The sequence below is a fragment of the Scaptodrosophila lebanonensis genome, unplaced genomic scaffold (genome assembly GCF_003285725.1).
Source record: "Scaptodrosophila lebanonensis strain 11010-0011.00,11010-0021.00 unplaced genomic scaffold, SlebRS2 tig00000096-arrow-pilon, whole genome shotgun sequence".
NCBI classification, from domain to species: Eukaryota; Metazoa; Arthropoda; class Insecta; order Diptera; family Drosophilidae; genus Scaptodrosophila; species Scaptodrosophila lebanonensis.
The window spans coordinates 3,850,322-3,994,500 of NW_022060567.1; the positions used below are offsets into that span (position 1 = coordinate 3,850,322).

The window sequence follows — 144,179 nt, forward strand, 5'->3', positions numbered from 1 at the left end:
CCTCCAAAAACCCAAAAGCACAAGAAACAACGACTCTTAAAAACCGTAGCCTGGTAGTCATAAATCATTTTTGTTTTCATTCCTAACTTCAATTTCGCCAGCTGAAGTTCATTTATGTGCGCCTGTTACCATGCGATTGGTTTCGTCACAGAAAAGGTTGCCGATCCAGCATACAAAATCCTCACATAAAGGTCTCACTTCAAAAAGGGTATCTATCCAAAATGAATTTAGTTTTTAATCACTGAAAAGCCACATTTTTTAAAACATTAGAGTTTGCGAATTAGTATATTTAACTCGTATAGGCCTGAGAAACAATTAAATAATGCTCTCAACAATTACAAGAAACGAGCTTACTTAATAAGTAGGAAAAGAGTTTAAGGCTAAAAGGCGACTATTGATATTGAAAATTCGTAATCAAACCCATATGCGTGTAGTTAAGATCTGATGCTACAAAAAATAAAGGCTTCCAAACCAATGTGCACTCATATGGCCTTCTGCTGATGGTGTTGTTTTTGTTGTTGTTGTTTCTGGCAAGTACTAATGGGGTGCATTGCCATAGCACCCATTTGGGATTTTTCTCGATTGGCCCATTTTCTGCCTCTCCTTCCCAATCGTCCCCACTTCGTGCCTCTTGGTTGTTCCCTTCCATCACTTGAAGCCACCCACACTCCGGCGGACAGAACAACCACAACACAACAGGGTGTCGGAGAGTGTTCGGAGAGTGTACGCCCAGTGCTGGTTTTTATGTAGCGCCTTGCGAAGTTCGTAATTTAATTGAGCTTGCGGTCAAACGTAGAGAATCATAGCAAATTACTTGATTCTGATTTGATTTGCGTAGATAACAATCTGAGAGCTTTGGCTCGGCCGGGCAACATCGTGACTTTGTTTCTCATGGCATAATGTCTGTCCGTCCGTCCGTCCGTCCGTCCGCTCTCGCCTCGTTTCCATTGTCGTCCCATTTCGTCTCTGTATTCATCGCTAACGTCATTTGATGCTCAAGTGGATTAAGCCAGAAAACACTTTGGGCGATTGTGACCAGGCAGGCAGTCAGCCAGTCAGCCAGTCAGGCAGGCAGGCAGGCAGGCAGGCAGGCGTCTTGGCCGGAGCCGCAGCTATTTGAATCCTTTTTTGCGTCGAATGCGTGTGGGAACCGAAATGGATAAATGATTGAACAGCTCACTGAACAATATCCCGAAACTTTCGTCCAGCAGCGCCAGAACCAGCACCAGAGCCAGCGCCGGCATAGTGTCTGGACAGACTTCTTCCTTCTAAGTGGCTGAGAGAAGTTTGCACAAGTTTGGCATTTTTCTCATCGTCATTGCCATGGCCATTCCCATTGGCATAGTAGTCGTTGTCTACTAACAATGATTGCCTAAAACTAATTTGAATTTTATTGATTCAATTCGCCATCGTCGTCATCATTGCTGGCGTCGAAGCAAGCTCTCGACTTAGCAGCCCATTCGCATGCCATTCCAGTTCTTATGGCTTGTTGTCGCTGTCAGTGAATCGGCTCAAGTTGTATCTATCCATCTATCTATCTATCTATCCATCTATCTATCTGTCTTTGTCTGCTTACTGCTGCTGTCATTGATGATACGTTGATGATTTGATGCGTAGTCCAAGCATCAGCATCAGCATCAGCATCAGCAACCAACCACCATTCTCTCATCTCCTGCTTACATCAATTCCAATTCAACCCCAAACTCTAATGCCTGCGCTTAATCGACTTTACTTCTTATTGTTAACATAAATTTTGAGCTTGTTGTGCATTGGGCGCCAAAGCGAAAATTGGGTAAATACGCAATATATACATAGTACTCGTACAAGTATAATCGCAGTAGTATATGGTAAAGAACCGGCAGCAACAAAGCAAAAGCATTGACAATGGTTTTGATTTTGGTTTTGATTTTGCGTCCACTCTCTTCCTTCCTGTTTGCTTTTCGGATCACTTTCTCATATTGCAAATTGTATTTTAATAGTATAAACGCATATTCTCATTCAAATCACATTATCACATCGTTTTGTGCTTTTCTTTCGGTGTAAGGGTCCTCATCACTCACCACTCACCACTTATGCGACACGCATCCCTCAAAAGTCCCGAGCAAATAGCCTAAGCTCATTTTATGGCTTAGACTAGTTGCGTCCTTTCCTTTGTGTGTGCGTGTGTGTATGTGTGTGTGTGTGTGTGTGTAGTGGATCTAACAGCCATTTAAAAACTATTTTAATGCAGTAGTCCGTTGTATTACAACGCTATATAGATAGATGTATGGGTATGTACTTAATCCAAAACGTATATTACTTTAAATACCATAAAATATGTGTTAATGAATAAATACAGATGTTGTGAAGGTTATTAGTAATTCCGGGTCATATTTGTACACATTAGCAACCCATTTACAAAATTAAATTTGCATTTCTTAAACACGCTAGACTGTTAGCAGCTTGTTGGCTCCATTGTTCAGCTCCTACTATACTTGTACGTCCCAGGAGTGCATTTAACAACAAATGAGCAGTTGGTGCCTTTCAAAGGTCAGGACAATACATACTTGTATATTCCATCCTTACTGGCTACCCACTATTCGGCATACCACGTCTCGGACTAGAAGGCCCAAATGGAACAAAAACGCCAAAGCCTAGCTGAGGAGCACTACTGAGGAGTATTACTTTTTTAAATATTTTACTTCATTTGGTTTGACTCCAATTCTATTTTCTAGCGAATTAATATGAATTGGCACTTTGTATTGAAACAAAACACATATTCCAAAACGATTTTTTCAAAACAAAACAAAGAAGTTGACACTATATTATTGAGATTTAGAAAACTACAACAGGGTTAAGCTATGGTCAATAAAATATGTCGCGGGCTAACAAAAAGAGCGCAAAGCAATTGATGATAATTCAACAAACCGCAGCGTCGAAGCTATTTGGTTACTGAACAAACAAATTACTAACCATTTGTTCATTATTGATTTTTTTTTTTTATATTTCTAGTAGCGTAGTTTTTAAATTGTGAACAATGTGATGGGAATCGAAATAGGCCTATAGTATGTCAAACCTTTTTTTCTTAAACACTTAATAGAAGATTGCGATTTCCACTGAAAGAATGCTGGTTTTATCTCTTGTTTCGTATTGATATCAGATTTTTTGAACGATTTGCTAGAAGAAGGACGCTTTTGACTTTTTTTCGTATGAAGAATAGTAGGCCCAACTTATTTTAAGTCCGAATCTAAAAGCCTAACAAGTTTCGACTGACATATCACAACACAAATATCATAGGAATGTACACGTATGTAATATTGTGTATCGTCTAATCTTTATTTTAATATTGATTTCAAAATATGTACAAAATTAGATAATGTATTAAATAGGATTGTAATAATAGAACCAGCAACTGCAAATAATGATTATTTTGTTTGTTTTTTTATCCAAAAGAAAAAACACCTTTAAAAACTTTAAGAGTGCGAGAAATACAAGTATGTAGCAATATTCTGCTTCAAGAATAATCTGTGCATTTTGTTCCCATGATATAAAAATTTAAAATCCTTATTGATTTGCTCAGAATGTAATCATTAATTTTGAGCTATAATTTACAAGTCAATGAAAAATTTAAAATAATCATTACTTTATAATTTGTATAATTAAACTTGTGATAACAGTCCGTGGAAGAACGGTAATGCCGGCGAACACGTTTTAGTTTCAAGGTTTAAAAAATAAAGCTAATACTTATACTTGTATGCTTTTCTGTAATGGCTTCTACTTGTATAACTTACGGCTGAAAACTTTATTCCACGTGCGGTTGACAACTGACTGTTGATGAGTACGTTGTGGACTGAGTACTTAAACCAAGTGAGTATCGAGTACTGACGACGATGCCGTTACCTTCCCAGCTTACTTGTACACATAATTCGCGACCCGTAAGAATGAAGAAACAAATGAACTCGTATGTAGTTATTGAGAGCCATAGTGCAGGTTGAAGGGAAACCGTCTCAGCTCGTTTAAAACGCGATTCATTCTATTAAGCCAACAGAGCGTTAAATTTGTAAAAGACAAGTGTATGGCGCCCAAGCCGATTACTCGCTCTACTTGACTGGCTATGTATGTACTATACTATGTGTGTATTTAATTATGTGTGTGCTTGTGCGTGTGTCAAATGTAACTAGCTTGAACAAAGAAATGCACTAATTTTGAAATGCAAGGGAGTTGAGTTGGGAGTTGGGGTCAGAGTTGGCAAATGAACTGTTCGCCAGTAATCGTACGAGCAATTACACACAAAATGAAATTTGATTAATTCAATATTTGCCTTTGACGTGGCAGCTAACCTGAACACTCCTTCAGGAGTGGAGGGGGTGGGAAAAGCGGGAAAATCGTGCGATAAGTGGGAATCAGGTACGTGTGGTGCGGTGCCGGTTTTCCCTCCCAGCTGTACGTGCCAAACAAAGTCAAGCAGCAGACACACACAGAGACACAGAGACTAGCTTGTGCATTAGTTAAGTGTATGTGTGTGAGTGTGTGTGTGTGAATTTCAATGTTTGTTTGGCTAATAAATTTTCGTAAAAGTAATCAAATAATTGCAGAATGTACGAAAACACAAGAATATTGCTTGTTTTATTGCCATTTTATTTCATAAAATTTACGAGCAACAAAAAAAGTTTTCTTGCTTCATGTGGCAGGCCCAAAAACAAAATCATAGCAACACCAACAACAACCAAAACAACAACAACAACAACAAATGTAGCCATTTTTGTAACGAGAACAGGAACAAGAACAAGAACAACAGCATAATAAAATATGTTGTATGGCATATAAAGCACAAAAGCTACGCCAAAGTAGAGACAGGCAACGGATATACCAAATCAACAAACACACAAATACATATATAGACACACCCGTACATACTATACAGGCTATATAGACGCAGACATGCCAAACTGAATAAACGTCTATTGATGTTGTTGATGATGACGATGTCTTCGCCACTACGAATTGGCCAACAATTGGACAACAATTGCTAGTGGCAGATTTTAGATGGGAAATTAGTTGCTGAGTATTTGAGTTTAGGCGCGTCGCCCTCTCTCTCTCTCTCTCTCTCTCTCTCTCTCTCTTCAACTCTTTTGTTGTAGTTTTTCAATTGAATAACGACCTTTTTAAACGGCAGTAAATGGGAGTGATTCATTTTCGTTAGTAGGTCAAATGACTTTAATTCTAAATATCTCATTTACTTGTATATATACTTACTATACGTAGAACCACAAACATTAAGTATTCGAGGGATCATTTGCAGAGTTTTAAGAAAGCTATTGGTTTGCTAGTTTTTGTTATTTCCAGATTTTTCTTTAAGTGAATAAATACTGGAAAGACTTGAGTCAAAGTTAAAACAAGCAATCTGATGGAATGAAAGCAATAAAGACTTCTTAGTAGTATAAAAAGCACTTAGTATGGTGTAAGTGAATGTGAAAATCAAAATAAATTGGAATATAGGAGGAAGTCACAATTCAAACTCTACGTAAGCAGAGGCATATTTGAACACATGCACGAATCGATCGGAAGGTGCAATAAGTTCACTCATTTGACAAGATTTTACAGTCAGCTATGGTAATGTTTTTTATTTTTTTAAATTTACTTTATTTGATTATTAGTTCCTAGTGCGACAGTCAGTTTGTTAGCTTGGAACGTTTTTAAGCCTGGACACCAATATTTTGGTTCTGGAAATTAAGCAAAACCAACGGGCATTGTGTTTTCTCATTTCAGGAGTTCATAAAAATTAACACAAGGAAAAACACTGAGTCTCACTTAACAGCAACTTTATTTCTTTATAACTTTCTTTCCGATAATGAGGATGTATATGGCTTATAGATAAAACAAGTTCACAAGATGTTCGGAAGACAGATGGAAACTACTACTTGTCGATTCATCTTCGTATTCTGATCATATATGCCTGTCCGTTACATATGTACAAGTATAATGCGACTATTAGAACATTTTAAGCCCTTCCATCAGAATTCAATTCAATTTGGAACTAATGCGGCAATGTGTGGACTTCTGTGACCTAAATCTCAGCGCACGAATAACACAAAACTAGCAGAAATTTCTCGAGAAGAATGACAAGATTGAATCCAAGTTGTAAAAAATTAAAATTCGAAGCTTTGTAATTATATTAACTAATAATTTTCCATTATATTAAGGCATTTTTGTTTCACTAAAGGCACTGAAATGATAAAACATTTTTTATGGTTTTTTATTTAATCTAGCCTAGAGTTGCGTGAAGAAACAATTTAAAATAATTAATTTGTTTTCTAAAATTAAGTTTGAGTGCAGGCGTATATAAAAAATAGTATATTTTAGTTTTTGAAAATATTTGAGTAGCCCCTAAACAGGTGTCACCAAATTTTTAAACATGTTTTAGTGCGGATGTCAACTTCGTCGTCTGCGTTCATATTTTAAAGCAGATATATTGTATTTTTCGGAACTTACACAACCGATAATAATAGCTCGCGGTGTTTACTGAAAGTGGCAAAGCGAGCTGTGGCCCAACAAAAAGAAAAATATACGGTTATTTGAGCGTAACTTGGCTAAAATTGTGTCATGTTCCGAAACGAAGCCACACACACACACACACACAAACACACACACAGTCTTTATGGCCGAGCAGCTCATTGCGGCAGTGAGTCAGTCAGTCAGTTGGTCGCTCATTCGCTCACTCACTCACACACTCACTCACTCGAGGCAGAGGCGCGTGTCATATCTACAATCAGTTGCAGACACGGTGCGGGACTCAGAGCCCAGGGCCCGCATAAAATCGTTTTGGGTAGAGAGCCAAACAAAGGCAAAACAAGCGCAAAAAGAGAAAAATAACGCACACAAAATTACAAATTCGACAACAGGCATGGTTGACTGTTGTCCGAATGTTGTGAGGCATGCATGTACCCAATATTTTTAAAATTTCACATAGAATTCTTTGCTTTTCAAGAATTCTATATTTATCAGGAGTTTTTAATATTAGGGAACTTAAACAAAGCATATTTCTTCGTTGTTTTTTTAAAAGATGTAGCTTCATTTTTGCACCTATTGTCAATTTATTTGCTTAAAATCGGTTTTCAATTTTTGTTTGAGCACATTTTGAATTTATTCCGAATTTTCGCAAAAAAAGACGATATCAGTATCCGCTTTAAAAGGCGTTAAGTAACGATATGTTCTGCAAGATCAACAACCTAACTTATATTCCAAATTAGCATCCAAAAAGCGTTCAATGTACAGCAGCTGTTTCGTAAGTTAAGTCTTTAAGAAGCCCAATCCAAAGATGAGAATTGAACATGTATTGTAGTTATTGTTGATGTGTTTCTTGACTTTGAATCTGTATATCTGATGATATCCCAATAGCACCCCATGCGGTCTATTTAAAAAATCAACTGAAACTCCCTAACTCCCTATTGAAAAGGAGATAGTGTGCCTGATTGTCCTGTTATTAGTGGGCGTGCAAAGCAAATGCGTTCGAGCTACTTAAATGCAGCGCAGCAGCCTGACAGCAGAGTTGCTCTTACAGTTGCTATCTTGCTTTACTATAGTAAGTAGGTTTATAAAGATGTGTGTGTGTGTGTCTGTGTGCGCTTATATGACCCGGCCACAAGCAACGCGAGTGGCTGCGGCAGCACCATGCAGTGGTAGCAACAACAATGCTCGAAATTTTATGCCAGCAGCAAAAATAATGAAAGTATTTGCTTTGCTAAGCACAAAAATATGTCAAAGTAAATTTCACTTCATTTTTCCTTCTTTTTCTGCTCCTTCCTCCGTTTTCTTTCGCTGCTGCGCTGGAGCCGCCATTACGTTTTGTATCCTTTGGCTGTGCGTGCTCGGGAGGGAGTGTGGGGGCGTTTTGGTTGAGCAGCTCGCTTGGCGTTTGTCGTTGAAATGCGTTCCACGTAGCATGAAGCAGATCTTTTTTAATATTTATACGGTTGTTTCTGCTGTTGCTGTTGTTGTTGTTGATGTGTTTGTTGTTGTGGTTTCTCGTTGTCGTCGTGGTGTGCTCATTCTGGCCATCGCCATTGCTTACCCGCATGATGTTCGCAACAAAACTGCAACAAAACTCTCAACATGAACTTCACTTTACTTTAGTTAATGCCACATGCCGCCGTCAATGTGTTGTTGTTGTTGTTGTTGCTGCTGTTTCTGTTTCTGTTTTAGAACGCGTGATGGGCTCATGGGCGTGATGGGCTTGTGCTTCAACGGGCAAACGTTGTAATTAACTTTCTGCAAATGAAATGCACGTGAGCTTAATTTTCCGTTGCCAGGCGACGTCTGGGCATGGCAGCTGAAAACGCTCGTTAATATATTTATGGCTGCGCAGAAAAGTATGCAATGATTTATATTGTGGCGATATGCATATATACATACATACCGCTTACATACATACATCCAGAGCCTAACCCTCTCACGGCTAGTTGCTCAAGACTAGCCAACGAGATCCTCGAAACAAAGCCCCACATAAAAATTTTGTGCATCATGGGCTCAACAATAAATATAAGTAGTGAGGGGTAACTTTCTTAATGGTTCTAGATGGCCAATTGAAATCTAGATAAATGTAAATGTAAATTTAAAGGACGAGAAACTGTTGATGAAACTTGACATGCGGGCATCCATTTACGGATGTAGATGCCGAATTTTGTTTCAAAATTCTAAGAAATATTGGAGCTATGAAAATTCAAAATTAAGGAGTGACTTGGCGGAGGGAGGGGGAGGCCATCTGTGATGTCTCCAGATTTTATAGTTTCTGAGACCCAGGACAGACTGACGAACACACAGAGCTAAAGCGACATATTTCAATAAGCAAATAAATATCTCCCAAGATGTAAGATTATCGCTTTGAGATATCTCTCTGTAAAGGTTTCATTTTAAAAATTTAACTCATGACAGATTGTGTATAGAGATTAATACGAAAAAAACATCAGGATGTAATGGAACAACTTGTTATAATGTTTTTGTATGTTTCCTCCCATTTTGATATTGTAAATGAGATGCAAACAGAAACTATAGAAATAAATAATTATAGGGAAATAAAAACAGTCTGCGGATGCATTTATTTTTAAATAAAATACCTGAATGAATAAAAGGCAAATTTTAATAGAATCCGCCTTCATCTATTAAGAAGTAAATAAAATAAACTATTTCACTTAGATTTGTACATTTTTTTAAATTAAGACTAAAGAGATAAAGGAAATATGTAATTTTTAAACACGCGCGTGTTTGCTGTGTACGAGTTACATATCCGCATAAGCATATTTTCCACTGCAATTAACTTTTCAAACTTTCCCACCATCCAGTAAAACAAACGACGTCAGCATGCCTTTTGCAGGTAGATTTTGTAAACAAAAATATGGGAGAGAAACCACAAAAACGAAGCAAACACATGGCTTCTGTAGCTGGACAAATTAATGAAAACTCTTTAATTTGCATAAAAAATTAAAAAACTCATCAGTTGGAAATGCCACTAGCAAAAAAACTGATTATCGGGCTAAGAATTTTCACATACAGCTACAAATTGTAGTTTACGAGGATAAAACAAAAGCCATTTTCTTTTCTAGGAAGGGCAAAAGTATTTACATTCCGGGTTGCCATATAAGCCTCTACTTTGTTGATGTGAAGCGTCAGATATCTAGGTGTTAATTTGCATACTCTACCCTATTTATTAAGAGGAACTCAGGCCTCAGCTTGGATGAGCAAAATGAATCTTTTTATAACCATTTTCCCAGCAGTTATGCTTTATGGAGGTCCAGTCTGGTTTGATTTGGCCAAATATCCCGTTTATAAACTGCAAGTTACCCAAAACCAAATTTTAAAAATGATTTTTAAGCTACCCTGGCAATACTCTACTACAGATCTTCATCATGTACTGAAATGGTAGCCGATTATCCAATTCGCTTAGCTCTTATTTTTTGAACAGATGTACTTGTTCTACTTGTACATGTTCACATATAAGAAGCATTGCTTCAAATTCTAATTCTTAAGCGCTAGTATAGGTTTAAGGTACTTGTAAGTAAATTACTAATGGGTTTTTGATAGAATTTTTCCCCCGCTTTTTTATATTTATTATATAGTATATTAGAAATTGTCCGATGACTCAAGCAATGTAAAAACATACGTACTTTATATCTAATTAAGTACAAAAGCAGGACCTTTATTACTCGTAATTGCTTAATAACAATAGAAACACACAAATTTATGAGCGAACATTTTGTGAATAATGGAAAAAAACAAAGCTTGCAACACGACATGTATTTAAGGCGAGAATTTTGAGAATGTTGCGTGCTTAGCGTGACTTCACAAAGCACGCCTAATTGATATTTTAATTTGAACATCAGTCATACTTTAAAAAAACGTTAGATGCATATCCGATGCGGCATGAAATAAATGTTTGCATGCTGATTTATATATTGCTCAGTTGAATGAGTTGACAGAATATTATAGTGTATGTAGCTTTCAGTTATACTTTCAAATAGAATAAACTTTCTCTTTTGTTCTGTCCCTTGCCCTGAATATCAGATTTTCGTACACATACTATATATATAAATGGTTTGCGATACGTCGCAAGGAAATTAGCTACTGCAGAGTTCCTACATAGCTCTTTTGGAAACGAGCTCATGGCGAGGATTAAGGACCAGGTAATGTCCTAATTCAGATTTATAATCTGGCATACACCATTGCCGATACAATATTGCCGATATACAAATAAACTTGATTAGTAAATTAAAAAAAAAAAGCTATGCAAATTAAAATCAAATAAACGATTGGTTTCACTGTCATGTGGAAGAAATTTACTAAAATCCAACCTGTTGCTGAAAAAATTCGTTTCTTCAAGTTCATGGACATAGGAAATAATGCTGTAAATAAACATTTGAGTCTTTCGATAGCAAATAGCAATACTTTGAATTACTAAATGGATTTTCTTCATAGAGCCTTTTTTAGTTCAAGGTTATGGCGATAACTTGGGGCGTGTTGGCTTAAATGTTCTATTCTCCGTTTAAAGGGCATCGCAGAGCGTGTTTTAAATTTGAAACGCCTGTAGGTGCTCTTTTTTTATTGTACTGCCAACAAACTCTAAAAGAATATTCACGCGAGCCCAGAGGCATGTCCTCCCTACTTACATACTTACCCCTCTTCCGACCCCCATTTGCAGAGTACAAACAGCTTACAGTTATATGATATATTACGATTATCGCTGATATTGCTTATTTCCAAATCCGTGCATGTGCGTGAGGTGGGGGTGGTGGTGTGGTAGTGTGGGTATGAGTTTATGTGTGTACGGTCTCTTGTGTACCCCCCACCGCCGCCCCCCTTTGCTTGTTGTGGTTTGATGGGTAAACAAGCAAATCCATCAATCACGTGCACGTTCGCAGCCAAGCCAAGAAGAGCGCCCTTTTTACCAGCTCCCCCCCCCCCCCCCCCCCAAAAAAAAAAGGGAAAGGAAGAGGGAATGGGAGAGGGAAAGGGGAAAGCATCAAGCTACAACACCAAACACAAAACACAAAAGTGACAATGAAGCAAAGCGAGCTAAGCGAGCTCTGCGAATTCGATATGCATGCGTCGTGCACACGCCTTTCACGCAAAAGAAATGAAATTTCAGCTGGGCAGGGCAGGGAGGGGGCAGTCGACAGGCAGTTGAGGAAACGAGCCGCTTTGCGGTACAGTAGAATGAAATTCAAAGCAATCTGAAACTCAAATTCTGTAGAATACTAAAAGGAAACGTGTTTTTAATTTACTTCTTTAAAATTAAAAAAAAAAAAAAATGTTGAGCTTCCTTACACATAATTTACAATACAATTTATTAAAAAATTAAAGTGATTAAAGAATAATAATAATAATAATAATAATAAGGATTTTAAGGATTCTCTATTATGGACATCTTTTTGAGTACAGAAATATATATTTTGTAATCTCTATACTAGCGTTGCAAGTCATTAAATATTCAAATCGATATCAATATGCCTTAACAATTTTTATCTGTTCTATTTCATTTTAACTAAATATTTTATAATTAAGATTTTTTATATATATTTTATAGTATACTAGTTTTATTCGTGTTATTACTAGTATATGTATATGTGTTGCCAACTGAATGTAAATGTATTAATATAGTACTTTTAAGGTTACTTTCATTTAGTTCTTCTCTTGCGAGATTATGATTATTTTTAAGTTGTGGTTACTGCATAACGTTCTACAGACGAACAGCGAATATGAAGAAGGGCCTTTCTCGCGAAATCCTTCTAAATATTAGAATTTGCATTATTTATTTATTCGACTGGTCTATGTAATCGTCAAAGTACAATTTAAACTCATTTTGGCCAAATTAGAGCATCTACTAAACAGGTATAACGCCCGCCTTAACACTTTTTGCTGGTGCTTTTTATTTAGAGGATTGCCGTCCATTATCACTTCATATGTGTATATATTTCTTAGGGATGGGTGGTTGGGTGGAAAGGCAAATACAAATCTGAAACTGGGAACGAAGAATGAAAGAAGGAATGCTTATCACAAATTACAAAACCCCAATCAACCCTGATGTTTCATTCTATATAAATAAAACAACATTCTAGTTTAGTTCAACTAATTCTGAGCTTTGGACCACTGTGCATAGCTATCCTTTCTTGTGCAAAAAAAGAGCTGGGCTAGACGCTGGTGCTGGAGATGGCGTCAACTTACCATCCTTGTTGCGCTTTAACAGCTGCCACCGCAGAAATTCTGGCTATAATCGTAAAATTTGTTGTTGTTTTCTTTTTTAATTTTTCATGGCGTCCTCGTCGTGTGGAGCTCATCATGGCTCACCACGGCTGCGCCTGCCACTGGGAAATATGATAATAATTGATGTCCTGTCGTGTTTAAGTTGCCCAAGAAATTGAAAAAAGATTTCGGCTGTGGGCGCATAATGAATCACACTTACGCTATATCTGTATATGTACTATATGTACATACAAGTATATCATTGCTTTCCTAAAAATACATACATACAATATATGTACGTATGTAGATACATGTCTACTCGTATACTAATGCATATTCCCTTTGTCATTCGTTTCTTTTCTTTCGTCTATTTGCAGAGCACAGAGGCCAACAAAACGCACACAGCGGGAATTCAGAGTGGTAGGGCGAGAAGGAGAAGAGAAGTTGAAGAACAACAATAGCTCTGACGGCTGCGGCCGAGCGACGCTTTTGGTCTGTGCGCATTGCAATTTTTTTTTGTTTTTTGTGCATGTGTGTGAAAAGTGAGTGCAAATAAAAAGGAGGAGGAGGAGGAAGAGGAAGAGAAGGAGCGTGGCTGCCATCGACGACGCCTAGAGCAAGACTTTTGGTAAACATGGATTGGACTCGGTGGCAAGAACCCAGAGCTGGGAGCAATTGCAAGCAGGCGCCAAATAAGATGCGACTGCCCATTTGATTCCTTCAGCGTTTCATAGTAGGTTCAGTTGTTTGATCGTTCAGAATCGTATACACGTCACTCACTTAATCAGTAAATCAATCAATCAGTCAGTCAGTCTCAGTCAGTCAGTCAGTCAGTCAGTCGGTCAGTCAGTAATTCAGCTAGTCAGCTAGTCAGCTAGTCAAGCAGTCAAACGGTTGTCCAGTCTTCAAGCCGTTTCACCAACTTCATCATAATCGCAAATCGTAGCCCAGATATGCACATAACTGTAAATAAAATGCAGCTCATAAATAGCCAATAGGGCGTCGACGCCGTCGACGAGGCCGGGAGAAGAAGGAAGTAATAATAACAACAACAACAACAGCAATAACAACGCAAAACAACGTCACGTGCAGTGTTAACAAAAGAATAAAACAAATTGAAAACATTGAATTGAAGCAAAGCTTGCAAACACGAAAGTTTATTAAATCAAATCAAATAATATAAAACAAAAAAGAAAGAAGAGAATTGAATTGAAAAGAAAAACAAAGCAGCAATAGTAGCTGCCAGGCGAGTCGCCGCATTCGACAGCAGCGCATGCTGCTGGGGTTTGTTGGTGCTGCGGAAACGTCAGCTGCAGCTACAAATAGCCAGCAACAACAGCAGCAGCAGCAACAACAGCCACCGCAGCGATAAAGGCAAAGGCAGCAGCAACAACTACAACAACAACAGCAACAGCAGCAACAACACCAACGAAACGTTTTCAACGCATCAACACTGCCAATGCCATTGCCATAATCAACGCCATCATCGCTCTCTTAGATTCGACACAAGTGAGTTAGTTACAAACATACAAGTTGTTCGCATAAGTACCTATTATTCATATTCTATATCCCTATATCCCTACAAGTATATGTACTACACACACGCATACATACTTGTATTTCTTAAATATGTACCTAATCCGATTATATTGAACTCTTACTCTGTGTATACATATATTAACGTACATTCTTATGATATAATAGCTGCATACTACATGAGTACATACTATATAGTATATTCTAGTAGTATCTCGACAACATTAAAAACATTACGAAAATGTAGACACATTACCGATGATGCACATCAACGCGCCGCATAAATGGTATTTCTCTCTCGAGCAGTACAGATAGGGTCTTTCAATCCAAACAAATGGTTCAATTACACTTAAAATACTTTCTTTCTAATGCAAGAACAAAGTAACATCTGAAAGATATGGGAGTGTTAAGGACTAATAATAGCAAACGATCAAGCTTTTCAATCATTAAAACAAGTATACGCACATAGATGAGTTATGGGTGAGTCCAGAAACATTCTAACAAAAGTTTGAAGTGCACATCATAGTCCCATTTAGATGTCAATTTTAGTTTGTAGCAACAACCATCGGTCAGCTGCCTTGACTGCCCTGAATTTGTGCGGCGAGAGTCTAACAAACTAAACAAGGAACAAGGCAGCACAGAACAGTCTAATGAAATTTGATATCATACTCTAATTATATATTTCATTTGAAGAGCAATTACCGTAGAATACATTTACTCCCAAATAATTATAGATTGAATCATCGAGAAGCACTAGTGCTAACGGGACTGAGAGTTGTTCAAATATATACGGAGTAATATTTTAAAGTCCCAAATCCCTACGTTTTTATCCAAGAAAATCTATTTTTGAGAATGAGAAGAAGTTGTGGATATGATTGCTTTAAAGTGAAAATAATAATATTACTTGTAGATTGAAATCATTGAGAAACATTAGCTCTACAGGGCTGAGAATGGTTCGAACATAAAATAATTAATATTTTTAAGTATTTATTCAACAAAATCCATTATTAAGAATATAAAAAATTAAAATTATTGATATGAAGTGAACCGAAGAAGACATTTATTTACAAATAATTATAGATTGAAATGATTGAAAGACATTAGCGCTACAGGGCTGAGAAGGGTTCAAACATATACTGATTAATATTTCAAAATTTTTATCCAACAAAATCCATGATTAAGAATGAGATGAAGTTAATATTACCGAAGAAGACTTTTATTTACAAACATATACTGATTAATATTTCAAAGTCCCAAATGACTAAGTTTTTATCCAAAAAAATCCATAATTAAGAATGAGATGAAGTTAATAGAACTTACAAGAAGAAGACTTTTATTTAAAAATAATTATGGATTGAAATTATTGAGAGACATTGGCACTAATAGGGCTGAGAGTGGGTCCAGTTAATAGATAGCTTCTTTCAGTCAAAGCATTCATGCGGGCTAAGGTCACTAAACATAAACACCTCCACTTAGTGTGCATTCGCTTAGTGATTAGCAGCACTCTGTTTTTGTCAACTGAACCCTTCGAGTTGAGCTGGAGTTCGTGTCTTAATCTTAAGCCCCAATCTATGCAAAGCAGTACAGTCACCAGTGACCAGTGACCAGAGACCGGCGGCGAGCGATCAAAAAACTACGACAACCAATTTGTACAAACATTTGCGCAAACAAAACGCGACTTGCGCCTTTAAGAAACTAAACATAAATCCCGAAAACCTGTAACTACCAACTACCAACTACCAGCTACCAACTACCAACTTACCACTTACCATTAAGCCGTGACCGTAACGCTCGCGTGACCCGCGAGTTTTGCACCATAAACACCGTAATTGGTCATAAGGTGTACGGTTGGACGAGGGGAAGTAGACGAGGTGGGTCCTGCCCAATCACAAAACGTTTCAACAGTGGGTGGCTGGGGACCCGCGTGACCAAATCCAAGGCCCGAGTCGGTGCCGGTGCGTGAATGAGTGAGAGCTATAGTGTGCGTGTATGTGCGAGTGTGTGTGCATGTGTGCGTCAATTGGGCGTCCGGCGGTCTAAAACAATTAGCGCCAAGCGGCAAGCGTTAAGAGACACGCAACGCAAAGCACAAACGTGTGAAATTGTTTGTCAAGCAGACGCGGACACGCAGACAGCTACGCCCATACGCCTGATACGCCCGATACACCCGATACGGCCGGTACGTACCTGCTCCCCCAAGACGGCTCCGCAATCCCAATGCCCGCTTTAAGTGGGCCCAACTAAATGTCTAGATGTATAAGCCGGAACCCTTAACGCGGCGCGGTAGCTTAAGATCTCTGCGCAGCGCTCCGCTGCTCAGCACTGTGCTAGAGAGCACGCTTTCGCTGACACGCATCCATCCGATCGCCTCCTTGGAGCTTCCGGGCCTTGACTATGCGGTGCACTCACAATCGGCTATCGGGACACATCACCGTGAATTAGGGACATCGTTGCGAAGCGGTATTGCTGCCATCACCGCGGCCAGTGCCAGCTGTGCCGGTGGTGCTATCTCGCAGTCACAGAGCGCTCTTCTGGGTCGGTACGGTCCGAACGCCTCCATACGACTCAACGAACGAAAGATAGTCCAGCCGAAACGGTAGGTATAGCACAGAAAATCACCAGGCACGGATCATATCATAACCATTATAGATGGGTTAGTAGCCCTCTTGCCACATTTGCCTACTTGGTATCCAAAGAGGTAAAAGAGTTTGCTTTCTTCGACTCCGACTCCATAAAGTATAATAATATGACAAGATGAGTCTACATATATGTATTCCCATCGGTCCGTTCGTCCTCCATAAACGGATAGATCTCGAAAAGTATGAGGAATGGAATAACCAAACTTGATATGCAGGACCTTCTAGGCTCAAAACGAGACAAATCGTCCGGTATCAGTGACATTTTCATAACTCTTACAACCATTTGCAATATGTTCACAAAAACAACCACAACTGCTGGCAGAGCATGGGCATAGACTGGCTATAGCTTGCTTTAGTTGAAGTTGTCAAAATTGAACTTCAAAACTTCAAAAATGACGGGAGTTATGAACAATTTGCTAAGAGTATCCTTTTCGGAACTTAAGAGAATTGGAATATCAAAGAAGCTCTTATTTTTCCATAGTGTTATTTTGTAAAATATTTGTCCAAATCGTTACAGAATTTTCGAGTGAGGACTTCGCCCATCATTGTTTTTAAGAAATTCTTCCGAATTGATAAACACTAGGGTTGTTAATTAAGTATATTATAAAGCATCGATGTTTCACACAATCGATCTGTCCTCAAGTGCCATCGATTGTTCTTCGATAAATCGCGGTAAAACATCGATTTATTTATTTTTATGTATTATTTATACTTAGTTTTAACACTTGAGTCTTCAACAAGATTCAGTTTGCTTTTAAATTCCTTTTAAAATTAATGTTTCGATGTTTTTGCCTAAACATCGATGATTATGGATAGGAACAAATCGAGTACTCATAAATAATAAACGCCTAAGAATCAGGGCGTTAAATGGAAATATGTATTAAAAGTTTCTATACCCACTAATCCTGTTCTGAAATAATTAAATGAGTTCCTCGCCCCACTTTTATAACTTTCCACGCATTCGTAGTCGTAGATTTTCTGGGAACTCGAAATGATGCCCGAAGAATAAATATATTCGAGGTTATTAGATTCGTTTGCTTGTTGATGAAATGAATGCATTGTGAAATGTTATATTGTAATTAATAATTAATTAACACACAACAGTTCCTTTAATCTAATTAGATTAATGCTTACTGTTTAATATTTCGCGACAACTCATCGTCTACAAATGTAAATAAGGTGTTCACTCTGTCCGTCGCGCTGTCTGTTTGAATCACTAATCCTGCTTTGCACCGAAACTGCTTTCTAACGAAACTATATAGAAATAAAATTCTTTGTGCAGATTAAGTTTGGTTACACAATATCCTCAAAGAAACTACTGATAATATTGTCGTATCTGAATGGTTTGTGGGTCGCATATGGTAACCCAAATGACAAATTGTAGAGGGGGGAAAAAGGGTCACACGTAAGCCCAATGGACATGGGAATACCCTACAATTTATCTAAAATGCCTTATTTGGCTTAATTGGTTTAATTGAGCGCATTCGATCAGTTCGTTATTTCATCTAGCAATTATAGATTTCAACTTCAGGCAAATCTAAAAACACTAAACAAGATGTAATAATTCGGGAAGATACTAGCAGGTGAGCAAAAACTAGTAGTTTTTTTAAGTTTTTTAAGTTAAGCAACTTTGTCAGACATCGGAAAAGCCTTACAATTATATTTAAAGTACTTGACAATAATACTTTCCTGATCAAAGATATTTAAGCTTGTAGGCTTTCTCTGTTTAGAATCCATTTAATCATGAATCTCATACTTTCTCTAACATTGATGATGAAACGGCGGCTTAGTTTTACAAATGCCCTTTTAATACTCTTAATAACACTACAAAATATGGAAATATTGAACCAATTTTGTTAGCCGCTGCAGCTAACGCCTCCTCCAGTCTCCCATTTCACTGCCAGTCGCGTTTCGGACTCCATCGCTTCAGGTTGCCATCCCAGGGCAAGTCCTCAATGCCCGCTTGAGCAGCAATCTCGGCCTTGACGCGGCTCGCAAATTCAATGGGCGTTTCTCTAGGTCGTCGTAGCAGGGCTGGCATATACCATATATCACATAATATGGACCACGAAGAGATCACCATGAGCATGTACCGTAGCATTGAATACCTGCTGCTATCCCAGAAGGTTTCCCCGAATCTTCGATCATAGCGCACAGCCATGGGATAGATGATATTACTTACAGCAAAGCTTCCCTTTTTGAACTGCATCACGGCCGTGTTGTTGATGCACGTGCCCTCTGGGAAAAGAAGGATTGGTGGGGTGCCACGCCTTGCCACATGCAGCCTCAAGACAATGCCTAAGGCCTCGCGCTCGACAAGAGCTCGTCGCTCGAACCACATGTGTGGGGAGACACGCGTCAGAGCTCTTTGAACAAGTCCAAGTATTCCGCCATGGCGCTGCCCGGTCAGCGAGTAGTTTACGTCGCACATAAGCACAAGGACGTCCAAAGGACTCGTATGGTTGCACACACATATGCCCATGGACGGTCGATACTGGGTGTTATGGAATCTGCTAACTATCGATATGGAGCACGCCATCAATCGAAAACATTGACGTAGCACCAACTTTACGAGTCGTCTTTTGCACTCAGAGCTCGGCAACTGACCCAGCACAGCCGTACAAAAGGTCATGATGATCAGAGCGGCCGCACAGGACACTACGCGTAAAGGCAGCAGAAGACTGTAGCGCAATAATAGGCCACAGATCCAGAGCAGACGCAATCGCTTGTTGAGAAAACGTCGCTTGTGGCTAAGAGTGCGCGTCAGCAAATTCCAAGCGTCGCCGGATTGATGGGCAGCAGCAAAACGAGGCGTCACCTCATCCTCCAACACGACGCACAGACCGGCGGACAGTACGTCACAGCACTGCTCCATGTGAACATTCAGCTTGTCTTTAACGGCATAGAGATTCTGTGGCGGCACCTCCGGCAGTATCGTGGAGTGAACTCTCGCCGCCTCCCGTTCCTGGCGCTCCAGTTGCAGCCGGTTCTGTTGCAGCTGCGCATTGGCATAGCCGAAAATGGACTCGAGCAGAGCAAAGTAGTAGTGCTGCAGACTGGCCAGGCAGCTCAGTAGAACAACACTGCCCATCAGTACCAAGGCGCCCAAGCAAACCCACATGACGCTGCCACCGCTCTGTGCTGTGGATTAGACCGGTTAATAAATTGAAAAGATCAATTTCTCAAAGCCAAAGGTGTTGTGTGTAGGGTGGGGTATAATTACTGTCTTTTGAAAGGCCTGTAAATGAGTGTGATCAAAATAAAAAGCTTCGATGTTATGATGGATCCAAACCATTCTATACTAGGAGAGGAGGAAACAAGCTAAGCAGTTATCTTCACTCTTCATTACTTTCCTTTAGTACAATTTCTCTACTTCGAAAGCGCGTGTTAATTCTCCACTACTACCCCAAGTGCAAAGTGCATGAGAAAGCTTTCTTTTGAAAGACCTGTAAAAAAGTGTGATCCAAATGAAAACCTTTATACTAGAAGAGGAGGCAACAATCTAAGCTGTTATCTTCGTTTTCCATTACTATGCTTTAGTGCAAATATTGTATGCACTCAGGATCTTTGTCTTCAGGTGCGAGTGTCGTTGAACTGATAGAAAAAAATGTAAAAGTTGTTGCTTGGACAGCTACCAATCAAAGCCTTTTCTTTTGCAAAAATGCAAGCCCATTTGATACTCTCGTAGTCCCAATGGCTTTGCGCTGCCAATACGCACAAAAGTAGGCAATCATTTATCTGTTCCAAAAGTTTGTCTCGCCTTAAGAAATTTGTGATTCAATTAAAGCTCTAATCCAATTTGGAGCAAGCAAACGCCTTTGCTAAAATGTGACGCGGCGGTGACTTTTGAATTATTTTACAAGCGGCAGCGTTGAAGCGAAACCGAAGATGAAGTTGACGAAGAAGAAGATGAACAAGGCGAAGGGAAGCCGCAATGGAAAAAAATTAAATAAAAGAAGCGGCAAAAAGAAGGGCGACCACAAAACTTTGCCGTCTTTCTTGTTTTTGAGCTTGTCGGCTGTGGCAGAGCGACTTTGGTCCTTATTCCATTTATTTTTTCATATGGCAATAATTCAATTATGCACAACAAGCATCGTCGGCGACCCAAAAGCGACTGCCTCCCCCCGTTGCCCGCTTTTGGCCTGCAAGTTGAAACCCGAAATCACTTAAAAACCACAAAAACTTCTGGCTTTGCTAATTCGTTAATTAAATGGGCCTCCCTCTTTCTTTCTCTCTATCTCTCTCTCTCTCTCTCTCTCTCTTGGTCTGACAGCTTGTAAACAGCAATTCAACTTTACGGACTGTGCAAGGATAAGTCTCGCTCACCCTCACCCCCACCACCACCCTCAGTCTTCCCATTCCCAACAGCCAATACTGCCAATCTGCTCATTGATGACTTTGGAAACGCTTAGAAGTCAAAGCTTACTTAAAATGTTTCTTGCTTATCGCATGGCAGACAGCGCCGGCAAATGACATCAACGTTCGCGATGACGACAACTCATTTAGGTGTTTCCCAGTCGAGCATGTCGAGTAGATGGAAGATGGAGAGCGAAAACGATACCGAAACCGAAAACGAGCCGACGAGTTGTTCCACCTGCCTCCAGCCAACTGACCCCCCGCCACCAAAATAACGCAGGCCCTTAATTAGCATAGAATGTGTTTTAAAAAGCCACTTCTGCTAAACTTTCAAAACACCTACAGACGCTTTACTGACTCTGACTCGTCCTCCTCCTCCTCCTCCTCCACCCCTCGCAATTTCTATAGTACAGGCAGACACTCTACATGAACTTAGAAGCCTGCGGCTGCGATTGCGGTCTACGCAGCATTCCATGCCTGGGTACTGGGTTCCAATGGTGACTCACCAGACACGCTGCCCTGCAGGAGAGGCCAACAGAGAAGAGGAAGCTGCGCAGGTAGCGCACATCAGAGTCCTTGGAGCTGAGTTCATTCGAGTCTTTTGGGCTGTCAACGCTTTTGGGGGCGGCAGCACGTGACGCTTAAGTGTTGGGATAAGCATTTCCGCTGTTCTGACTACCACGAAAAACGCGCCCATACACACACACACACACACACACACAAAACACATACACACACACATTAAAGGAGAAAGGGAGATAGACGCTGACGCTACGACAACAAAATGAGGAAGCACAAAATGAAACTGTACCGACCTCCTCACACATCCCCTCCAGCCATCCAACCATCCAGCCATCCAGCAGCCATTCAAAAGTAATTTAGCGTTTAAAAAACATTTTTCTGCCTGAATTTTTGCACAAAATATAAAAAAGAAAATGGGAAAAAGTTGCGCGTAATGCACGGCCGACGTCTCAGCTCAGCTCAGCTCGTCTCATCTCTTCTCGTCCCTTCTCGTCTCAGCTGCCCACCTTTGTCTGTTCCCCATTGTAAATAATGTATGTATTTATATATATATATATGTATGTATCTACATGACCGTGTGTGTGTGAGTGGAAAATGCATAGCGCTTATACTCACCTGTATAGTGTGGTATGTAAGAACGTGATTGCGTGCGTCTGGCGTCTGTCTGTATGTCTGTCCGTCTGTTTTTAGTGTATATATATATACAGACGCACAAACTTTTCAAAATATGCCTCTTGTGTTTGATTTTGACGTTTAAAACTGGGGCTGAGGGTGGTGGGAGAGAATAATAACAGAGGCAAAATGGGGTTACAACGTTCAAAGAATTCATTCCTACCATCTCCAAGGTACACTTGTTCCTGCACTTGAAGCTAAAACCAATATAGCCGAAATGTACATATACATATCTAAATCAGTCATCTATAATATACGACAAGTGGGGAAAAGCAGTTGATCTTCATAGCTAGTTTGTTGAACTCTTGCAATTAATTTGCTTAAATTTCTGGTGTCAAAATCATTTATTATTTACTATATATTATTGATTTAGCTTATTATAATAGCTAACAATTGAATGCTGTCCATATAATGGCTATTTTATGAGACGGCTATAAAGATATTCAAATTTTTTTAAGTTGAAAATTGTTTCTCATATTTGTTTTTTCAAATGATATTCTGCAGAAAAGAGAATTAATTTATTGATTAAGTTTATTCACAATTGTTGTCCATAGAAAGCATTAGTATGAGAAGGCTATGCACATTTGAAAGATATTCAAATATAAAAATAATAAAATAAATAAAAAATATAAATTATTTTAAGTTTTCTATCATATATGTTTTCTAAAATGTATTTCTGCAATAAAAAAAAATTATTTATTGATTAGTTAATTCCTTCCTATAAAGGATATTTTTTGAGAAGACTATGCATATTACTAGGGGAAAAAATATTTGAATCTTTTCTTTTCAGAGGCTACGCAAAATATTTTATTCCTTTCTATAATAATTATGCTGTTATTATTACAATAGCTTTCATTATCATAAAAAAAAACAATGACCTTAAAAGCTAAACAATAGAGATGTCTGTTGGGGTGGTATTACAAGGATATTCAAAATTGCATATTTTGAATATTTGATCATATTTGTTGATATTGCATCAGACTAGTACGCTCTTTCAAAATGAGTAAACAATTTTTGTAATGAAAAATAGCAAATTTATCTTATAGAACACATTGAAGGAGAAGAACTCCCGTTTGAGCTCGTGTCCTTTAAAAAAATGAAAGAAATTTTGAATGAAATCCGGATGAGAAGCAGGGGTATGTGAAAAGGAGGACTAGATACACTTAAATTTTTACCGGAGGCATTATTTGATTTAAGAAGAACCCTCAGTTTGTTTACTTAACAGTTAATTACACAGAAAAAGTGTTGGCAAGTTGTTGACACAATCCCGCACAGCCCGCCTAAGTCAACGAAAATCCTTTTGACACTCGATGTTTTAGCCATAATTGGTTTATGCCATTTGTCGCCCATGCCGGCTTCCCTTCGCCCTACGATGATTTCTGTTTGCACAGCAGTCGAGTGGCTGCCTAAACATCGACGGGATTTTTCTCACAACAGCCAGCGACATAATAAGCGTAACAAACAAGAAATATACATAATTCCTTGTGCTGTGCTGTTTGGTCCAGAATTCTAATTAGGCCGCAGCCCCAACAAAGAAAAAGGCCATCAGTCAAGTTTCTTTTGCTACTTTTGCTGTTACATGTCTGTTTTTTCTCCCTCCTCGTCTTAGTATATACTCATGGATACCATTTGTGGCTCGCACTCATCAGCAGGACCGTTGACGTTTTTTAATTACGTCAGAGTGGGAGGGGAGCGACGAGCGTCCAGTCGTCAACTCATTTGGCCCCATTGTTCGGCTCGTTATTGGTGTCATCAAGTCATTATTTAATATAAGCCTTCTTTGATAAATTATTTCCGTTTGATGGACGGACATTAGGCGAGGCAGCGCGGTGCGGCGCGGCGCGGCGCAGGGACAATGCCATGAGAACAGCAATGAGAGTTAGACATGAGTGCCTGCCGAGCGCAATGGAAGTGGTTGAGCTTGATTTTTGCGGCTCCTGCCCACCACTCTGTCTCCCCGCATAGAGAGGCAGTAGGGAGAGAGGGAATAAGGCAGGAGTGGGGCCATCTTTCGAGTGTTTATTTGTGTAATTAATCAATTTTGTGCGCTGTTGTTGAATAAGTGATAAAGATTTATCACTTAACTGGCCACAACTTGAATGTTGAATGTGGCAAAGTGGTTATGCCATTTAATTCCAGCCCATGGTGTTGGCCATCATCGTCGAGGCTTTAACTACAAGTTAAAGTGCATTTTTCCGTTGTGGGCAGCGAGTTCAGCAAACGCGGTAAGCTCCTGTGAGCTCGGCGCTCATTCAACCAAACGTTTTGACTTTTGCGTCTGAACGCACATGAAAGCATTTCGGCTGGGCTGGGCTGGACTGGGCCGGGCTGGGCATTTTTTGTCCAAAAACCGACAGCAATGCCAGCAACAGAAACACCAATAACAACAACATCAACAACAACAAAAACTGGCGTTAAATTTAAATACAAATCTTGGAAAAGGAAATGAAAAGAGTAGCGCCCAATTACAAAACCACGCCAACAAACATTCCGGACCCGTTCAGACATTCAAGGCTAAAAAACAAAGTGAATGGCCAAAACGTTTGAAGGCAAACATTTTACATTCCTATCTTTTTTTTAGTAAATTATTATTGAAAAACCCTCCGACTCAATATACTTTGTACAATTCACACATAATTACAATTAACAAACAATTAAGACATAATCTGAATACTGAAAATGAAATCCGAATTTCGATTCGAATTGGATTTTAACCTCTTGGAATCGGTTCTCTACGTGTTCTTTGATGATTGGAACTGAACAATTGAAAAGTTTTCTGAGGATTGCTACGCTATTACTATAGATATTAATTATACACATATCTGATAAATCCTCCTCATTTTTTACATTTATTCTCTTATTCATTAAAATTTAAAGAATTTATGAATTTTAAGTTTCCTTTCTCTGAAAAGTTTAATCGTTTTATTTAAAATTTGTACTATTTTTATAATATATATTTTTATAAAATGCCCCCATCGAGTTAGATGCGATTATTAGATATTATTGTTATTTGATTTTTTCAACATAAGCTTTCCTAGCTTAAAAGGCTTTTTTTACGAGTCTATTGCGTTGTCTATGTCGACAGTCTATGGTTGCTGAAATAAAATAAAATAAATAAATTAAAATTGTAGATCGAAAACAAATCCTAGGTCATCTGGAATATAAGCCTTTAGTCAAGTTTCTCTTCTCGTTTGTTCAACTTGTTTGAATGTGTGAACAGTTCTCTACGCCTTAATTTTCTCGCTTGCCACGCCATTTTTTGCCTCTTAACGCCATGTGACTTTTGTATATAGTTGTATGACTATGGGGAAAAGGGAGGCGGGAGGCGGTAGGTCCAAAAGCAGGCGCCTCCGCGTTGGTCTGTCGAATGGTTGCTGAAGGTTCAATGCACCGGCAGCCATTGAGGCAAGCGATGCCGCGGCATCGTGTTTACGTGTTACGCTATAAGGCGCGCCATTTTGGCTTGTCAACGAGAGCCCGACAACGACACCGACAACGACAACGACAACGATGAAGCCAGCGAGCGACGCGCCGCGTCGTGGGGTGCCGTTATTAAAAATTAAAAGAGGATCGGGTAAAATAGTGCCGTACTCGTATAGGACTACGAGTATATACCACCACGAAGCGATGGAATGCGCATTGCGCACAATTTTATTCTAGGTGCAAAAAGTTACACTTGGCAAATGCCCAAAAAAATTGCCAACCTGCCTACACAATGGCGGCAACAATCGCAACATTGGACGTGGAAAATAATGCATGTATGTATATACGAGTATGTATCGGAAATGTATATGTGTGGGTGTTCGGGGGGTTGGATTGTTGCCGGCGCTGTTGCTGCTAAGTGAAGTGTAGGCGCGCAATACACAACACTTGCTGGCGCAAGGTAATAAATTCAAAAATGTCCAAAAGCGCAATAAAGAATGACTTGCCCAGCACATGTCTCTGAATGTGCACGAAAAGTCGACAGAGGGAGAGGAAGAGGGAGAGGGAGAGATAGAGCGAACTATATATAGGAAGAAAATTAAGAACGAGAGAGACTTGTTGCCGTGAGGCTTTCAGATATTCTCCTTGCAAGTTGATTGTGGCCTTGAAGTTGTTTTGGGGTACACCTAGCCCTCGTTTAACCCCCATGTTGTGTTCCTAGAGAGCCTCGTATTAAGGAAAATCGTGTTAAACGAGACATAGAGGTTACGTTCTTAGACTTCGATATATGAGGAAAACAAGTTTTGCTGTTTAAATATCCGCTGTTTTTAAGATCCAACTCCAACTGTTGCATATTTATCATTAATCATTAATCGTATTAAAAAGGAAAATATTTTTAAGCGTAGAAAATGTTGAAGGAGCTTAACATAAAATTTGGTGGTGGTCGCTTTAAGCTTTAATTGTGCCACAATTTGAAAGTATTTCAAAAACTCTACGCTCATTCCTTTCCAATTTCTTCCAATTTGTCGTAGCATATAGTGCTAATTGCTCAAAGTCATTGACTTTTAGGAATTTGTAATGTTAGTGGGATGACTTTGATGTTTATTTCGCTATTTTTCTATATGATTTATTTATTTTTCCAATTTTGTAATAAACACGTCCATTCTCCACCTTTTCACGCACGTGCTTCTGAAACTTGCTTCTGTCAGCGTCAAGGGGATTTCCAATGGTTCGTGCAGGTCCATGTTATTCCTTTTTCGGACAAATCGCCGAGTTTGTTCAACTTGCAATTGATATGAAGTGGACTTAACGACATGTGCTGCACAGATTTGTTATTTGTTAATTATACTATACATGGAGTATGTGCAAATGCAAATGCACATGCACATGCATTGCAAGTTTTATTAGCTTTGTGCCGCAAGGCAAACACAATAAAATCTTCAACTCAAGCACGCACTCGCATGCGTATAAAAACAAGAACGAGTACAAATACGAGTACGAGTAAGCGTAGAAATACGAGTACGAGTACGAGTACGAGTACTTATGTAAGCATACATGCATTATATGACAAGCTGTTTAGCTCAGCATTGCAGCTGCTGCAAGCTCGTTGTGTGTGTGTGTGTGTGTGTGTGTGTGTGTGTGTGTGTGCTTTGATTCATGTCTAAAGTGCTTGAGAAATTTGTTTGCTTAAAACAAAACTCTTGCCCAACAATTTCGACTGCTCCTCTGGCACTCACTCTTCTGTCGGCTACAATATCTCATTGCCTTTCCTCCGCAATTGTTGGCCAACAGCTGCTACTGCTGCTGCTGCTCCTCTTATTTACTTAACAAATTGAAACATAAATAAATGAACTTAAATATGCATAAAATATACATAGGCAGGCAGCCGGCAGCCAGCCAGCCAGCCGTACTACTATATAGCCATACAGCCTTACAGGCAGTAAGGGCGTTTGCGCCTTTGCGCCCTTGGCCTTTTGTGCATAATTTTTTTTTTTTTTTTTTTTTTTTTTTGAGCGTAGTTTAAAGTGGAAAGGCATGGCATAAAGCCGCCATATCGATTTGGCCTGATACCGACGTCAAAGATACAGAACGCAGCTAAAAACGAAAACTGAAAAGCCCCTTCAAAGCCAATTCTGCTGGCACTTTCATCGCCGCTGTCGGCGCCTCCGTCATAAGCTCTGGCGTTGACATTATCGCAAATGCCAATCAGCAACACAAATTCAGCAAATGGCAAAAATGACCCGCAGGTGCTGGCAAGAAAGTCGAATGAAAATGCTTGAATTTGTATAGATGTACTATGTCTTATGTATGCTCGCAGTATATTTTAAAGGAGTGGCAAAAAATTCCCATCACAATCGATGCCATTTGACAGTTGAAAGGGAGGCTGGCTGGCTGGCTGGCTACCAGGTCTGCCAGCCGCTGTTAATTATCTCTGCCATTGATGGCTTTAAAGAGCAGTCAAGCATACACCAACTACTGCGCCTCCCGCCCACTCCCACACACTGTTGGCTTAAAGTGCCTGGCTATGCAAATTCAGGATCTTCCTTCTGCATTGCTTGCGCTTGTCAAATATGGCTGGCAAAGTAAACGCGCGTATAACTTACCGCACAGGCATGCACACAAATGCCGCTTTAATGCCAGTTTTTCTTTCTTCTTTGTCTTCTTTCTTTCTTCACCCCCCCCTTTCTTCGCCCACCTATTCACATGTACATACATACATATGTGCTCGTATGTGTAAGTGTAATTTTTTCGCTATGCGAAACGTAGCGTTACAAATCCAAACAAAAGTACATGTGCATATTGTATGTGTGTGTTTGTGTGTGTGTGTGAGGCACAAAAAAAAACAAGTGCAAATATTTTCTTATGCTTGTATGAAATGTAAGCAAGTAAATACGCCGCACACACACAGACACACACACTTAAACCTGCGTAACTTGCGTCGAACAATGCGCTGCAGTTGATGCCAAAGTTCCTACACAGATGCAGGCACACATTCTAACGGAGACATAGCAGTATAGTGCGGCGCACATGAATAGGGACAATAATTAAAAGTGAAGCCAATCAACTAAGCAACGTCGAGCTTACATTTGTAGGAAGTTGCTTGCTTGCAACTCTTTATTACAAAGGCTTTAAGCAATAAGGCGTCTAAAACATGCCGACTAGCATGTTTATACCAACAATTTGTTTTCGCATCTTTTCAAATCAGTCTTGGGACATAGAGAATAAAAGAATGTTTTAAGTATTTATCTGGCATTTTGACAGAATTTGTAGCAACTCCTCCAAAAAACATGTTGCTTACTTATACTCATAAGTATTGTTGTCCTGAAATTCAATCCAATTCATGACTAATAATCGAAATACCATTTAGGCATTTGGAGAATAATATTTGAAAAAAAAAAACATTCGAAACACCTGAAGATATTGAGAACATAACTTAAAACGTTATTTCAACAATTTGGGGGAAGGGGAAAAAGCGGAGCAGACTCAAGACTTATTTTTAAATTGACCAGAGCTGCGATCTAAGTAAGAAACATTTGGATCATACTCGTAATATGAACTGCCTGCATTTATTTGCTAAGCGTTTAATATGAAGTATTATTTAACTTTGAAAAACAAGTTCTACTTAAATACAATATTGTTTGTGGCTGATGGGAGAAATGTTCCACAACAATGCTCACATCAAGCCAAATTTAATTAAACCTTTCCATATAACTCTTTAATTTAAAAAACATTATAAAACTCTTTCGTTCAGAAATATGGAACCTGCTGAATTGACAAGAATCATTTATTTTGAAGCAGAATCGCCATCATATTTGACACAGAAACCTGTCTAATGCGTTAGAAATAGTTTCGGGTCAGATTATTTGAATTCAATATCAACTTCACAGATTCAGAATTTATTTATCTTTTCCAATGCTTTTCAGTTTCACTTTTTGAAAGCTATTAAACAATGCAACGAAGCGAGCAAAACTGTTAGTTACACTTAGGTCATAGCTTGAAGCTTACCAAATCATTATTATACTTTTACTGAATATTATCTGCTTATAATCATTCAAAATAAATGATAATCATCAACTTTTCAAGAACTGTGCTAAAATCGAAAACCAAACGAAATCCGAACAAACTATGCCTGAAATGTCCCTCCTCAATTATCGCATAATGAACAGCAATGTGTTTTAATGTCGATACATACGTTAATTAATAATAAACGATGACTAGCACTTAACATATGTCCTACTTACTATATATATCCCCTGTTCGGGGTATATATACTTGAGTCGCACTGGCGCTGTTTGTGTTTAAAAGCAGTGGTCGCTGTTTACTTTATAATCGGACAGGGGGCCAGACGGCTTTCAAGACGCCTTATTGCTCAAAAGGCAATAGTTTTGTACTTAAACCAAACAGTGGCATAAAACGGCTGAGAAATTCTTATATCAAATTCGAGAATCATATCTAATGTTTTTAGGCGTGGTATATAACCTAAAAAAAAAAAACAAATTTTTTTTCATTTTTCAAAATTAAACTCTTTAATTGTTTTGCGACAGCAATCGAATCATAGTAGGTATTGAAATAAACGTTGAAATAAAGTCACATGGGCTTCAAAAAACGTACAAGATTCGCAGTTGTTCACTTGATATAGCAGGGTCAACATCGCCGAAATATTTTAATTTTGAATTCCTTTCATTCATTTCTTTTTTAAACTCATTTTTAAAAGTTTATTTTTTGTTGATTATTTTGTATTTTCTCATTATTCGTAGTTCTCAAATGTAAATTCCACATGACACCAATATCATTGCTTTTATACCAAATGCACTGTTCTTTGGGGAGAAATTATTATTATTATTATTGAATAGCAGCGTCGACATCGCCGAAATATTTTAATTTTTGAATTCCTTTCATTCATTTCTTTTTTAAACTCATTTTTAAAAGTTTATTTTTTGTTGATTATTTTGTATTTTCTCATTATTCGTAGTTCTCAAATGTAAATTCCACATGACACCAATATCATTGCTTTTATACCAAATGCACTGTTCTTTGGGGAGAAATTATTATTATTATTATTGAATAGCAGCGTCGACATCGCCGAAATATTTTAATTTTTGAATTCCTTTCATTCATTTCTTTTTTAAACTCATTTTTAAAAGTTTATTTTTTGTTGATTATTTTGTATTTTCTCATTATTCGTAGTTCTCAAATGTAAATTCCACATGACACCAATATCATTGCTTTTATACCAAATGCACTGTTCTTTGGGGAGAAATTATTATTATTATTATTGAATAGCAGCGTCGACATCGCCGAAATATTTTAATTTTTGAATTTTTTTTTATTAATTTCTTTTTTAAACTCATTTTTAAAAGTTTATTTTTTGTTGATTATTTTGTATTTTCTTATTATTCGTAGTTCTCAAATGTAAATTCCACATGACACCAATATCATTGCTTTTATACCAAATGCACTGTTCTTTGGGGAGAAATTATTATTATTATTATTGAATAGCAGCGTCGACATCGCCGAAATATTTTAATTTTTGAATTCCTTTCATTCATTTCTTTTTTAAACTCATTTTTAAAAGTTTATTTTTTGTTGATTATTTTGTATTTTCTCATTATTCGTAGTTCTCAAATGTAAATTCCACATGACACCAATATCATTGCTTTATACCAAATGCACTGTTCTTTGGGGAGAAATTATTATTATTATTATTGAATAGCAGCGTCGACATCGCCGAAATATTTTAATTTTTGAATTCCTTTCATTCATTTCTTTTTTAAACTCATTTTTAAAAGTTTATTTTTTGTTGATTATTTTGTATTTTCTCATTATTCGTAGTTCTCAAATGTAAATTCCACATGACACCAATATCATTGCTTTTATACCAAATGCACTGTTCTTTGGGGAGAAATTATTATTATTATTATTGAATAGCAGCGTCGACATCGCCGAAATATTTTAATTTTTGAATTTTTTTTTATTAATTTCTTTTTTAAACTCATTTTTAAAAGTTTATTTTTTGTTGATTATTTTGTATTTTCTTATTATTCGTAGTTCTCAAATGTAAATTCCACATGACACCAATATCATTGCTTTTATACCAAATGCACTGTTCTTTGGGGAGAAATTATTATTATTATTATTGAATAGCAGCGTCGACATTGCCGAAATATTTTAATTTTTGAATTTTTTTCATTCATTTCTTTTTGTTGATTATTTTGTATTTTCTCATTATTCGTAGTTCTCAAATGTAAATTCCACATGACACCAGTATCATTGCTTTTATACCAAATGCACTGTTCTTTGGGGAGAAATAATTATTATTATACCCTGTACCCAAAGGGTAAAATGGTATATTAGTTTTGTGCGAGTGTCCATGTAACACACAGAAGGAGGCGTGGCAGACCCCACAAAGTATATATAATCTTGATCAGGATGACAAGGCGAGTCGATATAGCCATGTCGGTCTGTCTGTCTGTCTGTATGAACGCAAGGATCTCAGAAAGTATAAGAGCTAGAATAACCAAACTTGGTATCCAGAAATGTACATGTACATGTACAATAGCATGATTATTTCTTCCTTTAATTCAAATATCCTACTGTTATGTATTCTCCTCTAATCCTTAGTTTATTTTATTTTTATACTCTGTACATGAAATGTACAGAAGTATATTAGGTTTGCGCGAGCTGAAAAATGTAATAGGCAGAAGGAGGCGTGGCAGACTCCACCAAGTGTATATATTCTTGATCATCATGACAAGACGATTCGATCTATGTCTGTCTGTCTGTCTGTCCGTATGAACACCTGGATCTCAGAGACTTAAGAGCTAGAGACACAAAATTTTGCACAAGATGTCTTATGTGTGTACGCTTTGCAAGTTTTTTTTTTTTTTTTTGTTTTTCCCCAAAAATTAAATTTGCACAAAAGCGATAAAAGTGTAGGCCAACGAACACAGAGATGAAACGCCTGCTGTATGCTTTAAACGCTTTGGTACTTTTTGTGTTAGTTTCATTAATTTTGCTGTGAAATTTTATTTGCCTGGGCCCTAGAGCTGCAAAATAATCGATGTTGACTGCATCTGGACTGTTTTGCGATTTTCCCCAACATAAAATCGATTAATCGTAAAACTGAACAAAATTCATTTTTATTGTCGATTGTCGATTTTCGATGAGATCACACATTAGCGACACTTTCAAGTGATAATGAGCTTATTCACATTATACGATTAATCGACTCTCCAAAAACAAATTTATTTCGACCCACAAAGTTTCAGTTCAATCGCGTGTCGCCCTGACACACACATTTTTTTGTCATGAATAGAACAGACCAATATAGTTCTCGCAATTTGTATTTAAAGAGCCCTATTGATGAAATTTCTTCATCGTATGACGCCTACATTTGGGCATACAATAGTGGCCAATAGAGTATTGGCAGAGCGGGCAGTAAATAGTGCTGTGAAGAGATAGACAGCATTTCTTGCTTGTCAGCTTTAGCTTTGTTGTTACACTACAATCTAGATGACATTTTGAAACAAATATGTGGCTTCCACAGTTCATTCGTAACCATAAAGAAGGTATTACAAAGTACATATATAATTAATAATAGCTTATGCATTCCTTTTTCTATTTAACTGAGCTGGAGTGTAAATACGTTTAAGGGTACGACACTAACCCAACAGTTTCGGCATGCTTTAATTTGCTGGCGCCCTGCAAACTTTTTGAAATATTAATAACAAAAGAATTTAAACTTTCAATGAAGACAGGCAACACACGCACATGCATACACACACGCATATATATGTGTGCTAGTAGTATGTACTATAAGGCCCCAGCTTGTGTGTACTTGTGCATTTATATTTGTAAGCAAATATGAAAATTGCTGCTTCCATATGGAAGTAGCTGCGTTACAGTCAAACAAACAACAACCCTGTGTGTGTGTGTGTGTTGTGCGTACTTGAAGCAGAGCTAGGGCGACACATGGCCTGACTGACTGACTGACTGACTGACTGGCTGACTGACTGACTGACTCACATGACAAGCAACAGGAACTTCAATACCCACTGTCTGTACACACAGGCAAATGTCGAGCTGGGCTCAAAATGTATCCACTCCAGCATTTGCATTTGCATTTGCATTTTCATTTCCATTCACATTTCCATTTCAGCTGTGACAGTTGGTTGTGCATGCATGTGTATTGTACTCGTACATACCCGTATAGCCATATATCCGATTAAGCTGCTGTGTGCGTGCACGTGTGTGTGTGTGTGTGTGTGTGTGTGTGTGCTTATGGCAGTCAATCGATTTATCTATCACAAAATTTACTCAAACACATTATTACTGCCCCATCCAACGGCAGCTACAGTTTCTAAATCCTAATGGCTTAAAAATATTTACCGAAATAGTATCCGAAATTTATGATTTGCTCACAAAGCGTATGCGTAATACAATTGCATTTGAGTGCACGTTTTCAGATCGTCGTCCTGCACTTGGACTGGCAAATGCATTTATGCCATAAAATATACAGAGCTGGGATCTGCCAGGCATTTAAAATGTGTGCTTTTGAAATCCGAGTAGAACGGTGCAGTATTGCGAGCCAGTCTTTAAGCTTCCCAGCCCGTACACTTTACTCTAAATGAATGCTGACACGCTGAATTGCCGCAGTAATTACTTCTAAGGCTAAGGTTGGATCGAACAGGAAAATATAATAAATCACCAGACATAAGCCTTTTACAATGGTCGCCTTATCCTTGAAGGAAACTTGCTTTTCCAAGGGTTAAAATCCCCATTTTTGATGTAACCATTAATTGGTTTTGGTATAATTGAATTGTTGTAAGTGTTTCAAATTTTAATGGACTTCGAAAATAGCAGAAATAGACTCAAAGATGTATTTTTTAATTGATTTATTTCGTCAACAAACAAAGCCTTCGATGTAAAAAACAAATCAATACAATAGAAAATGTAACTAAAGCATTAAAAAAACAAATCAATACAATAAGAAAATTTAACGTAATGAAACTAAAGAATTAAGGCTTTTTAATAGAAATTATAAAGCAAATAATGACGAAGCCAACTCGGTGTGGGGATCTTATCTGCGAAATAGCCAACAATGGCCCGATTCACAGCACAGAGTAGTCAGAGACGTTATTAGACCTAACAAAGGAGAAACAGAGATAAAGAAATAGTAACAAAAAAACAAAAACAGACAAAATTAAACTAAAATATTATTGAATTCAAACCAAAATACCTTTAAAATAAAAGATGCAAAAATATTACTAAAAGCTAAAAGGAGAATCAATAAGCCGGTGGAGAAGGTGGGGAATGAATAAAAAAGCCTGGCCAGTAGTCAGCTAGTCAGTTGTTTATTTACATATTTATGTATAAGAATATAAGCAAACTCTTTACTTTACAGATTTGCTATGAATATTTGTATGTATATTTATTGCAATTGATATCAGAGGTGTTTTGTATAGGAAGCAGTGTTGTTCATATTTTGACAAATTCATTTCGGAAGTGTTGCAAGTGGCAGGCAGTCTATCTTGTGCCACCAAGTTAGTTACCTCGTCAGAGGCTTATTGCATTGATAATCTATACGGTCAAGTTAACATACACGTACTATCTACACAACGATAAAACGACAGGCCCGTAGATAGTTCAACTTAATGCCATGCAAATTGTAAGTTCATTGTCCTTTTGTGCAAAACTTGTCCATTATTCAATTAAAGTTGACAACACCTAATTGATATGTGACGGTGTGAGTGTCTGCGTACATGCTGTCTAATGACTTTGATTTACTAATTTATATTGGCTCGTCGCATACTCTTCGATGCGCCCATGGCAGACCCTTGCATGACTAATGGATTGGGAATTGCGCATACGCAGTGCTGGCCAGCAGTAGCAGCAGCAGCAGCAGCAGCAGTAGTAGAGCTCTCCTGTAAGTTTTTAATATTTTAGCCCACATCATATGTTTATTTTATGTGTCCCGACGAGCTGAGCAAAAGGTAAATAAATTGTCACTTATACAAATATATACATTGCACCATTCATAGTCCTTGCATATACGAGTACTCGTACATATCTCGTTTCCATTCTGTCTGCCTGTCTGCCTGCCCGACTGCCACCCTGCCTGTCTGTATATTTTTCCGTTTGAACATGGCGCTTCTGTCACCCTTTATCTGCCAACCTGAGCGACCACATACACAATGAAATTTGCATAACACGGTAAACAAGTGAAAGCCGCAGCGATATTAAACATACGCATACACACATGCACGCCCACAGATACTCGTACATATGACAGGATATTATGAAATGCAAGCGCTCCGACCGAATGCACGGTTAAGCTGCAACCACATAGTACTTTTGAGGCCACTGCAGCACTACGTGTATGTGGACTGAAGGCACAAGTACGAGAAATACATTAAAGTCCAGCCTGCAGTTATGCTTTCAAGTGTTCACTTGAGCAAATACAAGTAGCACAATGGAGTGCCCATCGACGATTTCAAATGCCATTTTATCAATTGCAAAATATCTTTTGCCAGACCACATAATCGCTATCCGAAGCTGCTCAAACAAACTGCTCGACATTGTCTTTGTGTCAGATAAGACTTCTTTCCCATCCCTTATGCACTGCAGAAGATTCGTGTCATCCAGCCTTGGAAATTAAGTTTATGTTACTGCCCTATCGATGAGATTACTGGACCATTTCAACAGAAGCCTTCTTGTTTTTCTAAAAAGAAAGTGCAGGTATTTTTTGGGACCCTCTTCTTAATATTTATATTATTATATAAAAACTCTGTCGTATTTTTGTCGTCTTCGCTTCCATATCTCTTCTTCTATCATCTGCTCAGCTTGGTTTTATCAGACATCCTTCTACAGCAACAATTCTTCGAGAATATTCTGTCGCGCTCGGACATTTTTAAGCAGCAAACAACCTGAATATATATTTTGACTTCCCGTAACTCCTTCGGAACGCCTTACTCGAACTGCTATACAATGAATTCAGCGAATATTAAACGAATTGTTTTTAACAACAAATTATTTAATTAATTTTTTAACAAATTAAATCTGGTATTTAATAGCGAACTCAATGTTAACTTAACTTAATTCTTGTCATTTCTTATTTTTTTATCTCTAAGGTTAGATTATAATATTTGTTTTTTTTTTTTATAAAGCTATTTATTTTTGCTGTGTTGAGAAGTGAGGGAGATTCTAAGAGGGTAGACGGAAGCTGGGGTCTAAAAAGACGGATCCTTATGCTCTCCACTTGACGGCATGTGTCCAGTAAGTGGGAGAACTCAATTCTTCCCCACACCAGTAAGCATTTTTTTTTAGTCCAGTGAATCTCAAATAAAAGCCCAAGTCATTCTTTTGCACTTATACGAATGGTTTGTGTAAGAACGACACTGCGATATGTAAACTTTGTAAGCATATAAATAATATCAGTCGAGCAATAGCATTAACATGCAATAATTTGAAAGCGTAAAATACGTAGAAATCGATCCGCGTTAGACAAACCTTTAACTTGGTTTAAAGTATAATTTTAATTCCGAGACTAAGCAATTTTTGATTACGCAATGCACTTTGAGGAAAAGCGCCATAATTGCAAAAATTACTCACACGATATCCATTGAATGGTTTTCTTTTAAAGTGCTTGGAAAAATAGCCGTCACGGGCGAGAACAAAGACTATCGATTTGCTTTTGACCATCGTGTCAATGTCATTGGACTTGTGCTAATATCCTTAAAATGTCATTCATAATTCAAATGGAATATCAAAGGCGAATTCAAACACAAACACACACACAGACACATGTCGCTGGTGTCCTGGGCAATTATCAAGCAAATTGCCTTGGGCCTAGAAAGTGGCAGCACACAACTGAGGACAAACACCCCTCGGCCCACTTGCCACTTGCCACTTACCAGGTGCAACGAATTAGTATCAGTGGCTTAGTCTGCAAGCTGGTCAAAAGTGTAATTAAATATCCATTTAGTGTACGTTACGTTTCCTTTTACATACCTGCTACAAGTTGCGGCTAAGCTGGATGCGCAGACACATAGCAAACTTTTGAGAAAAAAAGGAAACGAGCAAGCCAGACAGGAAGCTCGGGAGGATGCCAAACAGGCAGGCGGGCAGACGGGCAGGCATGCCTTGAACACGAAGCAGAAAAACGAAACCCTTAAGAAGGAAAACGCGCAGGGCGCCAGGCGCAGCAAGGAAGTTTAAAGAGCTGCTTATGTCTAAATTAATTTAAAAGTTCGTTCACTTGAAAAATCGTAAGGCCAGAGCAACTGTCCTGAATGGGTATTCCACATCCCTCCAGCAGACCACTCAATTCCCCCACTTTAGCCATTTGCGGCCGCTTGAGAGTTGAGCATTGCCCGCTGGCTCGCATCAAGGCGCGGCGCTTACTCGTTTATTAAAGATTATGCTTATAATGATGACGACAATGACGACAAACAGCTCGTTGCTCGTCGCTCGTCCTCATTGGGGTCCTCGCTGGTCCATCGGCTGTGGTTCCTTCAGTTGGCCCATTGTGCATCGCGCTGATGATGATGCCGCTCCTTCTGGTAATGCTTTGGCATCTTCCTTTGCTATTACTGTTTCTGTTTCTGTTTCTGCCTCGGCTGCCACTTTTAAGCATTTTTCTCTTTTAAATGTGTTCTTCTTGTTTATGTGCGGCAGGGAGGGAGGTAGGTAAGGATCGAGGGTCCCTTTTCTTCGTCGCTCTTTGAACTCTAGCCGCCATAAGCAAAACGACGTACCCCTATACATTAGTCTTTCCCGATATATATAGCACCAAAAACTATGCCTAGACGAGCTAATACTAAACCAAAATGTCTGTATCTAAGAGAAAATTACTTGTATATAGTAGTTGTATAAATGTACTTCAGGATCGAAAATTGTAATCTTTAATTAATTATTCCACACCATCTGAGATTACGATAGTTAGGCAGACAGTAAGCAAAAAACTGATCAGAATATTAAAGCAGGTTTCGAATGATATTCTGTTTACACGATGGAATTTATTTAAAATACAAGCAGCGAATTTTAGACTTGTCAATAAACAAATGGCCACTAGTGTAGGGTGCTTCATTTCATTTTACTTCCTACTCTTCCAAACTTTGGTTACGTGATTTTTTTCTTGTTATTTATTTTTTTCGCTTGGTCCTTTTCCTTCTTTTTCATGTTTTTGCCATTAAAGCTTGTTGTTATTGTTTTTTTTTTATCATTCCCGTGCCGGGCCGTTCCGTGCCGGCTCGTGTTGGCAACAGCAACAAACGATTTCGAGTGTGACGTGATTTGTGTAGAAGTTTTCTCCTTTGCTTATTACTTTTCCGTTGTTTCGTTGTGGTTGTCTTTTATGCGACTGTATGCTGCGCTCCCTCCACCATTGAGCACTTGGTTGGGCTAAGTTCTCCATTTCCCACCGAGCGAAAAATAAAGTAAGAAAAAAGAAATTGGTGCTAAGAGTGGCCCACTACGTAATGCCCTGTAGCTCATGACAGTTCAGACTAGAAGTACCAGATACCTCCTCAGAGCACCAGGTGCTAATTATCCTCAGATGATTTGCCCTTCTTGCGTATCCCTCGATGCCTCATGCTAGCACGAAACCACTCTATTAGTTTAATGGCTCTATTTAGTCAATTATTTACAACTGAAATCGGCATCTCAATACAAAACAGTTTGGTGGATTTCTGATCATAAAACACAGCCAGCTTTCAGAGCAGCTTAAAAAACGTTAGATTCTTACCTCTCTAATTCGACACGGCATTTACGAACCTATGACAAGAATTTAATTTATTTCAAACTTACTTAATTTAAGATTAGTTGCGAAAATACCTTTAAACTACAACGTGGTGAATAATATGACAAGCCTTTGAGATAAGTCGTTAAGCTATAAAAATAGTTCTAGTAGTCTATATATCTTTTTAGGTTCTTGTAACAGACAGAAAGAAGCACCTTCGCCCCAATGAATTTCCCAAGGATAACCAAATTTAAACAGAATTATCTTTTGATCAGTGATGCAAATATATATCCACACATCGATACATCGGTTTTCACCCAAGCGATTGTTTTCGATTTTAGATGTGTTTTTCTTCATTGATTTGATATGAATAAGACTCCAAGCATCGGTCTTTCGAATATCATTGTTTTAAGAAAATGAGCAAAACTAACAAAGTTAAACGTAATACTGTGTGCCCAAGTTTCGTACTTATAATCGTAAGTTATTATTTTCATTTCAATAGTTAAGTTATGAATTGTTAACATACCCTATATATAATAACATGATTATATGCCATCGAGAAATAATACTGGAAATATTAGTATAAGTTACAGCAGTATTGATTGGAATACTTAAATTTAAACAAAGAAATCAAAATCGGTGTGAAACAAACTTGTTCAAATTAAATATTATATTTATTTGAATTCAGAACTTCAATAATTTCCACACAAATCGGTGCATTGGTATCAAAATTTCTGATCAAATCGCAACTTCTGATGAAATTATCTTGGCGACTACTGCAGCTTTATAAAAACTTCCGATGTGGAAGTGAAGCCATGATTTGAAATCTAGCAATCACAAGCCTTGGACAATAATAACAAGAGAGAACGCTCCCAACAGTGAAATAGCCTGTACTCTCAACAAAAAAGGAAAATTAAAAAAAATAGTCTATCAGAAAAAAACACAAACTCGTCCTTTCTCGGACTTACGAGAATCTGAGAGATCCTTGCGTTTATATAGACGGACGGACGGACAGAGGCACATGGCTTTATTGACTCCACTTGCCATCCTGATCAATAATATATATACTATACTATACTATACTATTTCACTCTTTGGGTACAGGCTATAAAAATGTCGATTACAGATTATAGAAAGAATACTTTCCAAATCAAACAAATATTTTAACAATTTAAATCTTCTTTTCACTCACAACTGTAAATACAAATGAAAATTTGAAATGTCCTTCACTCTACAGAGCTTGCAATCTCTTAACAAGAAAGGAATGCTAAAGTCGAGCAGGCTCAACTCTTAAATACCCTGTACCACCCCACAAAAAATTAATTAAATTAATTTTATTAAATTAATTAATTTAATTTATTTCATTAATTAATTTAATTTAATTAATTAACTAAATTAATTTAATTAATTAACTAAATTAAATATAAAATATTCCATGCATGCATAGATACATTTACATCAGAATCGTGCCTTATGCGTGTTTGTGTACTTGTACATATGTATGTATGTGTGCATTGGGCCTGGTTATATGGCTATAACTTTCTTTCCGATCATTCTATCATAATGAAACTTGGTATACGGATATATAATTACTAACCTAATGTGACTACCAAATTTTAGTTCAAAATTCCAAGAATTACGGGAGTTATAGAAAATCAGTAATAGGGGGGGAGTGGGGGGGCGGATCAGAAAAAATTAACAAACTCGTCCTTTCTCGGTCTCAGGAGAATCTGTATACCAAGTTTGGTTATTCTAGCTCTTATACTTTCGTAGATCCTTGCGTTCATACAGACAGACAGACGGACAGACAGACGGACAGACAGACGGACAGACAGACAGACGGACAGACGGACATGGCTATATCGACTCGGCTTGTCATGCTGATCAAGAATATATATACTTTGTGGGGTCTACCAAGCCTCCTTCTGTGTGTTCCATGTGCACTCGCACAAAACTAATATACCCTTGTACCCTTTGGGTACAGGGTATAAAAATATATATATACCAATTATAAATGTATATACCAATTATTGTTTGTTTTTTTTACGGAATCGAAAGTGAATTCACGCCTGTAAAATAATTAAACGGTATAAACGGTTTATAAAAAAGTATTTGACCGATCGTATCGGCTTTCGTATTTACAACAACCACGCAAGGAAGACATGCTATGTACGAGTATTATTTGTTGCAATTATTATTGGGTGAGAAAAAAATCGGAATGAAAAAGTAAAAGGCACTTAGAGATCAGCAATATTCCAATAAAAATGAATGATATTTGTTTTGTACTTGTACAGTATGTATATACTACTAATCAGGAAAATGTAACTGAATGTGTTTAACATTCGATTATTTTTTATGGCAATTTTTTAAGGCAGAGTTACACTCTTTCGTAAATATAGGTCACTTTTGTGTGTAACTCTAAAGATGTTTAGCCCAGATCTTTCAATTACTGGAAGAAAGTCTCCTTATTTTCTCTGGGAATCTATACTACTATGTTTCTTAAGTGGCCGATACACATCGAACTTCTTTCCAAATGTTTTCTTCAGAGGATACAGAATTTCAAATTTATTCAGAGTGTTTTGCGAAAGCGTTGTACTTATTCACAATAACCCGCAAGCAAGTACGTGTATTGTGAATTGTACAAATTTATGCTCCGAAAAAATCAGGTCGCACACAAAAATTAAATTTTATAATACTTGTATGTCCCAAGTATATACATAGCTGTTATGTATGAATATGAAGTATGTGTCAAGAAATAAATAATCGTTCTTTCGCTGCGTTAGGCTTTTTGTGCCAACAAAACCACAGTATGTCTTTAGATGTTTATACACAAGTACATACTTGTATATAGGTATTTAAGGAAGGACGAGCGTTTGAGTGCATGTATAGCATTCTCTGTTCATTGTTTCTCTACTCTGTTTCATTTCTATGTCATTTCCGTTGCTCTTTTGTCGCTTGTGCGTCTGATGATGCCCCGGCATTTTACAGCTAATTTCAACTCAAAATTTTTGGATCGTGAGATTAGGCGAGGACAGCAAGCAAGCCAAAGTAGTAGGATGATGACGATTATGACGACACTGGTAATGATGATAATGACGACAGTGGCCAGCAAAGCAAGCGGCCATAAGTCATGCGCTGGGTCTGGGCCTGTCCTGGTCCTGGTCCTGGGCCCGCTTATGCAAATTTGTGCCAGCTGACAAATGGGACAGCATTTGCACAATGCCGCAACTTGAGTTTTTCTTTCTCTCTTTGTGTGTGTGTTTTTGTTTTTTTTTTTTTTTGGTTTTGTTGTCTTTTATTTTTGGTGCTGGGGCATGTCTATATAAATATCATTTTGTGTACTTTGAGCTCCTGGTATGGTGATTGCGAAACGTCAGGCTCACTCGACCGCTTGGCCTGACATGCTGATGATAAAGTGTACATTAAAAAATATATTTCCACTTGTCCTTTTGTTTCTTTTATCATTATTATCATTGCTTCTCTTGTTGTTTTGCTGTGTGTGTGTGTGTGTGTTTGTGTGTGTTGAACTCGCTTTGAATTTTAAACTGCAAAAATAGTTTGCGGCAGGTTCAAATCAATATGGCGGCCTCTGGCACACATAAATGGCAGCTGTGCGAGACTTCGAGTGCCAACGGATGTAGGGAACGATGTCAAACACGAAGAAGAAGCAGAAGCAGAAGCAGAAGAAGAAAATGGGGGAAGTGGAAAAGGATGGAGAGTAGTGTGGAGAGGAAGTAGAAAAGACGCGCGATAAGTGGCGGCAAAATAATGCTCGTTGTATATAATCATTATTGCATATTATTATATAATATAATATGCCATATAATTCAACACACATACTTATACACATGCACACATACACGTACTACTATGTATACTCAGGCACGTACACGTACGTAGCTGAAGCGTACAGTACATTAAGCTGTGTTCTCGACTCGACTCGACTCGGCTCGATTCGCCTTGCCCCGCCCCGTCCCCGATGGCTGCCTCTTGCTTTTGACTTTGGTTTGGTTTTGGACGCCATCGTCGTCATTCTTATCAACATGCTGCAAGCCGCTCAAATGAAGTCTTCTCTTTTAATTTTTCCTTTCTTTTTTGCCTGTGAGTGTGTCTGTGTGTGTGTGTGTGTGTGTGTGTGTGTGTGTGTGAGCAACGCACACACGCACATGAAATTATTTTCTTTATATAATAGGTGTAATAACTTTCATGTGTCGCATGGAATGTGTTATGAAACCCATAAGCGCGCTTACAAATGTATGTGGTAGCGTGTGTGTGTGTGTGTGTGTGTGTGTGCGAGTGTATTTGTGTGTCTGTAGCACTTAAATGGAATTGAGTGCGAGAGTGCGAGTGCGTTGTCCTCATTTAGTGCTTTTGCGCAAATCCCGCATAAAACAATAAAAATCGTTGTAGGTGAAGTGTGTAGTTCGCAATGCAGACAAGTGCGGCACACACGCTGCATGTGTGTGCGTGTGTGTGTATGTGTGTGTGTGTGTGTTTTTGATTTTTGTATATGTTTGTGACTTGCACTAAATCAAATGGACCAACAGATAAAGAACTTTAAAAGCGCAACAAGGCCGGGAAATGCCGCATAAAGAATTGTTTTCAAATGTTCCGGATCGTAAATACTATTATTCTTTGCTCTGAATATGCTTATATAGAACGTCTTTATAAGCATATACAACTAAGGCTCACATAAATGGAGCTACTTCGAACGGTTTTTAGCTGGCATAATCGAAGCATTGATTGCTCGCTCCAATGTACAGGACTGGGTCAGCCCCATGCAGAGCCAAAGACCACATAAGACCACAGAGAACTGCGGCCACTTAACCAGCACAACACACACCAGTTACTACATTAAAAAAAAGAAAGAAAAAATAACAGACAACAAACAACAGGCCAAAGGAAAAACAGTTGGCGCTCAAAGTAGGGCAAGGTATGCATGCAAGAGTAGCAGCGCCACAGCAGAATGTTGGTCGCGAGGGGTGCGGTGGCCCCGGAGGGGGGGGAGGTTGCCGAGGGAAGCAGCAGCTGGGCAGACTTGCATTGGCAATGGCAGGTAGTATGGTCTAATTAACAACAAAAAGCCAAATCTAAAGCTGAGGCAAAGTGAAAGGAAGCAGGCAAACGCAAGTACTTGAAGCAATTGGATGAAGGAAATGTTGGGTTAGGGAAAGGGTGACGGTGATGGAGATGGTGAAGGTGGATCCATGGGGCTGTTCTGCAGGCAAAACAATCGAAAAATAGTCAAAGCAGCAATAAAAATGGCCAAGTCGGTTGAATATCGTTGGCAAACGTGGCGGTAGGGTGGGGGCAGGAAAAGGAACCAGCAACAGAGCTCAAGGATTGCATTTGTAGTTGCTATTATTATTATTATTATTACAGTTGTTGTTATTTTTGTTATACCTCCACTAAAGCTATTGCCATAGTTATTGCTATTGTAACTGTTGTCGTCGCTAGCGCTGTGGCTCCCTGTTGTTGCATTCTAATAATTGGCGATCTATTACTACTGCGACTATAGTACAACTATTGTGCTCGGTGAGCCAAACGAAGCGAACGCAAGTGGAACGAACCGAACAACAGTGGCAACAACATGATGTTGATGTTGATGTTGGCAATGACAATATTAAACATCATAGCCATGACGATGATTATTGCATTACTGTTGCTGTGGTTCGTTTCCCATTATTCAGATGCATTCACATTTGCATTCAGCCAGCCAGCCAGCCAGCCAGCCAGCCAGCCACTCAACAACCGTTCGTTGTGTGTGTGCGTGTGTGTGTATGTGTGCCTTTGTTGTGAGTCCTTTTTTAACAATTGCCCGAGTAGCATTATGAAATTATGCACAATTATTTTGGCATTGGCATCTTTGCCATGCAATTAAGTCGACGACTCAGCAATTACGCTAAGTGCTGCCAACCACTCACTCATTCAGTTAGTCAATCGGTCAAACGTCCAGGCAGCAAGAAGTTCCCTTGAAGGACTTTGCGCAATTGTTTCAGGAGATCTCGAGTAGGGTGTTGAGGTGAAAAAAGGGCGTAATATTCTAAGATTATTGCAAAGCTGGGCTGGCCTGTTCAAGTTGTGGCCACTAACTGAGTTGCATATTGAACAAGAAAAGGAATAGTTTTGTTAATTAAATAATAGAGCAATAAATTGAATCATTAGTGTTGAGGGTTCTTGCAAGTGAAAAAATTAAAAGCAAGAGGAAACATTGAGGTTGATCGAAACTCTGACTCTGTCTAAGGCATACTCGTAGAACATGTTTGCAAAGCATTTTTAAAACTCAAAGAGTTTTGTTCCAAAAGGGGTGGACCTTTTTAAAGAGGCTTTGCCGATTATCTTTCAGTCCGTGGAAAAACCTAAAGGATGTCTGAAAAATACGAAAAGCTAATACAAGTATTGGTCATATTTTTAAGGAATTGTTGGTTATCCTTTCATCTGGGAGAAAATTGTAACAAAAGGGACTTGATACATCTTCCATTACTAGCCGGGAAAATTATATTATTGTATATTATATTCACCTGCATAGTTTGCACAGCTTATCGGCATCCTTAATGAATGCGCACGAGTCCTTCAGCGAGTCCAGCTCAGTAGCGCTCTTTCCATCGAATGTATTATGTCGGCCGTCCGTATGATCACCTAGATCTCAGAGACTACAGATAGAGACACCATATAAACTGGAATGATTTAGTGATTCGTGAGCAACTACATGATTTGGCTAGAACGCAGGGCAACGATTTTTTACAATGTATTGTCAGGAAGGGAAACAGGAAATGTTGAGTGACGAAATGTTACTCTTATACTTATATATCTAATCAGTTGGAACTATTCCTCTTTGAAAAATAAGTTCCACATTTCTTCGATGGATGTGCGATAGTTCGTGTCTGGCTAGGTTAGTCCTGGTCGGAAATAATACTTTTCCACAGGCCGTACAGTAGGGAATATTGCTGTCTCCACTACTCCTTTTTAGCCTGCTGGTGTTGGTGATACGGTTTTTTTCTGATACACACCCCCACTCCCCCGCAATTTGTGTTTTTTCCATAACTCCCGTTATTTTTGGAATTTTGTACTCAGATTTGGCAAATACCTGCAGTTAGTGATAACGAGTCTCTATGCCATTATGATAGATTAGACGAAGTTATAGCCATAAATACAAGTATTATCTTTGCCGAAGCTCTGCCCGCAGCTGTTATTGTTGTTGCTGCTTTGGTTTAATTTTGTGCTGCATAGATACATGTATTTGTATATAAACACGCACAGACACGATTCTGATGTAAATGTATGCTGTATAAACTGTACATAAACATGTCTTCACTTTTGTATGTATTTATGTTTTAAATATTTTTTATATAATTTAATTAAATAATTTAATTTTTTTAATAATTTTTTTCTTAAATTTTGCTTGTTTTGTACTCTCCCAGGCTATTTTACTGTCGGACTTGCTCGACTGTCTTTCTTGTCTTTTTTATTGATTTAAAAAACAAAATTTTATTTCAAACCTTAGATTCCTTTTGGAAAAAATAGGTTAATAGCAGGGCACAATATTGAAAATTGAAAAAGTAAAACTGGCAAAACTGTCTCGAAATGTGTATTATGAAGAACTAAAAATTCAAACAACGGATATTTTATTTTATTATGTATATCTTTTATTATATCCTTCGACCGTTTTTTTTGGGGCTTAATTCAAATACCACTCCACGGAAGAACTTTTAAAGGACAATCTTGCTTTAAAACTGTTTAAATTAGTTGGCGACTTATTCTAATGCTAATTCTTTATACGCATGCTTGAACTAAAATTGCAATAATAAGTGGCATGTACTTAAATGCAACGGCAGCTTTTTCTCCCATTTATGGTACGAAAGCTGCTCAAGTTTTCGTGGCATCAGCCAAAAGTTCAACGAGTTCAATTCTTGTTCATTGGCCGGCGAACAGGCATCAGGAAGCCCAAAAGTCTGCCAGGGTAGAGTGATGGATAGAGGGAGAATGAGGGATATGTATAAGGAGGAGATGGGGACCGTCAGTAAAAGTTTTCTTAACTGCCATGACAACCATAACAATCTGTATTGCCACGCTGTGTTGCTTCTGCTTCTAATTGCGCTTATTACGCTAACTGTTGACTGTTGACTGCTCTCTGTTGGCTGCAGTGGAAAAAATCTCGCAACAGTACAGATATGGTCTTACAATATAAAATAACAATTTCAGTGTAATTTCATGCCTGCAGTTACCATCGAGCCCAGCACCATGGAATTACACGGCGCTTACGCCTGCCTGCCTGGCAACCAAGCGACTACACTTGCAGAAAAAATTGTGAACTTGAAAACAAAGCAGAATTAGAGATGTAAGGACATGATTCGAAGACTTCTTTCGTTACATTTTCTTTTCTATTTTTTGTTTATTCCATATAATATTCCATAAAAGGATATGTTTCTCCGAAAGGAGAAAAACAACTTTGAAAATATGGGCAGTATTGACGAAATTCTGTAGCGAGGGCAGGGGGAAAAAATAAAAAAATAAAATAAATTAACATTCTGCAGCAATATCCTTTTTTTGTTACTTGTGAATGGTGAAATAAATAAATAAATAATTTCAAAAATAATACACCTAAATTGTGTATTGTATAACGTTAATATTTTTAAGAAATAACCAATTTAACAATACATGCATATATTTTTATTTGCTTTTTGTTTTTCGCACGATGACTATATACAAGCAAATAAAACACAACACATATAATAATGATTATTCATTAAGTTTTAGTTTTTGATCAGAAATATAATTCGAGATGTAATTTTGCATGAACATGTTTTTAAGGTATGTTTTTTTGAGCCCAATACTGTACTATAAGGGTTCATCCTGGCTTATTGTTTAAGAATATATACTTACAACTTAAAGCATAATCATTTTTTTATGAGTTTTCTTTTTTTGCTCGCAAAAAATGATTATTGATTGAGCTGTAAAGTATAACTCAAAACTATTAATAAAACGGGTAGATATGTATGTACTTCTAATGAAGGATATGGCATAATTCTCGTTTTCTAAAATCTACTATAAGTGAATGATTTTTTCGTTAATACAGACAAAATAATCATGTTGAAAAAAAGGTATAGCAATGGGGTCTTGAATTCTCTTGTTCCATTCAATGCTTTTTTCCGTTCAGTGTTTCAAATGTTTGCGGAAATGACTCGCTAACTCTGGCAAGATGCAGCACCCGCTCGCAAACACATACACTTGCATACCCATAAACATAAGTCTGTATGAGGATTTTACAAGTTGGTATGCGGCGACGCGTCGCGTCATTTTATTTTGCCGTCCGCCCACCCCCCTACGTATTTATACATATGTACGTACATATGTATCCACATACTTGTACATATATGTGGATAGTACATACGACTTGCCTTTCTTTACAAGCTTGCTCAGAGCTTTTCATGTTTGCTATTGCATACTTTCGAGCGCTGCACACACAGACACACTCACACACATACGCACACATGCATACACATGAATATATGTATCTCCTGCTCATTTTATGCCGTTTGTTTATAGTGCAGTTATTTGTATGTGCTCGTACATAATAAGTGAAATTATGCCCACGCTTCATGCCTTAGCATTCACTTTCGACTTTCATGGCCCACACGTGTAGCGGTAATGGCCATATATGTACATATGTACGTATGTGTATGTATGTGTATAAGTGCGCGCTTGTGTTGGTGTGCTGGAGAAAATTCTTTTTCATTAACTGCCCCGGCCCCGACCCCGGCCTCGGCTGCGGCCTCGTCATTTTCTTATTCTGTTGATCGCATGCCATCCACTATTTGCAAGCCTATCCTTCCACCACTCCGCCAATTGGCCAATTATCGGGAGAGATAGCAGCGGGGCCCATCGGCCCGTGCGGATGCACGGCGAGCGCAGTCGGACCTCGTCATTGGCGTTCTGCACGCGGCGCTGATATAATGAATGCAATTTATAGTTCAGATTCCAGCTTCCTCTTGCCTCTTTGAGACTCTTTGCTTCTCTGTTTTTCTTTTGTTTTGGTCGTGCAAAATGACAATTGGCTTAATCATATGTTTCTGGTAGCAAGTACGTGATGTGATGTGTCTCTGTGTATGTGATTCGGAACTGCGCAGTAAACAATAACAAATAATGCTGAAGGGCAAACTTTAAGAAACTTAAAACAAGAATAGTATCATAGCATAAATATATGTCTTAACTTCATTATTATTATTAATTTTTATCTGTAATTGAGTTTCTTTATTTGACAAAAGCCGAAGAAAAGCAGTCCTCTCGACTTGCAAATTATTCCATGCTTCCTTATTTATCTTACGAATTTTAAGATAAATCTTAATTACATACATTTTGAAAATGGGAAACCCTTATTCCAATCACAATTATTACCACTTAAAAACAGAAAAAAAATTAGGCACTGCGCAATTTATTTGAAACACACGCATATGTACAGCTGTTGACAGCTAATTAACAACGGCTAGAATTGAAGGGATTTTTCGACTCTCATAATAACTACAGTTGGTCTAACGGTACCTAATCACCACTTATCTCTTCTTTAACTATTCCTTTTTATCAATATGTCGCAGTTTTAATATGAACAACAACGTTTAATTATTAATTTCGATTTTTAAGTTGAGATGTGGGATTTTGCCGTGCCAGCTAATAAGCAACGATTTCAAAAAGGGTTAAAATTTTTGCATTCATCGCACATAACTTGCTATAATACTATGTGTATATGTTTTCACATATTTTTACTAATATCTAAAAAATAACTATAATAACAGTATTGTTAAAATATTACGGGGGGCATTGATTTTTTATGAAATGGTGTGAGAGTTAGGTCTATTGAATCTTTACCGTGTGGGCATGTCATGAACTTTGATTTTGATTAAGAAATAATCGAATTAGGCTTTGGAGGATTGAAAAGTGGAAAAGTGTTTCGCGTGAACCCAAGACAAAAGCCTAAAATATAATGAGTATAACATACAGATAGCTTAGGTTATTCTTTATAGTTGGATGGCATTTATACTTGTAGCAATATTTTCTACAGTTTTGAATTCTATCCAGAATGGTAAATTCTTTTTTTCATCAATAAAAAAAGTATTACAATAGTTGACTTAAACTAAATAAAACTTAAGAATAAACTAGATCGAGTCATCTTGTCATTCTGATCAAGAATATATGTACCTTTTGGGGTCTGCCACGCCTCTTTCTGCTTGTTACATTTTTTACATCCCACAAACCTAGCATACTCTTGTACATTTCATGTACAGAGTATAAAAAGCCTATAGAAATTACAAAAATATCTAATATCAAATCCGACTGGGTGGGACGATTTTATTTTCCAAACGGCCAGCTATGCCCCAATTCACAGAACAGAGTAGTCAGTGACGTTATAAGACCTATTAAAAAAGAAATATAGATGAATAAATAACAATAATAAGTAATGAGTAAATAATAATTAATAATTAACAATGAATAAGTAAAATTAAACAAGAGAGAACGCTACAGTCGAGCAAGCCCGACAGTGTAATACCCTGTACCCAGGTAAACTTGCGTCACTGAGTTATATGCGCCCATAGCAGCAGCAAAAAGAGGAAGAAGAAGAGCGAACTTGTTGCTGCAGTTTGTGGGGGTTGTACTGGCGAGAATTTCTTTCGCTAATAACTTTTCTTAGAATTGACCGAATTGAATAAAATTTTGAACAACAGTAGACAATTATATATAAATTATGTGTGCAAAGTTTAGTTTAGGTAGCATTTTAAATGTGGACGCTATTGACGAAATTCTGTAGCGGGGGAAGGAGGGGAAAATTCCAAAAAATAAAATAAACTCGTCCTTTCTCGGACCTAGGAGAATCTGGATGCCAACTTTGGTTATTCTAGCTTTTATAGTTTCTGAGATCCTCGCGTTCATCCAGACGGACAGACGGACGGACGGACGGACATGTCTAGATCGATTTCTCTCGTCATGCTGATTCAGAATATATATACTTTATGGGGTCGGAGATGCTTCCTTCTGCATGTTACATACTTTGCACAAACCTAATATACCCTTTTTACCCTACGGGTACAGGGTATAAAAAGTAAAGTATTTTAAATACTTGAAACATAAAATATAATTAAAAGCTGTGTCGCAGTATTACTGATCCGGTGGGGGAAATTAAACTTCTTTAGCATTTCACATAAATTATAAGATAACTAATTTTTTTGTTACACTTTACAATTCCTGAATTTTTTGCTTTATTCCGGCTACTGCACGTACCTAACCTTACATTCCAACATTTAACAAACGAATGAATATTCAAACTGCACGACAATAGGATACTTGAAGATCGATAGCCAAGAAGCATGCAAATTTGAAATATCGATTATATTAAACGTTTTGGCCTAAGCCCTCACAGCTTATGATGGCATCAATAAATAACAAATGAATTCAAAGGGCAAGGTGAAAACAGCACAAGCCAAAAATCGTTGTTAAATGTCCCAGATACAATATGTATATAGTTATATATATACATGTATAGTATAAATATGTATAAAAATATATACACGTATGCATATTTAAGAAAAAAAATGGCGACAGGCAAACGAAGTTGCCTTGCCAGCGCATATTTCCGTTTCCTCAGGCGTCATTTATTATTAATGAAACATTCAGAGCACCAGTTGCGAAGTGTCAGTGTGTGTGTGTGTGTGTGTGTGTGTGTGTGTGTGTGTGTAGGTGTGTGTGTGTGGGTAACTGTATTACCTCTTGCAGCTGCCTGCCAGGCGCCTGCTTTGTTTCAACTTCTGTTATTTTTATTCACATATAGTATGTATGACAGCGACGGCGTCGGGTTTTGTGCACTTTGCACTCACGCACCTGCAACACCCAGCCACACCCCTACAGCCCCACACCCCTACACCCCCACACACCATTCTCTCACCCCGCAAACCACACCAACACCCTCAGAAATGCCCAATCTGATTGCTTTCAAAGCACAAGTGCTTCGCCGCCCACTCTGACCTATAGAATTTAATGCTCCAACGAAAATGGCGGACGAGAATTAAATAAATAAAATGAAATTGCAAACAAAAACGCACAAAAAAAGGTAAGACGAGGTAAAAAAACAAAACAAAATGTCGCTGAGGTAGGCAAAGCGCAAAATATACGGACTTACAAACACAAAATACAAATGAAAATACTTAAAAACGAGGAGGCAACATTTTGGAACTTGTCTTCGCATTGTTCGATGCTGACTTGCATATTGCGGCGTTGTTGTTGTTGTTGGTGTTGTTGTTGGTGTTGTTTGTCTTCAATACGCCACCGTCTTTTTTTATTGAAATTAGTTGACCTTTTTTCTTTCGCTCGGCCTGTTTGGGCGACTCGCGCTTTTAATTTATTATTATTTCTTAACCGCGCTCACCTTTATTCCCTCCCCCTTCTCCCCGGCACTCTCTTTCTGACCATCCTGTTCTGTTCGGTTCTGTTTTGTTTTGCTTTCGAGGGTAATGTTAAATGGTAAAAAATAAATCTTGAAATTGACTTTCTGCGCACCATTGTGGGCGGCTCGATGTTGTTGTTGTTGTTGTTGTTGTTGCTGTTGCTGTTGTCACTGTCGTTGTTTCCTTTTTACAAACTGTCGCCCTTTTGAGTTGCCGCTGACAGCGTGAAAATCGAGATAAATGTGTTTTGTGTGGTTAAAGAGCAGTTTATTTAATTTTAAAAAGAAAAACATAAGATAAAAAGGTAGCAGGCGACCCAAAGTTAAGCGAAGAAAAAACAAATAAAATGAAAAAGGACAAGCGCGGCGATCTCTGAAAAAATAATGAAAAAAAACAAAGCAAAAAATGAAAATCTTGTTTACAGATACAAATCTTTAAGTTTGTTTTGGCACTTTCCGCAACCCCGAGTCCAGACATTATTTGTGATCCGAGTGGCGATGAACAATTTCGCAAAAGCAATTAGTGGAGCAGTTTTGTTATTACGAATAAATATAATATGTCGATTTACTAATGTATTTTATGATCCGAATTAACATCGAGGAAACAAAAGAAAATGCGACTTAAAAGCCTAAGAGGATATAAAGCTATAATGCTCCCAGTTGAAATGCCACACCTTTAGGTCATGTCATTATTTTGAATCTGCGCCCAGTCTAATTTATAGACTATCACTACCCTAATTATTATCTATTATCTCGCATTAGCGTCCATTTGATCGAAAATGCATGCATTGCATATACGCAGTGAAATACTCAAAAAAACACGAACATGAAAACATTCGGTTGCAATCACGCAACTAATACGCCATTTCTTGATTGATTTGTAAAAGGACATATTTGGTTTGCTGAAAGTAGCGAAGTGTTGCAGGATTTATGGGACCCACAATTTGTGCACATTCCTAATGGACATGATGAGACAAACCGATCTAGCCATGTCCGTCCATCTGTATGAATGCATCGAAGCGGTTGGGCCGATTCTCGCCTTTCCCCGCGAAATAATTTTGTCAATACTCTGCACAATTCCGAAGCTACATACGCAGGACCTTTGAATATCTTAAAATAAAGGGGTACCGAAGCAAAAGCAAACACATTTATTATTTTCTGTTAACGTTTCAAAATTTCATACACTAAACAAAAAAAGAATTATGAAATTGAAGGAACATTATTAATTTCATTAAAAATTGTTTACACTGAGCAAATTATAAAATATATACCTTAAAGAGAGATAATGCATGCTACATTCTGGCTTAAAAATGTCCATTCCTATAAACTGAATTTAGGAATAGCAAGCTATCTTGGTCCATGTGCATTCCGCAAGGAGCGAACATTACTATCATGATTATTTTCAGTGGTTGCACTTAAAAAACTCTACTCTTTATAAAGAAGTTTGTAATTTTTCATTGGTTTTTCTTTTTTTTCCACGCTTTTAAATTGACAATACAAAAAAAAATGTATGCATGCATCGTAGCGATTTATGATTTACGTTTGCCGATTGATGATTTTGATCTGCTGACCGCTTGTTATAACTGTTTTACAAAAATATTGTGATTTTAGTATTTCTTGTAAATGTTCGCTTTGAGCTCATTCCTTCATAATGAGTGCAAGTCAACATACTTGTAGGAGTGTGAACGAACAAGTACTTATTACTCGTCACAGTTCTCTTGTGGGAATTAACACATATGCATCACTTAAATAGCAACAACAGTTTTTAAATTTTATTACAATTATATCCTGAAGTTTCCATTTTCTGCAAACACGTTTTTCAACTTTCCAGAAGATATGCGTTTCATCAAGGACCATTTCTTTAATCCTTTAACTATTCTGTGGTGGTGAGCTTTATAGCATGAACAAAAAACGAAACAATAGTATATCTGGGCTTTTAACGGGCACAAAATATAAAAGTATTTTCATTCGACAGTATTATTCTACGAATTATATATTATTCCAGTTATAAACCGTATGCATTTTATGCTTGGAACTTTGAAAAATATGAATAGCTCCTAAATTCCAGAGATTCTTATTGAAGGAGGAACACCTCCCTGTTGGTGCTAGACCCATGCATTTTTAGTTGCACTTTGGGAGAAAAAAATATATATATATTAAAGCCCTTTCCTGGCCTTAAAAGGACTTGCAATGGGTATGCACACATACATTAAATAAATATTTAAAATTTGGTTTCCTCCGTCTGGCATCAAATGCCTCAAACATTACTTAAAATTCTGCACGAAATAGGTGTCTAGCAATGGCAAGGTTAAAGAGCTATCTACATCCAATTGCCGAGTACAGCACGACGCCTTGCTCTTCCCACATCTTCACTACAACTTTTCAATCTTTTTTTATAATCAGATAAATATATATATGTAAATGAAGAAGAAGACGCACTCACATAGAATTTGATTAAATAAACTGCTAATCCACAGAAGATCACAGAAAATCTCGCGGGGTGTTTAAGTCAATAGAAGTGGCTGGAAGCTGCTTAACCAAATAAAATGGGTTTACCGGAACAGCCGCACCGATAGACCCACACTCCCTGACCCCCGCATAGAGTCCAAGTGTGCGGGTACTCGTATGCATGGAAGGGTGGGGGTGGGGGTGGGGTGTGTATGCAAATGGGCGTCCCCATGTGCCACTGTGCGAAATGTTGACGCAACACGAGCACAAACATTTAACGATTTCGTGGATTTAGCTAAAGCTGTGTACCGCCAGTAGATGTGGCTTAACATCTGGTATGAAGCTGGAATCTGACTTTAAAAAAATGGCTTAAGAGAAAATGTAAAACAAATGTACAAACTTGAGATGAATTTGTATATGAGATGAATTTTCGATTTTAATAATTTTTTAATTTTTTAAACAATCGAAAATTTATTTAAATTCAACGAACCCCAAATGGCCGCAATCTTTGTATGAGGAAGAGCTGCAAAAAGGATTGATTCAGAATCGATTTAAAATTCTAACACCTTAACGGTTCCACATTCCATTTCTTTTTTTAAGAAAAGGAGCTCGGTACAGATTAGGGATGTAAGTCGGAGCGAAACATGGATGTCTATATCTGTACTAGGATGTTTTGTACAGATTGAACCGACTGGCTCTGTTTTGTGTTCCCCAATCAGTTTTGGCAACATTTTAGAAGGAAAACGTCTGATTTTGGCGGGAAGAAGAGTGAAATAAAGCTTAAAATTGTACAAAAAAGCGTAAAACAGCTGCATTTCTTTTTGCAGTAAATGCATTTTCCAAGCTCATTTTTTATCATCTTGGTGAACATTTTAAATGGTATGTGAGCGTTTTGTTCTGTGTCGTCGTATGCGCAATGCAAAAGTTGCTCAAACACCTCCGCATTTTTCCTTATATTCCTTCGATATGAATGCATTCGCACCTTTACAAGTAACGCGCACTTTTGAGATAAAGATGGTCTAAACTAGTGGTGCCATTCGCAAATATTGGTTTAACCTAATGATAAAGGTGCCACGTTTCCTCTTTGTTCTACATAAATGTGGGCCAAATAGCAAAAAGCGGATAAATGCTTCTCGCAATTTCGAATTGTTGCCGCAATTTGATTTCAAAAACAACCAGATTTGACGGGAAAAAAGCCAAATTGGCTGCTCTGTCCCCAACCTATGAACTTTGCCGTCTGTCGACTGTCGTTTGTCGTCTGTCGGCAAACTGGTTTGTCACAGCTTAAATGCTTAGGCAATAAAATTCAAATAAGGCGCGTAGAGTGCGTAAGATTACGCGTGTGTGTATATGACTATATATACTATATATATATATACTTGTATATACTAGGGATGTGTGTCAGTTGATGCCTATGCCACACATGCGAACCACTGAGCCACTGAGCTGGCTGGTTGCTGGTTGCTGACTGTTGCTCGTTCCTGGTTGCCGGTTTCCGGTTGCTGTGCGGCTGGGGCAGAGTCCTGCAACTGGCTTAGCACAATTAAACGATAAGCGTAATCTACGGCGTCAATTCGCTGTCACAGTTGGCAAAAATTTCAGCGCCATCGCACATCACACATCACAGCAGTGCCACAAAGATGGCTGCGGCATTTCAATTAGGCAAGTTTTTTTGTTGGCATGGCCCATTGCGTGGCCTTCGCGCATATTTCATGAACTTGTGCAGTAAAAATTTGAAAAACTACATACACGTCAAAGCGGCGGCAACAAAAATGCCACTCGAAAGCCTCACCCCCCCTTCCCCCTTGCCCCACACACACACACACTCAGCGCCTGCCATGAGCCATGAGTGCGAGCAATTAGCCCAACGGCATTAACTAAGTACACAAAAGTGTTTCCGTTTAGGCAGCGTCAAGTGACAATTTGGCGTCCTGAGGTTGTTTAAATTTAGACGCCGCACCAGCGCATGTGTGTGAGAATAAGTGTGCTTGTGTGTGCGCTTGTGTGGGTGTGTGAGTGTGTGGGTGTGCGCGTGTAAAGTGGCTATAAGTGTCGTTGGCTCTACCAGCGGCAGATGGCATGGCGGCAGATGGCATGGCGGCAGCTGGCATTTGGGGCCCTCAGCACCCAAGATCCTGAAACATTGTGACTGAGCTTGGCATATACTCGTAGTATAGTATATAAGCAGATGATGGCATACAAGTATAACTGTGGCTGCTAAGGCCTTCAAAAAAGGATTCTATCGCTTGAATTCGGAACTTGAACTGGTTTTATTTTTGAATATGATATATATTCTACATTATACATATTCTACGTTCTACAAGTACATCGACTTTCTCTTTTCAAAGTTCACTTGGAATTCATATTTGAATCTCCTATTTAATTACTACCTATTTACTATTCACTTATTATTTGTTTACTACTTATTTACTATTTATTTAATAATATATATTTTTTAATATTTTATAACTATTTAACATTTAGTTATTATTTATTTAACATTTATTTACTGCTTAATTATTATTTATTTATTTACTATTTAATTACTATTTATTTACTTTCTGACAAAGGGCGCTCAATTTAAAAGATGGACAAAAAAAGAAAAACAATGAGAAATAAAAACGACAAGATTACATTCTTTAAAAAGTATAGATAAAGTGCAACTATTACAAAAATTCTAAGGTAGGTCGCACAAAAGTCTCATACATAATTCGAGTTGTGTAGGGTCTTCAAATTCTTTCGCCCATTGTTTCACAAAGCCTAGAAAGCCATTCTCTTTATTAACAATAGCGGAGATATGTTCGTTAAAACACGTTAAACAGGCAGAAGAAAGCATTTCCGACCCCATAAAGTATATACTTGTATATTCTGAATCAGAATGACGAGAAAATTCGATCTAAACATGTCCGTCTGTCTAGATGAACGCCTGGATTTCGGAAACGGTTTATGTACGAACATAAACCAAACTTGGTATGCAGACGCTCCTATTCCGAGCTCATCATTTTAAGTTTATTATAAAAATAACAACATGATGATATTTTTGAAATACAACTAATAAAATAATAATTATACATTAAGTTTGTCTGTTTTTGCTCAAAATAAAACTGAAGCTATAGTTTTGCCTTTTTCGTAGGAAGATATATATTCTTAATAAGTAAATCAAATTAATTTAAAAAATTATTTAAAAAAAAGTTTATGTCTTATATTACATGTTTTTTTTTTTTTGATTCAGAAGTGCAAAATTTGCTACGTCTACTTACATAGTAGAAACGTTTTGACTGTCAAGCTTAAATCGTTGTGTGGGGGGACTTAGCAATTCAATATAAGTATATGCAATATAACACCCGATACGGAAATATCTGCTTTTGTTTTCATTTGTGGTTTTCTCATTATAGTAGTTTATCCAGTCAAGATATTGTGCCAATGCTTATCTCATTCTTATTTTCAGCGTCCTATCGCGAAAGCTAAAGCCACATCTTGTTGCCGACACTGTCAAGCAATATATCAGTCGGGCGCAACGCACAACCAAGGGTTCCCAAGAGCAACAAAATATGGAGTTTTTACGTGGTGTCTATGCGTTTATGCAAGTGAGTAGATCATCGGTGAGTGTCAACTGTTTCCATTATAACAACTGTACTAATCCATATGATATGTTCTTTTTTCCGCCAATTTTGGTTCTTGATTTAATACCTACTGTACGATTGATTGATTGATTGATTGGTTGAAATGCCACAATTGAACTAAAAACAACTACTACCACCTATTATCAAAATATTTGAATATCAATGCGAATCTGAATATGTAACTACTCATATATATCTACTACTTACTGTTATTTTGTAAACGTAAAAACAACAACAACAAACATTGTAAACGCCATCGATTTTTAACATAAATAATACAACAATATACATATATATCTATATCTATATACATATATATATATATATATATATATATATATATATATATATATATATATATATATATATATATATATATATTTCTCTCACCATGTATACCATGCATAATTCTCTAAACATACTACTTATATAACTGGTTAATTATAAACAACAAAAATTTAAAAATTAACATGAAACAAACATAACATTCGACATTTCGACAAATCCTAATTATATATCCATGTGCGTTGTGCATAAATACTAAAATGGAAAAAAACAAACCAAAAAAATCCCATGTTGCTAATGAGCCGCGCATAAACAAATAATAACGAGGTGGGCGAGAGCGCAACAATAACACGAAGGTCGAGCACGATTTTATTTGAAATCATGTAACGTCGAATTTTCAATTAAAATAACTTTGCACCAGACTAACTGTCCGACAACCATATGGCGAATAAACAAAATATATGTACAAATATAAAAAAATGTCGAATCACACAAATGGCCACGAAACTAATAATTTGAAAACTAAAGTAAAGCGAAGCTATGCAGCAATATGAATGATAGAAAATAAATAATAGAAACAATAGAACAATAATTATACGAAAACAAGCACGAACAGCTGTACATACTTGTATAACAAAATATGAATAAATAACAAAATACAAGAACATAATAATTCCAAAAGCAATTTAAAAAAAAAAATTGGCTATGCTTGTTTACCTTTTCCTCGAATGCTCAAGGGCGAGTCGTCCCTGACCAACAAAGGCTCATAGTGTTGTACAGTCATATACAGATAAGCTGTCCATCAGTGGCCTAAAAGGCTGAACAGGGATATCACTTTTTTAAGATACAAGTTTCACTCCTCTTGAAAGAGTGGCGGAGGCAGCTAAGCACCACCTAAGCAGCTAATAAACGTTATCTCCTAATGGAGAATATTTCAAAGGACAAACAAAAATTGAGTTAAAAAAAAATCCCATTTCAGGCGAGTTGTTATTTGAATTTTCATTTCAGGTTTTGAATTTATTTTCACAGGATATACGAGTATAGTTAGGCATCGCGTCTTCCTAATTTTTTGTGACTGCGATTTTCATTGCATTAACATTTTGTGTAGAAACTGAGGGCATTGCTTTTATTTTTTTTTTTATTTTTCATCTAAATCGATTTTTGAAATTCAAATAAAATTCAAAAAAACTCCAAAACTGAGCTAACAACAGCGAAACAACAACAACACTACGGAAAGCGAAAACAGCAGTAAAATCGAAGCATAATGCAATAAAAAATAATGAATTTAATTAAAGAAAAATACAAAACAAATCATCGAGCATAAACGCGAGCCAGCGCCTGAAAGCAGGCTATGCAGAAGTGTGCAGAACGTGACCAAACCATGCCATATGCATATATACATATGTACATGCGACTGATATATGTATATACTCACCATTATTATCCATAACCACGCCCACAAACCATCCATTTAACAGCCCATACTCTTCTGACCATTTTATCAGCCATCAGCCTGATTTGCTTTAAACTCGATAACACTCGGTAATAACACACCTCATCCTACACACGCGTAAATATATACATACATATACATACATACATATGTATACAGAGCGCCTATATATACAAAAATACTAAACACAACTGAACAGGATAGGCAGAACAACTTGCGAAAATGGTCGCAAATAACTAAAGGGACTTGCCCTTCCCCTCCTTTATTATATGTAATCGTGATGTCTGTCTTTTGTTTGTCTACGGTCGGCTTTTGTTTATAAATATTCTCATACTACACCTCTTTAGTGTTATTACAACGAATATGTATGTGTGAGTGTATGTCTGTATGTTTGAATTATTTTGCTGCAATTGGCTGTGTAATTGATGTGCTTGTTGTTGAGCTTGCAACTTAAATGTTAAACGCCTTCTACTTGTCTATCTAATTCATTTGTTTCTAGTCTCCCTTTATCGTTTCTCTTTGACTTAAATTCCAAGAAATTATACTTATTAATTGTATGTGTGTATGTGTAAATAATATATATACTATGCATATGTACGTACTCGCATTTGTGTGTCCGTGTGGTGGTATTTGTAAATGTATCAGTGTATAGGCTTTTAACTCGCTGAAAACCTTCAATACACACACACACACACACACACACACACACACATATATATATATATACTATATAGTATAGTATAGTAAATACAACAACACCCAAACATGTTACTTTTTAACAACAGCAGCAACAACGGCAAGAATTTAGACAACAATAACAAGAAAACGAACAGCAACAACAGCAACAATCCCTTGTCCACGTACTAGAAACCAGCCCGCCCAATGCCCCCCTTTTAAAAAGCGCACAAAAAATCAAAATATATATACTCGTATATAAAAACAAACAAACAAACAAACAAACAAACAATATAAAGAACACAACTACTCTGCATATACATACTATATATTAAATTAATAACAACAACTTCAACTGCAACAAATTCCCTACAAATGAAGGTTGACTACAGCGGATATAGCAACAACAACAGCAGCACCCAAAACAGCAACTACAATGGCAGCGGCTGTGAAATGACGTTGAACTTGGCAAGTGGCCAGAGAGAAGTTGCCCCTATGATGACGACGACAGCAGCCACATCGGCACCAATAGCAACAGCAACAGCAGCGAGCAAAGTGGAGGCAACACCAGTAACAGCAACAGCAACAGTAACAGCAACAGTAGCAGCAAAAGTATTGTTAGGCAGCAGTCGCACAACCACAGCAACCAACTTGGCAGCAGCTGACTCTTATGGGTCGACTCCTCAATCACGTCACGTGGCGCAGTGCAAGCGCGAATTGAACGTCTTTAATAATAAAATACAACAACAAAACAAAAAGCAACAATTGCAACAGCAGCAGCAGCAACAATTTAATAAGTGCAGGGCAACTGCAGCAGTAACGGTAACGGCAGCAGCAGCGGCAGCAGCAACAACAACAACAACAACAACAACGGGTGGCAATAAACTTAAACTAAAGCAAAAGCCAAAATCACAATCTCAATCAAAATCAAAACCGAAATCGATATCACAAACCGAACAAGAGGAGCACAGAGATGCCACAACAACAAGTTGAGTGGTGCTGTTGTGGGCAATGTTGTCGACGCATATACTCGTATATATACATATATCCAAATGATTAATCAAATCAAATGCAAGAGCCAAGGGCTGTTAAACCTATCAACAACAAAAAAAAAAACAACATCAACAATAAAAAATAACAACCCATTAATCATGTGATAACTAAGCGATAACTAAATGTCTATGTATATATAAAAATATACCATATGTTATTTACATACGAACTGAACGAACAAAAAATACGCTCTCTGTTCGCGAAGATATCAAAAAATTTAAAATCAAAAGCAAAAGCAAAAGCAAAACTATCAAAGACAAAGAGATCGCAACACTTCATACAAGAATGAGCAACGCGTGGCCTTAGCTTGTATGTCAAGCACGTGCGACTGAGAAAGTTAAGTAATAAATTAAAAACGACAAGCCCTACAAACTATAAGCGATAAGCGATTATTCGATAATCAACTCGATAATCGATCATCGATCATCGATAATCAACAGCTACGGCCCTTGCCTTGCCTTGCCAATAGCAATAGCAACAACAACGAACTAGAAACTTAACAAACAGTAACACATACATACAATACGAATTTATCGCACTTATCGATTTATCGATCGGATACTTATCGCGAGCGTGCGTGCGTGCCTGTGCTTGTGCTTGTGCGCGTGCGTAAACGTGTGCGAATTTAGCGTCTTGAGCGTGGATTTTGTGGTTGCCGCGTTGCAAGCACCACACAACCACCGCACGCGAACGAGCGCTTCGGGTTGGCGCGTTTGGCCATCCCAAAACGCTAAAGTGATAGAAAATGGTAATTACAACAACAACTACAACAAATCTAGTCATTATCTATCAGACCTCATCTAGTTTTCTATCCCTTTTTATCTCTCAAACACACACACACACACAAACACACACACAACAATGCATACATATGTACACCTAATTCCTCCCCTCTTTCTACGTATGTATATTTTTTACACAATTTATTTTGCCATTTAAATTGTTCATATATAGTATATCATAAGACAACTAAAGACATATACTATGTACATATACTTATATAAATGTCAGCTCTCAGTTTTTATATCAATATTACAATTCTCTCATATACTTGTATTATTTAAATAAATATGCATTGGAATCGACAAAAGCTTTTCGTTTGTGATATTCGTTTTTTTTTTCCTTCTGTTTTTTGATTTCTCAGTAGTTGGCTTTATTCTCATTTACTTGCGAGATGAACAAAATATATGCTAGCTAACTTTTAATTTGCTCACAGCGCCACAACAACAGCAACAACAACAACAACTCTGTATTTAGATGAACACAACAATTTAAAAAGAAAGAAAACAAGAAAAACAAAGAAAAAACAAAAATACATAAACAAAACAACAGGGGATGCAAATTCCATGCTATCGGGAAACGTATGCAAATCGATATTTTATCAAAACTAACAAAAGAATAAAAGCGTGCAACAATAACTATTTACTACAGAAAACTTAAAACTTAAAAAAATGAACAACGACCAAAAGAAATTACATAGATACATTGCTCGGCTGCTTAAAATATGCTGCATGCGTCTGTGTCCAATTAAAAATAATAAAAACGAAATAAAAACATAACTGAAATGGAATCTAAATGAAATAAAATAGTATAAAATGAAATGAAATGAAAGCAGTCGGATGGTGTACCAAAGTGTAGCAAGTTCTTAGGTGGGGCAGGTGTACGAGCTAATTAGTGAAGAGTTTTTAATTCCAATGTGCTGGCTAGCACCAACAGTTGCAGCAAGATGGAAACTTTTCCCTTTTTTGCTCGAGCATTTGTCAATATCGAGACTTGCTCACATCTACAACTATCCTTCCATGCGTATACTATTAACTATGGTATATTTATTGCATAAAACTCAACAAATTTAATACAAAATCAAAGATTTAGCAGAGTAAACAAGTTTGAACCAACCTCTGATGCTCTCCATGACTCTCTCTCTCTCTCTCTCTCTTCGTCTATTGTAACTATAGTCTTATATTATGTCTCATTTAAATAGACACACACACACACACAAACTCGCTCTCTATCTCTCTCGCTGTCTGTTCTTCTCTGTTACACACACACGCACACACATCCTTGTAAAAGTATAGTAAAGTGTTGCCAGAGTCTTCAGTGCTCTGGTCCTTATCATAACAATGATGCAATAAATAATTCTGAAACTATATGTCTGGCCAACCAAAAGAGGTTATTTTTATTTAATTTCAATTATAATTTTCCACATCTATCAATAACGATGACTATTTATGCGTATCGAATAAGTAATCTAACAACAATATAAAACATACATACATCAAAGAGAAAAGCAAAAGCTTCGTTTCACAACTAGACAAAGCAACTACAAGAACCATTTTAAATGTAATTACAATTTAAATAACTCAATTAGCCATTAAATAGCTCTATTGCCGCGTATATGTTGTTCTGTGTAAATATTAAAAGGACAAAAAAAAAACAATAAGAAAGAAAAACAAATTGCTGAGCAAAGACAAATATGTATACATACTCCATATATACATGAAAGATATTCAAAATTGAGCAACATCGAAATGGAATTGCATATCGCTATCTCTCTGGCTCACTCTCTCTCTCTCTCTAACTCTAACTCTCTCCACCTTTCTCTCGCTCGCTCTCAAGCCCCCAAAATCAATATGAAAATCAAATCAGCAGATGAATATGAGTAATTGTTATGATTGTAATTATTATTTCGATTTGTTGCAAATTTATTTTTTCATTTCGTTGAATATGTCGTAAAAATTCACATGAAGTCCACTGCCCCTAGCCCCACCCACCCCACATCCCACAAGCGCACACCCAGTCTATCAGATAAAAAAAAAAAACAACAGCAGCAACAGCTAAAAGCAAATAGTCAGCCAAAAAAATATATATATTTATAAAAAATAATAACAATAAGTCTACTAAGCAACTATCAGCTAATCGATTTTGAGTTCTATATCTTCTCTCTTCTTTTCCCAACGTAAGCTGTTCATGATCGTAATCGTAGTTAACAATCAAAATGCACGTGTCTTAAGCATAAAATCTGAATAAATTCTCTTACTATATAGTTTGATCCTTTGTTAAAATTCTTTGGTTTATTGTGTAGAATAAAACTAATCACGAAAATGTTAACAGCAGAATACAACACTGAACCATAATCGTATCGTGATAGTATCGTACTCGTATACTTATTATATCCAATATCCAATGATATATACTATACGGAAGATGTACTCGTACTCCTACTCGTGTGTATGTGGTTTTCCATCACTTATCAGGTGCAAGTTCTAATACATAAGTAAGCAACTGTAATGCAAAATACTACATGCTCATGTACACAAACACACACAAATACATATATATATATATATATATATATATATATATAGATAATATAGATATATATAGATATATATATATATATATATATATATATATATATATAGATATATATATCTATATATATATATATATCTATATATATATATATACATATATATAGAAATACATATAAATAAACTCGTATATAAGCATTCTCGTATGTATTGTCTATATACATTATGCCAAGTGCATAATCTTAATGTATATGCATGAAGAAGGACAGCGTTTATTTCGCATAATTACGCATACGCAGTGTGGGCGTAAAAATCCGCGCTTTATTATACGAGTATATGTAGTCACAATTATTGTTTTCTGGTACATTGCTGGCCTAAAACTGTTGTTTCTTTTTGTCAAGCAAACATGTTTTTTTTTGCATTGAAAACTTCTAAGTCCATGGAAGTAATTAATTTTTATTTTTCTGTATTTTTTCCGTAGTTAAAAGAATAACAAGTTTTGGTTAATTTTGTATCGCTTTTGTGTTGCGTTAACGTTTATTTTTTCACCTGCTACACAAATATATTTAAGATATAATACTCTACTCAATGTAACTAAATATTGTCAAGAAATACTATTTGGTAATAAATATCATTATCTTCAATATTTAAAAAATACATACATATCTTACTTAAATGCTGCGTAAACATATATTATATTGTGTCGTTTTATCATTATTTTAATTTTTCTTTTTTCATTTGTATTCTGTAATTATTTTTATTTAGCATTGTGCACTTTTTGCATAATTTTCTTCATGTCTGTATTTTGGAAAGTGAACATTTGTTGAAGTGCTTTCCATATCATTCACATAACATATGTTTTATAATTGTATGAACTCTGTAACACATTGCAAAGAAGAAGACTGTTTTCAATTGTGTTTGGAAAACAGATTTCGAAGAAGAAACGAGTATCGAGTAACACATCGCGCATGCGTAAAGAGCTTATTCATGGAGCAGGTTAGTATGTGGTATGTGTGTATGTGTACCTCTGGATACTCTACAAGCGTCTCTACATGCACTCCCACTGTGTGTATTTGTCTATGTATGTGTACGCGTACGTATGTGTATAGGTTTAGTCGTATTATTTCAGCAGTATATACATATATATGTTATATACACATATGTACAAGTATATGTGCTATGCCGCTAAGCCACACATGCAAATACTATATACTATGTACTTTGAAAACGTATTGCGCTTTTTCTTTTCGTATGATTTAAATTTGTGCCTCCGAATATGCGCTAGTTTAGCAGATAATTGATGAATACATGAAAAACCATACATACACATGCAGAAACACATACATACTCGTACACACATACTCGTATATGGATGTGCGTATGCAGAGAACAACAATCCATTGAACACATACTCGTATCTAACTGCATATTTATATACTGATATACTAATATACTCCATATATGCATATATATTATCCATATACCTATATCTCTCTTAAACAAACAAACAATAATATCAATTATTATATACATACATATATATATATATATATATCTACATATATATAATACCGAAAAGTAGTTGTCGTTGTTGATGTTGTTGAAAATGTGCAATTAAATTGAACAAAAACAAAAAGCAAAAAAGAAAAAAAAATACGAAAAAGAAGGAGAAGAAGAAAAGAAAAGTAAGCCAAAAGAAAGAATGAATACAAAAAGTACGTGAAATATTGAAGCCAATATGTGAACAATATTTTTTGTTATATCTAAATGCCAAGCAAACCAAATCAAAATGGTTATAATAATACGTAATGATATTGTATATGTCATCCATAAATAATAACAATTAACATTTAAAGTCAATTCTCTTCTTAAATATAAGTTTGCCGCAAAGCAAACACAATGCTGCCCCAGAGCGGCTGCATATTTTTGAAAGAAAAACGCTTTTATTTTCATTTCTCATTTTGTGTTTTGTTGTGTTTTTAATGATTTTTGGTAAGGGCGGCGAACCCCATCCAAACACCCCCATCCCACCATACACCATCTCCTGGTCTAAACGCCCTTTCTCACCTCCCATTTCAATCACCGCCCGACTCAAAATGCATTACAATATGTGTAGATACTCGTGTATGTATGTGTGTACATACTCCTATGTGTCTTGTTCTACACATATTATTTGCATGTGTGTGTGTGTGTGTGCGTGTGTCTGTGTGTGCGTGTGTGTGTGAGTGCAATTCACTGCCAATTTCAATGTTTTTGTGTGTGTGCAAATAATTTGTATTAAATTTGGTTATGCAATCAATAGAAAAAGAACTTAAATAACATAAAATAAAAAAAAAACAAAACAAAAACTAAATTACGAACGGGACAAGCAGCATATATGTTGGCAATCGAGCAATTTTTGCATTAATACCGAAAAAATACCAAAATATTCTAAAGCTAAGCAATGGGTCTCACAAGTACTCAGACTTAGTTGAAAGACCATTCTAGTTAGAAAGTTTTTGAGTTTCAATTTTGACACAATAATTCCCTTAACAGTACTTATATATTAACATTTTACTTTCATACTCATCATATATTTCTCTTCCATATACATACATATATGTATACGATACAAATATATGTATATATATCCACTATATAAGAAGCAACCAAGAGTTTTTATTTGAAATTTCGATAAAAAGAAAACAATACACATATAAATATACATAACTATATACTTACTATTAAAAATGTATGCCTAACAGCAAAAATTGCAAAAACTCCACAATCCCAAAAACACTTAAAACTACAACAATTTACTAACAATTATCTTCTAAGCTCGTATACTCGTACAAATCCAAAGCCCACTTACGTAAATGCAACACAGTATCTACCCACGTAGCGATAGAATAAATACACACAGACACACCCACACACTCCTATCTAAGATACAGAGTAACTACTATTGCGAGCGAATGCCACCCTGAACCAAGAATGAGTAACACATTGAATGAGTAACTACTCGTCTATATTTAAATATACTCGTACCTACTACTCATAAATAAAAAACTTTTATGCGCTTGATAAAGGAATTTTGTATGCCGTGCTATGCTGCTTAAATCGAATAGACAACTCCCCGCCAGTGGCATCATCGATGTATGTATGTATGACTTGACAGCCACAACAAACACACACACACAACACCCAAAACACACACACAAGTACACCAACAGTATGTCTAGGACTTTGCCCTCAAGCCTTGAATGCTTACCATTTTTCGTATGTGAATATATTTTGATTTGGACTGAGAAAGAAAACAGTTTTGCAAAACTAAACCAAATGCCCGAAGCATGCAGTAATCCTTCAAATATGCAATTAAACTACACACACACACACACAATCACCTTGTACATAAACACCTGCTCGTATGCATATACTACATACAAGTATATAAAAATTTTCAAAATATTTTATGCCAGTTGTTGTCTCGAAGCCCGCAAGAGCTGAACACAACTTTCAACACCTACTCTCTCCCACACACACACACACACACACACACACACACACACAGTTCCATGAATGCACGTTTTAAAGTTTTTCTAGCACGTACATATACTTTAAAGTTTTTCGAGCACAATTTTGTTTTTCGACAGCTGCCAATGTTGGAAAATGCATAATTAATACATCAACTGATTTTTTGCAATTATTTGCATATGAATTTATTTGAACATTGTGCTCATTAGCTTTGAAATTAACATACAAATTAAAATAAAAATATGACAAATATGCACTCGTCTTCTATGCCCCCAGTATATATAGTATAGTATATATATGTATAGTGCCCGGCTGTTTTGTGAACGCTCGTCTAAGTTGGCCTGATTAAAGAGCATTGAAAAGAACTAAAAACGCTATGCTAATCATCTAAAATAAACACACATACACTCACACACCATGTTCAAGCACAAAGGGTTTGCTATGGAAACTCAATTGTCCATAGACTCGTATGATCATACTTGCTTTAAGACTTTATGTTTCCTAATTTTTACTTTTCATTTACATATCTACTAAATCATTAAGCTGCGATAGCTCGAATGGAAGCTGTAGGTGTTAGTTTGGCGATAAAATAACAAGTGGGGTATGAAAAGGGTTTCGAAAATTTAAGCAGCCTGAAAAGTACAGAAAATTAAGAAATACTCAAAATTGAAAATGTGTTAGAAATTGTTTTTATGCGCCAATAGATATTTTTAGTTTCAGATTGAAACAACAACAAATATAAAACACAAAAAGGGAAGGAAAATCTAAAAAATACATTAATGGAAGAATTTATAAGAAAAACCAAAAAAATTAGAAAATTCAAAATTGTTCTTATTCAATCGCCACTAAACTGCAAAGGACTAGCCACGGGACTATTATGGATATTGCCACAACTTCTATTTTACTTGTATATATATTAGAATTTGTTTTCGACATGAATTTGCTTTCGGGTTCGGATGACGTGCAGGCAGACATACTAGTACAAGTTGTATGTAAATTTAGTTGAAAAGTCAATGCGCAGGCTCCTTTACTTTTCGAATTGATTGGGGTTAGGTATTAGCTGTTGTTGTTGTTATTGTTTGTTGTTTGTGGCGCTGGTGTCGGCGCTTGTTGTTTGTATTGTTTATAGCCTCAAGCCTCAGCTGTGGCTCTTGCCATTGTCGTTGCTGCTGCTGCTACTTACTTCAATTTATTATTGAATTGCGCGGCAAGAGCTACTGCGAGTGTGTACTAGACACATCCTAATGATGTGTAAGTGGCCAGCGTGTGCCGCAGCGACAACACCAACAATAACACACACACACAAACGTAGGAGTCGGAAATGAGTAACAATATAGCAAAGCCTACGACTATTTTTATAGCCCAAATATTTTGCCAATGCTGTTCAAATAGCAATCGGACGCTGAAACACTCGAACACTTATTTTCGACCATCGTTGTTGGGTAGTCGCCTGAGGGGCCTGGAAGGGGGATTGTAACGATGGGCGCATAAAATTCATTGTTATAGCTATTGGACACAAATCAATGCCAGCGTCAGAGAGCTTGGCTAGCCAGCTAGTCAGTATAGTATTATATACACATATACACATCCATACACATACAAGTATGAGTATACCAGATATATACAGCAAATATAGTGCAAGCTTTTATCGTGTCTCGAACGCTTCTTCTTGTTGTGCTTACGCTTAGCGAAGATTTGATTTCAATTTAAGCGCGTTTGTTATATGTTATTGCCATGTTTATTTAAATGATCTTTTGTGTTCCTGACTTTTAATTAGATTGTTGATTTATGTGTATATATCATCTATATTTGATTAACCCAAAAGCTGAAGTTTATCGCAGTCATATCTCGTTCATAGTGCGTGCGAAAGTGCTTTTGAAACATAAATCAAATCACATGTAAGACCTTTATGCGATAATACTAAACACACAACAGATAAACAAATGCATTGAATAAACAGTTCCTTATAAAATCTGAACAATAATCAAAGCTAACCAACCAACCAACCAACCAACCACAAACAAGCAAACAAACAAAACTTCATATATAGTACTGGTATGAAACAAACCTAAATTATTTGGCCCGATCGATACCTTAAGAGCGAATGTTCAAATGTGCCAGAGAAAAACTAAAATTGATAACAAGAACAACCAACATTATTCACCCAACAATGATCACACCCAAGTTTTTTTCACCAAAGCAAACGCAAAAAGAAAAGAAACAACAAAAAATTCCAGCTAATAAATCAAGTGCAACACCTAAAATCAAATCCAAGAAAAGCAACAAGAAATTTAAGCGCCACCGATATCACCAGTAATAAACACCACCACAACCACCACTACCATCACCATCACCACAGCACAATTCAAAAAAAAAAAAAAAAAAAAAAAAAAAAAAAAACACAATTTTGCAAACTCATCAGCAGCGCAGATTCGTATACACTCTATATAATCAGTTCACCAGTGGACTCAACCGCCACTAAGCCAGCACCACCACCACCACAAAGTCACAAAACGATCAGGAATTAATTCGAGAAATCTCCAAAGAGCAATTAGACGATGCGTATACTATACATGCTATACACGATGCCTTTGCGGGTGTCACGCACCACACACATAACACTCACGACTCTCGTGTCACGCACCACATTGTTTTACTCACCCAGTTTCATAGCTAATTAAATACGTACTATTTTAGAAGACTTCACCTTAGATGTACAATCAATCACAAGCGACGACCTGTAAGGATCCACCTCACATCTTTATGCTAATTATTTCACACTTCATCGTCCCGTATTTCGTGCACCTTCTTGTTCTTTACTGTCACATTATATAAATGTATACACATGATTGCATCATTAATAGCATTTGCGGAGCTTCTAGTTGTTGAGAAAGGTTAAAACGACTATGTAATCCATTGAGCGTTTATCAACACTTGAGCCATTTTTCAGGTCACAGACATACATAGCCTTTACTTTAAATACTCTATGCCGCCTTTGGCTGAACCACACTCACTCACAATTTCTCACCTGCCTAATTCGAATACAGCGGAAATTTGTTTGCTCGCTCGATCACGAAAAGTAAAAACAGAAAGCGACTGATGATGTTTAAATAGGATTGTGGAATGTAAACAAAACACGCTTGATCCGCAACATCAACTTAGAGTCCAATTTAAATAAAATCAACCAAAATAAAAACATATTTTAAAAACGCTCTCTACACTAGTTACTGAATTGAAATACTGCTCTACTCTCTGCCTCTAGATCTTGTTTAATTTGTTGTTACACACCACACATTGTCTCACATACACACTGCAAACAAATGTACACACAACAACGAGAGGAAAAGCTTAATCAAGAGAATCGGCAACATAATTAAAAATACGTATATATATATATATATACTCTACACATACTATATATTCTATACTTGCTACACAAAACTCACGTAAAAATCAAATAAAAACTAATAAGCTAATAAAAAGAGCTTATAAGCATAAAACTTACTTTCTCAATCACTCACTCACGATCTCACTGAATCACTAAGTCACTAAAGTACTAAATCACCACGTCACAGTTACTGTCGCTCTGTCTCTGATCTATCACGCAATCACTCACGCAATCACTGACTCACTTACAAGCTACAAGCTAAGCCAAAAACCAATACCAATACCAAGCCAAACCAAATACCGTTAACAGGCCGAGCCGATAAAGTAAGCAACTACATAAATAAGCAGTAAAGTCTTATAAAATATACACACAACTATAAAATGCAAAGCTAAACCATAAAAACGATATCCCTATAAAAGAAAAAGACGCAATCAAAACCACCGACACCTTTCTGATGCGGCTCAAGTAAATCCCCAGTCCAATCGAATCGAATCAAGCCGAGGCCTAACCGCAGCACACACATACAAAGTAACTCTAATTACAATACTAATACAGTTACAGCTACATCTACAGTTACAACAAACCACTACAATTTACAACTCCAATAAGCAATACGTACTCGTATATCCAAATGAAATTTGTAAATACTCGTACAATACATATTAGAAACAGGTGTTTGTTTAAGCTTACACAACACTCTTAAAGTCCCAGAAAAAAAACAAAAACAACAAAAAAATGCATATAACTCGTATTGTATCCACATGTAATTTGCAGTTATTAAACTTACATACCTATGTGTGCTAAATTACTTAAAAAACTTTATTCAGAAACACATAGATATGCCGTAAAATTACTCGTAATTAAAATAAAGTATTGTTTAAAAACGCAGGACAGCACGCGATACGCTAGCAGTGTTGAGCAACCAGTTGTGTGCTGGCCTGTAATTTTTGAACTGAAAAATTCTAAGTAAATATCGCTAAAGATAAATTCCTAAAGCCACAACAAAATTCATATGAGCGGAACACAGATTTAAAAACGAAAAAACAGTATTTAAAAAATACAGCGCTCTCTACTCGTATATTTCTCTTGCTACCTAACTTATTCTATTGCCCTAATTTCTTTTAGTATAAGTGTACAACCTTTATATTTATTACTTAAAGCATTTCGTACCTAATACATTTTCAACAGTCAATTCACCTAGCTGTTAAAATATATATAACATATACATATATATATATATATAATATTTTTATATGTTATATGTTAATTGTATTTTTATTTGTCATAAAACTTGTCACGTACGATTTTCACTCTTATTGTCAGAAAGCAATGTACACGACAAACACACCGTTCACCCACACTGAATTTGCTCACCGACACGCTCACCCACCAAGCCCACCAAATTGATCGCCACACCACTGGTGCGGAATGATTAGCAAATGCAGCAGCAGACAATCACAAATCACCAATCACCAGCCACTGTCACATGTTAGACTTTTTGCCACACATGTCACGTTCTCTCTCTCTCTCTCTCTATTTCACTCTCTATCTCTCTCTTTATCACCCACTCAGCTTTCACTTCAAAAGCAAATTCAAATACAACTAAACTTCACTCACTTTATATTCAACACTCAAGTTCTCACCTCATCTAATAATTATCTCTGACTCAATTGTTTTGCAACACTGACGACCACTAAACCACAAAGCAATCCAAACCCCCTCCAAAAAAAATATATATATATTAAAAATAAAACCCAACAACAACAACTAACATTCACGAATCAATCACAGAAGCAGAATCAAAAGAAAGGTCTGCATTAAATTGAATTTCGAATCGAATCGAATCCATTATCGAAATTTCATAGGCTGTTATATTTTTGCTTTACTTAAATAATATACTCGTATATATACATCTTTATATATATTTTTTAAAATACGCTTTCCATAGTCAGCAGTTGAAAGTGTGAACATTTTATAAAATATCGATTAAGTGGTCATCGTTACAAACCAACCAAACCGAAAACTGAACAACAACAGAAAACAAAGCGAACAAGCAATAGTTCCAATTGGCTCTCAAGCATCCAAAACTGAAAATTGCTCCCACATTGTTGGGCGACACTTTGAATGGCAGTATCAATAATTGGCTCCCATTAAGAAATTTCAAATTTTCAAAATGCTGCCACTTCAGGCGTCGCCATCATTTCAACGCATTGCGTACTAATTCAAATTTGCATTCCCAGCCGTTTCATTCAAACGAGATCAACAAGATGTCGCTTTTAGTTTTCACTTACATTTTGCACACACACATACACACACATACCCACATACACTTACACCCACAACAAACATATTCACACACACACACACACCCATATACAACTTTATGAATATTTTCGTTGATTTCATTTATTTTAATTGGGCTGTAATCAAATGCTGTGACACCTTACTATACTTACTTATGAAATGAATTATAAATAAAAAGGAATATGTTCAATTGCAAATTGTATTTATTTCGCATTATTACAACCAGGAACAAAAACTACAGCAAAACCGGGGAAAAGTTGAGGCGTGACCAAGTCCATCTGAAAAACGAAACAACCAAAAAAAGCTTCACTTTCAAATTGAACTAAATTACTAACTTAAAAGTACATGCTTTTTAAAATTATGCGCTTTAATTGTCGCTCGTACCATCAACCGTTTCTGGCTTCTGACTACTTCTCACGATAATTTCATTCTCGGACATTAGATTGATTCCAATACAATACTATACATTGTTTTTTGTCCGTTAGCAATTCTTTTTGCAATATTTCACTTAAAGTTTCCTACAAGTCAGCTTTTGCGCAGCATGTATTCAGTGACGACATTAAAGGTAGAGCTGCAAAACGAATCGATTCTAAATCGATTTATTTTTAAAGAATCGATTAATACTATAAAGTAAGAAGCATATTCATTACTTGAAAGTAACGCTGCTGATGAATGATCTAATCGAAAGTGAAAAATTGATTTTTGTTCAGTTAACAAATATTCGACAAAGATCGATACAGTCAACATGGACTATTTAGCAGATCTAATACTAAGTCTAATACAGGGCTAGTTTAGGAAGAACTCGTAATTTTCTTTCTTTCCAGTTGCTTTGTTAAGTTAATTGCGTTTCCAGAGTGTTTTCGTGTGTTTCGTGACTTGCAGACCACATACAAGTAGCTCTGTGACAAGTAAATGCATCATCTGCTTGAAAGGCATTGCATTTGTTTTATTCGTATTTGATGGATTTAGTAATTGATTGCATTAAAAGTTATTAATATTTATCTTGGATTTATCCAAGTACTAACAGTCGTCGGATTTGAAGACTTGCATATTACCTATTGATAATTGGTTTTTCGAATGAACCTCACACGCCGCAACTATTCTCCCTTTAAAAAGTTCAACATATTTAGGTACACATGTACCCTAAACCAAACTACTATTTACCGTTAACCTATTCATTAAAGACTGTACGCCTAGAAAAGTTTTCTGCTATTCATTTTTATAGTTAAGTGAGCCTAATTATATATTTATAAGGCGAGTCCATTCACAATACGAGTAAAGTAAAATGGTTTCGTGGCAGGAAATCGAAACGAAACAGTACCGAAACACTCAACTAACCGAAGCTCTATAGCTCTAGGGATTCCCTAGGAGTCCGTTCCAAATGTCTATATTATAAATTGAATCTTTGGTTCTGTTTTGGTACCGTTTCGTCTCGAATCCAGGCAAATAAGATATGCAGCATAAAACAAACAACAGAAAAGTCTGCAATTAGTTTATGAAATACTGACCTAGAACATTGTCTTAAACGTGTTTCTTCTTTTTTATAAATTTTAAATAATACCCCGCTGCCTATTCGCTTAATAATAATATTTTCTTTCTTCACATACGCCCTTCGTCGTATCGAATATACAACACTCTCTCCCAACACACCCAAACAAAAACACACACTCTCGCTGACACCAATTGATCGAAATAGGTGTCTCATGTCAAAATCGATTCACCTGTTTTTCGCCTGCACACGAATGCAACGGTTATTTTACTGATAACATTTTCGATTGCTGTGACGACGCGGCAGTACGTTGGAAATCCCATAGACTGTGTTCACACAAGGTGAGCTGAGACGAAGAAGAAGAAAGCAGAAGAATTGAACCGGAATGGGAGTCACTTGAACATACCTAATCTTTGTGTCATACTCTCTCGATTTCCCGCAGAGACATTCCCGAAGATGTCCTCAACACATATTGTTGGATACATTCAACATATACAGTGGTGGATGCATTCATGAAAAAGCAAGGTTCCGAGGTGCCTTTTCCCGGAGTTCACAATTCACAGGGGCGTGGGCCTCTAACAATAAAGCACACAAAATATTATCAATGGGTAGCGTTCACACTATTTTTTCAGGTAAGCACAATTTTTTAACTTAATTGCCTACATTTTTACAGTTATATCTCTCTATATATAATCGTACTTATTTGCATATCTCGAAAGCTTTCTTTGTGCTAAATGGTTAGGAACTTTGATCTGAAAAGCTGCAAGTGCTTTTGGTGTTTCACTTCGCTCAAAGCTTTTGCATTGAACGTTGTCCTGTTCTGTGAAGCTTGAGCTTTTAAAAGCTTAAAAGCTGAAAAGTTTTATTGAATAGTTGGCTTATCGGACACACAAGCACTCGCATTGGGGAACCTTCCGTTAAATCAAGTGGCGATTTAATAATAACAATTATTTAATAAATAATAATAATTAAAGTATAATATTATTGAAATCCTATTAAATAAAATAAATGATAATAAGATAAAAGTCAATCCAGCTTCATAAGAAAAAGCTCATAAGGCATTATTAGAATTAGAACATCAGACTGCTGTTATGGGTATAATGGCAACCATAAGCACCTAACCTAATACAACATAAAACTAAATGAGTTTACTAAAATGAAACTAAACAGGTAAACATATATTTGTATTATGCAAACTAACTGGAGAAAAGTATTAACTAAGTACTATATTAAAGACTGCCCTCCATTCCACAATGAATTCTAATTGGATAATTCTAATTGGAGAAAAAATAAAAAGACCAATAAAAGGAAAGCGTTTTCTTACAATTTATGAGATAAAATCAAAATCTGAGAACAAGCTGATGGCCATACCGAAAATCGCATTTCAGAAGTGCTTCGACGATTGGAGGAATGGCATAAGTGCACTATATCTGAGGGGGATTACTTTAAATGGGACAAAATAGATATTCATGAATAAATAAATACTTTTCAAAAAAAATTCTAAAATCATATTTTCTTTTGATCATACCTTGAAGAATCCCAATAAGCTAGTATACCCTCTTACCTGTACAGAGTATAAACGTGATACTCGTGTTTTGTTGTATTTTAAAATGATTTATGAGTATTTATTTATTTTGTTATATATTTGTTCTGGCATTTCATATTTTAAGTGGAAATGGTAAATTTTAAAAAATTAACAAAATTGAAAAAAAGAGTAAATACAAAATGTACTAAAATATTTCTTGTTATCGATTATACCTTATCGGGCAGAGCTTGGGCAGAGATTACATTTATACAAGCTTTAAGTTTCATAGCATCTGATCTATCATGATGAAAGTTAACGTACGACACATAAGCACAAGCCGCTGCCAAATTAAATTTAAAATTCTGGGGAGTGTGGGATGGGAGGAAATCTTTAAAATACACTTGTACTGCGTACACATATAAGGCATCTTTGTGCAAAATTATGTGTCTCTAGTTAGTCTTATATTCGCTAAGATCTAGGTGTTCATTCGATACCAAATCATTTTGTTTATAACGATTTCGACTCCCAATTACTAATAAGTTTCCCTTCATCTGTCCTCATCATCTTACGTTTAATCAAAGTCCTTAATTGTCGCAGTATTGAGTAGAGCATCAAGATCAGTCTACCATAAATATGATGATGAGCTTTATTTTTAAGCCATTTGTTGATGTCAACGTGTGGTCTGGGCTAAAAATGCTATCGGAATCTCTAACAAGAGAGAACGCTACAGTCGAGCAAGCCCGACAGTGTAATACCCTGTACCCCGGTAAACTTCCGTCACTGAGTTATATGAGCCCATAGCAGAAGTAAAAAGAGGAAGAAGAAGAGCGAACTTGTTGCAGCAGTTTTTGGAGGGTTGTACTTGAGAGAATTTGTTTCGCTAATAACTTTTCATAGAATTAACCGATTTAGATGAAATTTGAAACAAAAGTAGACTATGAAGACTGTAGAATGTACGAATTATGTGTGCAAAGTTTGGTTAATGTAACTTTTGAAATGTGGACGGTATTGACGAAATTCTGTAGCGGGGGAAGGGGGGAAAATTCCAAAAAATAAAATAAGCTCGTCCTTTCTCGGACATAGGAGAATCTGGATACGAACTTTGTTTATTCCAGCTTTTATAGCTTCTGAGATCCTTGCGTTCACCCAGACAGACAGACGGACGGACATGTCTAGATCGATTTCTCTCGTCATGCTGATTCAGAATATATATACTTTATGGGGTTGGAGATGCTTCCTTCTGCATGTTACATACTTTGCGCAAACCTAATATACCCTTTTTACCCTACGGATGCAGGGTATAATAAGTTTGGGCGGGTTATTTCGTCTGGTACAGAGTGTGGCCTATTTTCCTGCATCTAGACATAACTATACTAATGTATGGGACATGTACAGATATGTTTAGCCATATCATACACTTCAGCTGCGTTTTAACAAAATTATTTCAGTGTGGTGCATCGAAGCTATTGCTCCTGAGGCAATGAAGCGCAAAAAAAAAAAAAACAGAAAGCAAGCTGTGGACGGAGCGGTATTTAAATTGAACACTCAATACAATGCATCGATTGTGCAAACTATTCAGATGAATATAACATAGGTTGAAAAAGTTGAGCTATATGTTGCCCTGAATATTGTTAGTTGCGTGCAGATATGAAAAGTTAAGAAAGGTTTCTGTGGAGCTACATTTTTCCCTGAAAGAGTATTAAAGCGTACTGATATGCACGAGTATATTGAGGAATATAGCACTGGCATTAATGTTTCAAAAATCTCGTTCTATCAGCAACAACTACGCGCATTTTCTGGGTGTTGTGATCTGTTTATGCCCTCCTTATCGACCCGATCTGCCAGCATTTCAACGTGAGACTGCCAACAATTTCGAAATAGAGTTGACAAGGTAATGAACCGAATTTGTACATGCATGCCAACTACGACTAACAAGCAGTGTGTCCGGGTTATTAAAATACAGTCGTAATTCCAAAAATTAAAAATAGACCCACCCGTACAAATTTTACATTTCATAAAACTTCACTCATTCGAGGGTGTTCCACAAGTATACTACTATATGTATTTTTAAAGCAAATAAAAAAATCAAATTTGTTCACTTTTTCTCTCACCAGCTGTGCTTGCTGCTGCTCCCATGTATTATTCTATTTATGCTTGCAGTCTAATTCTGTAGCAACAACAAAAAAGCAAAGAGCGCACGCCTGCAAGCGTCTGGCCCTGTTTAAACTTCCCTACCCAACCCACACACCTAGAGCCCTGCTAATTGCTCGCTGCATCTCAGTCGCGCTAATTGGAAAGTCTTTTATCAATTTCATGCCCCAGCAGTTTGATATTTCTATTAATTTATGTAGGCTTCGAACACCTCGAGATGTTGGTTGGGCAACAAAGCAAGGCGCTGAAGAATTATAATTTATGTTCTCGGTGTGTGCCAGCAACAAGGGCCTTTCATATTTTCAATACTCCATAATATTTATGAAATTTATTCCACACTCTATTTAATTACACCATTTTTGTTTGCGTCCTGAAATCAAACAAGAAATTTATCATTAAACAATATATCATAAAAAATATAATTAAATAAATTGGTGTGTAGCTCTAGACGCAAATGGTATGCTAGGGTCGAGCGGGCTCAACTCCTAAATACCCTATAGTCACGTGTGCGTCTAAGCATACGTGTGTATGGTATGTGTTCATTGCAGACAAAGCAGCAACAACAACAGCCTCAACAAATGTCCGGATGACGAATTTGGGTAAAAAATTCCAAAACAACGAAAGTTTTGAAACAAGTAAAAAAGCTAAAGTCGGGTGTCCCGACTTTGAAATACTCTGTACATATGTTTACAATAATTATAGAAAATACAAAAATTTTAATCGATTTTACCTTTCTCGGTATTCGAACTCACGTAAAGGGTGTTTAATTGCACATTGCAATGCGTATTGCCTATGCGCATCTATTCGTGTCTGTGTAAACATGTTAGCAGTCAACCAAACAGCAACATCAACAACAGCTGCGGCCAGCGCTTGAGCAGCGGCGCAGCAGCAAATATATTTATGGCTATAACTTCTTGTTAAATCGGTCTATCATAGTGAAACTTGGCATACGGACACATAATAACTAACTGGGGGTATTTGCAAAATTTTAGTTCGAAATTCCAAGAATTACGGGAGTTAGATAAAATTGCGATTTGCAGGGGAGAGGGGGGAGGGAGGGAAATTCCAAAATATACATTTTCTGCGTATTCACATAAGGCATCTGGGACTTTTTCAGCTCCCGCAAACCTAATATACTTCTGTACATTTCATGTACAGAGTATAAAACATGAGAGAACGCTACAGTCGAGCAAGCCCGACAGTGTAATACCCTGTACCCAGGTCAACTTCCGTCACTGAGTTATATGCGCCCAAAAAAAGGAAGAAGAAGAGCGAACTTGTTGCTGCAGTTTGGCGGGGTTGTACTGTAGAGAATTTGTTTCGCTAATAACTTTTCTTAGAATTTACCGAATTGGATAAAATTAATCAACAGTAGATAATTACATATAAATTATGTGTGCAAAGTTTGGTTTAGGTAGCATTTGAAATGTGGACGCTATTGACGAAATTCTGTAGCGGGGGAAGGGGGGGAAAATTCCCAAAAATAAAATAAACTCGTGCTTTCTAGGACCTAGGAGAATCTGGATGCCAACTTTGGTTATTCTAGCTCTTATAGTTTCTGAGATCCTTGCGTTCATCCAGACGGACAGACGGACGGACGGACGGACATGTCTAGATCGATTTCTCTCGTCATGCTGATTCAGAATATATATACTTTATGGGGTCGGAGATGCTTCCTTCTGCATGTTACATACTTTGCACAAACCTAATATACCCTTTATACCCTACGGGTACAGGGTATAAAAAACACTAATGGTGGAAAAGTGGGAGGCGGGCTATGTCGAGCAATACTGTGGGCTGCTTTTAAATACAATGGAAATGCTTTATATATACTTGTAATTCGGATATTTATGTTTTTTTATGTTTTGCGAGAACCCCTGTGTTTTTTCTCAGACTTAAATTCAATGGAGAACCCTTTGGGGGTTCTTTCGAATAAGTTTTATGCCAATGGATGGCAATTGAATACTCTGAATAATCTCAAAGATGTTATTGTCCTAGAATGGGCTAAAGTCGATCACAAAATCCCATATAATAAAGGTCATAAATAAAAATAGGGGCTGTGTATTTTAAAATATTGCATGTATGTATTAAAAAAACATTTTCTGTTATTTTTGTCCCAGCTAATTATTTTGCTCTAGCGAAGGACCATTTTAAACAAACATGACTAAAAACAAGAAAGGAATGCTAAAGTCGAGCAGGCTCAACTCTTAAATACCCTGTACCACCCCACAAAAAAGTAATTAAATTAATTAATTAATTTAATTAAATTAATTAACTAAATTAATTTAATTAATTAACTAAATATTAACTAATTAAATATAAAATATTCCATGCATGCATACATACATTTACAATTACATCAGAATCGTGTCTATGCGTGTTTGTGTACTTGTACATATGTATGTATGTGTGCATTGAGCCTGGTTATATGGCTATAACTTTCTTTCCGATCATTCTATCATAATGAGACTTGGTATACGGTTATATAATTACTAACCTAATGTGACTACCAAATTTTAGGGAGTTATAGAAAATCGTTAATAGGGGGGGAGTGGGGGGGTGGATCAGAAAAAATGAACAAATTTAAGCACCGCCGGTACTTGTTTCGCCTCTTACTTAGTTTTTCCCAAGTTCTTTCGTATATACTGTAATGGAAATTGATATTCTTCCTCTCCAGCCAGTGTCTTTATACTAAGCAAAAGATTGATGAAAGGTATATCAAGAAGATTTTTTACCATCAATAGAAAACATACAAGCTAAGCTACATAAAATGTCCATGTAAGTTCAAAGTAACTCCGATTTGGCTTTTTCGTTGCGCCTTGCATTAGTTTTGAAGGAAATCCTTTCTCTAATATTGTCTCTTGATATAACACTTTCGTATAAGCCGTTTCCCCTAATGGCCCGCAGACTTTTCTTATATAATCGCAACTATCTTCAGAGAAGTTTATGATCTAAGAGCGTCGTTTTTAAATCTTAATTTGAAGTGAACAAATCGTATTTCTGGATGGCTTCAACGAAATATTATGCAATTATATGACATTCTGGGGAGCCTCCCATACAATGGACGCGTGAAGTTTTTATGCTTCTGTGTTGGGACTATTAAAAACAGGAAATTATTAACAAATTAGAGACAAAACTAACTATTGCACTTGCAATGCAGACATCGCCGAATGCCTAATGCAACATTTGGCAAGGCGCCCAGCTGCCCGCAACACAAAGTGCAACATCAACAGCAAGACAAACCCATCATCAACAACAACAAAAATAAATATAATAGGCGCCGGACCGGCATTAATGAAGTCTTCAACTATTTGCTCAGATTTCTTCGTCTTGCTTTGCCAGCCATTTAGTTGCGCTTTTCCGGCACAGACGACCGCCATCTTAATGGTTGAATTATGCACAAATCTATTGTTTCAAGTAGGCAGTGCACGTCGGCGTTTTCCATTTCCATAGCCGCACCCTCCTCCTCATCCCAAGAACAAAATGGAAAACACCAAACCAATTGAATTTTGATGGCTTGAGACTGAACAGTAGCCGCACAACAGCTGAGAAGTCTTAAGCATTTATGCATGGAATACACTCAGGAAAAAAAGAAAAATAAAGTATTATACACATTGTAGTCAGTCAGACATTAGATTAGATAAAATCTTGCCTGAACGTAGAAAGTGCAACAGAGTTGCACATTTTTGATAGAATATTACGTTTTACTTTCTCCATAAATGTTTTCAATAAAGTTGTTGTACAATATGCAACAATTGGAGCTTTAAAAAGCGTATTTAGATTTGAAATTAAGAAACCATAACTTAACTAAGCTTGCTCGAAAATGTTCTTGCAGTTTAGTTAATTAACTTATTTGACAATACAGGTATACTACAATTTTTGTGAAGTGGACCTCCCGACGAAGGCGTTCCATCTCTCCAAAGGCCTTTCTTTTAGTGCGTATCTATGGGCTTTAAGTATGCATATGAACATGCGGTAGCGGTGGCAGCTGTCCATCATGTGGCTGTGCAACTGTGATTCTGCGACAAATGACAACTTAATCAAATCGCCAACAACAATAACAGCGCATAATGTCTCGCAGACAAGCCGACAATTTTTTATTATCATAACTCAAGCTGTGACTATACACCAGACCCACACGCGTACCCACACGCGAACCCAAGCGGCCCAGCCGGCCAACCCATGCAACCTATCAGTGTTAGCCTTTTTTGAACGACGGGAAAAGCTAGATGCGAAAAATAATGCAAGTCACGACCCAAATAGTACCCATGTAGTATAATCAAAATGCGGAAATATACTTTTTCAGCAATCTTGCGCACAAATATGAAAATATAGTTTCATCTCAGATTTAAATTTGTATTGAAAGCATACTAAGAGCATTCAAACTCCCTAAGAAACTTACCTATATGCCTATAGACCAACGCTATTCTGTCTTCAAAAGTATTAAATGAAATAGTATAAGATGTTTATGATTGACCTTAAATTTAGAAGTTTATGAATCCCTTCCAGTCTTTCCATTGTCTATAGGTGATGTTTCCTGTGTTAAAGGTTCTTCTATGCATAGTGAGCTTGTTTTTTTTTTAGAAACCTTCTAAAGATAAAAAAAAACAACGATCGAATAAATAAAACAATTATTTTTAACTTATTATTAATATTTTTTGCTTCGGGATCACTTTTATAAAAATCTAAAATATATTATAATTATAACCGATATTAATCAAATATCAATTTTTTAAATCGAATTTGTATATTTGAAAACTATTCTGCTACTCTGTTTATAGCTTCTTATTTTTCAAAAATGATTGAGCGGTCTTAGCGTTAGCGGAAAAAGCTAAGCCTCTATGAGCAGCACTATAACCTATTGATATGCCACATGCCTTTTAGTGTCACGTCTAGGCGCAGAAAATCAAAATACGAATACGCATATAAATTCATGTGGAAAAACTGAAGCCGGAGAGTGGGAGCGACGCCTGGACATGTGTTGGCTGTTGCCTTTGTCTGGCCGACAGTTTCGCCTGCTCTTGCTGATTGTTGCAATAATGAGTGGGAATCGCACTCGAAAGCGGGAGCGTGGATGATGGTGGGAGAAAAAGACGCAGACGGATAACAATGAAAAGGAATCTATGCTGCCTTTTCCGAGTACTTGCATTCATTTTACATTTGTTGTCCTCGACTGCTGTTGTTTTTCTTGTTATAGTCGGCCCATGTCATATCCGACTGTTTATAGTTTGGCTACTTGTGCGGTCGTGAGCATAGGAATAAATACATATGAGCATACATATCTATGTTAATAGTCAGCGCGTGGCTGCACAGTGGTAACAAGCTATAGTATTGGGCACAATATATGAGCTATTTGGGGACAGACTAGCTGGTGGCAGTTCTTATTTAAATGAGACATTTCTGTGATTTCTGTTTAAAACCACATACTACATACGTAACAGCGGTATTGAATCAAATCCAGTTGATTAAAAAACGTGTAAAGTGATCTATAAATTCGATCGCCTCATTATAACTAAAGAGCAGTCAGGCAGATTAGACAAATGCATAAGCTAAAATTAATTATGTTAGCAACTAATCGATCAATTTTTTGTAAAACTTTACTTCAAATAGTAACATTCATAAAAGATAAGCTTAGTTGGGAAATATCCAAATTTAGAAGATTTTAAATGCCGTACTTCTCTTTATGTTTGATAATAATTAATTAATGAATGTGTTTTCCGTCAATAGAGTATTAAATATAACGAGCTCCTCTTCTATTGGCATCGTGACTAGAGGACAAAAGCTACGTAAAAAAAAAAATATGTTGACCAGCCTTATATATATATATGCTGATTGTGGTTCTTATACTTCAGAGATTTCGTAACTGATATATTACATAGGCATAGGAATAAGGATGCAAGGATAGAGTCGGGACCGCAGAAAACGTATTATTGAGAAGAAAAATTCAAATTAGTTGAATAAAGAGCTAATAGATATTTTTGAACATAAATGTTTCGTGGAACTTTTTTTGCTTGCCAATTCTTATAATAACCAGTGATGAAAATGTTGAATTATAGATTTATTTATTAATTGCAGGGCATTAAGTCAATAAAAGCGAATCGAATCAAGCATTCATCGAACACTTGAGTCACATTTTTTCCCGCAGACGTGCCCCAGTGTGCCTAAAAAAAGGCTTAGTCGTGCATTGGTTTGCTGCTCTCTGTATTTGCTGTTGACAACTCACAGATTGTTGCAACTCCCACATACAATGGACGCTCTCCTAAACAGAGCCACAAACATTCGGCCATTCACACTCACACACACACAGATTGCAGACTGGCAATGCACACACTCCCATCATGGCCAACAACCGGAAACTTACGTGGAGGAAGACGCGGACAGCTGGCGAGAGCTTGCTCCGCAATGAGATCTGCTCCCGAGCAGCTGCTCAATGTGCTGTGACGCGCTCCCGCACTCGCACTCGCACCCGCACCCGCTTTCCTTCTCCCTCTCTCCCTCTCTCCCGCTCTCACTCTCTCGCTGCCACTCTTTGTTTCTCTCTTTCTTCCTCCCCAAAAACGATGGGGAGTGAGCGCCAAGAGCCAAGCGCCCAGCAAGCAGACCACGCTAAAATTGACGTCGCTGTCATCGTTCTAGTTGGCGGCTGTGGCAGCGGTGTCGGCATCGGCATCGGCGTCGGCGTCAGCGCCACTGTTTGCCGCTGCCTTTGGCCACAGTGTGTGTTACGTTGGCAAAGTGAACGCGCGCGCGCCTTTTCCTGTTGTGTCTGATCTCCGGCTACGGCTAAGAGAACGTTACCGTTGCACGTAAGCGAAGGCGACAGTTACGGCTGAAACGGTTATGGTGAAGCCCGCGGTTAGATATCGTTCCGAGTCCCGGTTATCAATTAAATACGAGTACATATACTTTATATATATAAACATACAATTTTTTTAATTGTGTTTTTTTTTTTTTTTTTTGAATTGTTGCTGTGCTGATGGAGAAAGAATAAAAATAATCCAAGTTTTGGCATTCTAGCGCGGATCGGCAGAGATCGCCTAGCTGCAAGTTTTTTGTTTGAGTTGTTGCCCCAATTTGCATTCCAACTTAAATCATTGTGCAACAATTATTATTTATTTGCCGCCATGCCAGTCAGTCAGTCATTGGGTCTGCCGCTCTTCGCTGACTGTCTACTGGCTAGTGGCTAGTGGCCGGTTTCCCGCCGCCGCCTCATCATCATCATCATAATTAACTTTACAAAGTAAATAAACGCTTGGCAGGAGCCGCTCCCCGCTCGCTGTCCTGCTGTGCCATAAATTCGGGGCATGTGTTTATGGTGATAAAAAAAGTTCACATAGCTTTTGTTTTGTGCACACACACACACACACACACACACACACATACACATCTGAGTGTTCAATCATCCACGATTTTGCCGCTATTTTGGCCTCGTCCACGTCCACGCCCACCAGACCACTAACGAAATATCGCCGCTCGGCAGCAATAGCAGCGGAATTCAGAATCGGCAGATGTGATTGTCGAAAAAGATTTTTACGTACATACACCAGAAATAAGTTTTTAATTTTTCGTTCCTTTTTATTTTTATATATGTATATTTTTATACAGCGCATTGTGTTCTGATCTGTAATGTTCTGATCTGATCTGATCTGATCTATTTGGTTCTTTTCTGCTATGTTCCTCAAAAAATCCTCTTGATGTCGTGTTGTTATTGTGTTGTTTTTGTTGTCGACATCTCACACGATATGTCTACTTCGTTGTTTAATATCACTCGCACTTTGTTTTAGAGTGATATATTCGATTTGGGCCTCCTACTTGTGTGCGGGCAGCGCTGAAAGCCCTTTTTATAGCCCATTCAGTCGTTGATTTATAAACAAAAAACAGAAAACATACATACTTGTACATAATAAGACAAAATAGTTGAACTGCTAGAAATGCATTAATTGGAGAACAAATCACTTTACAAGGCCAGCATTGAAGAAGCTCATTAATCACGATGAAAATCATTAATTACGGTTTGTATATTATGGAGGACGTTGTGCAATTGAAAGATAGAGTATGTTTCAATTTGAAATTGAAATATTACGGAAGGATAGATTATGTTCTTATGCGTGAAAAATAAGCAACAACTAGAGAAAATAATCAACATTTCTTACCGGAAATCAAGTGTATGGGTATGGGTTCGACCATTAAAATGTTTCCAAGTTATCAAAAAACATTGACCGCCAACACCACCAGATATTTGTTTAGGCTTTAAAGCAGACATGTCCAACATGACCAACTGTCGTCTGGAATCTGAAGAGAACTCTTTTATCCACCTCTTCTCCATTTGACGGTGTTTTTTCAATAAATTTGTCTTTCTACCGACAAGCCGGAAAAGTCTTCATGCCGAAATCTTTTGAAATATAGTATGTATAGTTTTTATTGGCTTAGAGATGGCTGTACTAAAAATTTGACCCTATTTGCCTAATCCCTGGCAATAGATGAAAAATGGAATGGCGTTGGAAATTCAATTTGAGAAAAACCACAACAAAATATCTTGTCAGCATCAGCTTATAGATCACATGAAATACGAGTGTGTAGAAAAACTAATTGAGTTATAAGCTGAGGGCGTATCTGGCACATTTACGTGCCATTCGATTGATTTATTGCCTGCCAGTTGTAGTGCCAGTGCAGGGGCTACTTGTGGATGAAAGATGACATCAGGATGTCAGTTGAAAAAGGACACCTCCATGCAGTAATTTTCTCCTACCAGATCTGATCGGAATTGTTTGCTGTTCATAGTCCGTTGGCACTTGTTCATTGAAAGTGAAATGCAAACTCGTGTGTGCCTTGCAGTCCACATCGTAGATCGAAAACCATCAAGACGTGCAATTGCCAAGAGTGCTCTACGGTTTTATGGATACACTTTGAGTTACTCGAGCATTAAATTCCTTCCAATCACTCATGAGATCTCTGACGTGCACATTAATGGGACTGATATTTTGACTTCCAGTTCTCATTATTGTTCATTACTCACAAGCAACTTGTTGGTATATAGTACGAGGAAAACCCAATTAGTCACAGCCCAATGATAATTTTTACTTTTTTGATTTCTATTTCACACACACACACACACATACACACAGTATATGTATTTGTGTGTGTATATGTGTTGTATGAAGATGTGTGTCTTCTTATTTTTAGCCGAGCGTTTGTTGTTGTCGCTTCAACTGCTGCAGCGCATTTTTTCGTTGTTAGGCGACTTAATTAGGTACGCCATATACAAACAAATAAATGTATAACAATAAACATGTGTGAGCAACAGCAACAAAAACAAAAACAATAGCTACACGTTGGTAGCCTATATTGTCATTAAAAATGCCATGCATATTTCTCAACACCGATCCGCCCAAATATTTGCTTCAAATGTCAAGTGCAGACAGAAAAAGCAGCAACAAAAATGTGCTCCTATTCAAGGAAAAAATTGCAGACGATTATCGAACATTTGTATTTTGTACAACATAGCCATTAGGCGGCGAAATTTTGAAGTGAAGTGAAGTCCACATGTGCCAAATTGTTGTTGCCCATGGGAGACCCCCAAACCAAATGTTATTTACGATGCCAAAGCAGAAATAAGAAAGTACGCGAGCTGTTTTTTCTTGTATTCTAAACCGCAATTCCCATTCCATTATTCCAATCGAAAACTACATTTCAGCGCAGTTTTCTCTCTCTAAATTAAAGTGTTGCATCTAATTTGATCATATATCTGTATATTAGAAGGAAGTACCTCCGACCCTATAAAGTACATATTTATTCTTCCAATCTCGGGATGTACACTCTTTTATTCTATTCTATTCTATTCTATTCTATTCTATTCTATTCTATTCTATTCTATTCTATTCTATTCTATTCTATTCTATTCTATTCTATTCTATTCTATTCTATTCTATTCTATTCTATTCTATTCTATTCTATTATTTTATTCCCCATTCCCCCACTCAATTTTGTTTATGCTTTCACTTTATTTTCAAAATATTTAAAATATTTACTGGAAAACGAAATGAAGTATTCTATGTATTTGTAATAGAAATATGAAGAATTATATTCAACAATTTCAATTCTTTGTTAATGCAAATTCCCAACAATTAGTGCATACTCATATCTTCTGGATTAATATTTGGGCGTAAATGAACAGCACGTATCGATATTGCGATATCAATCTGTCCGATGGTTCGTCTTTCTGTTTCCTCTCTCAGTTTTGAAACTTCCTCACTGACACTTCTTGGTGGAGGTAACAACTTAATGTTAGAAGCAGGCTGGGAATGGTTTAAATTAAATTTCTTTAGATGTTTTTGCCTTATTTGTATTTGGCAAATATTTTATTTAATGTTTGTTGTGTTTACTCTTTATTTTGTGCAGTCTTAATTTGATTTTTGTTAATGTCTATGGATTGTATTTCGAATGTTTGAAAGTGTCAAATCGTTTTAAAGCTTTTGGTTTTTTTTACATAAGTAGTATTTCGATGGAACAACACACCTGCTTTTTTGCACAATATTTGCGCTTTTAGTGTAGTGTTCGAGATTTCCACAATTTAAAACTAAAATTGCTGTCTTATTGTATTTTTAAATCATATAGATAAACCGGCTGGGTTGGTCACCCGCGCTCTGGGGCCACGTGTGCGTATACGCAATACATTTTGATTGCCGTTTTCCGAGTTCTTTTTTATGATGTTCGATCGTTTCATAAGATTTTGTTTATAAACATTGCAATTTCTTAAATTTACAGTTCATTTTTTTCCGTAGAGCAGCCCCAGCTGCGCGTCAGCATAAGTTTATTAACAGCGGATAGACGGGCCAAAAAAAAAGGCAATATCGAAAATATCTCATGCCACATTTTATTTACATGCATACGTATGTATTGTATGTACAAGTATATATATATTTATATATATGTGTGTAGCGCATTTTTATTTGTTTTGTTTTTTACGAAATTTCAATGGATTCAAACATATAGCTACCGCTAAAATAAATATTGCCACATAGCTTCTGGCGATGCGTCGACGACTGCGTCAGCGTCAGCGTCAGCTTCGACATAAACGTCTGCGTCTGGTTCAGCATTGGCAGCAAATTTTCGTAGCGAATAAAAAGTAAATATTTCCAATTACTTTTCAATAAACAAAAGACTTGCACTTGCGATCGAATGCCGAACAATGTAAAAATATCGAAACAAGAACACTTTTGCAATGTTTTTGTATGTACTCGTGTGTGTGTGTGTGAGTGTGAGTGTATGTAAGTGTGTGCGTCTCCTACTCCGGGCTCGTGTACGTGTGAATGAAACGTCTCCGCTTTGTTTGTAGTTTCATCTTTAAATGCCAGCAACAGCAGCAACAACAACAGCAACAAATGTGCCTTAAACGCTAACAAACGCTTTTGTGAGCGGGATACAACAAGAATAAAAAACAACAACAAACATTTGAAACCAGAAAAATTGGGAAAAATTAGTTGAATTGAATTGAATTGAACTGGGAAAGGGTTGCTAAGAAAATGCGATGCTACACGCTCGGCCGCCAACATTGTGCAGCGGCATTTCCATGGAAATTTCAAACTCAGGCCAAAATAAAAGCAACAATATCCAGCAATTAAACTAAAGATGCCAAATTCTGTGAAATCGAAACGCATAAGCATAACTGAACACTGTTACAATCGGCGTTTGAAGTGCGACGCGTGGTGGAATGCATCAACAGTTCCAACAGCAGCCCCAACCGAAGCCCCAACAGCAGCACTTCACAATTCTATTGCTCTGATAATGGGAGTGCCGCGCAAGAGAAAGAACGTCAAGAAGCACAATATATTGGAAACACTCAAACAGCAACAACAACAAGCAACACTCAGAAGCACACACAAGACAAGGCACCGATAGCCAGAACGAAATCCAAATCTTCAAGGACGTACACCACACAGATCAGGCTCAACACTTCCACAGACGTATCCAATATACATATACAAGAACAAGGACTATAGCAAGAAGACGAAGAAAACTGAGAAGAAGAAGAGCTGCAAGTCAAAGATTCAGATCACCACCAAAGAAAGCATCTTGGTAGACAACTCGTGCGTTTAACAAACCATGTTAGATATATTTCGTGGATTGAAAAACCTTGTAAAGGTCAGTCACGTTAAAACCGATTCGATCGTATTCCGCCTCCATTATTCAATAACTGTGATGATTCTGATGTCATTCTCGCTAATTATAACCACACGCCAATATGTCGGCAATCCAATTGATTGTGTACACACTAAAGATATTCCAGAGGATGTTCTCAACACATATTGTTGGATACAATCAACGTATACGCTGAAAAGTTTATTTTTGAAAAAACAAGGCGTTTCAGTACCATATCCGGGCATTGGTAATTCCGATGGTGTTGCCTCTGATAAAAAGCATTATAAATACTACCAGTGGGTGTGTTTTTGTCTATTCTTTCAGGTGAGAAACCTCTTAACATTGAACAAATTATAATCTAAAATAAGTAAATACTCGTAGCTACTATTAATATCTGCGCTCTGTAATAACATCAGTCCAGAGCGTGTACAAGTACTGTGCTGATACTATATATTTCAGTACTACCAAACGGTCGATCAGTTCCCATTAATGCCCTATAGTCTCATAAGCTGCTCCTCAGGTAGGTACTTCAAGGCATAGCGGCAGTTCTGTCTTCTAATTATTTCAAGGGGTTTTTTTTTAGGGAGAAGTGGATACCAGACCGAGCAATAGATAGTCCCCAAGCCTCATTTCGGACGAGTGTGGTTTTTTTCAAGTGCCTAACCTCCCACCCCTTTGTTTGTAGATGCCGTCGCTTTTGGCATTTCACCAAAATTTGCAAGTGCATTCCATTAGTGTCCATACATCATATATCCCCTTTAAACTTACGTATTCATCATTCAATTCTTAAGAAAATGATTACCATTAAAGCCTTTATTCTTTACTCTGACTTTCACCCTCAAATAATCAAAAAGTTACTCATAAATAGATCAGATAATAGTATGTATGCTATATGGCTTTTATTTTTATAATTTATACCCTTAACCCAGAAAGAGGCATGACAGACTGCACAAAGTATATATCTCGATATAGCCATATCCGTCTGTCTGCATGGAACTAAAATAACCAAAATTGGTATTCAGGATCTCTTAAGTCTAAGAATGGACTAGTTTTTTCTGATGCACCCCCTTCCGCCACTTCTGTGTTCCCACTCACCCACTATACAAGTAAGAGATTTTCCATAATTTTTATTGACAGTTGACAATTACAACGGATTAGTACTTGTATGTAGGTTCTCATATCAAAGTCGAAGCGAGCAAGCCTCGTTTCATTTGATTGGTGTTTTTATTCGAAGGCTGGTTTCTTTGAGATAGAGGCACAACAAGTATGGCAAATATCAAGAAAAGTGAATACCTTATGGAACATACTCATGAATGTACCTTTGTAGATTAGTGGATGTAAGTCAAATTTATCTGAAAGTTGAATAAAACAACAATAAACGATCCATACTAGGTATGAAGCATTTAAAAATTTAAGTATTATCCTTCTAATCGGAAGATATATATTTGGGTCAGTCAGATAGAACGAGAGAATAAGGCTATACGTAAGCAAGCTCATCCAAAACACTTATACTTTATAGTGCCTTGTATGCCTTTTTCTTATTTTCCACAAATCGAAAAAATTCGAATACCTTTTAATAATTTCTAGACTGCTATCACTAGTTAATAAGCACGCTGCTCTGCCCTGATAACCGCTTTAAGAATGTTCAGTGAATGATTCCCAAATCATACTAGTCATGATATTATTATTGGTTTTTGGGAACCGATATCGAATCGCACTCATTCGGAACTAAAATCAATAATGCAAGCACTGCAGGGCCCCCCATTTGGCGCTCTTTATTCTCTCCCTGAGTCGATGCTAGCCTTCTCCTTGACTTTCCATACGCATGGTAATTAAGGCAGTTTATAGTTATGCGTGGCGCTGAATGATTTGATGGATCGAGTAATTAAGAGCCTGTGTGTGTGCTTATATATATATATATATATATGTATATGTGTACATACACAGACCTTCGAACTCGTGCATGCATACTCGTACATACATACATAGTTGTATGTGCGTTAATACGTACATAGATGGAAGCAACCACTGCGCCCATTGAGATATATATTAACGCATGGGTTTTTCTATTCAATACAATTTTAAATTTCCAAATATTTATGCTACTTTTTGTTGGCGGTTGTTGTTGCTGTTGTTGCTGCTTCGGTTGTTCCTGCTGCCACTGCTCGCCCTGTCCGCCCTGCTGCTTCTGTTATGGTTGGCCTTAAAAATGGGCAAGCCAGCATTTAGAATGAGTTTGTGCACGCACATGAAATGAAAATGTTTAAGAATTTCTGGCTATCTACGAGTATTGTTGTTATGTATTGTGCCTATAGCTGCGAACATTTCACTTATGCACAGACAAGGCCAACTATTTTGCTGCTCCCGCTGCTGATCGTGTTGTTGTGACGTACAAATATATGTATATACACGCACATATATCCACATGAACGAAGTTCAACCACAGTTTACAAAAACTATTTTGGGCCTGCTGGAGGGGCACTTTATAAAAACTGGAAAAATTACCGTAGGAAGAGCGCAAAAAAAAAAAACAAACACACTCAACCTGTTTACTCGAATTAATTATCCAGATAACAAATTAATTTTAAATATTTATTGAATTACTTAAAAATGTAATTAATTTACTGCTATAAAAATGTTGAACACAGAGACAAACTAGTATATGTCTAAACTAAGCATGAGGGCAGATAAGCATTAACTGGATGCTATTGTCGATTGTAGTTCCAATAATTACAGGAGTTGCGGAAATTCACACTAGGGGGGAAGTGGAGGTGCATCAGAAAAAAACATAAACTTGTTCTTTCTCGGAGAGGAGGAGAGTCTGAAAACCAAATTTCGTTATTCTAGCTCTAATGCTTTCTGAGATCCTTGAGATCATACAGTCAGACAGGCGGACATTTCTATAACTATTCGTTTTGTCATACTGATCCAGAAAATAAATACATATACTTCTACTTCTGCTATATATTCAATCTCACTAAACTAGTACACCCCGTTGTACCCTTTGGGTACAGGGCATAATCACATTTTGAAGCACATTTAGTCTCCAGCGAAAATATCCTTCGCTTATTTAATTTAATGCACTGCCTGTCCGACTTTAGAAAAAACTGCAGTTGTTCGTGGACTAAGGGCCACCAAACAATAAAAAATTGCCTAACAATCCAAAAATGTATTTTCCTTCAAATATCAACAACAATCTCTAAAAGAAATGTAATCTCAAAACAACCGCAAAATGTATTATTTGTTTATATTGTTTATATTACAACAGTTCTATGAAGCAAACGGGGCCTCTATATGATTTATTAAGAAATTATGTTTTTAATTAGTTTAAGTTCAAAAATCAAATTATATTTGTAAATAATTAAATACGAAAATTAATGTTGCAGACCTCAGTGTAAAAATATTACTCACTAGAATACCATTTTTTGCTTATCAAGATATCATTAAATGCCTCGTCATATTCAGAAGTTTCTTCGAAATTGCTTCATTTTATCAAATATGTATGTCGTAGGACCAATCGCTGGGCAAATCACTTTAGTAAAAAAAGTTCCTTATAATGCTCAACTATATTTTAAAAGGGGGGGACATTTATAGAAAATCAGCCGTTTCATGACATTTTTGGTTTTTGTATGCTTTTATTCTCAAGAAATAAATTTTTAAAAACCAGGTATATTTCACCTATAGTATATGCCTATATACTTAGCAATTACAAAGTAGTAGAGCTTTGCTATAGCTATTGCACAATCTATCCTAGTGTCCTATGTTGTGTTAAGGATGATAGCGCAGGGCTTTTCAGAAATTTAACTTACACCAAGTTGGTGGGAAGGACACAACAAAATGTACTAAAAAAGAGATGAATACAATTGTAAATGAAAACTGTAGAGAACAAGTTTTTCAGGCGTTATACATATTTTCAGTTTCTATCAAGAGAATATAGTAGTACAAGTATATACAATATTTGATCAGAGTCTAAGTTTAAAACAAGATCAGCAACCGATATAAATATCAGAGATGCAAATGAAATGGAGCAATACTTTCTAAGGATACATACATTTGCACAGTTCTGGCATTCAATGTTCGTTAAATTATTTTAAAATTGATGGCAGCTTTAGCGAGCTTCACTGTACTTAGAGGTGCTAAAATAGTGGTGGTGGTTCCCTCGACTTTTGCATAGTTTGTCGCTTTGGCAAAATGCACTACCCACGCATCAAAAGCCATTGGCGAAATGGTCTCAGACAAATACTTAGGAATACACTCCATAGCCATTTGACTGTCTGGGACAATGCCAAGCACTGAAAATGGGCCACAAATGTCACCAGTAGCGTACCTGTTTGTCTGTTTGTCTGCCAGGCTGCCAGCCTGGCTGTCAGCGATAATTGCTGGCAGCGCTTAAAAGATTGATTTTGTCATGGATCGCGTTAAGTGGTAGTGCTCGCTTCAGCCCTCATCGTCCATACTCTTACATACTCGTATGTAGGCATGTATGTTTGTATCTATGTGCATATGTATGTACAGGCAGTGACGTCACGCTTGCACACAAGGCAGCATCGCGATGTCGGAAGCGTCGGACCGTGCTGGCTGCACGATTACACAATTCATATATCTTCCCGCTAACAATGTACAAATATTAAATGTATATTTTTATCACACTTTTGTGTGCGACGCTTCTTTTTTTGTCTTTGTTTTTTTTTTCTGATACGAAGGGGACTCGCTACTTGCTTCTCGCTACTCGGTTTCTCAGTTAGTGTCACAAAACGATTATAGACATTGCCGTTGCTGTCAAAGAGTCACCCAAATACCTATAAATAAATTCATTATGGTATTCTCCCCACTTAATGACGCGCAGACGTTTCTATAATTTACACTTTTGTGTGCCTTAATTTGTGGATTTATTAATAAAAGCGACAAGCCCGCCGCCGTGTCGGCTCTGATAACTTGTACGATCGCCCCAGCCTCCTTCGCCAATGCAACAAAAGCACGGCCACACAGACTACTTATAATCACAGATACATTCAGAGAAAAACGGTATAAGGTGCTTAGAACAAGCTCAGAGGCCCATCAAGCCCCGAAATTATCGATACTGTTTTCATTGCATGTCTGTAAGTCGATTCTCAAAGTCTTAGGAACCCCATCATTGCAACTTTAAGAAATATAAACAATCGGTACTATAGAATAGAATACTATTATAATATATATATAAAATACCCTAGAGACAATACTTGTGTCTCATTTCGTGTGGAACCTATGAACTATTGAAGTTTTAAATATTCTTTAAAAAACGCCCTTGACGGCATATTGCTGCGCAACAGCTTTAAACAGCGAATGGCTGTTAGCACTAAATATCTTTACTTTATTTGCGGCCGATTTCATGTTCATACATGTTTACGAGATTGAATTAAGCACCTATTTGAGGCACTTACGACTGGTTGTACAGTAAATCAATCGGGCACGTTCTTCAATCTACCTCCTCTTAGGAACAAAAATAAATGGGCTGCACATTTCAACACTTCTTTATACTTTGATATACATTTCAGCACTAAGTATTATAGTATATATTTTGTATTTCGATGCCAGAAAGCGAATTATTTACTTCATACGTGTATAAATCGCTGCTTTGTTGTCTTTGTCTACAGATTTCTTTCGTACTTGTATAAAGCACGGGTTGGCCCTCTATATTGATTTTATATTCGAAGTTCTCTTAAGTCCGTTAGGATCAAACTTTTTATTATTTTTGTACTTAATAGATAGACTGCCGAGCATGGGCAAGAATAAAACTATTTTCGAAAAAATTCACTTTATAATTATTAGTTTTATCAAATTAGAATATATTTATTTTGTATTAAATTCAGAAATGTAGAACCCAAAATTTAACTAGAAATACATTTTTCAATACTAATTTTCCGAGTCGAAAGAACTTAGCTATAATATTAAGTTTATAAGTAGCTTAAGGCCTCCTAGCTGTAGCTAAATATTTGTTCGCCTGTACATTTTACATTGTACCGAACTGATATAATAAATAAATAATACTTAGTTAAGTGTTAAATACTAGATTTAATTTCTTATATAAAATAATATTCACAACAAACTGTAAGTCGGTGTCGCTTTTGTGCATCGCATTCAATTTAATTTTAAACACTAGTTTATTTAATGTTAAACAATTAAATTAAATGAAATTATTATTTAAATTACATTAAACACCATTAATTTAATTGTGAGCATTACTTAATTTGCATAACGAATGGGTGGTTACATTTCACGATACATTTTGAAATTGTTTAATATAATATAATTTTTAATATACTATATATCGTCGTTAAACTAAATCAAAATAAAAATAGTATTCGAAATCCAAATGGGCTCTATTAGAGTACAATTGACTGGTCTGGAAGCAGTTATTAAATTAAGTAGCTCTTAACATTTTAAATGCGAATACTGTTCTGCGTCACAAATACTGGATAGATCAAATTGTATAGTACAGATATTTTTAATATGCATATTTAATTAATAAAGGTATTGCTGTAAAATCAATTACTTATCTGTACTGGTAACCAAGTCGATTTATTTCAAATATAGCTTTATTTTAAAATTAAGAAAAGAAACATTTATATAATATAATAAGAATCGTTTATAGCATATATTTATTATAGCTGTAGGATAAAAAATCGGTCGTAAAAATATCGAAATCTACGTGTAAATACTACGTGTGTTGTTTCTTCGAGTGTACATAATGTTGAAAGACAATAAATAACTGAACTGCCCATAAATATCAGATGAAACAAGAAAAGCAATAAAATTATGCAAGCCAAAGAACAAAAATAAAAATAAAAGAAAAAACACCTGGCCCAATTATAGAAAGACTTGTGGCACGATCTTGGAGGATGCGTTGGTGCCGCTGTCAGGCTCTTTCCATGCCCCTGCTGGTATTATTTTAGAGGCATCTGTTGACCAGCTAATGGCCAGGCCCATTAACTTGGTCAATGCAGCTATAATAAAAACTAAAAGCAAATCAGACGCGGTCGCGCGGTCGCCCAACTGCAACTTGGATGAGCCATCAATCGCACGAGCCAGTGATCCATCCATCCATCCATCCATCCACCCATCCATCTAGCCATCTATCCAGCGATCGCATCGCATCGATCAAAAACAATGAGCCAATACCCCAATACCCAACTGGCAAACTATCCGCCCCTGCCCATCGTCACGTTGCGCGGATATGTCAAAAATCGGCATTTTTCCCTGACTTTTTGGATATTTATTGAAAAGACGCAGACAAACATAAAATTAAAATAATAATTCTGGCCAGCTGCCAGCGCATTGCTGAAACAAAGAGCCAGCCAGCAAGCCAGCCAGGCCGGCAGTCCACGTTCCGTCAGGCCGTCATCTCATACGGACGTGTTTATATTTGACTTATGCGTGTATTTTTGAACAGGGAAGCCAACACCATGAGCATAGGCGCAGTCGCAGTCGCAGTAACAGTCGCAGTCACAGTCGCAGTAGCAGTGACAGTCAGTTGCGGTCTCTGGCGCTGGCTTTGGCGTCGCCGCAGCTGTTAGCCACAGATGGGTGAGCATACGGGCAAGAACATCGGCCCCTTTCCAACTGGAGTTTTCCGTATACATGTATATGTGTATTCGGAACGTCGCACGCATTTCGCCTATTTTAAAAATGCAAACATTTCACTTTTGTGGCATGTGCCTTTCATCTTCAGCAGACAGTGGGTTGATGGCGAAAATGCACTTTCCTTTACTCATACTCTGAGAATTCAATGCTGCTGAATTAATTTCCATTCACTTTTTACCCAAGTTGGTTTTTCAAGCAATGTTATTATTTCTAAGATTTCTATTGGATATAGTGGTAGCTTTCGCCTGTTCTTCTACATTCTATTTCGATCCAATTTGTATGAATCTAGCGAATTCCATTTATGGTGTCTTCCTCAAATAATTAAACTGAATCAAAACTCCAATCTGGACCATCTACTATTGTTTCCTTTTACTTTTCAATAAAAGGTATTTAATTGTGGGTTAGAGAGGGCCATAGTCTTCTGTTGATTACAATGGCCAAGCCAATAGCTGCCCTGCTGTTGTTATTGTCTCATAAAAAAGAGAACACCATGCTTTTCCTGGGGAAGTGTAAAATGAATACATAAATTACATAAAATGACAATGTTTGAATTTTTTTCTGTTTTATTTTCCAAAGCAATTTTTTGTGGGTTTTTAATTTAAAGCAAAGATAATCTCAAAGAATCTATTCTCTAAGAATTCTTCCTCAAAAGCTCGCCGCACAACGTAGTTAAAGGAGCGAGGTGCCTTAAAAGTATACATAGATCCAGGTTCATTTCCGCTTCACCGACTTTTTTATAATACCAATAATACATATGCCACTAATTGAAACTAAATTGTCTATTTATTTAAAACTGAGTGCCAAAAACTAAACTTATAGGTGGCAGTGGTTTTCTATTTTTATGCCCTGTACCCAAAGGGTAAAAGGGTATATTCTTTTTGTGCGAGTGTACATGTAACACACAGAAAGAGGACTGGCAGACCCCACAAAGAATATATATGCTTGATCAGGATGACAAGCCGTGTCGATATAGCCATCTCCGTCTGTCCGTCTGTATGAACGCAAGGATCTCAGAAAGTATAAGAGCGAGAATAACCAAACTTGGTATCCAGATTATCCTGAGCCCGAGAAAGGACGAGTTTTTTTCGATGCACCCCCCTCATGCATGTATGGAATATTTTACATTTAACTTAATTAATTAATTTAATTAATTAAATTAAAAAAATTTTTTTTTCTTTTTGTGTGGTACATGGTATTAAGCATTCCTTTCTTGTTTTAACTAATTTTTTTTGTGGGGTGGTACCGTGTATTTAAGAGTTGAGCCTGCTCGACTTTAGCATTCCTTTCTTGTATTTTTTAAATTCGTTGGCTCTGGGATTTCATCTATTTTATTATACCTTTTATTTAGAAGCGTAACGGTTCATGGTGTTCATCGTGTAAGGAAGAATGGTAGACCACATGATGAGAAGAAGGGTCCCAAACAACTACGATATTACATTTAAACTTTTCGTTGGCACTTTTTTCGAAAAGTGCGGAAATATGACGAGACCCACCATGTTTGATCGCTAATTCATATAGCTTTGATGCAAACTACTTCTATATGATATATGGCTATATATAAGAATATGGTGTTACCTTGTATATCGCGAGTGGTAATCAAATTCAAGTTTGCCGCCCATGACATTGGGCTAACAACGTTTTTGGTTGTTAGGCACAGTAAAGAATATCTAGTTTCGACGCAGACGAAGCTAACTTCTTCAATGGCTTTAATCATTTTGGTGCTGATGGGATGACAATTTTTGACAGGTTTTCATTAAAATATTAACTCAATTGCAACTATTTTGGGATTTCGTTTCTGTCTGCGCACTTAATAAAGTCTGCGGACGGAAAAAAGCTAGAGTGTTCTGAAATACTTGTAGTAACTACAAGTAAAGAGATGGACTGGTTTAATGTGTTGCATATAAAAGAACTACTTAGTAAGGTATATCCATGAATTAATACAAACTGCCTATAAATAAAACAAGACAACATTGAAACAAAATCTAGATGTTTAGACTAATGGACAGACGGAATGCAATAGCTGTATCGATTAATCCAACTTTCTGCCCAATACTTACACACCTGCATACCTAGTAGCAGGCTTCGAGTGGATTTCAAAATTCGATTTACTTAACTTTCTGCAGCAGATGTTCCACTGTAGCAGCAGCAGCTACTGATACTGTGTCCAATTGTGACTGCTTCACTTAACACTGTTGCTTGCCCCCTTGCTGCTGCTGTTGTTGCTGTTGCTGTTGTTGTTGCTGCAGCCGTTGCCGCTTTGTTTTCACTTCGCCTTAATTGCACTACACATTCGGGCATGGCCTGCGAGCTATTTGAACGCATGCCAAATTGCTGTCCGCACACGCACACACATGTGACGAAGCGGCTCCCTTTTGGAGCAGTGTGTGCCAAGCATACGAGCGGACGAGCGGACGAGCGGACAAGCGGACAAGCAACCAGCCAAGCAGCCACCCACCCAACGAGGGGCTGTGCCTCCTTGTTCTTATTGCTCTTGTCGTCGGGCCAATGCGTTTTGTGATTGTATACAGAAAGTAGAGAAAGAATAAGTCTAGTATAGCACGAGTATGAAAGGCTGGGAGGAGACCCTAGCTGAGACATGGACACACCAACTACAGAGGGAAATGCAAATGGCCATGTCGAGGCAACCAAAGCAAATCAAACGCTTCATTTGACTTCCGGCAAGGCGTGGCAGTCTGTTCGCTAACGTTCGTTGACGGGGAAATGGTCGCGGGGAGTAGGGACAGCTGCAGAAACGTGTGGCATTGCATCTAATTTTGTGCATTTGGCAATCAGCTTGGCCATTTGCCGTCACAAAGCGAAACAATGTGCCACAGATGTTGGCCATTAAATACCCATAGGAAATAGACAATGCACACAATGCCTACGAGTATAATGTGGTATTCAAAATTATTATTGTTGCAACAACCATCATTTAGACACACAAGTACGAGTATACAGGAAATGTGTGCAGAAAGCAAAGCACGTTCCTAATGATGACGTCCAAGTGAAGTGAAAGGAATGTTTTGCGGCACTCGAACAAAAATCCAATCTACAGACATAACTGCATTCGAAACAATGAAGCATTTTAATAATTAGAAAATACCATAAGGAAATATACCCCCTAACAATGTATGAATATTGAAACTAATAAAGGGAAATTTAAAAAAAAATGTTGATTATTTTGACAATAATTAATATGTTGTTCCAACCTAAAATCTTACGCTCCAATGAACTACTCGTTAATAATAAACTTTTAGGGAATTCTAAATACTATAACTGCATAAGAAATGGATTGAGCAAAAGCCCGTAATTCTCCTAATAAAGCATAATAAGAATTACAAGATCATGATCAGGAAAATAATAAATAAAATCTGAAATAATTTGTAATAATGGATAATTAGTTTCTTTGTAAGCAGATCGATTGCATCATAAAAGGATTGAAAAATTCCCATGAAACCTTATGCTCTAAACTGCAAAACTAATTAAAAACAAAATTCCAATAAATGTTATTAACGATTGTTAATAAATTCTTTGCAATTCCAATGAAACTGAAGACTATTTATTAAGGATTGTGGTTACCAATATAATACAAAGTAATTATGCTTGGTAGGATTTTTTCACAGATCGATTGAGGCTAGAGTTGAAGAACTGTAAATGGTGCGATCGTCACTTTCGATAGTGGGGTGCGGAAAAGATAAAAGAGAAAAGATACACTTCAAGTTTTTAAGACCATTTTGAAAAGATTTCATCTTGGCTTGGATAGTCCTGTAACCGAATCCATAACCAATCCAATAGTGGTAACAGATTCCAATCAATCATGTTCAATCCATAATATTAGTAGAACCATAACGCTTGTTCGCTAAAGTTGGGCAAATTGTATAAGACAGGAGGACTCATCTTAAGGAAAAATATAATTTTGTTTTTTTTTTTTTAAATGAGCACACATGGCTTATAAAAAAGTATGAATATAATTCTGTCTATGAACCCATATTTTCTATATTAATAGCAAAGATATATTACTGTTTGTTCGTTAAGTTTTTGATTGCTATTTAATTTAAAACTATACTTGAATTCTTAAACACATTCCTTTAAATCAACATACTATCGAAACCATCGATGGTTTTTTGAAAACAATCGTTGACTATCGTTACTTTCCCACCTCTAGTTGAGGTTATAAATATGCTCTACGTATGAATGAGAGAGTCCTACTAGCGGCCAGTGCAAAAAAATAGATATTCTATCTAGCACGCTTTCTTCTGTAAAAGACATACTACTTTCGCAATAAAATAATTTATCCTTGCACTGTTTAGCTGCAGATGATTAGAGCTGAATAGCTATCGGTACCGTAAAATTTTCTACACTACCGGCTAAAGAGCATATACTATAACATATAATTCATGAGATATGCTTTATTCATTATTAGGAGGCACTTTTCATAAATATGAAGCCTACCATTCTTTCCAGTGAACAGAAAACAAGAGCTCTATTGAATCTTACGTTTTTCGTAATGAATGCAAGAATTTCCGGAAATATGAGATAACGTCTACCCACAGGGTATATTGGGTTAGTGCGCATGCCAGATCCCACAAAGTTTATATAGTCTTGATTAGTATAACGATTCATTTATATAGTTGATATGGATATCTAGAATTACCTAAATTTGGATCCTAAGTCCGAAGACACTCATTTGCTATTACTGTTTATCCATAGCTCTCGCAGTTATTGAAATTTGTTGGCAATTTCTGCAAAACATTGAAAACATAAGCATTTTAATTTAATTAATTTATCTTAACAAAACTAATCAAGAACGTATTTTTATGATATGTTCGCCCCCTTCTCTACTCTCTATTCATTCAAATCGGTTGATCATAAGAAATGATATAAGCAGCTCAATTTTGGATCAGTACTTCCCATTTTTGCGCCCGTTATGTACGCGTATACAAGTATACAAGTAATGCATACAGAAGGGCTGATGAACTTTTTTATGGGATATATGGTATTTCACATTGTTTTACATTGAAATTGTTGTATACATATGTGTGTATGTACAAGTATATCTGACATCTTAATGAACATGTGACATATGCCAGCTGTTTGAGAGCCGCAAAGCATATAATTCCAGTTAGCAATGCCAAAGGCATTAGTTACTTAAGATCGCTTTACAAAATGCTCAACCATGTGCGTCCTTGGTACTGTCATGAAAACGCTGTTTTTTCTCTATAGATAATTGTTTTGATAATTTTTGAGCAAGACACGAAACTTAAGGGTATCTATAAATAGGCCGTTGTTATTTCTTGCTGATGCTGATGCCACTACTGCTGCTGTTCTCCATCACATTTTATTAAAACAATTAGCCATGAGCCATTAGAGAAACACGCCGTATTATCATATCAAAAATGCTCAGACTTGCGGTTTATGCGCACAAATTCTCACCCATATACATATAGTAAGTGTCTGGCATACATCTATCTGCATGTAGGTAGGCATGTGTGTGCTTGGACTTTCCGCATTTCTTGTAGAATTTATGCGCGCCCCGATGACAAATTATTAATAACTTGTATCGTAAATTAGTGAGGATTGTGCAAAGTGATTACTTTCTGCCTCTGGTGTGATGGCTGTTCATGTTTGTCTGGCACGATACCAATACCCGAGCAAGCCAGCAGAGGCAGCCAGAGGCAGGTAATCCTGCAGACGCACCACGTAGGCGGCTCGGCTTTGTGGACCATATGGTGGCCATTATTTGTGGTCAAGTGAAATAACTTAGTCCTCTGAATTGCTGCAACAAAATGCTAAGCTATTATTGTGATATCATGTGATGCGAGCTCATACATAGTTTACTTTATTTATGCTCTTCAGAGTGTGTTCCGAATGTTATTTGACGAATTGAATGGCTTGCTTATATTGTACACATCCGAGCAGTTAATAGTATAGATAAATACATACATATTGAAACCCATGTATGTAAAGGAAACCCCTACACCAGGTTTGTTGATTCAAGCTTCTTGATGTGAAACCTCTTATGTGAGGGTTTGGAATGCTGGTTCGGCAACCTTTTCTGTGACGAAACAGGCGCACGTAAATGAACAGCAAGTAGACCAGCTGGCGAAATTGAAATTGCGAATGTAAACAAAAATCAACTGAGGTAACTGTACATGTATCTGGAATGCACGTGTAAACAAACATGGTGTTCCCAAATGGGTCATATTTCACAACAAATGGCTGCACGATCCCTATTCTTAAGTAAACTCGCAATTGTTGCCAGTTGATCTGCCTTCTGTTTCTTCTATTTATGCCCACCTGGTAGGTCTTGATTTTCAAGAGTCGCCGTTTCTTGAGGATTTCGGCGAATTTCAGTCTCTGTCTGTTTAAACGGGCCTTATAACTATTTATAGCGGTATTTTTAAAGCTTTCTATCGGTTTTTCTATAAATTTTTAGTGGATTTTCTAGTCATTATCTACTTTCTAGCATATTCGACCCATTTTTAGCATTTATAGCGAGCTTTCTAGCCTGTTTTAGTGGAGTTACTTGCTATTTATAGCGGATTTTCCAGCTTGTAGTTGTGTTTTTAGCCATTTTCTTCGATAACGGACAACGATAACCATTTTCTAGCCATTCTTTGTAGATATTTGCCAATGTACGAGTATATAAGTATATAACAAATAGAGACGAAATTTGATTAGAATCCCACAAAAGACTGGGCAAGCTTTCTTAATGCATGTGTCCACGAGTAAGTGGATTTATTTATTAGTTATTTATGGGTATGGATATAAATTACCCAAATAGAGAGAATGTGTCCTAATGATCTTTCCATTAGGGTTTTCTAACATTTGGGTGCTTTTATTCAGGATCGTATTTAAGAAACCACGTTCATCATCTCTATTCGAAGTTGTAGACTTTTTTTGAGCAATTTTTGGTTTTGCAAAGCCAATTTGTCAGCTCAATCGTTGATAAAAATAACTCCATATTTTTCCCCATTTCCATTGATTGTACCAAAGATTTTGGTTGATTTTGGACAAATTGAGCGGATAAGACGACATGTAACCATAATTACTGATCACCTCTTTATTCTTATCATTCCAGGCAATATTATTTTATACACCAAGATGGCTGTGGAAATCTTGGGAGGGTGGCAAGATTCATGCGCTCATTATGGACTTAGACATAGGAATTTGTTCCGAAGCCGAGAAAAAACAAAAGAAGAAATTACTTTTAGATTATTTGTGGGAAAATTTAAGGTGAGTAGATGATTGATGTAATAATTAAAACATGCTAATGCCAATCGCAAATCGCTGTCAATCGCAGATATCACAATTGGTGGGCGTACAGATATTACGTGTGTGAGCTGCTCGCTCTAATAAATGTGATAGGTGAGTAAGCGTCCCCTTTCCAATTGGAAAATCTGATGGAATCGATCCCAAATGGCTTCTGTTCGATTTTTCAATAAACAAATTGCATTTACATTATCAAAACAACAACAGCCACGAGCAACAACATCATTCGCCGCAATATTCATTTACCTTTTTCCGCTGAAAAGCCAATGACTAACTTTTTATATCGACTGACCACGGCGGCCACTGTAGCCGCCGCATCAAAATAAACATCAACCACATTTGCATTCGTGGGCATCGCCAGTGCTTTGCTTTGCTTCGATTTAATTTATGGACAACTTGCGTACAAGCTCGAAAATCTGACAAAATAATGAACTGTCAGAGAACATGGGAAATAAACAACAATAAAAACCCAGACCCGCTCGCAAAAATGGCTGACATCATGGTGGCACCAAACGTAAGCGAGTCGGGAGCGTTGTGCCTAGCGGGACGTGGGTGCTAGATAGCCGTACGATAATAGCACTAACGAGGCGTTGAAAAACATCCAAACTGGCTAATTAGATGGTGGAGCATTTGTCGATGCGCTTCATCAGCCCCAAATGGGTCAGCCTGATAGTTATATTGTCAATTAGCTGCACAGCTCAGTTGCAGCCAATGAGGCTGGTCTGTTTCAGGCCGCAAATTATAGAGGAGAATTAATTCAATTCTTAAGCAGGTCAATCCCCCTCCTGTTTATGGTGAAAATCCTCTCAATAGACGCCAGACTACAAGACACTTTTGATAGTATTGGCAAATCTTTGCAATCAGGTAAAACTATATATCAAGGAGATCTGTTTAGGAGTCTATGTTTTCAGTCAAAAGCAAAGGAGGTCACTAACACAATATGACTGGGATCCCACACTTGTTTGTGGATTGTTTTTATCATTCGGGCGACCATTGCGATGGTTATCTTGCTTTAAAAAGTATTTTTATCCCAATTCGAAACTGTGGAGCTCTTGGAACTATTAAGTTTTAGTTACTGTTTTGAAGGAAAGTGTATAGCCATTCAAGCATCTGCAGCGAATTCAAATGAAATTGTTCTCTACGCTGGGACTCTAATAAATACGGAATACTCTACGTCTGTGAAATACTAAACATGTTAATGTACTTTATATATGAGGTTTCTTCTCTGCCTGGTATAGCAGATCACTCAAATTATATATATTCTTGATCAGTATGACATAGTGACATAGCCATGTCCGTCTGTCCGTCTGGATGAACGCAAAGATCTCCAAAAGTATGAGAGCTGGAATAACCAAACTTGGTATTCAATTGCTACTAAGCCCTAGGCAGATAAGGGTTATATATTTTTCTTGATGCACAAAAATTTCCAAATATTACGGGAACTGAAAAAATTACTTATTTCGAGTCTCTGAGATCTAGTTGCTCATACGGACGGATAGAATGACAGATGAACAGACGGACAGACGGACAGAACGACCGCGTACCGAGTCGTTTGATATTCCAAATTCAACTCACAAGCCAAGCTAGCTCTACGCCTTAGAATGCCGAGTACGCGCCTCACGGTGGATGTCCGATCAGCCTATATTTGTTTATGTTATCCCATGTATGAATGCATGCTAATGGCCGATCTGTTGTTAAGGTTCAAAGTATATACTAATGCAATGCATGTACTGGCGTGCATTTCTTTGAAGAGAACGAACAATAATTAGTAAACAATTAATGATATTGCAAACAACTTGCTTGGCATATCTACGTGTTTATTCAATTCGAGTAATTCATTATATCAGATATGTTTGTGAAATATCATTTTAGATGCAATTATCGTATCGGAGACTATATACCAGTATATGAGGCACACAAAGAAAGGCGTTACGTTCGTTTCATTTTGGCTTTTAAAAAGAATTGCAATAAAGCAGAGTTAAATGTTCAACATTTTATTATTTGTCTGTGTCATTATGGTTATACAAATATTTTGTATATCATCTCATCTAGAATTTTAAATGTGTTTATTATACAAGCATGGATAACAATTTTCAATTATTTCAGGTCAAATGTTTCTTATGAATCGATTTTTCGATGGCGAATTTATGACATTTGGCTTGGATGTGATAGATTATATGGAGACCGATCAGGAAGATCGAATGGATCCTATGATTTACATATTTCCCAGAATGACCAAATGTACATTTTTTAAATATGGTTCAAGTGGGGAGGTGAGTGAAGCAAATAAACAAGCAGAAAAATAATGGAGTACAATTCTTTCGTTTTTTTTTCTGTGACAGGTGGAAAAGCACGACGCCATTTGCATTTTACCATTAAACGTTGTTAATGAGAAAATTTATATTTTCCTTTGGTTTTGGTTTATATTATTAACGATTCTCACATTATTAACGCTAATATACAGGGTGGTTATTATATTCTCACCTCGAATGAGGGTCTACTTATTTCGTATGCGATTTAGGTAAGTTTCTCATAATGCAAATATATTATTCATTATTTATTAATCAAAAATGTGCATTGTGCGTTCTTCTCGATTTCAGGTTAGTGCGTCGTGACGCTATTGAAATAATCGTTCGTCGTTCGAAGATGGGCGATTGGTTTTTGTTGTATTTATTAGGTGAAAATATAGATACGGTCATATTTCGTGATGTTGTACAGGATTTAGCAAATCGTTTAGGTCATAACCAACACCACAGGGTGCCTGGATTAAAAGGTGAAATACAGGATGCATGATATTGGGAGTATTAGAAACAATACAAAATGCAATTTGTCGTCTCTATATAAATAAAATACACAACAAGAACAACAAGTACAACAATAAAACTGCAGCAGCCGCATACAACAGCTTCATAAACAAACTAAAATAAAAGTTAAAAAACGTATCTTACAAATACAACCAAAAAAAGTATCGTCAATGCTACTACATCGAAATCATTTCAGTCACTAATAAAGCCATCAATTTTGAAAGAAAGTGTCAGGAGCAGCAACAGCAACAACAACAACACCAACAACAAGCACGATAGCTAAAAACGTTAATCGATTAAGGAAGAACAACAAAAACAACAACAACAACAACGAACATAACTAATGTAAGCGGATGTAAGCAACTAGAGTCCAAAAATTAAAGTAACGAAGCGAAAGGAAACGAAACAACTAACAACGAACAAAGCAACAACATACGATGAACAACAACAACAACAACAGCAGCAGCAGCAGCAAGCGCAGCATGTGAGAAGCTGCGCCGCAGACGTCAATGTTCCAGCTTAGGCCGGAGAGAGAGAGAGAGATCAGCCCTAGGTTCCCAGGAACGCTAGAGGATGAGGAGCCCCCCGAAGCGACTTCATTGGACGCGCTGCAACCAGACACATCAGACGGACGCACGTGGCGCCTGCGTCACTATGAGTGTCGCCTAGATTAAAGTCTAAATAAAGTATCAATAATTGTAGTTGCGTAAGGACAAGAACAAAGTGTGTGAAAAAACATCATCAACAACCACAAGAACAAGAACAAGAACAACAAGAACAACAAGACAATGACAAAAGCCCAGAAAGTTGCTTAATTGTCAACTCTATCTATTTCTCCAAGACACTCTCGCAGCAATGAGAATAAATAAACACATACTATACGCTTGCTCTGATGTTCATTTTAGCTTGAGAGCAGCAAAAAGCACGTAAACACACACCTACGCCCACACACACGCCCACATTCTCATACATAGCAGGCACTTTTCACGGCATTCATACGCCCCGTAGCCGCCAGCAGCACACACACACACACACACACACACGCACACACGGCCCCGCACTTTGCTTGTCATGCAGCGAATAAACCAAACACCAACAAAGTTGAGACGACGCCCGCGTAGAATTGCATTTCTGTATTACAACAACAACACGACGATGACGACGACGACGACGAAGAAGAGGAAGACGAAGACGAAGAAGAAGAACAACAAAACGACAACAACAAAAACAGCAACAGCGACAGTAGGAGCAATGGCAGCCACAACACCAGCAACGCCTGAAACTGTTGCAAGCGAAATTAATTAAATGATAACTATAGCAAGAATAAGAAAATCGCAAAGCTTGCCATTGTAACGAACACAGGCGACAGTAGAAGAAGAAGAAGAAGCAGAACAGAAGAGAAAAAAAAAACCAAAAAATTACAGAATATTTAATTAACTAATTAATTTAATTAAACTCAATTAAATTAAATTACTTAAAATAAAGAAAATGATATCTTGAAGTGTTCATGTATTCAAATGTAGGTTATCTAAGCAAAGCATACAAATAATTCTATATACATATGTACATTAATATGTATGTATATATGTATATGTACTTATGTGTACATGTATACATATATATATATATATATACGTAGATATGTAAATGTTTTTTTTTTGTAACTCTAAGCATTTGTATTACCCTCTAAAGAAGGAGCTGATGAGATCGAGAAATGCAACCAAGGAAATAAAACAAATTTTATACACAAGAACAACCAAAAAGAAAACCAAAAACATACAACAAATAAGCGACAAAGAACAAACAAACAAACAGTAAACAACAACAAATATCAGCGAATATCAATTAAAGTTCAGTAAAAATGAATGAAATTAAAGAAACAAAACAAAACAAAAAAAAAAAAAACAGCAAACAAAGAAAAAATTAAATAAAACTCAAGCATCAATTCAAACCAAATATGATACGCATACCTTTAAATAAAGAATGTCATACATAATTGCATAAATAAAATAAGTCGAAAGTACTATAGCCCTCATTATTATGTAACGAAAACACACTCACACACACACACACACACACACACACATACATACATGCTCATAAAAACAAACTAAAATCAGAAATGTTTCCAATTAGCAGCAAGCATGAGTTGAAAATTCCATACAAATTATTATTCCAATTGCTGTTATTATTATGCCAAAAAAAAAGAAGTAACATTAAATCAGAGATGGAAAATTAATTAACTCGTAATTGTAGCGCTAATCAACATAATCATACCACACTACAATCATAGATGATTGATTGATTGCATGCCGAAACTAATTGAACAGATAATTAAATCACAACTACCTATAATCATGGTGTGTACAGCAGCATACATACATATGTAAATGGCACAATACGAAAGCAACATTTCTATTATCATACTATAATTAATATTAAATGTTTTTGGAATTTTCTGTTCTTTTTTGTTTGGTGGGCATTGCAGCTATGAGAAGGTCAACAAAAAATTGCGGTATAGATTTCAATTAAAACAATTAGGTGTGACGAAAAGAACTCTATTAATGATCTTCATGTTTTATCTCGAATATATATGGAACAAATCTACATAATTCTCCTCTATATAGAAATATTGAACTGACCTCTTCATTAGGCATTAAGTATTGGAGCACATTTTCCGAGATCTATGGAAATATCAAGAAAATTAATTTAACTCCATTATCATTGTCAAGTATATTGCTTAAAACTTTGCATTTCTTTCTTCGTGGGTTGCTTTCAGCCCATCTAATAGTATCGAAGCTAAATTGTAATTCCTTCTAAAAGTATCTTGATACGCATATGTTTATTGAAAATACCTCTCGAATTTCAATGTAATTCCACGCAAGTTGTTGCTATGAGCTACTACAAGGACTTAGAGCATGTATTGTACTTCCAAAATGCTGAACACATATAAGACATGTGTGTCCATATGTTCGATCCATTTGTGCATAGTCATTTGTTAAAAATCGATAAATAGCAGTGGTCAGAGCTAAGCTAAACTTTTGGCTATACCGTAGTTGGATTCCTATTTCGGTCACCTATTTAAAAAAAAAAAGGTGAAGCGGCAAGAAAAAGTTAATGAATACTTACACACACGTACATAGACATCGAATTGACTTAACAATGTGCTACAAATTGTAATATCCGTCCAGAAGACTTTTTGAAGCGCACTTAGAAGATGCCTTGCCGAAGGCATGTTATAGGTTTATGTTGAGGGCCCGTGCAGTCGCAATCGAAAATACAAATTTTAAGAGGAACTGTGACCAAGACTAACCATTTTGTTCAAGCAATCGCAATCATCTAGTGATTGGGTTTCTATTTAGCTTAGTTGAAGACTCATGGGCCTATTAGTTTCCAGATGGTACCTACTTATATATTTATGTCTAGCTAAATGAAATGGACCAAGCAAGTCAACGCCTCAAACGTTTTTCATTTGAACATTCTGCAGATTCTGCCTCCCTCTCCCGCACTCGCGCGCGAGTACTTCCCTCTTGTTTTCTTTTTCTCTCCATATGTTATTTGATTTGAGTTGAAGAACCCAAAGCACAACAAATATTGATGACCGTATGACTGAGCAATTTTTCATCAGATCTAACATGCAATTAATATGCAGAACTAACAACTAAAAGACACTGCCAATTAAATAAATATACATACTATAATGATTCAATACAATACATAACCACTTATAGATGAAATATACATACAAACATAAATGCAAACATACCAATGTGTATATAGTATATAGCACAAGACTAACTGAACTGTAATTGCTTGCCGTTTCCATAGTCGAGTCCAGGTTCCCAGTTTTTCGGTCCCAAGGATCCTCATAGTTGCAATGCCAATTGGAGGTGCTAATCATTGAAAATATACCCACACACACACACATACATACATACACACACACACATACACATTATATAAATATGTATATCTAGTAAGATGATCCATAGCTTATACATCATATTACGTATCGGAAGGATTTGGAAAGGAATTTGTCTATCTCTCTCAGCGTAATGCTCCCGGCTCGGTGGTACTCATAACTTGGCTAAAATGAATTATCCGAAGTCGGGAATTGAAACAAGCATACTACACATTCATACATACAAGTACATACATGCATACAAACTACATACTCGTAAATATTGAAATAAATAGGAATAAGAAGGAGGCGATGGCGATGGCGAAGGCGCGCGAAGAAGAAAATCCTTTTGTATTTACTTTCTCACGACAACATACTTGTACTCAAAGACGCATTAGATCTTAGGCAAGGGATTATATATATCTATATATATCTAAATCGATATCTATATCTATATATAAGTATAGATATAGATATATAGATTAATGCAGAAACGTAACTTTAGGTCGATAATTATAAAACTCAATAGAAAAACAATAATTATAACAATAACACGTAATTTTAGCGTTTTTTTTTCAACAGCTTATAGCCAGCTAGATTTAAAGTTAAAAACTAGCTAAGCGAACAGGAAAACAAATAAAAACAAAAAATCTAGCCTAACGAACAAACAAACATGTGTTTTTTTTTTTAGCTAAGTAATGAAAACAAATAATTTAATTAAACTTAAATACAAATATGAATACAAAGAAACAAAAAATACAAAATACGAAATAAAAAACAACAGCAGTAAATTAAATAGCAAATTATATTTATTGAACAATACTCGTACAAGTCGAATGGAATGAATTGCAATGCTATGCATATTACAAGGATATTGCCATTAGTTGTTAGTGCTACGAGTATAGCGATGGATATGTGTGGTAGATAAGCCATTATATATTATATGTATATACGTATATATACATATGCATATACAGCTATATATACATATATCTATAGAACATTAATTATCATCTATATGTGAACAATTTATTGAAAGTGAAAGAATGCATATGATAAATTAAACTCAACTAAAAGCAATTGTAAAATATCTAAAGAATAATTTTAACGTACCGATTACAAAACACCAAGTAATAAGATTTTTCCACGCGAAACTTTATTTTTCAAAGTTTTGGCCGCAATATTTACTACGATTACGATTACGATTTCGATTTCGTTACGAAAACAAGTACGAGACAAGTACTTAAGTATTGTAATATATAAGCATGATAATTAACATGAAATCGAACTCATTTCGCAAAACAGAATCTAACAGCAATAAGCAATGAAGCAAAGCAGCAAGCAGAACATTTGGACTTTCAAAATCGTTTTTAAATACAACTTCTTCTACTCAGATCCGCACACTTCCCCACCCCTGTCCGCTCCCATCAGATTCTCTCTCTTTCTTTTGCCCGAGCTGAACCGACAGCCTGCCAGTTCTTCGAAAATAAATGTTATTCCATCTAAGCTACTTGTTGATTGTCTCTATTTATTATTACTTTTTTATAGTTTTTTGTTTAATTCTCAAGGAAGTGAGCGACTTAGCCTTCAGAAGCAAAAAAAAAAAAAAGAAAAACCGAACAACGAACTTGTTAAGGGAAACATAATACTCAACCTATACTTGCTAGATATTTTAGATTTAAACTTACAAGCAATATTATTTGAAGCACTCTACTTAAGTATGTGTATGTTTTTCTCAAGTTGAATTTAATTTGCGTATGCATTTGATTTCCTACAACATACTAAGTTATAGTACATATGTTCTTTGCTCTTGCTTCGTAATTCTGTTCGTTCGTGTCGTATCATTTATGTTTTTGTTTTTGTTATATTATTCGGAAATAAAACGAACTTGTGTACATATCATTTTATTAATTGTTGTTTTTTTTATTTTCATGTGGGTTTTATTTTCCACCTTTCCTTCGGCGGAGTGTCAACTGAGGGGGGTCCCCGCATCACAAAGATTCAGATTGCAGAAACTCTAATAATAAGACTCGCATAAGATTTGCGAAAAGTATAGCGAGACAAGAAATCACTTAAAGCCACAAAAATCGGCAATTTCAAAACAGAGTTTAGCCTCAATTCTGCTCGATTCTCTGTTTATCCTCATTTGCGTAGTCGAGATTTTTGATTTATTAGAGCATTTTATCAAATTACTGCTAGTTTACATAAAATCATGTTTTAAAGTAACAAGCAGGAAATGAAGAAAAGATTTGAGAGCAGCTCGCAAGCTTGGGAAATGGATAGAATCGTGCTCTTTCGCAAGTGATGACAATTCTGGACCACACTAAACAATTTAACGAATAATTTATGCTTTTAATTTTTTAATCTATTTTGCCTATTTTCTCTTTTCCTTCTCCCTTCGTCCCTCTCCTACCACCATGCTTCGCCCTTCGGTTAGCACTGTCTTATAAGAACGCAATACAAAAGGTCAATTTTTTCAAGCTAAGCGCTAAAATCAGCAATTTGTGACGTAAATTGGTGAAAAGCATACAAACTACAAATATAATTTAATCGATTAGTGGACTGTTCGTGAAGGAACCGTAATTGGATTCCTCTTTAGCAATAAACAAAGCATCCGAGCATAAAGGAAACATCTAAATAAAAAGAATAAAAATAACAAATAGAAAAACTAACTTACGAATCAAAATTTGTGAAAACGTTTAAATTTACAAAAATGGAAATGTAAACGAAAATTTAAAACTGCCAATTCACATTCTCAGACAAGTTTTTAAACCATTGATAATATGTACTTATATGTATACTAACTACATACATACTATACATGTATACATACATACTCGTACATACTACATACACAAGAAAACACGTGAAAATCGAAAACAAAGAAAATTGCTGAATATTAACAGAAAAGACGCAACAAACCAGCGCAAAAAATAAAAACAAACATAAATAATTAAGAAGGGAAAATGTTAAGACGTTGACGTTTTTCCTGTTTAGCGCCGAGCTTCGATTGAGCCTTCCAGTGGCGCGCGCCCCCCTTTTCATGGGCCAATACTATTCGAATATTTTGGGTTTATTTGTTGCTATTATTGCAATGCGTTTGGATTCACTTTAGACTTTTAGCATATATATGAATGTGTGTGAATATATATAGCAGACAATAATTAGTAAACGGCAAAAACAAAACAAACAAAAAAAAAAAACAAACAAAAATGAAATGAAAACGAAAAAAAATGAAAACAAAGACGAAAAAGAAGAAGACGAAGAAGAAGATGAAGAACAGAAGAAGAAAGGCATCAATATGAAAAGATTTAGTCCCATATGCATCGATCTAACGAGCAGAGCCCTTGCATTGAGTTTGCCGACCACAAAATTTGCTTTTCGAGTATGCACATTCCCCAAAGCATGTTTTCGTCTTCCAGTCCTACGATTTAGGCTACTTATAGTCAGTATTGTTCTTGGTATTGTAGAATTTTGTTCAACGCAAGCAGCTACAGCTAAATGCGCAAAAGTAGTTCCTAAATGGCATTAAAGGTCGTACATAGAACAAGAACAAACCTTCGGTTTTCTATCACACATTTGGCAAATACATAAGTACATACATACATACATACATACATACATACATACATACAATTGTAGATGGGTAGTTTTTTTTTATAGCAGGATTATTTAAAGTAAGAAAACTGCCTTAAAGTGATTTTCAAATTTTAAAAAATTAATAAAAAGATGAAAAAATTTTCAAACTAAATGTATGTAAATAGTGCCCAGTACTAATAAACAAAATGGAAGCAATTTTTTTACTAACAATAATTAGCCACGTACTCGTATATACATAGGTGTATAAGGTAAGCATAACTTTTAATTATGCATAAGGGTCACATACAACTGTAAATAGTTTATTATACGACATATGGAAATATTTTTTAATAAATTAGTTGTAACTAGTCGGAACAAATAAACAACAGCAACAGCAACAACAACAACAAACAACAAATTGTTGCGCATGAAAACGAACGCAGCAAATCTTTTAGCAACATTATATCTAAGTTTTCCAAATTCAGATGACTTTAAAGGCAAAAAATAAGAAAAAAGAAAACAACAAAAAAAATTGAAATGAAATTAAAGACGAAAATTCAAAATCAACAAAGCAAATGCAGAAAGAAAAAAGAGCAATAACTCCCTTTGTATTTTAACTTGTTTTCCAAGGTTCTTAAGTTTAGTAAAAATTTAAAATAACTTAAATGTAAAGCCAAGAAACTATAAGTATGTAAAATAATTGCATAAATAATTTCAAATATATTCGCCGATTGCCTTCAACTAGAGGAATTTTGATTAAAATTAATAAATAAATAAAAACGAATAAGAACAAGTTATTAACTGAAGCATTACCAAAATAATATTTATACAAGTTGTACATTAAAGATGAAGCAACAACAGCAGCAAAAGCAAACCACAAAAACAACAACAACAACAACAACAAATCTACACAAAATGAAATTCAAAAAGAACTGAAGTAAAAACAAAGATTTTAAAGCAGCAACAAAACCAAACAAATTACGTTCATATTTGTACACAAACTCAGAAAAAGGAAAAACCATGAACCATGAAAAACCATGTATACAATATACAAATATACATACATACCTACATTTAACATTATTTATCTAAATGCAATCACAAGTGAACAGAACAAGCAAGCATTTTGTTGTTCAGTTTCCAAAGCGTAGCAAAAGAAATTTTCAAAAGAAATCGTTTCAATTTTAAGCAACAGCATTAAGTTTAAGCAACAACGTTTTGTATGGGTGACTAAAAAGATTATTAAAATTAAAGGAGTGGTGTCCATTTCAAATTCGATTCCAAACATTGTTCAACCTAATAATATAATTCCATTTAATTACTTGATTGCATTAAATAGTGGTTTTATTAAAAAAAACCTGGAAATATGTAAAATGAACTCCGTTACGCATAGCTACCTATTTTAATCATTTAACATTTACAAATATTTGAAGCACTTTAATACGTTTTTTCAACATTTTTTTTTATAACAATATAACATTCGAAAATACACATATCCGATTTTTCAACGTCAATATTCCAGTAGAAATATGAATACTTAGTACACAATTTTTTTAATCCCCAAAACAATCCCGTATTCGTACTAAGATTGTTCACGAGTGGCAAAAGGCAAACCATTGAACAATTTTCATTGCCAACAGGACACTTACTCCTTACACAACTAGCCGGCTTCTGCTTAAAATAATCATTTCAATAGCAATGATCGGTCATTCAAAACGGTCATTCATTGGATTGTTTCAAATATTTCGCCGGAACGTTTTTAAAACAATTTCCGGAACGCAATTGGAATAAAGAACTCCGTCGCTATAGGGTTTATGTTTCCCTCTTGCCCAGGTAGGGATTGTAAAATTCGTTTTCAAATGTGAAGGACACAATTACAAATTCTACAAATAAATCTAAATTTGCCGGCAATGCCTACATATTTGGAATAAAAATTGTAAAGTAATTTCTTCTCCACCTTATTGTTTTGAATTTGAACTCAACTTTTTGTTTTCATTTCGAAGCAATAACAATTCCGATAGTTAGATTTCAAATCAACAGATTAAAGCTGTCCACAAAAATGGCCCGCAAATAGTTATCAGATCATTCAGATCATTTCATTGGGTTTCTTCACTTCCTTACCCAAGCATTCGTATAGCTTAGAATTTCTCGGACGTCACTTGTGAACAATCTTTTATCGCTAAATTGGATCAAATTGGATTTCTTTATGACTTGCAGCGCAACTAGCGTACAGGAACGGAAAACATCAGCTACAACTCAACACAAACGTAAATTATTATATATAGTACATACATATATAGTGCATACATCTAGGCATAGACATATTTTTAATTTTAATTTAATTCGAATATAGCATAATTATACAAACATACACACCTAAAGAAATGGATTGCAGCAAAAGTAAGATGGGGAAGAACAACTGTTGCTACTTGACAATGGAAAAGTTTATTAGAATTTTTAAATTTAACTAGTTATAGCAATTATTATAAATTATGAATTCACTATGATTATTGTGTACGATTATTACGAACGTATAATTTTGTTAATACGAAAATTAAACGCGAGCATGGTTAATAAAGCTTTAATTTGAAGCTACATATACATATACACACATATACATATATATAAATATATATATATATATATATATATATATATATATATATATATATATATAAATATATAGATGTATATATATATGTATATATATACATATATGTGAATGAACAAGCAGACAAAAAGGAAAACACGTCCTCAGTTTATAAATTTTCAAATGAGTGACACAAAATCGTTAGCTGTACGTAAACTTAAGACCATATACATATGCATATATTAGCAACTATTTAAAAATCAATTTATTATTGATATAAAGATAAATCGAAGCAGAAACAGTGCATTAGAACTCAAACATAATATCTACAAAGGAAAACTAAATGGAAAATCCGCACACACATAAGCTCGCACAAATGTGCTTCAAGTATTAACAGAAAAGGAAAAAAACGAAAAAAAAAACACAAAAACATTCATAAATATTTCATAGAGTGGCAGCAATAATTCGCATATAACTGAGTAATATGCGAGAGATGCATGCGAGTATATGTTTGAAGAACGTATGAGTACATACATACAAGTATATACATACATAGATAATAAAAAAGAAAAAACACTCATACTCATACCTATACACGCCATATATACATACGACATACATACACACATACATACATACATATATGCGTAAAACAGTGACGAGAATTTTTAGTCTAAACTAATAAAGTAAAGCTGAGGAGGAGCTGGGGAGGAATGGAAGGAATAAAAACAAATACTACATATACAATACATGGCATACAAAAATATATGGAACCCTATATTGAGTATTTAAACGTGAATTTTTAGCAGTCTAAGTAATAAATTATACACACCAAGCAGAGGGCAAAACAGCAACAACATGCAACAACAACAAGAACAACTTAAGTTAGAAACCCAGAAATATGGAGAATGAGCAAAGGCATCATTTTCAGGAACATATAACATATTATTATAGTATTATTTGTATACGTATACATACATTCACTTATATGTGTAAGAGCATGTATGTATACATATACAAATACAATATGATTATACAATTAAAGAAAAAAGAAAACAACAACAACAGATAAATACATAATTTACCAAACTAAGATGCAATAGCAAATGACAACATCTAATATTTAAGCTTCAGAAACGAAACACAAACCAGTAATTATATAATTAACTTGTAAATAACATACAACATGCACCCACACATGAGCACACACTCGACATGCACATCAAACACCCACACCCACACACACAAACACACACACCCAAACAACACTCAGACACATACATATATACACACACACACTCAGACAGACACAGACACACTCACACAAACATGCATATTTTACAATTAGCTAATTTTACAAACTAAATATTGATTGAGAGCGCAAAACTTATAGGAGCGTGAGCAGTTCGAAGTATTATATTAAAAGGAAGTAAAGGTAATGGTAACCGTAAACGTAAACGTAAAAGTAAATGAAACAAAATCATATGCAGTAAAGGCAAACAAAAACATAAAATATAAATGGCAAACGAAGAGAAAGCGATGGGGGCAGGTAAAGGTTATAGCGTGCAACGAACAATGCTGAGCCTGAAGACAAGACAAAAAAATGAGTATCATAATCATCATCAGTATCTTGATGCTACATATGGTGAGAATTAATAAATTACCAACTAATATTATAAAAATATTATTATATAAATTATTATAATTATAAATTATTATTATTAAAGAAACCAAGAAAAACAAAAAACAACAAGAAGAACATGAGCAACATTATTATAATGCGATAATTGAGTAATCAAGAAAACGAATTAACAACGTTGTATGATTTTGATCAGAAAGTAATAAAAAATTTTCGATTTGTTACGAAATATACATAAATTATGCCATGCCTTTTTTATGCCTGGGAGGGGACGGGAACTATGGCTTGCCTAGCTATATGACAACAATTTTGCTTTCCATTTCAGAGCAAGGCTGCTGGTCAACACATATTATTGTGTGTTTATAATATGATACTCGTTCTTGCTTGTACCAGACTTGTGCATTCTGGAGGCAGTCCCCAAAATTCTCAATACAACAAGAGAGAATGCTGCAGCCGAGGCAGCCCGACAGTGAAATACCCTGTACCTAAGCAAGTTTCCGCCGCTGAGCAACATGTGTCCAAATCAGGAGCAATGAGAAGAAGAAGAGCGAACTTAACTTTGAATAATGAATGAAAAGTAGAAAACTATGTATTCTTTTAAATCCATATATGTACATATATAAAACAGTTTGTCCTGACTGATTGACTGTTTGGTGATCAACGCACAGCCAAAGCGGCATCTGTTCATACAGAAGGTTTTGTAAAATTCCAGCACCAACATTTAGAAAAATATCGATAGGAAATTGTATATTTGTTGATCATATTTTGCATAGGTTTTTAACCAGGTCTGAGGCCAATCGCCCAAATGGCTCTCAAGACGTACTTCCCTATTTTTGTTGTAAATAAAATAACTGACTTATTTGTGAAGGTTGCTGTTAAGTTTATAGGATTTTCGGCTTACCATTGATATCTTTATGCCAACGCTATTACGCGAAAAGAAGCATGGAGGAAAGTTTAGCTTTTATCTCGTAAGCTTAGCTCTATCGTGAAATGCTCTCCATAGATAGATCAAATAGAACAGTAATTCGCGACCTCCGTGGCAGATAACTTTTAGCTCAATTAATGCAAATTCTGAAATCAATTTTTTCAATTGCTAGTCAATATATACTAGGCTTAGGGCTATTTTTTCAAAGAAACTTGGAAATTTACTTAATAAACATTTAATTCTAATAAACATATCGGAAAGCATTATCGGAAAATTAAGAACGATTTTCCATCGCATGCAAGGAATAAGTGAGTGATGCCCACAAAATACATTTGTAGAACAGTATATTAGAGTGTTGGTTTGTTAAACTGGTATACGCCACACGAGCTGCTTTAAAAAGAAGCAGCGTGAATCTCTTCTTTTTGTTGCCGCAAAATCCACTAGATGGCGCCGCTAAAAATTGAAGTTGTAACATAAGCTAACAAAGTTGACCAACTTTTCCGCCAGCTTCAGATAGTGCTTGCGTCCGGTGTAAAACAAGGGAGAGTGCGTACATAAATGCATACATACATACACACATACATACAAAATGGAGACATGTTCATGTACAGTTTCAGCAGCATACATTTACATCAGGATCGTGTCTAAGCGTGTTTATATGGGTGTGTGTATGCAGTACAGGAATAAGTCAAAGCAGCAACAACAGATGTGGACAGGGCTTGGGCAGAGAGTATATTTATGGCTACAACTTTCTTCATATTTAACCTATCATGATGCAACTTGGCATACGGACAGATAATCATTAAGCAAATGCAATTACCAATAATGGCCGAATTGAACTCGAAATTCCAAGAATTACGGGAGATATGAAGTCATTAATATAAGGAGAGTGGGGGGTGCATCGGAAAAACAAACAAACTTGTCCTTCCTCGGACCTAGAAGAATCTGGATACCAAGTTTGGTTATTCCTGCTCTTATACTTTCCGAGATCCATGCGTTCGTACGGACAGACGGACATGGCTATATCGACTTGTCTTGGCTTACTGATCAATAATCTGCCACGCATCCTTCTGTGTGTTACATACATTCGCACAAAACTAGTATACCCTCTGGGTACAGGGTATTTTTACCTTGTAAAGGTTGGTAATATTGTTTACTATATACAGTATATTTCTGATATGTAAATCGTACTCATTTGTGTACACTTTGTGCTACATAAGTGGTCACAACCCAATGCATTTCTAAATTTAATTATTATATAAGATGGGAACTTCAAATACGAAGAAGGACAATATAAGAAACATATCGCATTCATAAGATCAGAATCAACTTCAGTCCTTTCCCGTCGGCACTGCAGATATAATTATTCTGTTCAAGTACATTTGTTTGGCAACATTTTAAGATTAAACTGCACTCCAATTGAAGATGTGATATTTTTATACTCTGTACATGAAATGTACAGAAGTATATTAGGTTTACGGGAGCTGAAAAATGTAGCAGGCAGAAGGAGGCGTGGCAGACCCCACAAAGTATATATATTCTTGACGAGTCGATCTCGCCCTGTCTGACTATAAGAGATAGAGACGCCAAATTTTGCACAAAGATGCCTTGTGTGTACGCTGTGCAAGTTTGTTTTATTTTTTTGATTTTCCCCCCACTTCCCCCCTATGGGGGTTTTCCCGATTTTCCATTCGTATAATCGCCTATATCTCGGAGACTATAAGACCTGGGGACAGCAAATTTTAGTCCAAGATGCCTTATGTGAATACTATATTTTGGAATTTCCCTCCCTCCCCCCTCTACGGAGGGGGTTGGGTTGCCACAACTAAGAATTATTTTTATACCCTGTACCCGTAGGGTAAAAAGGGTATATTAGGTTAGTGCAAAGTATGTAACATACAGAAGGAAGCATCTCCGACCCCATAAAGTATATATATTCTTGATCAGCATGACGAGAGAAATCGATCTAGACATGTCCGTCCGTCTGTCCGTCTGTCCGTCTGTCCGTCCGTCTGGATGAACGCGAGGATCTCAGAAACTATAAAAGCTAGAATAACCAAAGTTGGCATCCAGATTCTCCTAGGTCCGAGTAAGGACGAGTTTATTTTTTTTTTTTTAATTTTCCCCCCCTTCCCCCGCTACAGAATTTCGTCAATAGCGTCCACATTTCAATTGCTACCTAAACCAAACTTTGCACACATAATTTATATATAATTGTCTACTGTTGTACAAAATTTTATTCAATTCGGTCAATTCTAAGATAAGTTATTAGCGAAACAAATTCTCGCCAGTACAACCCCCACAAACTGCAGCAACAAGTTCGCTCTTCTTCTTCCTCTTTTTGTTGCTGCTATGGGCGCATATAACTCAGTGACGGAAGTTTACCTGGGTACAGGGTATTACACTGTCGGGCTTGCTCGACTGTAGCGTTCTCTCTTGTTTTGCAGCCTAGGTCTGGTTTAAAAAGTTGACAAAGCAGCCAAAAAAATAGAATTTGATCTCTTTATAAATTAACAATAAATTGCTTTATGCGACATACACATATAAAATGGTTTTTTTTTCTCGAAATATATACAGAGGTGGTCAAAAGTATTTATACACCGGACATTTTTTTACATATTCCATTATTGAACCTTTTTGTTAATGTTGTTGGATGTTAGTTCCTGGACAAATGGCTTCCACTTGACTTTCTTATGAGAACCATTCGGGAATATTTTGAGAAAATTCCTCCTCTTGTAGTCTATTGTAGACTCTTATTAATTTCTCTTACCGCTTCACCCATAGTATAGCAAGTATATTTAAACCTGATTGAATCATCCTTAATGCTCCTTGACTTGCATTGTATTCCAATTTGTTTTATTTCATTATAGGGCCTTTAAACGTTCCTTTACAATTTTCCTTTTGACTTCCTTTGACTTCTTTAGTATAGTATAGTAAGTATATTTAAACCTGATTGAATCATCCTTAATGCTCCTTGACTTGCATTGTATTCCAATTTGTTTTATTTCATTATAGGGCCTTTAAACGTTCCTTTACAATTTTCCTTTTGACTTCCTTTGACTTCTTTAGCACAGCGGATTAAATCAAGCTCTATTTCTATTTCTACTTTCACAAATGCCTCGCACGACAGCATCAGCTGGATAGTTCTAACTTTAACCGACAGGGCGCGCCATCGAAACATTGTAGTTGTGCACTGCAGTAATTACCGATAGTGCAGTTCAGCTTTATACCCAGAGAAGTTGTTTTATTATGACAACTTCCTCTGTAAAAAGTTATTCATCGTTACTGATTTTATTTAACGGCTTCAAAAGCTTACCTATACTTGGCAATCAATCAGTAAAAATAAAAAAAAGTTGTGCAGCTATTGCCGCACGATCTGAAAAACGAAAAGTTTGCGATTTGTGCATTAGATAAATAAAATAATAAAACGGAGACCAAATTTGTCATGTCAGCGGCGCTAACCGACTATTTGTTAGCCAGTTCTGATCGTCCACAAAATTTAAAATGTCAGCCCAATACCGCGTTCAATAACATACTCGTATAGAACTAAAATTCCAAGCAATTTTTTTAAATTTTGCTCTTTAAGAAATATGTAATTTGTGGGTTTTTTGGTGTCTGGTAAAGACCATTCCATTTCTTATCAGTATGGCCAAGGAAAAACCAATGCCTATGATAAGACGATATCCGATCACTGTTACATATCTTGTTGGAAAGGACAGGGGTTTCAATAAGTGCTATTGGGTGTTTTATACAACTGTCTTTTCTCTTTTAGAAACGAAATCGTTTAAATTTCAATACTTTACTCTTTAAGTGATATTTATATAATTTCTTACCCTTTGTGTTCTCAACAACTATGTCTGATATCAAAAGCTGATATCAGAGATCAATATAAAACGCATTTCGACGAGGTAAGAAACTTTGTAGCAAAGGTAGGAGGGAAACGCCCATAATCTTAGATAACTATTGGTGCAGAATATTTTTGAATAGCGAAGAAGTACATTTTGAAGGGCATTATTTAAAAGTATACAGTGCAAGGACAAATCTCTTGTAGGCGTCTCAACCAATAGCTTATCTGTATATATGTTGTGTGTAAATTGTAATTTCTCAAATTGAATTGACAATCATAAGGCATTGATTAAGGAAAAGATTGATAAACCAGATACAACATTTTTGACCTGAGGTTAACTTTGTTGACAGCTCTGATGCTGTTATCATTTCTAGTGAAGTTGTTACTGAATCTGTATCCTTTCTGGTTTGGAATTTGAAACTAATTTTGAATCATAAGGAAGTGCAAGTCATTGAAACACATTGGCACTAGGCTATGTTGGTCTAAGAAAACATAGAATTCTTGATAAATATATCGATATAATTAATGTATATTAAACGTGTTAGTAATATTTGAAAGCTAATCGATTTTAAGCAGAGTAAAGATTCTGCGCTTTATGTAATAAATATAAAGCAACTGGCTCAGGGAAATCCATCGCAAATATTCCTACAATTGGACTACACTGGACTCGTCTGAACAACTAAAGAACAAACCATTTGTAGGACAAAATTGTTGATTTAACCATAAAAAGTCGTAACTGCACCTTTTATCGGTCGACATAGACTCGAAATTAGTCTTTCTTCTCCAGTGAGTTAAAGTATGTATCTAACTTAACTTTCGATGAACGACTGAGCTTCCACTTAGAGTACGCCGTAGGGCTTCGACTCTACTATAAAACCATCAGGTGGTTATATGCCGCTTTCATCTGAACAAAAAATATTAGTGGATTAATTCATTTATTAAATTATATGGCAAGAAGTTGAAGCAAAATCCAAAGTGTTGACATAGGTATGGCATTGGGCAAAGCATGGTACCAACATTTTGTGTTAGCCCCCTGTCTACCTGCCTGCCTTAAGCATAGCTGCTATCATGTCATTCAATTGGCAACAAAATTGATTTAAATCAATGCACTGCGATTTAAATCGCATAAACTTCCGGCTCACACAATGCACATTGCACATTAGAGGCAAAGGAAATAAAAACAAAACATAAACATGTGCAGCACAAAAAATAATATTGAATAACTCAGAGCCATGATGCGATCATAATCAGCGCCTACCTCTTTGTGCCTTTGTGTCTGCCATTCATGAGTCCCGGCGCTGTAGCTTGAGTCTAGGCCGGTCTCAACACTCAACTCTTGTGAAAACAACTTTGGCTAATCCAAAACGTTTCCTCTTTCTCTCGCTCGCTCTCGCCAGGACTTGCATAGTTTCTGATGGCAATCGCCATGTCGTAATGTATACGACACGACCAGATCTCGATATGATTTACATGCGACATAATTACCGCTGATTGAATTGAGTTTGTCAAAAGGTGATGCCTTAAAATCCTCACACCGTGCATATCGAATGTCAAAAAGCAACACACCGCTCCCGACCCAGCCGACTTCGCCGGCAGTGACACTAACACCAGCAACGAGCTCCTCCCCTCCCCGGTCCCGATCCCGTCCCGACCCCGACCCGGACCGACACCCTTAGCTGAGCGTGGTTCCTCGTTCATTGCTCCTATTTTCTCGTTGTAGATGCGTTTGCGGTGATAAGGGCACTAGGCTCTGCCCATTGACGTTGTTGGTGCACTTTTGTCGAGTTTTTGGCGGAAACGCGCACTCGAAAAAAACACACACTGCAACTGGACGTTGTTTGTTTGCCTCTGACAAACACAGGACAACAGAGATACCAAAAAAAAGGAGGCTAGAGTATACAAATATTTTCGAAATACCAAAGCTAAGATACCCTTTCTTACAAGCCCCGGGAAACTCATATCTACAGTACTTACTGTAGAATGCCATATTTTATTATCTCATCATTATAGCGCATTCATGTAAGAAGTGGATTGGAAAGAAAAGAGGAACGGAACTGGCGCAAGGCATAGCAAGGACAGGACAATCAGAGCCCGATAATCTGGTACCTGCTCAGTTGGAAAAATATGTTACAGTATATATTTATTGAGATCAGCTCATAAACTATTGCCCATATTTAATTTGCACCTTCCCCCAATTTTAAATTAACAATTAATTGGAAATAATTCAACAGCCGCAAGAAATCAAAAGTTATTTTTTTATTTAGTTATGATTCTGTGTCTTTCCTTCTATTTTCGTTCACTTTGTTCTAAAAATGTACTTGTGGTACTGAAGGGCACTATATTTATATTTTATATATATTTTCTTGATTTATTCAATTCATTTATTAATTTAAAAATTAGTAATTTAAAAAATTTCAAACTATTAAAAAAGGGGCGTAAATGTTCAAGTCTTGCTAATAAATCAGCTGCCAATTATGCAATACTACATATATCTTAGTTACTCTTGTTTTTATATTTATTTCATTCATTTATTAATTCAAAGGTAATGGAGAAATTAATGTCATTGAAAATTAATAAACTGCTGATTAAAGTTAATTTATCGATAACAAAATCTGTACAAGTATTATGCTGAAGTTGTTTTATATACAAATGAGGAATGATTTTGACGGTTTTTAGGGAATACATCAAACAATTGGAGTGGCATAGAAGAGGTGGAGGGAAGCGCGCTACAGAACTGGCACTATTTGCATAGCTGCTGTTCATTAGTAGTAGGATTTGATTCCGTGCCACGAGTATTTGTACTGACTGCGTTTTTTCTGCGCTCTCGATGATGAGCTGCTGATGGTGGCGCCTATTTAGCAAATGAAACACTTGAATGCCTGTCTGTCAAAGGACGAAAACAAACAGGGATTGCAAGTGCCGGACTTTGATGATCTCTCCAGCAGCGACTTCGGCCCATTGCACACGATCTAATTTCGATGCATGGATGTGTCTCTTTTTTTCCTTCCTTTTGCTAAAAGTATTGATGTATCTTTATGGTTGAAAATAGAGGCCGGGGCAGGGGCAATTGCAGTGGCAGTGGCAGTGGCAGCTGCTCAATGTTTGCCGCGTGCGGCACATAAAACCTAAAGAGAGCTCTCAGAACAACATTCGCACCTTTACGTTTATGAGACATGAGACAAGAGGGGATTTTAAGCCGACTCCTTAAAGGGAGCTGCAGCACAAACGAATGTGTGAATGCCCTCCTCAAATCAAGCATGGCGGTCCTTCTCCCTCCCCTCCTGTCTGATCCATGCCTACTAATCTAATGTGCGCCTTCTGTATTGCCATTAACACGGCATCGACCGAATATCGTGGCTCGAACTCACCAATCACGGGCTACTTGTCTGAGCTTCTATTTGGTCCTAATTTATTTATACATGTATTACGACATTCGACTGATTGATGACTAGCCCCGTGGCCCCGCAGTTAAACGCCTATGATTTTTGAAGACATGAGCAAGAACGGGAGTAGAAGTACTCGCATTAGGGCCGTCATTGTGCACCACTTAGGTTGAAATATCTAAAAAAAAATGCACACATATGTAAAATACTATACAAATATTAATGCACGAGAACCATATGATAACCAGTCCCAAAAAGTTAGTCCGATGGTTAATCGGCAAGCAAAGCGCTGTATTTCCCCTTCCGGTTCCAACCAAAATCGGCTGAACAAATAATGCAGAATTGCTCCAAACTGTGTTGAAACTTAAACAAATTTAATTGAATATAGTTCCATGCTTTTTATTTTCTCCTATCACTATCGCCTGCCCCACTAAGGAGTATTCCTGGGTATCCCTGCAAGTGTTTTTATAGATTTTTCATAGATGCCCAAGCAATTTAAAAAGCCGTTAGCAGAAATTCATTGATGACACAACTCTCTAGCTATCTAACTTGATTATTGTCAGGAGCTGGCTACCTACTTGGGAATTCTAATCAATTGTTGTCTCTGTTCTACTCATGCTAGATTTACAAGACTGGATATTTTTGCTCTACTTCTCCCTTAGATTTTATAAATCATTGTAGAGTTAATGCAAGAGCAAGCGCAATGAAAAGTAAAGTATGGCTAATACATTTTTTGTTTGTTTTGTGTTTTAATTTAACTTTATTAATAGCATGTTTTCTGGGCCTTTTGCATTCTTTAGCTTCGAACTATTTGGTTTTTATAAGAGTAGCCTGATATACTAAAGACTAGGTTGGCAAGCCTTGTATTTGCACATCCAAGTTCTGCTTTTCATTAATATTTTGTTTAGTGGTCTCCTGGACAAATTCGAATGTGAGGAACCTCCATAACATTACAATCTCAGGAGCACGATATAATCACAATGAATTATCAAAATCGTCTATTAGCTTTAGGGGTGGCTATAGCCTATAGTGGGGACGAATAAGGATTGGTCGGAAACAAGTGGCTCGTCACATCCATAAGTTGTACGGAATAGAGAAAGATGAAGAATAATTTTTATTTCTCGATTCTATTACTAAATTATCCTTTTTGTACAGTTTTGGCAGCTTTTCCGTGCAAGTACTTTGAATTTTTCTTGGAGCTTGTACTCTAAGCTTAACTTTTTCCCTTAGGTACTGCAACTGCAAATAAGTTGGGACTCGCAAGCCGCTGGTTGATGTGCGATCTAAATTCGACAACAGCAGCAACTATAGTTACGAGTCCAACAATAAAGGGCGCAGAGCTGACAGAGTGTTGTTGTTGCTTTCAACGAGGTGGAAAATGTTACGCTACAATTTAATTGAAAGGATAATCAGGGGCACAGTGGCAGCGCGTTGTGTGAAGAAAGCATACAAAGGAGGAAGCAGAGCTGAAATGAAATGCCCGCCATGGCAGAGACGACGCGACGGTGACGACTCGTTGGCTGACTGCCTAGATGGATGAATGAATGAATGAGTGACTGAACGAATGAGTGCAGCAAGTCGAGCAGCAGCGGCTTTTGTTATCCTTTCAAGTGTCCTTCTGGCTGACGTTATGTCGTTGTCGTTTCGGGGTTGCTTTGGTAGACCTCGGTTGTGGCCAGGCGTGTTAGCCCGCAACGTGGCCAGCTTTCCTTCCGCCGATCGCTGAACTTTTTTGGAATTGGGGAGGAACTGCGAGGAGGGGGAATCCAGAGGAGAAGGCACGTCACAGGAGGGGGCAAGGGCACATCGCACAAAAAGGGATGTGCTTTACAATTGCGCGCCAAAGCGCAATCGAAATCAAAAGTCTGCAACGACGATTGGCAAATAAAGCTAAAATAAAATTAAATATTTTGCCAAAGCAGAAGTTGCAGGGCACAATCAAAAGGATTCATGCTGCGTTCAATGCACACAGCACATCGGCAACAACAACAATAACAGTAGCAACTACTCCAATACACCGAAAAAAATAACTACTAATATAAATACCACTTACAAGAGTGTAGACATGCAATACCCAATTGAATACTCTTTTAAAACTAAAACAGTGCACTGTAGATGTTCACTTATTTATCTATTTATTTATAATGCAAATTTATTCAAAATGCATTTTGAATTTATAATTACTAAGACCATTCCGTGTTCTAGAACTGAAATATTGATTTGTATTTGAAAATGTCGAGTAGAACTAATTGTGTTATTGTCATTTGGTGTTTCTTTCCCAGTTATGTCGCTGCTTACACTGCATAAAAACAACAATAGAACTTCAATAAATAAATAACAATAATCAAAACTATTGTTTACATAATTATCTCCCAATCCCAATTATTTCAAAACATCAACTGCCATCACATTATTATGTGTTTATTCCGTCAATAATTGTCATAGCTATTCTAAACCTGTTAGCCGTAAGTTTTAACTTTTAGTTAGCATTCAAAAAGAATTGTTATTTGAATTCTGCCAAGCATATGATACATAGGATATATATTAAAAGCTTAGTCAGGCTGAAAAGTGTTTCAGAGTGGGACTAGAATATATAATTGAAACATTGTTTGCTGGCATTTACCTTAGAAAAACTTGGTTTTTCACTCTTGCATCCAATCTTGAATTGCTTTGCTCATTGAAACAAATTTATCTTTTCACGTTTTTTGAGTGTTGCAAGCACTTGTCTTAGAAAAACGGATTTTATAATCCTGCATAGAAGGTTGGATTGCTCTTTCAATTAAATTACAAATCAGATAGCTATTCATTTTTTGTTATGGGCTTTTTTTTGAGTGTAGCAAGAACATCAGCAGCAGCAGCAACAAATAAATGTAATTTTAATCGAATTCACTCATTGCCCCTTTTGCATAGTTTCTGATTTTCATTGAAGTGCCTGCCCGCGGCGCGTGCCCCTTCCACTGTCCTCATCGCTGTTTTGTTTACGCTTTGCTAACCTTATTAGAGCGCGTTACCTCTTCTGGCCTGGTTCTCGGCTTGATTTGTGTTGTGCCAACACAGCGGCTCGGTCTTCTCAGCAGGCAGCAGCACTGGACCGCCCATTCCGTCCGTCCCGCTCGGCAGCCGTTAAAAGTCCTGCGAGCGCCTCCTCAAAAAGGGAGCAGCCAGCAAGAAAGGGCAAGGCTGCGGCGCATTCTTGTGCAAGAAATTGAATTAACTTGGGTTTGAACGCCGAATCGTGGGCAAGCGAGCGGAGGAGCGACTGACAAATCTCTGGCACACTATGCGCGCAATTAAAACAAAAAACAATAAACAAAAAAGCGCCGGACGCTAATTAACATTGTTAGCAGCGTAAAGGGTGCCGTTCGTGGGCTGCGATCTGCCAGTTGGATATTGGTGGAACGACAAACAACATTCACCTTTTTTCCTGAACAATGTGGAGCGCGCTCGATAGGCAGATCTAATCCGCCTGCGATGGTAGCCCATAGACATAAAATGTGATTAATTGGAAGTGCGACCATACTCGTACTATTCGTTTCTATTCACTGTGTGTGGCTATACTTGTATGTATTCAAATTATATGTTATTCAATAGGCTATCGACTACTTGTAAATATTAAAAGCACTGGTAAGCGCATTTGACATGTGTGTAGGCATATGTACATTTAGTCCTTTGACTATCTTTTTGTTTATACATTTATGCTACTTAGTCCTTCCTAATCTCCAGAGTATTTTTACCGCCTGTGCCCAAAGGCATTTCCTTCATACATAGTTTTGCATAATTTATTTAAACCCAATGGGAAACGTCTGTCTGTCTGTTTGTTTATTCTTACGTCCTTCCAAGCCTTAAGCAGGACTTGTTTGTGTGTGTGGGAAAACACTAGAGATATTCTTTTTTTTATTTATTTTTTTGGAAATTTCTCTATTCAAGTAATATCATGACAAGTCATCTTTAAAGCAAGTTATACTTGTAAGAGTTGCAAAATTATTGGTATTGACTGCATCTATCTTTTCGATTAATCCTTATCAGAATATAATTAAATATTATTGCAATTTTCAATTAGATCATACATTACATCAGAGTAACTTTCAAGCAACTAATCGACTCTCCAAAAAACAATTTTAGCAGTTTTTTGATTTAATAATACACGATGCGTAAGAATAATAATTTGTATGATAAAAAAAAAAACGATAACAAATCCAGTTCAGTTCCACTTTAAGTCGAAATATGCGCCATAATATTGAATGTGTGAATGGCCCCCCTGCTCCCTTTGAAATGGAATGAAAGTCTTAGTACGTGTTTATGTTTATCAGAATTGTATAGACCTTCGTAGCTCAGAATATTAAACTAATCGCAATTAGCGAATTTATTTTATTATTATTTGCAATAGAGAAACAAACTAAAATAAGTGTTGATTAATAAATAAAGAACGTTGAAAATGGACGTCTATTCTGAGTTGACAATGTTTTGGAAATAATGTAAAATTAGTTTCCCGTTACAAATGTAGGGGAATATAATATGAGAACAAGGAGAGTGTGTACGAATATATTTACTCTTCATATGGTTGGTACTCGATGTTAACCTAACTGTCAACTGTTATCCATCACCCCCACACACCACCCCCCACACCCCCATTAGACCTTTTCAAAAGCTACATATGTAAATTTAAATATTGTTTATTTCGGAGCAACCCCTTCATATTACCACGCCATCCAATAAGCTCCCCAATCATTCAAAGTGATCTACTCGCGCTGTCCCCCTCCATGCATCCACCACTTGTCCCCTCCCTTCCCCGGCTAACTGTGCTTTCTGTACTATTAAGTATGTATGCACGAGTATGTATATTTATTGACTTGCCAGCCGTTTTTCGTGTTTTTTTTAGGGTTTTTGGTGTTGCTGTTGTTGTTGTATTTGTTGTGCTGCTTTGCTCGCGACTGTGCTGACAAAAAAAAGAGGGCACATTTATAGCTAATTTTCTTGTCATTGTTTTGACTTTTACACCTTCGTGTGTATTTGTGTGTGTGTGGGTGTGTGTGTGAGTGTGTTTACCTGAACTTTGTGACGCGTGTAATTTTACAGCACATTGTTTGGCCATGTAAAATAATATTTTTGTGTTGTTTGCTTGCAACAATTGCGCGACGTGGCTAATGAAGAGCAGGGCACGCTTCTGCCTTCGAGTGGGGATGAAAGTGGGGCTTCTTCGCCGAAAGGGTTTGCTATCCACGAAGCCCTGTAAAGGCGTCGCGACGGTGGGAGGAGGCCGAAAAGACTCCCTCTGTTTGGCCAGGAATTCACTTGAGTAAGGTGCAAACAAAGCACTTTTTTGGTTAAATTTACATTTTTGGATGCCACACACAGAGTGCAATTGTGAAGAAGTGAAGCAAATTTGTGTCAACTAAGTATTTTAGAAGACTGTCTTAATGAATAATTGCTGAAGTATACAAGAAGGAAGCCATGGAAAATACTAAGTCGGTCTGCTTCTAGACAAACTAGCCACTCGCTTCAACTGTGAAAAACAATCGGTTTGTAACATAGGAACGATCGCCAGCTTTATATTTGAAGCAAATCGGACCAAATCAAATGAGCTTCTCAACGAGAAAGGACTAAGCACATGCGACACTAGTATACCCTTTAATGTAGTACGGACGCAGTTGCCTTGGCAGGCACTGACTTTGTCGACATTTCCTAATATTTTTTCGTTTTATTTCATAATAACACATAATATTTTGTATAAAGTTTAATGTTAATTAGTTTTGTTGTTAAATTCCTTCTTGTGGTTTGTAAAATGCTCAAACGATTGCGTGGCCAACTTTCTGCCTTTAAGGTGGCCAAAAATATGTTGGGTAAGTCGGTCAAGGGTGTTCCATCGCCCCCACACCCCTCCCTGCCCCTGCCCTGCCCCTGCCCTGCTCGGCTGTTCATCATTACCAGCGTGTTGGTGTTTGTTTTCAGGAGAAGCAGCAAGCACTCGTCGCTATGTCAGGCCCCGCATGCCCTGCGTCGAGCTGATGAGCCCCCAAACGTCGGCATACGATGTGCCCAACCAGCGGATCCCATTGCCGGCGCCCTCGCCCCAATACGACCAGCTGCAGCTTTGCGAAAGGTGGCAGCAGTGGGAGCGCAAGTGCGCCTGGCCACAGACGTCCGTCGCGGGACCGACGTCGGTGTCGGCGTCTGCGAGCAGGCTTATGCCGTCGGCACAGGTTCAGCTGGGGCGCACATTGACGGCACGCCCCGCCCGGTTTTGGCCTGCGCCCAAGTCGTCCAGCTCGGTGAGGGCGCCAGCTAGGGAGAAGCTCTTTGCCAAAAACTTGGTCAATGTGGCGCCCATTGAGCTGTGGCGGCAACAGCTGCAGGCAGATAAGTTGCAGGAGCAACAGCAGCGACAGCAACAAAACCAACAACAACTGCAGAATCTGAAGGTGGAGCAACCAAACAGGAAGCACAACACCTTGCAGCCCATGCTCCAAATGGGCACTCGAATAAATCCAGTGATGCAAAGGGAGCAAGAAAAGTTCCGTGAGCGTAGGCGGGCTCTCGAGGAGCATTTGAAGCAAGGACCGCAACGTGCACCGCTCAGTTCGCTTTTCCACCGGAAAGCTAAGTAACACGACCAAATTCTCAGCGCACTGCCAAAATTTTTTGTGCTGCAATTGCAAGCCACTGGTGTTTTACGCTACAGATATAAAAAATACATGTACATATAAGAAATTGTTCCAAACTTTCAAAATCGTCATTGTCGGCGGCACAAAATATATGCTAATTTTATATTGCGCCCGTTCCGATGGCATTATGCGTCGGCTTTTTTTAATCTCCAAAGGCAATACCCTGTAAGCATATCGGAACAGGTAGATTCGTGCATGTACTTAGTATATATTAACTCGTGTTAGACCCCACATCGTCGATATACGAGTAAATGCCGTTGTGCTCAATAAAATAATAGTACACATTCGAACAAGACAATTCTCCAAAACATATTAGTAAGCTGACTCTGAGAAGATTGCCGTAATGCCATAACCAGCGAAGACTCCAGATCTTAATCCAACCGAACATTTGTGGGGAGATGTTAAAAGAATGTTAGAGACTGCATATTCTTCCAGTAAAACCCAACTTTGGCAAAAGATTGAAGAGGCATGGGCTCAAATCTGTTTGAAACGTTTGCCAGGACCTCATTAATTCCACGCCATAAACATGAAGAACAAGTTTAATGAAGATTAGTTAAGGTTTGGTTGTTTTTTTTTTTTTTTTTCAATTTCAAAAAATAACCTCTCTATTTCTACAGCACTGTTCGTGGCTATTTGTGACATTACTCTTTCATTGAACACAGCTGTACATAGCCATATCTGTCTGTATGAACGCAAGGATCTACGAAAGAAACAAAAGCTAGAACCATTAAACTTCTCATCATTTTAAGTTGCTTCATGCTATATATTAAAATACCGTTTTAGCTGCCGGGCGTAGAATTCTATTATTGTTGTTCCTTCCTCTACCCAGCGTTTCAAATAACATACGACGAATGTTTATTCCACTAGCCACAACTTCGTCTTTTTAATTTCCGCAGTAAAAGCAAAAAATGCAAATACGAGTATACATTAATGTGCACAGAGCATCACCAATCGATATTGCACTACACTTCTGATCTAGTCTTGGTTAGTTCTAATTTTATATTTGGTATTTTTAGTGAATTGAAACGCGTTTAAGCCCTAACGCTAACGAAAAATCGAAAGCTCTAGGTATCTGTCCTCAACACTATGCCAAGCTCAGCATCAACTATTGGAGATATCTGTATAATAATAATATATAAGCCAGGAGGCTATAAAATCCACAAATTCCGTTTCATTAGATCTCTTTATGAGATGGCAGCACAGTCTGTTTAACTCATATGGATCCCGGGCCATTGGGATATACTAGAACGTACTATACTGCACGTAAGCTGGTAAGACACGGCACCACTTCCCTCTTTTTCCGGATAAAAGGCGCATCAGTATACCGATGCCCAGCAGCAAGCTATTAGGAACCACTTTGAATTCTACTAGGCTTTTGGGTGGATAGAAAATATGCCCTTCTTGAACTAACTGATATACCCTGGACAACCAAACCTAATAGCCTAGTCTAGGTACTCGTATCTATATTATATATTAAATAAGATGCAAAATGAAGAAGAAGAGCGATCCCATATAATACAACTCTTAGAACTTTTCTTGAAAATCATATCGGCAACTGGATAGGATTAGAGCCGTAACACGTGTGTGTGGGGAAACTCAAGTAGCCTATGCAAGAGGTTTGCGTTCTGTGGACTCAGCCGCTTCCAAGATCTGAGTGAATATTTCGGAACTATGGATAGGCATGGCTATATTGATTTGTCTTGTCGTGATTCCTTCGGTCTTTTTACTCTTCGAGCGAATAAAACAAGCGTCTCAATTATGATATTTGTTTCGTTCATATGGAGAATGAAGAGCCCTTTGAAGAGCATCGCTTGAAATGAAGTCGGTAATCGGATCGTCTCTATAGACTATAGTACTACGCCACATACGAGCACATTCTGAGGGATCCTAGGCGAGGCGCCAGCCTAACAAGTGCACTGATTTACGACACATCGACACATCGCAAATCCAAAACATTCGAAAAGGAATACAAACGAAAGCCAAACCAAAGGGCAGATGGCCGATGTCGAGTTCCGTTTAAACAGCAGGTTATGTTTTCCTTGCCTTGGCCGTTGGTTGCCTGTCTGTCCGCCTGTCCGCCTGTCCGACTGTCCGCCTGTCTGCTAGGCTGGCAAATTAATGCGAAGTACTTTGGGCGTAAATGTTGAAAAATGGAATTGTCAAAGGGGCACTTGTAGCTGCAACTTGCTTGCCACTTCACCTTCACATGTCTTCTTGACTAATTTTTAAATGAACAGTCTGTGGCTACCAGGAAATTCAAGTCCAGCAGCATCCCAACACACACACACACACACACACATGCACGCTCGTCTTGTTAAACCAATTATGCTGTGTCCTGTCTTGCTCTTCAACCTATTACTTAATCAATATGCTCATTTGTTTTTAACTGGAAGCAGTTGCAGTTGCTAGAAGGATGTTGCGTGTTTTGACACAAAGTGGCGACCGAGGGAGGATCAAGGATTACAACAATTGTGTGTTGCTGTGTTGCTATTGTAATTTGACCTGCAGTTGTTTCCTTCTTTGGATTTTGGCTTAGGGTGCCGTTTTTAACGCGTTTGTCTCAAGTGGCGCAATAGACTGATCCTACGATGCTTATCAGGCAGAGGCTCTCGTATCGTCTCGTTTCCTATGACCAGTCTGGTCTGGACTGCACCATTTATAATGAGCTCTCCTTTTTTATGCTCCTGATTTTTGATTACAGGCTGTTGAAATGTATCAAACCATATGTATCGACTCATCTGTCCATCACTAACAAAGTTAGTCTCTCTAAGAATGTAGATCGAAGCAGACGCATTCGCTGCAGCTATATTGTATCACACACAACACATCATATATTCATACATATCAATAAACATCAAACTTATTACATTAAAAACAACAACAGGTTATGGGCCCAGCAAGCTTCCACTGCACTCATATACCTTAGTGAAACCTAATAAATAAAAGTTTTGGTGATGCCGAATTCATTGTGAAATAATCAATGCAATAGACGCATAATTGTATGTAAATGTGTGTATGTGGTAGACGTACATACGTACATGTGTATGTGCAAAAATCTTGTGTGTATTGGTGACTGACGCCAACAAAGTGGTCGTTTAAATTTGAAATCCACAAATCAGTGTTAAGCACATAAAGCGTGTGAAAAATCAAAGTGTTGAAAAAGTACACGGTGAAACTATCGAATAATCGATCAACGAAAACACGAAACGTAAACAAACGCAAAAAAAAAAAAAAGTAAGAAGAAGTGTGTTAGAAAAACAAAAGTACAGTATTAATCGCTGAAAAAGTGCGACAATATGAGTTATGCAAATATTAAAATTGATCCCCTCGGAAGGGACAATTATGATACCTGGAAAATACAGATACAAGCGTTATTAATAAAAAACGATGTTTGGAAATATGTAAGTGGCCAGAACGTGCTGCCAACTAATAGTTCTGCTGAAAAAGTTGCAGAATGGGAATTGAATGATTCTAAAGCAAAATCCGACTTAATTTTGTCAATCTCTACGACAGAATTGAGACAAGTGAAAAACTGTGAGACATCCAAGGAATTATGGGACAAATTAAAAAGTGTATACCAATCAAAAGGTCCCGCGCGCAAAGCTCATTTGCTGAAATCGCTTATTTTGTTGAAAATGCAAAATGGTGGGGACATGCATACCCATTTGCAAAATTTCTTTGACACGGTAGACAAAATTCGCGAAATGGACATGGAAATCATGGATGATCTTGTAACAATATTACTATTGTATAGTGTGCCAGACGAATACGAACAGTTTAGAGTCGCGATCGAAACGCAAGACAAACTACCCGATCCGGAATCGTTAAAAACGAAAATGCTCGAAGAATACGAAGCGCGAAAACGCAACAATGTCGAGTCCAGTGACGCATTGTTTGCACGAAAAAGTTATATTAAAGTGAAAAGTAGCAAACCTACTGAAAAGTTTAAATTAGCTTGCTACAATTGTGGAAAAATAGGCCATAAAGCCAGAGAATGCCGATCGAGGCCGAAAAATCAATTCGAAAACAATAACAAAAACAAAGAAAAGCGTGAAAGACCTGAAAACGCAAGTAATACCGCTATTGCTTTTCAAATATGTGGTGAAAAAGGAATGTGGTGTCTAGACTCTGGAGCCACATCGCACATGTGTTCTCAAAAGGACAAATTTCAAAATATTGTCAGAAATAGTGAAAACCAAAAACTGAAGCTCGCAAATAACATGTCTGCTAAAATAGCAGGGTGCGGAGAAGTTTTATTAGAGACCTCAAAAAGAACTGCAAGTTTGGGGGAAACGTTATATGTACCAGACTTAAGATCAAATTTAATGTCTGTTTCTAAGATTACAGATAAAGGCTTCGAGGTCATCTTTCGTCGTAACGGAGCAGTAGTACTAAATCCCAAAACAGGCGAGAAAATAGTCACAGCATTGCGAAAATCAAATCTGTACTACATAAATGAGCCGCCATCGCGCAGCAACGTCGCTCAAGCAACTGAGCAAAAGAAGGATCTTCAAGAATGGCACGAAATACTCGGGCATCTCAACGAGGCCGATTTGAAAGGTATGATCAAAACTGAAAAAGTGGTAGGCATCCAGGCCGATGTCAAACAGAATTTGCAGCAGTGTGAGGTCTGCATTCAGGGGAAGCAAACACAAAATCGCTTTCCGAACTCCGAATCAAAGTCAAATGAACTCCTTGAACTAGTACATTCCGACGTCTGTGGACCAATGCGCACCCAGTCCAATGGTCACTCGAAGTATTTTGTCACATTCATTGACGACAAATCAAAGTGGTGTGAAGTATACTTTGTCAAACAAAAGAACGAAGTATTAAGTAAGTTCACACAATACAAAAGCATGGTCGAGAATAGTACAGGAAAGAAAATCAAAACGTTGCGTACTGATAATGGTAAAGAGTATGTAAACTCTGAATTTTCTCGGCTGCTGAAAGAAGCTGGTATAAAGCATGAATTAACTGTTGAATATACTCCACAGCAAAATGGAGTAGCCGAGCGGAAAAACAGAACTCTAATCGATATGGCGCGCTGCATGTTACTTCAAAGTGGACTTGCAGCAAGTTTCTGGGCTGAAGCGATCATCACGGCGAATCACATCAGAAACCGGTGTCCATCACGAAGTCTAAATGGTGAAATACCCTACACTCTATGGACCGGCAAAAAGGCAAACGTTAACTATTTGCGGAAATTTGGCACAATCGCCTACATGCTAGAAAAGAAACCTGGAAAAGGAAAATTCGAGCCAAAATCAAAACGATGTATTTTTATTGGATACGAAAACCAGTCTAAAGCGTATAGACTATGGAGTCCAGATGAGAGAAAAATCTTCAAGAGCCGAGATGTAAAATTTACAGATCATTTTGAAGGAAATTCCGAATATGACGAATTCATCGACGCAAAGCAGCTTATCACGGGAAACCATGAAATAGTGGTCGAAATCTTAAATAAACCAACCAATGCCGTGAATATGAAAAATGAAGTTGAAGATGCGAAGGATCATGGAATCATAAGTACCCCAGTCACCACCAAGCCGAAAAGGGGAAGACCACCCAAGCCAAGGCGTATAATTGAAGAAGCAGAAACACGTAACACCTCTAAACAAAAAGGCCACGTTGAAGAGACGGACCCGCAAACCGCTGAAGAAGCACTCGCTCGTCCCGAAGGTGAAGAATGGAAAGCAGCCTTACTAGAAGAATACCAGGCACTGAAGAAAAATAACACGTGGGAGTTGGTAGATCGTCCGCCCAACACCAAGGTCATCGAAACGAAATGGGTATTACGAACCAAACGAAATGCGGATGGATCAATCCAGAGACGAAAGGCAAGACTCGTCGCTAAAGGTTTTGCACAAACACCAGGTGTAAATTATACAGAAACATTTGCTCCTGTTGCACGAATGAGCTCCATACGTATGCTCATGGCATTATCCGTTGAATTGGAAATGGAAATTCAACAACTCGATTTCGTAAGCGCATATCTAAATGGTGAAATTACCGAAGACATCTATGTGGAAATACCTGAAGAACTAAAGCATATTCTCAGTGGTCACGAACAAGAGGCCTACAAGTCAGACAAAGTGTGCAAAATTCAAAAGGCACTTTACGGTCTAAAGCAATCAGGACGTCAATGGTACAAGAAGCTCGACGAGAAGCTGCAAGAGCTTGGTTTGGAACCTTGCAGCGCAGACCCTTGTGTATACACCAAGCGAAGTGAGAATATACTTACAGTTGTTCTTATATATGTTGATGACCTCATGGTAGCATCAAACAACAAAGAAGCAACCGACGACCTTAAGAAGGAACTTGCAAAAACCTTCGACATGAAAGATATGGGACCCCTAAGATACTGTTTAGGCATCGAATTCGAGCAGAACGCAGAAACAAACCAGATAAAGATTCACCAACGAAAGTACACAAATGAAGTCGTCAATCGATTCCACATGCAAGATGCGAAAGCCATATCCACCCCAATGTTACCAGGTGAAAAATTATCAAAAACAATGTCACCAAGTACACCGGCAGAAGAAGCGAATATGAAGAACGTCCCATATCAAAGTCTTATAGGCTCGCTAATGTATCTAGCAGTTTGCACTCGTCCAGACATAGCCCACGCAGTAAGCGTATTAAGTCAGTATAACTCATGCTTTGGCCGAAAGCACTGGGAAGCAGCGAAAAGAGTCCTCAGATATCTCAAAGGCACCGCAGAAGAAGGACTCATTTTCAAAAGAACAGGCAAGGACCTATTCGGCTACACCGACGCCGATTGGGGTTCAAATGTCGACGACCGAAAATCGTACACAGGTTACGCTTTCATGTATGCTAACGCAGCCGTCAGTTGGGAATCCCGTAAACAACGCACAGTTTCATTATCCACAACCGAAGCTGAGTACATGGCGATTTCCGACGCAGCAAAAGAAGCAATTCATCTGAAATTGTTCATAGAAGAAGTTTTGGGCAAGAAAGGCGCTATCGTTATCTTCAACGACAACCAGGGTGCCGGCGAACTTACTAGAAATCCTGTATTTCACAGCCGAACGAAGCACATTGATATCCGTCACCATTTTATTCGAGAGCTAGTGGAGAAAGACGAAATCATCATCGAATACATCCCCACAGAAGAGATGCGAGCCGACGCCTTAACTAAAAACCTAACGAGAAAGAAGCACATCGAATGCATGATGGGTTTGGGTATACGTTAAGTATATAAAATTTTGAATTACTAACAAAATGTTAAATGAAATTCTTGAACATATGATTTGAGGGGAAGTGTTGAAATGTATCAAACCATATGTATCGACTCATCTGTCCATCACTAACAAAGTTAGTCTCTCTAAGAATGTAGATCGAAGCAGACGCATTCGCTGCAGCTATATTGTATCACACACAACACATCATATATTCATACATATCAATAAACATCAAACTTATTACATTAAAAACAACAACACAGGCAAACAATGGGTCTAGGCTTAGTTATTGATAGGATATGTGGCAGCAGCTGTTGGGCACTTCGCAATAGATGCGCAAATACATGCATAATCGCTTACAAGAAACAAGTTT

The 144,179-nt window shown here is 37.0% G+C and overlaps 2 protein-coding genes across 2 annotated transcripts; one reads left to right on the forward strand and one right to left on the reverse strand.

Moving 5' to 3' along the window:
• Window positions 1–16,499: 16,499 nt before the first annotated feature.
• LOC115627489 (innexin shaking-B) lies at window positions 16,500–111,095 on the forward strand. The gene is made up of 9 exons (XM_030523174.1): window positions 16,500–16,843; window positions 58,923–59,076; window positions 76,776–76,909; window positions 77,011–77,200; window positions 107,084–107,238; window positions 107,306–107,370; window positions 109,381–109,547; window positions 109,617–109,795; window positions 109,875–111,095. The coding sequence occupies exons 1-9, from the start codon at window positions 16,500–16,502 to the stop codon at window positions 110,065–110,067; spliced, it is 1,581 nt and encodes a 526-aa protein (XP_030379034.1). The 3' UTR covers window positions 110,068–111,095.
• Window positions 18,673–22,502, reverse strand: LOC115627490 (glycerol-3-phosphate acyltransferase 3). The gene is made up of 2 exons (XM_030523175.1): window positions 22,380–22,502; window positions 18,673–20,027 (listed from the first exon to the last, which is right to left on the reverse strand). Exon 2 carries the CDS (start codon window positions 20,005–20,007, stop codon window positions 18,781–18,783), a length of 1,227 nt encoding a protein of 408 aa, XP_030379035.1. The 5' UTR covers window positions 20,008–20,027; window positions 22,380–22,502; the 3' UTR covers window positions 18,673–18,780.
• Window positions 111,096–144,179: the final 33,084 nt, after the last annotated feature.

What these genes read in the sequence shown, in the direction of transcription:
- LOC115627490 (XM_030523175.1), bottom strand. Translation starts at nt 20,007, where the DNA reads ATGTGGGTTTGCTTGGGCGCCTTGGTACTGATGGGCAGTGTTGTTCTA.
- LOC115627489 (XM_030523174.1), top strand. Translation starts at nt 16,500, where the DNA reads ATGTATAAGCCGGAACCCTTAACGCGGCGCGGTAGCTTAAGATCTCTG. An exon ending in CGTTCACACTATTTTTTCAG is followed by an intron (nt 77,201 to 107,083) that starts GTAAGCACAATT and finishes TTATCATTCCAG; the next exon opens with GCAATATTATTTTATACACC. An exon ending in CGCTCTAATAAATGTGATAG is followed by an intron (nt 107,371 to 109,380) that starts GTGAGTAAGCGT and finishes CAATTATTTCAG; the next exon opens with GTCAAATGTTTCTTATGAAT.